At 49.6% G+C, this 139,600-nt stretch overlaps 4 protein-coding genes across 29 annotated transcripts; 1 reads left to right on the top strand and 3 right to left on the bottom strand.

Annotated features, from left to right (window-relative positions):
- Positions 1 to 5,871: 5,871 nt before the first annotated feature.
- On the top strand, positions 5,872 to 53,065 carry Thtpa (thiamine triphosphatase). Of its 23 annotated transcripts, none has more exons than XM_075949552.1 (4): positions 48,882 to 49,066; positions 49,364 to 49,419; positions 49,530 to 50,081; positions 51,486 to 53,065. In XM_075949552.1, the coding sequence occupies exons 3-4, from the start codon at positions 49,535 to 49,537 to the stop codon at positions 51,611 to 51,613; spliced, it is 675 nt and encodes a 224-aa protein (XP_075805667.1). In that variant the 5' UTR covers positions 48,882 to 49,066; positions 49,364 to 49,419; positions 49,530 to 49,534; the 3' UTR covers positions 51,614 to 53,065. The 23 variants fall into 23 exon arrangements, 21 of the variants coding, with proteins under 21 accessions (XP_075805662.1, XP_075805661.1, XP_075805669.1 ...); XM_075949542.1 differs by having other exon boundaries at positions 48,886 to 48,946; positions 49,530 to 50,005; XM_075949543.1 differs by having other exon boundaries at positions 48,906 to 48,923; positions 49,530 to 50,005.
- Zfhx2 (zinc finger homeobox 2) lies at positions 13,339 to 46,155 on the bottom strand. Of its 2 annotated transcripts, XM_075949530.1 has the most exons (10): positions 45,770 to 46,155; positions 24,553 to 26,636; positions 23,903 to 24,420; positions 23,212 to 23,452; positions 21,955 to 22,026; positions 21,513 to 21,571; positions 19,230 to 19,430; positions 18,621 to 18,747; positions 14,993 to 18,481; positions 13,339 to 14,604 (listed from the first exon to the last, which is right to left on the bottom strand). In XM_075949530.1, the coding sequence occupies exons 2-10, from the start codon at positions 26,585 to 26,587 to the stop codon at positions 13,643 to 13,645; spliced, it is 7,704 nt and encodes a 2,567-aa protein (XP_075805645.1). In that variant the 5' UTR covers positions 26,588 to 26,636; positions 45,770 to 46,155; the 3' UTR covers positions 13,339 to 13,642. The 2 variants fall into 2 exon arrangements, with proteins under 2 accessions (XP_075805645.1, XP_075805646.1); XM_075949531.1 differs by lacking the exon at positions 21,955 to 22,026.
- A 1-nt stretch (position 53,066) lies between the features above and the next one.
- Positions 53,067 to 61,141, bottom strand: Ap1g2 (adaptor related protein complex 1 subunit gamma 2). 3 transcript variants are annotated; one of them, XM_075949532.1, is made up of 22 exons: positions 61,046 to 61,141; positions 60,472 to 60,673; positions 59,867 to 59,991; positions 59,588 to 59,729; positions 59,377 to 59,473; positions 59,144 to 59,220; positions 58,923 to 59,018; positions 58,236 to 58,316; positions 57,391 to 57,489; positions 57,185 to 57,240; positions 56,916 to 57,029; positions 56,665 to 56,805; positions 56,538 to 56,592; positions 56,335 to 56,457; positions 55,694 to 55,783; positions 55,478 to 55,605; positions 55,143 to 55,247; positions 54,718 to 54,844; positions 54,497 to 54,632; positions 53,739 to 53,902; positions 53,330 to 53,428; positions 53,067 to 53,249 (listed from the first exon to the last, which is right to left on the bottom strand). In XM_075949532.1, exons 2-22 carry the CDS (start codon positions 60,670 to 60,672, stop codon positions 53,148 to 53,150), a joined length of 2,358 nt encoding a protein of 785 aa, XP_075805647.1. In that variant the 5' UTR covers position 60,673; positions 61,046 to 61,141; the 3' UTR covers positions 53,067 to 53,147. The 3 variants fall into 3 exon arrangements, with proteins under 3 accessions (XP_075805647.1, XP_075805648.1, XP_075805649.1); XM_075949533.1 differs by lacking the exon at positions 61,046 to 61,141 and adding an exon at positions 60,799 to 60,839; XM_075949534.1 differs by lacking the exon at positions 59,144 to 59,220 and having other exon boundaries at positions 61,046 to 61,094.
- Positions 61,142 to 61,324: 183 nt separating this feature from the next.
- Positions 61,325 to 70,766, bottom strand: Jph4 (junctophilin 4). Its single transcript, XM_075948976.1, has 6 exons — positions 70,132 to 70,766; positions 69,046 to 69,595; positions 67,556 to 68,327; positions 64,602 to 64,720; positions 63,775 to 64,307; positions 61,325 to 62,895 (listed from the first exon to the last, which is right to left on the bottom strand). Exons 2-6 carry the CDS (start codon positions 69,422 to 69,424, stop codon positions 62,812 to 62,814), a joined length of 1,887 nt encoding a protein of 628 aa, XP_075805091.1. The 5' UTR covers positions 69,425 to 69,595; positions 70,132 to 70,766; the 3' UTR covers positions 61,325 to 62,811.
- Positions 70,767 to 139,600: the final 68,834 nt, after the last annotated feature.

Raw genomic sequence — 139,600 nt, forward strand, 5'->3', positions numbered from 1 at the left:
AAAGAAAGCCAGATGCACCCTGGGTGTGCAGGTGTGGGGCTCCTCAAAAAAAGAGTTGCAGAAAGTGGGGAGTCTCGAGAGAGAGGCTTGGTTTTCTTTCTGTTGTTCTTGCTAGCATGCTCGGGGCTAGCACAGAGATGCAGAGGGAGACAGTGAAAACTGTGTGTAGAACAAACAACTATATCCTGTGAAAATGTCTGGGTTTTTTCTCTCTCACTTTCTCTGATTGAAAAAGGAACTTTACTTTGTCCCCTTTATCCACGAGTGGGCCAAAGGAAAAAAAAACGATGGCAGTAGGGAAGTGGGTTGCCGTGAGAGTGATGTTCAGAAGTTCATGGAGGCCTGGCTTAGAGTCTCTTCACGCCAGTGGGTCACATGTTCCAGATAATGTGAGACAAGGCTTCCCTGTGTAGTCCTGGCTGTCCTAGAACTCACTCTGTGTAGACCAGGCTGGCCTTGAACTCACAGAGATCAGCCCACATCTGCCTCCCAAGTGTTGAGACAAAAAGTGTGTGCCACCACCACCCAGTTTATCTTGGCCCTGGAGGAACGGCTCTGTGGGTTAGAGCACTTACTGCTTTTGCAGAGGACCCAGGATTGAGTCTCTGGCACATATGTGTAGCTCACCACTGTCTGTAACATCCAGTCCCAGAGGATCCAGTGCCATCTTCTGGCCTCCTTGGGCCCCAGGCACACACACAGTACACATGCATGCATACATACATACAGGCAAAATCATATACATACCACACACACACACAGAGGGAGGGAGGGAAGGAGGGAGGGAGAGAGAGAGAGAGAGAGAGAGAGAGAGAGAGAGAGAGAGAGAGAAAGAGAGAGAGAGGGAGAGAGAGAGAGAGAGAGAGAGAGAGAGAGAGAGAGAGAGAGAGAGAGAGATTATCCTGAGGTAGAGGTTAAGGGCCTCAGGGATGGGGCAAACCGAACACAGCAGGGAAACTCTCTAGGAATGTCCCTGGAGGTGCCTGAGTCTCCAGACGGCACGGGATTGATTGAGGCTGTGATAGAAGAAGAAGCCAGATTCATAGCATAGCAGTGCTGTGTAATATGAGAACAGTCCCGAAGAGAGGGCAAAGGCAGCTAGAACAAGGTTCTGGACCTCAGAAGAGTTGGGGGCACTGTGTGATGCATAGCTCCTGTGGTGGCTCACTTCCCTACAGGGTGCGCGGTAGTCTCCTGAGGCTCCCAGATGCTCAGGGCCCAATGGCAGGAGAAGGCCAGGGCAGGAGTGGGAAGACCAGACCAGTAAAGGGAGGGTGTGTCAAGCTCCATAGAAGCCATGTGTGACTGACAAATCTTCTTCTGGCCTTGTCCCAGGAGTGCTGAGATTACTGACATGCCATACCCACCCAGAGTCCCAGGTGACTGGCAGTTAGACTTGATGGTTGCTAAGGAGTCTGTCCAAAGTCTTGGTCTGTGTGTGCGTGATCATCTTATCTCAACTTGACACAAGCTGGAGTCATCAGAGAAGAAAGAGCCTCAACTGAGAAAATGCCTCCATAAAATTGGGCTTAGAAGCCAGGCTGTGGTGGCACATGCCTTTAATCCCAGTACTTGAAAGACAGAGGCAGGGGCTGGAGAGATGGCTCAGTGGTTAAGAGCACTGACTGCTCTTCCCAGAGGACCTGGGTTCAATTCCCAGCACCCACATGGCAGCTCACAACTGTCTGAAGATCAGTTCCAGGGGATCTGACACTTCACACCAATAAATTTAAATAAAGTTAAATAAACCATAAAAATATTTAAAAAAAAAAAAAAGAAAGAAAGACAGAGGCGGGCGGATCTCCATGAGTTCAAGGCCAGTCTGGTCTACAGAGCAATTTCCAGGACAGTCAGAACTGTTATACAATAAATAAATAAATAAATAAATAAATAAACAAATAAATAAATAAATAGCAAAGCAAAGCAAACAGCACCCTCTGTAGCCTCTGCATCAGCTCCTGCCTCCAGGTTCCTGCCCTGTTTGAGTTCCTGTCCTGACCTCCTTTGATGATGAACTGTGATGTGGAAGTATCAGTCAAATAAACCTTTCCTCCCCAAGTTTCTTTGGTCATGGTGTTTCATTACAGCAATAGTGAAACACCCTAAGACACTGACTCTACAGAGCGATAGGCTTCCCCCCTGGGAGCTGGCTTCATACTTCTGCTTCAAGTCTGGACATCGGAGCTCTATGCTGTTCTTTTGTGGACTTGTAGAATCCCCTTCACCCGTATGGGTGTGGTGGCCCACTTTTAATCCCAGCACTAGGGTGGCAGAGACTGAGGCTGGTGGATCTCTATGGGTTTGAGGTCAGCCTGGTCTATCTACATAATTACTTCCAGGACAGCCAGGGCTACATAGACAGTCCTTGTCTCACAAGCAAACAAACAAACAAATAACAACAACAACAAAGAATCCTCTTTCCTTGAGACAATGGGTCTGTCTGCCAGCTTCTAGACCAAAACTTCTCCTGATCGTCTGATACAGGGCTTTCCACTAAGCAGAGAACATTGTGTGAAGAAAGGAAAATGAAGGGCTGCAGGTCGAGCCCATAGTGGAACATTGGTCTAACTCACACAAGGTTATGGGTTCGATCTTTTAATCTTAGCGTTCAGGAGAATAGCTGCTCGTTTAAGGACAACCTGGGCTATGCACTGAGTTTGGGGCCAGCCTGGGCTCCATAGCAAGACCCTGTCTCAGGAAAACAAAACAGAAGGTCACTGAATTGGTTACCTGCTGTCAAACCTGACAGCGAAGTTCTACTCCAAGGATCCGCAGCGGAAGAGAACTGGTTTCTACACGTCATCGTTCTCTGGTCTCTAACATGCTCCGCAGTGTACACGTGCCCCTGCTAATAAATTAAACACGCACACGGCTCCATGGCCTAATGCGTTTGAGAACAGGTAGGCTAAGCACTGCTAACAGTTTAACAGTTGTTTTCTTTGTTTTAAATGTAATGTTGAGTTTTTTAAAGATTTATTTATTTTTATGTGTGAGTGTTTTGCGTGCATGTATGTATGTGTGCCAAGTGTGTGCCTAGTGCCTGTTGTGGCCAGAAGAGGATGGGTTCCACATGGGCCTTGGGGAGAATCTGCTAACTGGGACAGGCAGACAGGTCATAGCTGTGGACTCACAGTTCTGGAGTTGGTTTTCTTTCTTTCTTTTTATAGAGGGAACCTTTATTTATTTACTTTTACTACACTTACTCATTTGTGTGCATGCATGCGCACGTGTGTGGGCACGTATGCTATGGTGTGTGTGTGAAGGCCAGAGGACACCTCCCACCGTGCAGTCCTCAGATTTTGAACTCTGGCTGCCATGTTTGGCACCAAGTGTCTTTGTCCACTGAGCCATGCCACTGGAGAGTCCCCCATTCCAGTCTCTGAGCTGGCCTAGGAGGGGACGGAGGTAAGTTGATCACCTGTGTCTCACTTGGGTGCAAAGCCTGCGTTGCATTCTCCTCTCTCTATGAATTTAATACCCCACTTTCCATGCCAGTGCCATCCACCTGCAGCCCTGCCCGGTCTGTCCCCACCCCGCATTCTTTCTCCTCCATCCCTCCTTTGGGTTCCTTCTGTCTGTCTCCTCTGTGTTCTCTCTGCCTCCGGATCTCCACTTGTCTTCTCATTCCCTCTGTCCCTAGCCTGGCAGCCTGCCCTGTAGGAATGTTAATTAGTATTCACGATTTAATTAATTCAGTAGCTAATTAATGATTGGGGACTGGGGGTGGGGAGCTAGGGTGCTGGGAGGTTGTGAGCCGAAGGTGGCAGAGAGAAGTAGCCGGAGCTGCAGAAGGCATCGCAGATGGCAGTGTAGAGCCTGGCACAGTGCCCACTGCCATGGATGCAAGCACACTTGCACGCACGCACACGTACACATACAAAACCGGAAAGGGTGATCGAGGAATAAAATCAAAAGCAGGGAGAGAAGGGCACAGGGGCCCTGGAAACCAGGGCTGGGGGGGCTGGGGGTGGGGAAGACTCTAGATATATTTGAATCTACTCCGGAAGTAGAAGAGTAGGGAAAAAAGAAACAACCACAGGCGCAGAATGAAGAGAGCTCTCCCGGTACCCCACCCCACCCCCACCCCACCCCAGCCACCCCTCCTCCCTGGCATGGGATTCATGGGCACCAGCTGAGGACAGGGTCCCCTCCCTTTGCCTGCCACATAAATATTGGCAACGAGAACCCAGATTCTGAAGGACAGGACATCCCAAAGAAAATAGTTTTCATTTTAAGTTGCCTTTTAATGTATATATATATATATGTGTGTGTGTGTGTCTGCATATATATATATATGACATATATTATATATATTTAAATTGCACCTGTTTTGGCATGAGGGTGAAGGCGAGTGAAAGAAGGTGGCCGAGCCAGGAGGAGAGAGAACACAGATGGCTTGGTGGTGGTATGGTGTGGTGAGTTGTGGGGAGGAAGAAGGGGGTGGTACCGAGGTTGGGATGGGTGGAACGAGGACCCTGTCATCCTCCTTTCATTTTACTATGGTTGAAGAAGAAAGAGAAAGAAAGAGAAAGAGAGAAAGGGGGTGGGGAGAGAAGCGAGACAGATGGCAGAGTGGAGAGGCGGCAGCCAGTGCCGGCACTGCCCAGCTTGGGCGGACCCAGCTCTCCCCCCCACCCCGCCTGCCAGCTTTCCAAATGCCACCCTTCCCCCATCTTCCCCTCTCCCCATCCCCCCAGCTTGGCACTGATCTCAGGGAGAGAGAGGGAGGGAGACTGGGCAAAGAGCATCTGTTCCCTCCATTCTCCTAGCTCCATCGGCTGCCAACCTAGGGCCATCGCCTGCCTCCATCACCCCTTCGCCTGCCTGCCTACCACCCAATCCCAAATGGGTACTGGATCAGGTGCCGAGTCTGGCTGGCTCCTCGGGTACCAGTCACTGCATTGCTGTGTGTCTGCCACCGCTGCCTGGCACTCATGGGGCCGTGTGTGTGTGTATGTGTGTGTGCGCGCATGTACATGTACGCGTATGCGTGTGTTGTATGTGAGCCTCCTGGGCATGGGTGGGGGTTGGCATTGCAGTTGCCACTGTAGCATCCAACTAGAAGGACAGAAGGATGGAGTGGAAGAAGGAGGGGAGAGGTGTGGGACCTTGGAGGAGAGGCGAGGGTGCATGAGTTGCTTCATGCTGTCTGAATGCACTGGTACTGCAGCTGCCATCCTTGTACCCATGGAGATGGGAGGGGATGAGTGGAGGGGGGCAGCGACAGGAGTCCTTGTGCTCTGGGAGGAAGGTGCGGCACACAAGAGCTGTTGGCATCACAACTGTTGGGCTTGTGCCCAGGTCTGGGGTTATGGGGACCAGAGGGGCGAGGCGGTAGAGAGGGGATGTGCTGCCGCCGCTGTCCCTCCAGAATGAGCTCTGAGAAGTGTTGGACTGTGAAGGAGTTCTCTCTGTTCCGGCCTGGGGAGTGGGGTGAAGAGAGTAGATGAGAAAGAGCCAAGAACGAATGGGAGAGGTAGGAGGAGGCTGTGCCACTACTACCCAGGGAGAACTTGTTTGGGCTGGCAGTGTGGCCTTTTGAGAGGACACTGGGGAAGACAGCAGGGAAGCTGGGGTGTGAGGGAAGCTGGCACTGCCCATGGAGCCTGGCATGGCTCTGGTGTTGTCAGTGCCCCCTCTGATTTGGTTGAGGAGGTTGCTGTGCCAGGAGTTAGGTGGAGAGATAAAGGATGCTTTCTTTGGGAGAATAGACTCCTTTCTGCCAGGCCCTCCTTCCCATTTCCTCTTAGGCATCTGAATGGCAGATGGAGTACCCCGTGAGGACACAATGGAGGAAGCCTGCCATGGCTAAGACCCCCAAGGAAGAAGAGTGGTGAGCCCTGCTGGCCTCCAGCCATTCCCCCGCGGAAGCTGGCGGTATCCTCTAGCCTGGTCTGTATGAACCGTTATTGCAGGTGTTCACGGAGGGAAGGGTTTGCATGTGACACTGGGCTGTGTGATGGAAGGATAGCCTTTTGTGGCTCCCATTTGTACTGTCCCCTCTTACAAGTGTGGCGGATTTTTCTCCCTGGTGCCTCCCTCTCCCTTCCCCTCTCTCTGCCTCCCCCGCTTTTCATCATCACCATCTGGGTCCTACTGCTTGGCACCCAACCAAGTAGATGCTGCCACAATTGGCAGTATCGCATTGGCGTGTGACCAGTGACTCAGAGTCTGGCAGTGCGGCAAACCCAAAGCCGCCAAACTTGTTCAAGATACCGCTTGGCGGCCGTGTGCATGGCGGTGCCAGGCTGGGTGGAGCTCCATGTTGGGAAACGGCATATGAGGTACCCTTCACAGACGGACTGAAGCCCCATTCGCTATTCTTACCTCTGCTGCTCTCTGAACGTGACTCTCATGTCTTTCTAACCCCAAGAAGGAGATGTAAATGGCACTATACTGTTTTTGAGCGGCTAGGCAAAGGAATCTGGAGTACAGAGGGATGGGGACATTGTCTACAGCCACATCTGAAGCCAGTGGCTGTGGACTTCTCTGGGCAGCTAGGGCAGGAAATAAAAAGGCAGGGTAAAAAGGCCCGGACAGTGACTTGGCAGCTAAGCGGTTACTCAGACAGTCCCAAAAAGAGTGGAAGGACACCTCAGGCTTGGACTGGGTTTTACCTGTGTATTTCCTCCTGATCTCTGCTTGAGATGAACTAACTAGTCCCCTGTCCTTTGGAAGAATGAGAAGCACTCTAGAACTGGAGAGGTGAGACATAGGTAGACAGGATACCCGGGACTTCTACAAAGACTGAGATTTTATGGTTAGGGATTTCCCAGTGGCACCCCAAATAGGACCAGACTAACTTCTGTTTTTGAAATCTATGCTTGGAAGGAGGCCAGGGCCCAGCAATGACAGAGAGAGAGAAGGTGTTGCTTTGAAGGACAATCTCCTCCAGCACCTGTGGTGACATGCTCCAGCCCCTGAAATTTTTAACTTTAAGCTGCCCTATGCAAGAGTCTTCAGTAGCACTGGATTTCCCCAATTCCTGGGTAGGCAGAGGCTATAGGCCATCATCTGGACGATCTGGAGAAAACTGTGGCTGTGGGTAAAGTCAGAGAGACTAGCTGACTCTAAGAGACAAGGCCTACTCATAGGAAGTCGATCCTGGGCGGAGCTGCGCTGGGCTGGGGGAGTTCTGATCTCGACATCTCTGGAAGTGGACGGCAGTTTCAGAAGAAGCAGGGTTTCCACAGGAGAAGAGAAAGCAAGAGGTCTTCGGTCAGCACGGTGAGTGGACGGTGCTTAAGAACTGTTTTCTGCTGTTAAGACAGAAGCCGCCGTAAGCACACGATACCATCAGATTCTAGCAGACTGGAAGGTTGAAGGTTGTCCAGGTAATGAGGATGATATATCTGAGGAGGAGAAAATCGAATTGGGCAAAGCTTAGTGGTAGAGCGCTGGCCTAGCATGTGTGAGGCCTTAGGCTCCATCTCCAGCACTAAAGGGGAGAAACCTGAAGTCATGGTAGTCACTGTGTGCGAGCCTCCAGCATAGCAGAGTTGTTCTGGGACTGGGCGCGCTAGGACAGCATCTCTTAGCCAGCAGCAAAGATCATTTCAGCAGGAGTTTCTGATTCACTTGGCATGGTGATGGGGTTCAGAAATGTACATTTAACTATGATTTATGGTACTAGGAATTGAACGCAGGGCTTATGAGTGATGGGCGAACACTCTGTCATTGAGTTAGGTCCCCCTTTTTGCTTTTTATTTTGAGATGGGGTCTTGCTAAGCTCAAGGCTGGCCTTGAACTAACTCTGTAGTCCAGGCTATCTTGAATATGTGAACCTCCTGACTCAGCCACTCTAGAAGGTGGGATTACAGGCTTGTACCCCTAGACTAATCTTAGGATATATTTTAAACACTCAGGTAACCATGTTGTAGATGGATAAACTTTAGGAGAGACGGTTCCATGACTTGGCATTCATCTTGGAGGGTAGTCAGTCTCATTTGAATTTTTCTTGTCTTTGAACCTCTGTTTTTCCTTGACCACCTTTCATGGCAAACCGGCGATATATATGTTGTGGAATATGTGCATATTTGTGCTGAGTGAGGGTAGCTGGTAAACAGCAGAGAGTTGTGATGTGTAGTTAGGACGTGTAACTTGCTAGCACGGTGATTGCAATCGACAGAAGTTATTACAGAAGACCCCCGCCCCCACCTTGATAACATTTTCAAGGCCCCACTTCCTTCTCCTCCCAGTTCTAAGTACTGGCTGCCATATGTTTCTCAAATCTTCCCATCGAGAACCATGAGATCAGAGCTCTGACTGATATTCTCTGTGTCCCCATGAGATCTCTATGGATTTTGTGGGGGGAGAGAGATCCTGCTCCTCCCGTCTTTTGGAGACCTGGGTTGTGATGTAGGGTCAGCATTGTACAAGGCTGGACCCACGGCAGCATTGGCAAATCCCCACATCTTGCAGACAAGTGCCGCTGTTGCCCGAGTCGTTTGCTGGGATATGCCCAGTGTGGGCCTTCTTCAGGTTCAGTGAGGATGTTGTGCAGGCTTTGGTATTGTTAGAAAAGAACCACAAATGTACAGATGTGAGCAAAGTGAGCTCCTACTGACTGCCCGTTTTTGAAGGTTTTTGTAGGGAAGACTCTGGATGGCTGGGTAAGGCCATATTGCTCCCCCCACTCTCCTCGACAGGCCCAGCCTCTTTCTGTTCTACCTAGGAACACTCAGCCTGCTTCTCCACTAACTTCTGGTCAGACCCCTCTGTCACTGGGGAGTTTCTGGAAACCCATTTCACCCTGTCAGGCAATGTTATCTATCTAATAATCTCTGTTTGTGTTTTGCTTAGAGAATTAGCTGGCTCCTTCTCTATCAAGGGGAGTCACAGGGTGGGCATACAATTGGGTCACCTAGTTTTGTCACTCGATGCTATGTGTTTGCAAAGTGTGGTGTCTTCCCCCGGGCCTAGAAGCACAGGCCTGTGACCTCGGCTGCTCAGGAGGCTGAGGCCGGAAGATCTGGAGCTTGAGAGCTGTTTGAGCTATAGAGCAAGTGCTCTCAATTCAAGTTCATCTCAAAAGAATGAATTTATTAAAAATTAAAAAAAAAGAAAAAGGGGTCAGTTGTGCGTGCCTGTAATTCAGGCATGGAGGCCAAAAGACCCAGAGTTCAAGGTCATCCTGGGCTACACAGAGAGTTAAACATAGTCTACATGAGACCCTATATTTTAAAAAAAAGTGGGGAAGCCGGGCGGTGGTGGTGCACGCCTTTAATCCCAGCACTCGGGAGGCAGAGGCAGGCGGATCTCTGTGAGTTCGAGACCAGTCTGGTCTACAAGAGCTAGTTCCAGGACAGTCTCCAAAACCACAGAGAAACCCTGCCTCAAAAAAAAAAAAAAAAAAAAAACCAAAAAAAAAAGTGGGGGTGGTGTGGAAGTGGAGGGGTGTGGTTTAGTGGAAGAGCTCCTGCTTCATATTCCTGGGGCCCTGGATTTGATCCCTACTTCCACAAAAGGTGTAGGGTCTCCGAAGAGGCGTGTTCTCTCGCGTTGCTCTTCTCTTCTTCAAACTTAACAGTCTTGGTTTAGCCTTCCTCAATGTCCCCTCTCGGAGTTTCATTTTGTCTTTTTGTATTGTATCCATGCTCTGTTCCTGCGGCTACTGCCCTTATGCCCTTATGCCGTGGTGACTACTGCCAGAGTACTGTGGTCTCCCTTCCTAATTCAGTCTCCTAGAAACAGTGGCCGTAGAGCTCCAGGTTTCTGACCAGTTTTTGAGATGCATTCCCCCCTCCCCGCCACTTCTCAATTCCAGGCCTTCCTGTAACAGAGCCCCAACCCAGTCCACCCGATTTCAGGTTGATTTCAGACAGTTTTCCGAAGTTTCCTTGACTTCTCGTCTACCTCTCCCAGCTGTAAACGACAATCATTTCTGGCCTCTCCCTCATGAGTTAAAAGTTTCAATGCTAATGGACACTGGGTACATTTTCCTGAGACTTCCTGTTTTGTGAGCTTTTTCTGTTTCTATTAACATGAGGACAATTAGCACACGTGAAGTGTTTAGAGGCAAGAGTCCTTCTGCTAGCCTGCAACCTCAGTTCCTAGAAAGTACTGCTTCTTAATGACATGAAGGTTATCTTGGGCATGTTGTTGTTCAATTGTAAGCCTCCCCCCCCCGTGTGTGTGTGTGTGTGTGTGTGTGTGTGTGCGTGCAAGTGCGCGCATCTCTCTGCAGACCTCGACTGAGGTCCTTCTGAGAATGGACTTGTTTTGTTGGTGGGGTGCTATACACAGAACTCTGTTTCCATTTCATATGTAAATTGTTATTATTCTGGCTTTTTGAGACAGGGTCTCACTGCATAGCCCTAATTGGCCTGGAATCCTCTTTGTACACCAGGCTGGCCTTGGGCTCACAGAGATCCATCTGCCTCTGTCTCCTGAGTGCTGGGACAAAAGGTGTCCTCTACCACACCCAGTCTCTTATGTGAATATTTTTATAGGGATGAAAAAACCAGAGAGCAGGGTGATGAGAACTTGGAGACCCTGTCTGACACTAAGGAACAGAAAGAAACTAGCAGCCCGTGCTATCATGCCTAGAGTAACTGGCTTTTGCTTCGGCAAGTTCACCCCAGGGCTAGAGGTTTGGGGTAAGAACCAGTTTTTTGATGATCTGGCTGCATAACTATACTATCTGGCTACTAAGGCTTCAGATTTCCCATGTTCATCCAGCAAACCTTGCTTTTTTTTTTTTTTTTCCTGGTTGAGGACTGAGTACCTTGAGCAAAGACAGGCAAGATCATTTGCACCTCCTGCCTCCCAGCAATGACCCTGGAGTAAGAAGGGACCTGGGTTTGGTGTTTCTTTAGAATTGTGTATGTTAGACATCTGGAACCATGGTGGTTCTGGCTTATGAGGCCCTAGTTTAAGCTTGCTTAGCAGACAGGCAGATGCATTTGCCGGTATTGCCTTGCTTGACTTTCATCTGTTATTCCACAAGATCCTGCTGACTCGATGTTCACCTCCAGAATTCTTCAGACACCAGGCCCCCTAGTGTGTTCTGGTGTGGTGGAGGGGTCGTGTCGCAGTTGGTGTGGCCAGAGGAGAGGGCTGAGAAAGACTGCAGACTGGCGCTCCCTGGGGACCCTGATGACTGGCCTGTCACAGCTCCAAGGGTCCTGGGAAAGTACAGTTAGTTACTCAGGAAAGTTTTGTCTACTGCTGTGACTACCTGGTGTGTCCCAGGCCACCGTGTTTAGGTGTAAGAAGGCACAAGGAGAAGGAGTTTCTGGCCACAGTAACCCTTGGTAAAACCAAGGTTCCTCCAACCTAACCAGGCTAGAATGCACGACACGACACCTCTAATTATCCCAAGGCAGGGGTTTACCGAGATTTTCTTTTAAAGTTCCTTCTTTTTCTTTTCTTTCTTTTTCTTTTTTTATCTTTTATACACAAGTCACATTCCCAGAAAGCAGAGTTAAAAAAAAAAAACAAACAAAACAAAAATCCAAAAAATCCTTTTTCCTCATACACATGCTGCTAAGAAAATACTTTTATACATAGAATTTGAACAAGTGAGAGAGAAGAACTGGGGCTGGGCATGTGGGCTGTGAGAGAGATGCTGGCGGCAGGGACCAGACCACCACGGGCTAATTTTTCTAGGAACTGGCCTTTTTGGTATTAACAGAACTGGTTTCATCCTACCCTCAACTGACTGGAGCTAAAAGTGTCTTAGGTGTCAAAGTGAATGACACAGAAGTTGAAGAATCAGAATATGTGAGAACTAAGGATTTCAGCTGACCCTGCCCGCTTCTCCCTTTCTGCACATAAACCGTTGCTTTAGTGTTGCTGTGTGGCTGGGGGACCCTGCAGAAGCTTAGTTCTAGGGCAGGCGGACACATATCAAATGGGCAACTAATGTATGAAGCCTGGGGGAGGAGGCTCCTCAGAGTTAAGGGGAGAGACGAAACAGCTGGAGGGTGTAGGAAATTTTGCAGGCTTTTCTTTGCTAAAACAAAATATCTATTAAATCTATCCTGTGCCATTTGGGCTAGATTTGGGAATTGCCAAAATTACCCCCTGCTGGTCACACATGAGGTAAGACTGGGTGTGGGAAGTGTCCCCGAGGACACTGCCCTCCTACTGTATCCCCTGGAGAGCATGTTGTGCTTCGGGGACCCCACTTAGTACACATCTCACAGGGCCTTCTGCCTGGCAGACAGGCAGACTCTGGGCAACACCTCCAGTGGATGCTGACTAATGGGGGGCTGGGCTGAGCTGGAGGAGCAAGGGAGAGGGCGGAGGACTAAGAGGAGAAAAAGCAGATGGGGAGCAGGGGAGCCTGCAATGGCAAAGGAGGTTCTGGACCATCAGAAACATGCCAGGGGCCCTGGGGAGGAAGACGGGAAGGAGAAAAGGGATGCACATCCTGACTTCAGAAACCAGGACTGCCCGCCCCTCACCCCCACCGTGCTCTTCTTCCCACTGAGAATGAGAGATAGGTGTCCTGACACATGTTCACCTCAGGGGACAGGGCTCATCTCTGTGTTCCTAGTCCTGCTGAGGCCGGGCACAGCCAGGGGAAGGCTACACTGCCTCTGGTCCGGCAGATCCAGTAAGGACTTAGAGGCATTAGTGCTCAGAAAACTCTTAAATGGGGGGGGGGGGGGGGGGAGGAAGACACAAACAGTAAAACAAAACATAAACAAATGAAACAACAACAAAAAACCAAAAAAAAAAAAACAACAACAAAAAACCAAACCACTTGTTTGATGGGAGTTTTCTTTTCTCTCTCTGTATAATCAGTTTTTGTTTTTCTTTACTTCATTCCTCTGGTCTCTCCATCTCTCTCGTGCATGTGCACACTCTCTCTTGCGCTTATTTGGTGTGTTTCAGTTTTGTTTTTGTTTTAAAAAGAACTTTGGATTTGCCATGGGTGGGCAGTGTGATCCCCGGAGGCTGGACTGCCCTCGGCAGGGCTAGGGCACCGGGCAGGCCCACAGCTGCTGAGAGGATCTTTGTGTTTAAAGCCTTTGAGAAAAAGCTACTGCAGTTTCCAGGGTATGGGGTGAGGGTGGTAGAGGGGTCCCTAGCAGCGGCTTCAGCAGGAGTCCAGGCCGCAAGGGTTCCTTCAGGTGAGGAGAGGATCAGGAGGGAGGGAAATGGGGAGAGTGAACAGGGGTGCTTCTCCCCCTGACAGCCTCCAGTTTGGTTAGTTTTATGGGCTCCCTGCCCATCCCAGGCTCCAACCTTAGGAACCAAGTGGGTTTTTGGAGTTTGTGAGCAGTCTGTGCTCTGGACAAGGGGCAAGAAAAGGGGGGCGGCAAAGTTGATTTTTTTTTTCACCGCCCTTTTGTCTTGGGTTTTCATTTTCTTCTTCTTTCTTTCTTTGGCGTTTTTCTCAGTCAGTATAACAGTATGGAAAACGGGATGTGTTTACAGGGGAAGAGGCCTGGGAACTCAATGGGGAGGAGGGGAAGGAAGTAGACATGTGTGACAAGGTGGGGTGCATCTGCAAGGGGGGTCAGACTGTCTGCGGGATGGGGAGGAGGCAGGACTCTGCTGGAGGTGGGGTGTGTGAAGCCCACTGAAGGTGGGAATTGACAGACTCCCATGAGGTGGGCAGAGCTGACGGTTGGGGTGAGGGAACCCTAAGGCCCTCTCTTGCCCCATCTTGGTTTATCTGTTTATAAAGCTAGAAGTGTAGAGGTAGTAGTAGTTTTTGGGTTGGGGTCCGTGTGAGGTAATCTTGCTTCCTCTTTGCAAAAGCCACAGCAGCCGGGACAGCAGTGGCGCTGTTGGTAACGGTGATGGGAGGGCCTCCTGGGGGCGGGGCTGCCTTGCGCCTGTGGGCTGAGGAGCGCAGATGCGAGGCCAGGGCTTCACGCCCACTCAGCAGCACCTCACAGGCCAAACAGTGGTAGGTGCAGATAGGCACCCGCAATGGGGGCGGCATGGAACCCCCAGAACCCCGCCCAAAGAAGCAGAAGGATCTCTGGTGGGCAGTAGCTGGGGCCTCGCCGTCAAATGCCATCTTGCATTGACGGCACAAGTAGCGGTGAGTAACATCCACGGTGGAGATGCCAGCGCTGCCTGTCAGCAGCTCGTCAGCCTCACCGCTGTCCCCTTCCCCAGGAGCCGGCAGCTCAGGAGGCTTTGGGGGTGCTGTGGCTGTAGGTTCAGGGGCTTGGGGTGGTGGCTGGAGGAGGGCATTGGGGAGCAGCCCAATGAGGGTCTGAGGTATCACGGGGTTCATGGGAAATAGCCCCTTCTTCATGCCGTAAAGCTGTTGGAAGTAGGCCCCTTGTAACTGAGGGCCAAAGACAGCTGGTGGTGCTGCCCCGCCTGCAGGGGGCAATGGGAACGGCAGGAACTGTCCCCCCAACAGGGCTGGGACAGTGGCCTTCAACGCTTTCAGGTTCTTGAGGGCATCAGTGGAGGAGTTGGAAAGGGTTGCAACTGGCTTTCGCTCACCAGAGACTTTGTCTCCTGAGGGATCAGTAGCTGGGCCAGGGGTAGGGTCAGTAGAGCTGCTGTTGGTTTGGTTGGACACAGGTCTCTGAGGTAAGGGGTGGCCTGGACCAGCAGTCTGGACCACTGTGGTAGCAGGCAGAACTGAAGAGGCGAGGCCAAGGAGGCCTGAGGAGGCTGCAGGGCCTAGGAAAATGAAAGGGGGTGATGAAGGGTTACTCCTTTCCGACCGCACTCCCCCCCCCCCCCCCCCCCCCCCCCCCCCCGTCCCCCTACCCAGCGGCCATCGCTCTCCACTCTCCTTTTTCCCAGAGCCTGCAGCAAGAATCACTGTGTGGGGGAGAGCCAAGCAGGAAAGGAGGGGCTTATATTTTTTTTTTTTTTTTTTTTTTTTTTTTTTTGGTATTTCGAGACAGGGTTTCTCTGTAGCTTTGGAGCCTGTCCTGGAACTCGCTCTGTAGACCAGGCTGGTCTCGAACTCACAGAGATCCGCCTGCCTCTGCCTCCCGAGGAGGGGCTTATATTAAAGCACCCTCTCTCTCAAGTCCAGTTCCTCCCAGCCTCCCCAGCTCACCTGAATTGAAAGAAGCCATGCTTCCGAGTGGTGGCTGGGCCAGAGTTGGGCCAGGCAAGAGGACAGGAGCCAGGCGAGGCAGGGTCGGGGAAGGCCCCAGAGGCACAGAGGCAGGAGTGGTGGCGGGCTGCGCGGGGGCGGGCGGCCCTTTGGGAGCCAGTGGGGCCTCGGGTGCTGGGGCTAAGTCGTAGCACTTGCTTTCACTCTTCAGCTGGGCTCGGACGGCCTCCTTAAGCTTGGCCAGGTGCTGACGAGAAAAGAGGTGGCCTCGACAAGAGACATAGAAGTCATACTTGACATCACAGTAGGGGCAGTCGGTGCGCTGGGCTGCCAAGGCGCCCTCGCTGCCGCTCCCGCTGCCTGCAAGTGCTGTCCCCTGCAGTTTGGCTTTCTTTTCCTTGGCCCGAGCATTTTGGAACCAGACCTGAATGACTCTCTTGGGCAGTCCGATTTCCTCCCCCAGCACCTCGCACTCTTGCATCGTAGGGGTACGGTAGGCTTCGTAGCAGGCTTTCATGATCTTCAGCTGCAGGCTGCTCATCTGGGTCCTATATCGCCGCTGCCCCATTGCATCTGGAACTCCAGACCCACTTCCTGGTGCCCCATTGGTCCCTCCAGCCCCCGGGGACTCTGGTTCAGCCAGGCTGGAAGTAGATGAATCACTCAGGTCTCCTGCAGAGGGACTGCAAGCCTCACTTTCTGGAGAAGCTTTAGACGGTTCCTCTGGGCCCTCATCCTCACTGAGTGCGGGAACTGGGAGGGGTACAGGGGGCTCTGGTGTTGGTACAGTGGCCTCTTTCCCAGGTGTCCCAGGTGGCAGGAATGATAGAGGCCCGGCTGCAGGGGTGACTGTGGGGTAAGGGAAAGCAGGGGCTTCTCTCTTTGGGGCTTCCTTCCCAGGATCATCTTCTGTCTTGCTCAGCAGGAGGTTGAATTTGGGGAAGGGTGCTGGGGTGGGTGTAACAGTGGGTTTGACCGCTGGCCCAGCTACTCCCCCTGGGGTGCTTCGAAACTGGCCTTTCCTCTCTCGGGCCCTGGTATTCTGGAACCAGACCTGCACTACTCGTTTCTTGAGCCCCACCTCCTCAGAGATGCAGTCCAGCATCTTCCGCGTGGGGTTGGAGTCCTGCATGTACCAGCGGTACAGGATCTCCAGCTGCTCGGGCAGGATGGTGGTGCGCAGGCGCTTGTCTTTGGGGGGTTCACCCTCTCCTCCACCCCCTGCTTCACTGCCTGTGGGAGACAGACTGCCATCGTCATGCTTCCGCTTGAGGGGTGTCCCTGTCACTGAGGAGGTGCCTGATACTACGGGGTTCCGCTCCCCGAACACCAGCAGGGGCAGATCGAGGAGCTGCGGTGGCGCGCTAGGCTGCGCCGCACACGGTGGGAAATGCAGTCTGTGGTGAGCAGTCAGGAGGTCCTGGCTGGGGAAGGAAACGGCACACTGGTCACAGGTGTGGGTGGCAGGGGATGGGGGTGCCTTCCCTTCAGGCTCTTCTTTGCCTTCAGGTCTTGCTGGCTCAACTTGGCTTGGGTCCTCCACATCTGCATGTTCTGGTGATGGGCCACCTTGCCTAGCGGCAGGTTCGGAGTTCTGCTCTTCTGCCTCTTCTTCTTCTACCTCTTCTTCCTCTTCCCCTCTCTCTGCCTCCTCCTCTTCCTCAGGAGGTTGGTCATCATAGCACTTCTTGAGGTGCCGAACTAACTCGAAAACACAGGCAAAGGTGGTATGGCAGCGCCTACAGCCGGAGGCCCCCCCAGAAGACCCCCCAGCGGTCACAGACCCGCCCTCACAGGCATTTTTGCGGGCTTTCTGGCGGGCGTTCTGGAACCACACGACCACCACACGGCTAGCCAGACCCAAGAGATTTGCAAGTCGCTCCACCTCTCCATCCTTGGGGTAGGCGCTGGTCTCGAAGAAGGACTGCAGGGCTTGGGTCTGGAATTCAGTGAACTTGGTTCTGGAGAAGCGGCGGCCTGCAGGCACTGTGTGAGGAAGACTGCCTCGAGAGCCGTCGTCTTCCTCCAGGGGCCAGTGTCCTCCTGCCAGGCTTCGCTCCTCAGAAGCGTGGATCCCCGCTACCTCAGGCTCTGGAATCATGAAAGGTGGGCCTATCTGGGGAGGTGACTCCAGGGACCCATCTGGAGGTTTGGGGGGCTCTACTGGGGGTGGATACAGGCTGTCATAGCTCTTCCGAAACTGAGCAGCGTATCGGCTCAGAGCCTCAAAGGGCAGAAAGCGGCGGTGAACATGTTCCTCGTGACTCTTGAGGATAAGCATGTTGGAGAAGAGTTTCCCACAGGCCCCGCAGGCCAGCTTGTCTCCGCCCCCCAGAGACTCTGGGGGAGGAGGTGTTGGGGGAGGGGGCACTGCTTGCTTCCCTTCATTGTACTGAATGACTAACTCAAAGCCGAAATTTTCTAGCAGGGCTTTGGCTGCTGTGCGGGCAGCATCGTTGGGCGATGTGTGGGGTGGTGAAGAGGGCCCTGCTTCATTCCCCTCTTCAGCTATGAGGGGCCGCTCCCATTCCTGCTCAGGCAGCTCAGCCTTGGGGGGTGCGGGAAGAGGAGGTGGGGTGGCAGCCGGTAGGGACAGCATGGGTGTAGGACTGGCTAGTGCCAGCTTGGGCCCCACTTTGAGGTCATGGAGGTAGAAGGGCAGCAGTAGCTGCTGCTGTTGGAGCTTGAGCAGTGATTCTGGAACCAGAGGGAAGGGGGGCAGGACTGGGGGGGTGAAGAGGGGGGCTGGGAACCGGTGCAGGTCCAAGGGAGGGGGTGGTGGAGAGAGAAAGGGCAGTCCAGACATGAAGCCACTGGGGTCGGGGCCTTTCTTCTCAGTGCCCACCTCACCCTCAGTCTCGCCTTCCTTGAGTTCTTCTTGGCTGCGCTCCGGTCCTTCAGCCTTGGCATCAGCCTTGGGCCCCCTGGAGCGAGTCTGGTGCAGAACTGATCGCATATGGATCTCCAGGGTGGAGCTCTGGTTGTAGGACACTCTGCAGACCGTGCACTTGAAGGGCTTGTCTGATGTAGCGCTGGTGGGTGGGGGGATGCCAGCTTCTCCTCGGGCAGGGCATGATGGGTCAATGGCAGCCTTCTTCATCTTGTGAAGGTGGGAGACGGAATTATAATGAACCAAGAGGATGTTCTTCTGGGTGAAGGACTCCTTACACACAGTACACTTAAAGGGGCGAGCAGGGTCAAGAAATTTGTCCAGGGCAAAGTTGGTGGTCTTCCGATAGGTCAGCGGGTGGCGAGAGTCAGCTGGGGATGGCTCTGCAGAGCGGGGTTCCCCCATGGCTCCTTCTTCCTCTTCAGCCATGGCTGGTGGAGCAGCCACTTCTTCAACCTGGGCATCGAGCTGAGGGGCCGGAGATGAGACTGGAGAAGAGGGCTGCTCAGGGCTTCCTGAGGGCTTCTCTGGGCCCTCAACTGGTGCCGGGAGAGGTTCAGGAGGATCTGGGCTGGCCTCTGGGGTCAGGTTAGAGCTCTCTACAGGAGACAGGGGAGGAAGAACGGTGTTCAAGCTGAGTTCCAGCCGTTGGCTATCCAAAGCCCCTGACTTGATGCCAGTTGTCTTCAGAACCCCTTGATCCCTTTTTCTGCCATTTTGGGAGGTATGCTTCCTTACCTGCTACCTGATCTCTGCTGGGAGTGGGCTCTGGACCAGGAGTGGGGCGTTCTAGGCCATCTTCCACAGGGGTTGGTGTGAGTCCAGGCAGCATTTTGGTTGCAAAGGTCATCTCTACGGTTGTGGCCTGTAACGTAGGAAATCCTGGTGGTTTTCCATCATTATCCACTACTCCCTACTGCTATTCCTGATCCATTTATTCTGCACCCGTATCTGTGCCAAGCTCTCTTCCCCTGGATCCAATGTCCTGTCTAGACAAATCTTCTCCCAAAATTGATGCGTTTCTTTGGCTGAGAGACTGGGTAGCTAGCTGCCCTAACCCTCATCCCCAGACCAAAAGTATCTTACCTCAAGACTACCTAGTTTTAACAACTCTTTTCAGGGTTTAGTGGAAGTGAGGGTAATACATAGTTGTCTTCTCTAGGAGTAAAGTCAACTAGGTGCTTAGAGCCACCCCCACCAACTTTATTTTCCCACGTCAACTCTCTAGAACGCGCTTTTCTTCACATCCTACCCCCAGCACACTGGCCTGGATATTGCTGCCTCTTCCCCTCTTCCTACACTGCCCTGGCGGGACCTTAAGACCATTTTCCCTTGGCCTGCACTCACCACAAGCAGCAGCTTCTCAACACACTCGGGCACCACGTTGTGAAGGTGGCTGAGATGGAAGTGTAGGGCAGGCCGGCCCATTAGCTGTTCCTGGCACAGTGGGCACCTATACTTGGGCTGCACAGCATGCTGAGAGAGTGTATGAACCCTCACCTGGTCAGACTCTGGGCTCAGGAAGCTGCAATATGGACAGCAGTATACCTGGGGAATACATATGGGTGGTGGAGAAGTCAGGGAAGAGGGGGGACCCACTATTTCACAGTCACTAGGATTCAATGCAACACTCTCCCCATCTCCGTCCTCAGGAGACAAGTCCTGGAAGCTGGCAATTGCACTGGGCTAGGGCAAAGGCCTAGCCCAGACTGCTATTTTGACTCTCTTCTCTGTCAGCTCCCCTCCTTCCACCCCGGGTTCTGCCTTCCTTCTGGTGTGTCTTTCCCCATGGATATCCTCGCCAGTCTTCCAACTGACAGATGGCCCGATTCTAGCCTCTGCCCTGAGTCTGGCTCTCACCTCTACCCCACTGCCTGTCTTTGCTGTGAAATACCTCCTTTCCTCTGGACACTTTCAGACCCGGTCCTCCCTTACCCCAGCCTATTGTGCTTCTTCCAGGCTCTGAACATCTACAGAGGGGTCCTATCTCTTTGCCCTGCAGCTGACTCCTCTCTCTCAGGCTCAGCTGCACCCCATTCTCTTTCCCTTTCATCACTTCTTTTTGTTTGCTTGTTTTGGGTTTTCTTTTGTTTGTTTGTTTTGAGACAGGGTTTCTCTGTGTAGCCCTGGCTGTCTTGGAACTCGCTCTGTAGACCAGGCTGGCCTCCAATGCAGTTTCACCTGTCTCTCTGTTGGAATTAAAGGTGTGCACCACCACTGCCCAGCTCATGACCTCTTCTTCTTCCTTTATTATTTTTGTTTGTTTGTTTTCTTTTTTTGTTTTTCGAGATAGGGTTTCTTTGTATAGGCCTTGCTGTCCTGGAACTGACTCTGTAGATCAGGCTGGCCTCGAAGTCACAGAGATACACCTGCCTCTGTCTCTCAAGTGCTGGGATTAAAGGTGTGTGCCACCACCTGGCTTTATTTATTTATGTACATTGGTGTTTCACCTGCATGCATGTTTGTATGAGGGTGTCAGATCCTCTGGAACGGGGGTTACAGATAGTTGTGCCATGTGGGTGCTGGGAATTGAGCCTGGGTTCTTCGGAAGAGCAATCAATGCTCTTAACTGCTTGAGCCAGCTCTCCAGCCCCAGGCCGGCCCAGGGGAATTCTGGTCTGTCGTTCAGCGCATTGTGGCCCAGACCTTCGGAGAGATGGAGGCACTAGAGGCCTGCTGTCATCTGAGCGGGCATTTTGCCTGCTGCCCCAGACCAAGCTTCTCTCTCTGGCCCACCTGCTCCTGCTGCTCTGCACTTTCCTAGGCCTGCACCGAGGTGCTCATATTAATGAACCAAGCCTCAGGACGGGTCCTGTAACACACAGGCTGCAGGGAGGAGTTGGGAGGAAGAGAAACTGAGGACTGAGGTATCCCTACATTCTGCAGTGGAGTCTGGGGAGCTGTGAGGCCCAGGATGGCATCTCAAGACCACAGACTTGGAATCTCCTCAGAACTGACACAGAGATCACAAGGCCATATTGCTCCTGAGTCCTTTCATGTCCAGTCCTGAAGCTCAGAGGCTTGTGGGACTGCCTGTCGATGAACGGCTTGTTGAGTGCCTCTACTCTTAGGAAGGGGTGCCAGAAGGGTTCTTTCCAGCTTACGGCTCCCTGCAGGAAGGAACATCCTCCCGTAGTCCTATGGGACTGCTCTTGTGTTCTGCATTGCTCTTCCCACCCCGCCAGGCTTTCCTCCCCCTCCTGCATCCTTCCAGTCGCTCCTGCTTTTCACCAAGTTCCCGCCACTCCTTCCTGTCACACCCTCTGTGTTCATGCTCACAGGCAGGTTTCCGCCTTACTTGCTGAACATACAGAACTGGCCCTCGGTACAAATTCCCATGTGAGATTCTGAGATAAAATAGCCACAGGCGCAATAGAAGCCTTTAGAACAGTGGTTCTCAACCTTCCCAATGCCGCGCTAGTTACTACAGGTCCTCATGCTATGGTGCCCCGACAATAAAACGATTTTTGTTTTACACCATAGCTGTGATTTTGCTACCGTAATGAATAATAATGGCTTCAGATGACCCAAGGGGTGGCAACCCACAGGTTGAGAACCACTGCTTTAGAGTACAAGATCTCAGTAAAGCCAGGCCCCCACCTTCATCATCCCAGTTACCCCAGTTCTGACCGTGATCTGGTTGGCACTGTCTGTGGAAGGGCCAGTTCTGTCCTCTGTCACTCCAGAAGCTGAGGGTAAGAGGAGAGGAGGTTAAAGTACCCCTTTAATTCTCCCCCTTCCTGCATAGCCCCTACTACCATAGAGCTTTCAGGGTAGGAAGCAGGCTTCAGAGAATGGAGAACGGGCAAGAAACTCAGCAGTTGGGTGGGGCCTGGCAGGGAGGGCTTCTGGGTTAGCCAGGGCTGGGTCTTCATAGGGGGCACGGAGATGCCTGGGCCACCACAGCCTGTTTGCCCTTTCTTTTCTCTGATCAATTTTGCTCCTTCTGGGAAGGAGGTCTTTTGGGGTGTCTGGGAAGGTGGTCTTTTGGGGTGCCTGGGCTTCTGAAGGACTCCATGATCATCCCAGGATACACAGTAAACTGGATGGGGGAGACGGGTCAGGGGCTCACCCAATTGTTCTGTCTTGTTCTGGGCATCTTTCTCAGAGGTGGGTGGCTTAGATGAGGGGGTGTCAGTCTTCCCTGTGTGGGGTGGAGACAGAGTCAGCACAGCGCCATGAACACTGGGGAAGGAGGGAGGACTCAGGGCAGAGGAAGCAGGACCAGCAGCCAGTTGGTGAAGGAATGGATGAGTGAATCAGGAGGCAGGGAAGGATGAAAAGCCGCCAGGAGAGACACAGTGGAACAGCAGGGCAAGCCTAACACCCCATCCCTAGCAACAAGCCCCACAACAGGACTGGACTAAATTTGGCCTCCTGGCCTGCCTGACCCTGGAAAGGGGAAACCCCAAAAGTGTCGTGGGAGGGGCCCTGCAAATGCTGAATGAAGCAGCGGCGGCTGTAGTGACCAGGAGCGATGGGCAAGGACATTACCACTCAAGTAAGAACTGACAGATGTGTAGGAATTTATTTTCGGTGGCAGCCTAATTAAAGTGTTAAAAGTTCCTTAACTCCATTCAGCCTTGCGCCAGGATCGTTAGCTATTGATCTGGGCCCCTCCAGCACTTAACTCCAGCCAGCGTATTGGCAATTCAATTAGCACCAGTCAATGCTGCCTGTTCCTGGTTCCTGCTGCCCTGCCCTTGCCCTCACCCACTGCTGGCCTCTCCAAAGCCCAGATGCCCATGCCCACCTCTGACAGCCCCTTCCAGGCTCTTCTCCTGCACCCTCTGGATCAATGGCGCCTGGCTGGCTGTTCCCGGCCTCTGCTGGAACAACCTCTGCTGCCTAAGGGGGTCTCTAAGCCCAGCCTTGGGGCTGAAGACCTCCTAGGAGACAGGAAGAGGCTGGGAAACTTGTTGGGGCCTCTTCCCATCCCTGTTGCCTTTGGACCATGCCCACAGTGCCCATCTCCTTCCAACAAGACTGGCCCAGCATGAAACATATTTTAGATTTTTCTCTTTGCCTACCATCCCGCACAACCACTAGCTGCTAGAATCACCGCCTCATTTCCTCCTGTCTTCCTGGTCTTCACTCAGCAAATCTCTGCCATTCTCTCCATCCTCCAGGAGTCTCTTGCTCCCCTTCTTGCTGGGAAACCCCTGTTCCTGGCATTCCCCATCCTGCCTTCCCATCCCTTCCCCACACCTTCCTCCAAGCTGTTGGTAGCTCACAGTCCCCTTGCTGCTCCCTCTGTCACGTGGTTGCTATGGCCCTGCCTCTGCCGCCTCTGCCCAGCGTCTGTCCTTTTCTGTTCCCTCTTCCTCACCAGGAGTTCGGAGCCGCCCATGGCTGAAGCTCAGGATATTCTGAAGAGCTGAGAGGCCTTCTTCAGTGCTTGGGCCATTTTGTAGCAGCTGCAGACGCCTCTGGGCCTGGGCATCGCGGTGGGCGGGTGTGCGCAGGTGTTGTAGCACGGCTAGGCGGGAAGGTGTGTCCCAGGCACACAGCAGACAGCGGTAAAGCCCCAGCTCTGGCCCTGCCTCTGCTCCCTCCATATCCAGGAGAAACTAGAACCACGGAAGAGGCCGGCTCAGATGTAGAAGGAACACCTCCAGATCTCTGGGGACACTCCTTTCTAGGACCATCTTCCTGGCTAACCTCCCTTTCCCCTTCTCGGCCACCTATGCATCACTGCTTTCCTTCTCTTTCTCCCACCAATCCTGGGTTTCCGAGTATGCGACTGCGCTCTGCTTCTGCCTCTTGGAATTATGGGTAACATGATGGGCTGGGCTGAGATGAGCCTACATGCCAGAAAAGCTGAATAAAGTCTATTTTCCTCCTGATGGTCCACTGTCCTTTGGTCTTTCCCCAAGGTCTGCCCAACACTTTGCTACCCTGGTACATACACAGCCCCACCCTTCATGTCCATCACCCAGGGTTCCTCCACCACTTCTCTATTCTGCACCTCCTTCCACCCTGGTCCCCTCCCTCTCCTGGCCCCTCTGCCTGAACTTCACCTTATAGATCTGGCTGTTTTCTTCATGGGCTGACCCCCGGGCGTGCAGCTGCATCTTCTCCTTGCTGTTGGACTCAAAGTCACAGATGTTGCAGCGCAGGTGGAGCGAGGAGACAGAGCCATAAGAAGCCCCATCCCCCAGGGGCAGTGGGGAAGGGGTGCCCATGGCTCCACCCCCCTCTCTAAGGTGGGCTGCTAGCTGGTACTTCTGCGTGTGTTTGTCAGTCTTGAGGTGGAGCTGGAAGTTGGCCTTGAGCTGGGTGCCATAGCAGCAAAGTTTGCAGCGGTGGGTGTCACCGGCTACCTCCTTCCACTCGGCCTCTGGGAGGCTCCGGCCTATGCTGCAGTGGTAAAGCAGCAGCTCCAGGCTGTCTGTGCTGAATGCCTGGCATACCAGGCAGCGGAACACCTTCAGGGGTGGGCTGTCATCTGGGGATGGTGAGGCGGGCAGGCCGTCGGAGGAGGAGCCCAGGAGCTGACTTGGTGGCAGATGGGTCTCAGGGGAGAGGCTGCCAGGGGCTAGGGGACAGAGACAGGTTAGTGACTAAGGAAGAGTGAATGGGGGACTAGAGAGAGCCATGTTTACCTAAGCGGGGGCTCACTGTGGGGAGGCCCGAGCAGGGAGCAGCTGGAGCAGAGCGGGGAACTTACCAGTGGTGAGGAACTTTCGGGAAGGTGCTCCAAGGTGGTGGAGACCGTTAAGGAGCAGCTGGGCTTCCAGGGGCTTTTCTGGCCTCAGCCCAGGCCCAGGCAGAGGCGTCTGAGGCTGTCCTAGGGCCTGGGGCCCAAAGTACTGGAAGAGTTCTGGAGGGTTGGTGGGGGTAGTTCCCGGCGGCGGAGGAGGTCCTGGCCCCACCAGCCCTGGTGGCAGGCCGAGCGGCAGCCCCTGGTGCAACATGAGCACATTCTGCATGTGTTTCTCGGAAGTCATGTGGATGCGCAGGTTTCGGGAGATGTTGGTTTCATAGCTGCACACCTTGCACTGCCAGGATGATTTGGCCTTGGGCTCTTTATCCCCTACAGAAGGGGGCGGGAGGGACGCCTCTGGGGGACTGCCCTGCCCACCAGGCCCCCCCTGGAAGCCCTGCAGGTTGGCCAGGTGCTTGTCGGACTGCATGTGGATGCTGAGGTTGCCTTTGGTGGTGGTGGAGTAGTTGCAGACGTCGCAGCGGTAGGGCTTGTAGCCACAGTTGTAGCTCTCTCCGCGGGCGAGGCGGGGGTGGGCGCCCCCGGCGCTGCAGTAGCTGCAGTGACTGTTGCTCTCCGGATGCTTCTCCCGCATGTGCACGTCTAGGGTCTGCTGGTACTTGTAGTGCCAGTTGCACTTGGGACACTTGAGAGTCTTGCAGGAATTGCGTGAGTGTAGCAGGGACATGTGGCTGGACAGGCTGAGGCCCTGGAAGGCTGCAGGGGCCGGAGCGTAGTCATCAATCAGACGACAGGACTGAGGTGGGTCACTGGCGTCTTCAGGAGAGCCTACTGGAGCTGGGAGCGTGGCTGCCTCCTTGGAGGTGGGTGAGCTTTGGTTGAGTGGGAGACAGAGCCCTCCATCCTCTTCCTGCCCCTCGGGGAACCAGTCTGGCCCTGCCTCGCCTCTTGATACTGGCGATTCTTTGGCTTGGGTTGGGCTGGGGTCCCAGGTGGTTAGGGCTGTGGAAGGGGATGGTGGACTGAGGGCCATAACTTCTTCAGTGGGGAGAACGAGGGCCTGAATGTCTGCCTCTGGGGGGCCATCCTCAGTCTGGGCTCCGTTTGTCACCGCGGTCACTGTGCTGTTGTCAGGGACTTTGGGAGAAGGGCAAGCAAGTTTTGGTTCCAGAAAGCTTAGGAAGGCCATGCCGCCTTCATCACCTTCCTGAAGTATCGCCGGGCTGCCCAGCAGGCCCTGGTGGTGGGCAGGGGTCAGCTTCACTCCATGAGAATGTGTGTGGCCTATGAAGGCCCGGAGCCGGCTGAAACCCAGGCGGCACAGAAGGCAGATCCAGAACAGTGCCCTGTGGTCTCCCCATTGGCTCTCCAGGGGGCCATCTTTGGGATCTTCGGATGGGTTTGGAACCAGCTGGTAGCTCCAGAAGGATCCATCCCTTCCCTCACAGGCAGCCAGAGATGGCACTGAGGTATCATGGGACAGAATTTGGTCAGAAGAGCTAAAGCCTTGGGTTGGGTCAAAGCCATGTTGGATGTGAAGGGTGGTAAGGTGTGAGGAGGGAAAATGGGCAAGGAGGGGCAGGCTGGACTCTTCCTGGATGTTTGCCTCATCCCAGGGGAAGTCCTTTGGTAACAAGAGTTCACTGCCACTTGAACAAGAGTTCACTGACAGCTTGGCCAGTAGGTAGGCCTTACCCCCAGCTGCAAAGAATAAGTGGTTGCTTAGGTCCAAAGGAAGGATCGTTTCCTCCTCCTCCTCCTCCTTTTCCACCCCGAGGTCCTTTGGTGGGATGTGACCACAGCCAGGCTCTCCTTGGGGATCTCCAATTTCCTTTGGTGGAACAAGGCCACAGCCTGACTCCAGACGCTCTGCCCCTGGCTCTGAGGACCTTACACTTTCAGAGGTGGCGGGGGCATCAGGGGGATCTTTGGTGACAGGATCAGAGGTGCTAGAGGAGGTGTCCGGAGGTGGGGACGGAGCATCATGCCCAGGGGAAGGAACAGCACTGGAGGAAGAGGCCGAATTAAGGGTAGCCATGGTAGACGGAGGACCGCTGAGGGTTCATTTCAGCGTGACAGCCAGGCCCCTGCAGAAGGCACAGAGAGAGCAATGTCATGAGATGCCAGGGTCTCCAAGGCCGAACGTCTGGACTCTCTAGTCCTGTCACGCTCCCGGAGCACCAGACTCATGCCCTCATGCCAACTTGAAGTCTAACAGGCTTAGAAATTAACGTGCCTAAAATTAGAACTCACTATTGATTTCTGAACTGGCTCTTCCTCTCTGTCTTGCAATCTCAAGGCTGGTACCACTCATCCTTCTGCTTAGGTATGTCCACCCCATCTGCAAATTTCCACAGCGAGCTCCGGAATGTGTTGGACCCTGCCCCCACCATCTTCCTCCACAGCGCCATCTTGGCCCATGCCAATGTTACCTTTCTACGCTGATCAAACAGAGGAACTACTCATTTCCACCCCTGCCTTCTCAAGCTAGTGTCTCCCTCTAACAGCCAGAGTGATTGCTTCATCTTTAACTACGAGACCCGCCAAATGTCTGTGAGGAACCCTTCATGGGCCGCCGGTCAACTCAGGGGCAGTCTTAGTTCCATTTGTCTCCTCACCAATTTCCCACTTTTCAAAATGTTTGTTTATTTGTTTTTTGAGACAGGGTTTCTCTGTGTAGCTTTGGAGCCTGTCCTGGAACACACTCTGTAGACCAGGCTGGTCTCGAACTCACAGCGATCCACCTGCCTCTGCCTCTGGAGTGCTGGGGTGAAAGGCGTGCGCCATCACCGCCCAGCTCAGAATGTTTTAAAATAAACTTTAGGTTATAATTTTCTTTTCCCTTTTCCTTTCCTTTCCTGTTTTTCTTTTTAGACAGACTCTCATGTAACCCAGGCTGATCTTGGACTTGTGATTCTTTGCTACCTCTACTGGGATTACAGGTGTGCGTCACTATGCCTGGGAATTGAACCCAGGGCTTTGTGACTTCTAGGAAAACACTCTATTGATTGAGCTATGTCCTTAGCCCTCCCACATACATGTCTCAGAAAATTACTTGTGTGTGTGTGTGCCCGCATGTGTGTGTGCCCGCACCATGGCACACACGTGGAGATGAAAAAACAGCTCTTCTCTACTGTGTGAGTCCTGGGGGTGGAACTCGGGCTGTCACGTTTGCAGCAAGCACCTTTACCCAGTGAGCCAGCTTGTCAGCCCTTTTACTTGTCTTTAAAACACGTAAATCATACTCCATTCTACTTAAAATCCATCAGTGGTTTCTCATTGCACTCAAGAAAATGCAGCCCCTTTCTGGGCTCTGTAAAGTCCTACCTGCCAGAAAGTCCACTTCTACAGTCTCCCCTGAGCTGCCTTGTTTTAGAGCACTGATCAGCCAGCCAGCCTTCCCACCTCTCTCTCCTTACCACACCCTCTCCCTCTCTTTCTTGGTCCTTCTTTGTCCAAGAGCCTTTGGCAGAGCGGCCCTCAGAGTTTTCACAGCCTAGTGAAAAATGTTTCTGGGCTTCCTTCCTTTCCTTCCGGAGGGTGAGTTCCATGAGGGATTCTATCTGCTTTCTACTTCTCTATGATTCACAGACACAGTCCGGTCCTCATATAACCCAGGCTAGCCTTACATTCCAGTAGCTGAGAATAACCCTGATTCCTCCTACCTCGACTGCCCAAGGTGCTGGGGCTACAGGCATGTGTCATCATGCTAATAAATATCTTTCAAATGAATGAACACTGAAAAACCCTTCAGGTCTGGCTCCTTGTCAGAAGTCTTCTTGCTTTCCCTAGCACACATCTTTCTCCAGTGCATTCCAGATCTAGACAGGCTGGGACACGCTGAGGCAGAGGAATTCCCTGGCTCGTTGGGAGATAGTAGCTCCTTTGTGGCTCTCTCCGCTCCAAATTGGAGGTAAACATGTTAGTAGCAAGTCCTCGTAATCATGGTCCCAGCAGCTATGAAAGATTTTACAGCATGGGCTTGGTACCAGCTAAAGACACGCACCAGTATCTCACTTCATCTCACAGTATTTGTGAGACGAGGAAGCCGAGAAATCCTCAAGGTTTAAAGGCGCCACTGATAGTAACCAGGTTCCAAAATGGTGGGAACAGCTTAGCCGCTAGAATGATGGTCTAGCATGCAGGAAGTCCTGGGCTCAATTCCCGGCTCAGGATAATGGGGATAGGTTCATGCTTATAATCCCACTACTCTGGCAGTAGAGGCAGGAGGATCCGAAGTCCTGGCTATATTGTGAGTTCAAGACCAGCGTAGGATACATGAGACACTGTCCATTCCCCAACCTCCATAAAAGAAAGAACAAATTTGGTGTGTGTGTGTATGTAGACATAAAACAGGTAGAATTAGTAGTCTCCAAGGAGCTAGGAATTAGGAATTGTGGATAAGGTCATGGAGGCTCCTTCCTACCTTCCTCCAAATTATCAGTTCCCTAAGGGTCCACTAACGCCTCTCCCATCTCTGTAGGAGGCAATGTCTCCTATTCAGGCCGCACCGCTTCAGAGAAAGGGTGAGGAGGGGCCTCTTTCCCTTGGGTCATCTTTAACCCCCATCTCCAGGCTCCCAGATTTGATATGGGGCCTTGGTCCAGGTGCCACGCTGCCTTCAAGCCTATTTTCCACTTCCCTTATCCGACTGGGAGTCCAGCTAGGTTTGAGTCAGAACCTTCAAGGAATTCTCTCGGTTGGGATTAGTATGCTAATGAGATGCAAATAAGTACCTGGTAAAAGGGGTGAGGAGAGAAATCAAAAGGGAAGTGAAGAAACAGGGCGGGGCTGGGGGTGGGGTGTAGATTTCTAGTTAAGTAGGAGCCGAGGCCTCTCTGGAGAAAGGCATTCTTCCTAAGGAACCTTGGTGGGACAGAAGAAGGTAAGTCTGTTGGTTTGCGAGGGCTCAGTCACTTCCACAGGTTGGACCCTACCACATTTCACTACCGACCTGACAGGAGAGCTGAGGGTAACTTGGTGGGTACTTTGCGCTCTTGCTTTGGTATCAGGACGGCCCTGCTTACAAGTATTCGCTCCCTCGGCTCCCGACTCACAACGCTGGAGTAAGTCCCAGGATCCCTCTCTCTCAGGCGCTCACCTCTAGAAAAGGACCACTGCCTGCTAAGTACAAATCAAAGGGGCTCTCAGCCAGCTTCTGGGTAAGACCCGCCTGGGCAGGTCAGCTGGAGGCTGTTTAAAATTGCAAATCTCTCCCCTACCTTCCAACCTACCCCTCCTCTACAGAAGAAGAATTTCAATTGCAAATTTATTTCTGCCTCATGCACCCCCTATTTCTCCCGCCCCCTTTTCCTCAGTGTTTCTCCCCCCCTACACACTATTTATCAGACTGTTGTGGTCAGGGTGCCCCCCAAGTTCTAATCCTTCCATTTTCCTCTCTTTTATCTCCCATCTCATCTCTCTGGAGCTCCAGGTCCCTGTTTTCCTTTTTCTCTCTCTTTTTTTCTTTTTCTTTTGCCCTTCTTGCCTTGAACTGGATTTGGTATGGAAGCCTCTAAAAGCCTACGTAACCTGCTACCCTCAGGCCAAGATTCGTGTTCACTTTGTCCCTCCGCCATTGGCCATTTCTTCCCGGGGTTCCCAGCATTTCTTAGGAGCAGCTCTCCTGTGGGGCGAGTCTCACAGGAGGGTGAAGGAAGAAGGCAACTGTCCCAGACCCGACACGACGGCTCAGAAGGAATGGGAGAGAAGGAGGCTGTGTTCTGAAGGTGGGGGACCGGGGAGGAAAGGGCCGCGCCTCTGCAGAGCAGAGCAGAGGGGCTGCCAGGGAGGCAGCGGCGGCAGTGTGATTAGAGCAGAGATTGATGTGAAGGGGCGCCACAGACGGCAGAGAGAGTCAATAAAACGAGAGGATCACATTAGAGGCGACAGAGAGAGCTTTAAATTACAAGGCTGCTGCCACCACGGGGGTGGGGTGGGGGGTGGAAGGAGAAAGCCCTGGAGCCAAGGGAGGGTGGAGAGTTCTGAGGGCGTAGTCGCCCAGAAAGATGGATCATCAGCTCTAAAATGGCTCTCCCTCCGTCTTGTGAGTTCCCTTGTGGCCCTACTTCTTTAATGCTCCAAGCTCCTCACCAGGTTGAGGTGGAGAGCAAGGGATGAACCCCAAAGGAATTGTTACCTCCCGGTCCACCTGGTTTTTCTGTCTGCCCCTTCCTTGGGAAGGAAAGCAAGATAATGCTTTCAAAGCAAGGCAGGAGCTGGGCGGTGGTGGCGCACACCTTTAATCCCAGCAGAAGCAGGCAGATCTCTGTAGTTCGCGGTCAGCCTGGTCTACAGAGTGAGTTCCAGGACAGCCAGGGCTACACAGAGACCCTGTCTCGAAAAAACAACCAAACAAACAAAAAACAAAACAAAAAAAAGCACGGCGGGAATTAATGTCCCCCAAACGCAAGGCAGTCACAATTACTGACTTAAAGAGGAAGGCAGGAGAGAGAGAGAGAGAGAGAGAGAGAGAGAGAGAGAGAGAGAGAGAGAGAGAGAGAGAGAGAGAGATGGGGTTGGGAGGGCGGGGGTAGCACGACTCACATTAGGGCCCAGAGAGCGGAAGTGAGGCCAGGAGGCAGAAACAGAAAGGCTTAAATTTGAAGTTGTGGAGAACAAGAGCAAGATCTTTAAGGCAAAGCCCTGCAACTGGAGACACCTCGAGAATTACTAGTGGGGGGGATGGTCCAGTACTTAAATGCAGTCAGAGAGAGGAGAGACTCAGTCCTCACTGACAGGCCAGGGAGCCCAGGCTGGCCCACAGAATTGGGTGCGACTAGGAGGAAAAGAAACACCACTGCTCCCTAGTGGTCACAGAGGGAACATCACCAAGTCCCGGACACCCTCGGAAAAAGCATAAGCAAAGCCTGCCCCTCTCCATTTCCTCAGGCTCATTAAAGGACAAAAGGTTTTGTGGAAAAGTCTGTCAGAGAAGCAGCATTACACTTGCATACCATGATTTTCACATCAGTTTCCCAAACATTTTTGTCATCGGTCAGCCTTCCCTTAGAGTCAATTCACTACTTTTTTTGTGTATGGTGCTGGAGGCCATACACACACACACACACACACACACACACACACACACACACACACACACACACACAGAGCAACAGCTCAAGCAGTGAGATACTCCCAGCCCCGAGAGATATTTAGATATTTACCGTTTAAGGTGGAAGAGCATAGAGGCTAGGATCCACACGATCCTGCTGGTTCCACCCCTCACTAGCTGTCAGCCTTGGTGAGATGCTTATCCAGACTATTTCCTCTTGTGGAAAAAGGGGAGTAACGACATGAGGGCCAGAAAAGGCAACGTGAAGTGCGCATGGCCTGGGTGTCAGTGAGGTCTGTTCTTTACCTTCTGTGGTGGCTGTCTCTTCCCCTGGGGTAGAGCACAGGTCTGAGGTAAGGCTGACATCCCTCCTGCTGTGTCTCTAGATGAGGATGGCTGGGTGGGCAGGATTCAAACCCAGGCTCCCAGCCTTACATTTCCCTTCCTTCCTTCCTTCCTTCCTTCCTTCCTTCCTTCCTTCCTCCCTCCCTCCCTCCCTCCCTCCCTCCCTCCCTCTCTCTTTTTGAGACAGGATTTTGCTCTAGAGCCCAGGCTGGCAGTGGACTACTGTGCCCAGCTCCAGTGGGAGCTCCTGTGCAGCTCTTACCTGGCACTGGGTCTGGAGAGGCTCCTCATTTCAGAGCAGGAAGTGGAAGCTTGCCTAAGCTCACCCTCAGGCTAGGTGAAGCAGCTAATGCTGAGGTCTGAACTTTTGTTTGTCTTTATTGATTTTTATTGAGCTCTACATTTTTCTCTGCTCCCCCTCCCTGCCTCTCTCCTCCCCTTCAACCCTCCCCCAAAGTCCCCATGCTCCCAATTTACTCAGGAGATCTTGTCTTTTTCTACTTCCCTTGTAGATTAGATCTATGTATGTCTCTCTTAGGGTCCTCCCTGTTGTTCAGGTTCTCTGGGGTTGTGATTTGTGGGCTGGTTTTCTTTGCTTTATGTTTAAAAACCTCTTATGAGTGAGTACATGTGATAATTGTCTTTCTGGGTCTGGGTTACCTCACTCAATATGATGTTTTCTAGCTCCATCCATTTGCCTGCAAATTTCAAGATGTCTTTATTTTTTTCACTGCATCTACTTTTTTTTTTTTTTGGTTTTTCGAGACAGGGTTTCTCTGTGGCTTTGGAGTGCATCTACTTTTTAATGGATTCCTTTATTTTATTATTATTATTTTTTGATTTTTCGAGACAAGGGTTTCTCTGTGTAACAACACCACAGTCCTGGAACTCACTTTGTAGACCGGGCTGGCCTCAAACTCAGATCCGCCTGCCTCTGCCTCCCAAGTGCTGGGATTAAAGGTGTGTGTGACCACTGCTGGCCCTGCATTCCTTTATTTTGTGTTTATAGTCACTGAATCTAGGGCCTCAAGAAGCAAGCGCACTCCCACTGAGCTACATATGTGGACCTTTTATTTTAAAGGTTTATTTTTATTTTAATTCTGTACACGTGTGTGCCCACGTGTGCGAGTGTAGGTGCTGGTGGAGACCGAAGACATGGGGTCCCTGGAGTTACAGGCAATTGTGAGTCACAGACATAGGCGATGGGGACCAGGCCCTCTCCAAATGCAGTAAGTGCTTAGTGCTCTCAACTGCTGAGCCACCCCCCCTTTTTTTTCCTGAAACATGGTCTCATCATGTAGCCCTGGAACTCTCTCTAAAGACCAGGCTTCCCCACATACTAGAATTAAATGTGTGTACCATCATGCCCAGCCAACCCCTCCTTTGATTTTATTATTTTTTTAAAAGAAAATTTCAATTTTTAAATATATTCTTTATGTTCTGTCTCAGCTTCTTTATTATTATTTATTTTATGTATATTGGTGTTTTACCTGCATGTATATCTGTGTGAGGGTGTCAGGGCCCCTGGAACTGGAGTTACAGACAGTTGTGAGCTGCCATGTGGGTGCTGAGAATTGAACCCGGGTCCTCTAGAAAAGCAGTCAGTGCTCTTAACCATCTTTCCAGTGCCTGAAATTTCAATCTTTTTTATTTACTCTGTGTGTGTGTGTGTCTGTGTCTCAGTGTATGTGTGTGTGTATCTGTGTGTGTATGTATCTGTGTCTCTGTGTGTCTGTCTCTGTTTCTGTGTGTGGTGTGTGTCTGTTCTGTGTCTCTGTGTGTGTCTGTCTCTGTGTCTCTGTGTGTCTGCCTGTCTCTGTGTATCTGTGTGTGCGTGTGTGTAGATGCAGGCACCCAATGTAGGTCCAGAGATCTGGCAACAGGTGCCTTTATGCACCGATCTGTACTATTTGCTGGCCCTCTTTATTTTCTGAGATAGGATCTGACTCAGTTGCTCTGGGTGGCCTTGAATTCACTCTGTGGCCCAGGCAAGCCCAAAACTTGTGCTCCTCCCAAGCCTGAATCACAGGCCTGAATCAGGCAAGGCCCAGCTTCCTTCCGCCACATTTAAAATGATAATTCCTCTCTCCTGATCATACTTTGAATTTAGAAGGGAAATGAAAGTGCACTATCCCAGCTTCCATTTTGATTCTACCCACCTTCCCACTGATCGCCCATCCTCATGAATATTTAAAAAGTGCTTACTTTGTGTAAGAGAGAGGGAAGTGAGTGCAGAGGAAAGTGGAATAAGCAGACAAGGCTACCGAGGCCAAGGTGTGGAGGTGAGCTGCGGGTTGATTTGCATATGCAAATACTGCATGTCTTCCAGACTGGATGGTGGGCCATCCCTAGTGTGAGGAAGGCTACTTGGAGGCTCTTTTATACCTTGCAAGAAGCTTAAAGGCAGGTTTGAGGGAAGCCAGTGAGATCTGAGGAGAAAAGGGGAAGACTTAGAGGAAGATGGAGGCGGGTGGGAAGGGGGACAGGGTGGAAGGGAAGCTGCGGGCTGAAGCCACCACACACACTATCAGGGACAAGGTTTTCTGAGGTGTGTTCACCTCTAGTAGGGGTGAATATCCAGGAGAAGAGCATGCCAACCGGGTATTAGATGTCCTAGGACAGGGCATGGGGCCGCTCTGGTGCACAGGTCTGCATGACCATTTTTTAAAGACTATGTATTTATGTCTATGTGTAAGTCTGTGTGTGAGGTTGCTGGGTGAGCGAAAGTGTCATTTCTCCCAGGGGCTGGAGATGGAGGCCGTTGAGAGCTGTACCAATGCAGGGACTAGAAACTGAACTCTGGAAGAACAGCAGTACCAATAGCTTCTGAGCCTTCTCTCGACTCCCTCTGTGTGTGCACTGGAGCGACTCAGAAGGCCACATGTTTCGCATGCCTCAAGCCTGGAAGGCAACATGAACCCTGCTCAGAAAGAACCCTCTCGCAGGAGCACTTAAAAGTGAGGAGGCAGAGGCTGGTGCCCTTAAATATAGACTCACCACCATGCTTGATCCAGGCATGAGGTATCTCTGAAAGATTCTTTGAGTTTGGAAGACTGTAAGGTCTCTTCAGGTTTCTCTGGTTCTTCAATTTGATGTGAGTTTGTATGTGGCTAACATAGTTTGTGAGGATGCGATTTGTTACAGTAATGGAATACTCAGATTAACACTCCCCCAATCTCAGAAATGAACCATAAATTAACGTATGTGTCTGGGGAAAATAATACAAGATTTTATCAAGAACAGTCACCAGTCTGTCAGACGCAGAGGAAGGAAGATGAGAATTCTACACTGAGAAAAGCTACTAAGCCATGTGGCAAAACATAGACAAGAATTATGGGTTAATTTAAGTTGTAAGAACTAGTTACTAATAAGCTTGAGCTAAGAGACCAGTTTATAATTAATATAAGCCTCTATGTGTTTCTATGGGACTGAACAGCTGCAAGACCGGGCAGGACAGAAACTTCTGTCTACATTTATGTGATGTGATAATGTCATTTAAATACTACTACAACAGCCTTGCCTGTAATCCCAGCTACTCAGAAGACTGAGGCAGGAAGATCATAAGTTTGAGCCTGTCTGGGCAAAAACTGTGGAGCCCTATCTCAAGATAAAAAGTGCCAAGCATGGTGGTGTGTACATGTAATCCCAGCACTCAGGAGTCAGAAATAAAAGGAACAGGAGTTCCAGGCCAACCTTGGCTACACAGTTACATAGAAGCCTGGCTCAAAACACCAAAAATAAATGCATAAATAAAAAATATGTACAAAAGGCAGCTCTAGGAAGATGCAGCTCAGTGGTAAAACACTCGCCTGACATGCATGAGGACCTGGTTCAATCCCAACCACTACTAAATAAATGAATAAATAAGTAGATCATATTACAACTACTACTACAGTGTGGGTATCTCTATTCTGAACATCCAGAGTAGGGGTGGGTATATGCTATAGGGGGTGCTTGCCTTATATGCATGGGGTCTTGGGTAATAGTCAGTACTGAATGACACAAACTCACTCTCCTGGGCTTGGTGGCCCATGCTTATAGACCCAACATTCAGGAGGCGGAGACAGCAGGATTGCTATGAGTTGAGGTCAGCCTGAGCGGGACAGTGAGCTTGGGTCTAGCCTACTGTTAAGGCTTTGTCTCAAACAAATAAGAAACCAAAAGAGGAAGTCCAAAATGCTTAAGTGAGTTTTTAAGCAGCGCTGTGATTCTAGTACCGCCTATACCCACACTGTGTGTATGAATCGCAGGCATAACACACGCGTACTGATGCTGTGGAGAACTTTCCTCTTCCTTCTGGGGCCAGGGTGCCGGCAAAGGGGTTCGGAACACTTGCTGTCCTTGCAGAGGGTCCCAGCATACCACACAGCAACATCAGTCCTCTGTAACTAGCTCCAGGGGCTCCAGAACAAACATCCACACCCACGTGCACACAGGCATACAGATCACTATGAGTTCAACGATAGCCTGGTTTAGACCAGCCAGGGCTATGAGACCCTATCTCGAAAAACAAAAAATGAAACAAACTTCCAAAACTTTAAAAACAAAACAAAATCAAAACGAAACCAATTTCCCTCTGGCTGATGTTAGGCACTGGCAGGCTTGCAGGGCTCTAAGACAGACTCCACCTCCCATTACCTTAGGAAAGGGCGGAGGCAGCAGACCTTTGTTAAAGACCACACACCTTCTTGTTCAGAGGAATGGAATCTGAGCTCTTCCTCTGGCCCTGGGTGGAGATGAGGCATTCTTTTTTTTTTTTTTTTTTTTTTTGGTTTTTCGAGACAGGGTTTCTCTGTGGCTTTGGAGCCTGTCCTGGAACTAGCTCTGTAGACCAGGCTGGTCTCGTGGAGATGAGGCATTCTGATTTGCCTTAAATATTAGAACTTTGCACGTTCTTGCCCTCTCCCTTAAATCCAACTTAAGCCTGTCAATCACTTGACCAGGATACCAACCGTTAGGAAAGCGGATCACCTGAAGGCGAGCTAAGGAAACGGGAGAACTAATTATCCCTTCTATGCGCTACCTTACTTGTAAGTCCCAGAAGCCCCTCCTTTAATGCAGCTGCTTACAGATGTTTACTGCTGAGCCTGAATGCATTCCTGAGTTCTGGCTCAAAAGTTTAACTTTTCCTTTCTATTTCTCTGGACACCTGCCAACATCCTAAGAGGGCTTGCTCGATAACTCCTGGCTTTCCCACTGTTTTCTCTGAAGTCCTCCAACATCCACAGTGCCTTGCAGACCTACAGCTGGTCTATATACTTAAAAGGCACGCTGCTCTTCTTCTTTCCCACCCCCTTTCTCTTAGCCCAGATTTCCAGCTCGCCTGTTCTCTCATTTTTCTCTCACATTTGAATGAAATGGCCTCAAGCTTTCTCTTAAGACCATTTTGATTTATTTTCCTTTTTGGGTTTTTTGTTTGTTTTTCGAGACAGGGTTTCTCTGTGTAACAGCCCTGGCTGTTCTGGAACTCACTTTGTAGACCAGGCTGGCCTCGAACTCACAGAGATCCACCTGCCTCTGCCTCCAGTGTGCTGGGATCAAAGGCAAGCTCCAACACTGCCCAGCTTATTTATTTATTTTTCCCCCAAAGGCAGAATCTCAAAGCTTTAGTTGACCTGGAACTCCATAGGTAGCTCAGGCTGGCCTTGAATTCGTGGAGATCCAGCCTGCCTCTGCCTCCTGAGGGCTGGGATTAAAAGGCGTGTGCCAACACACCCAGCTTTGCTTTTAAATTCTTCTGTCAGTAATATCAAGAACCCATAAGTGACACTGTACGTTTAAAAGATTATACACACACACACACACACACACACACACACACACACACACACACCATGATTTTCACGTTTAGACAGTGGTGTGCTGTCTCTCTCTGATTGAGGATGCTCCACCTGTAGCTATAGTAATCACAATGCTGACATCTTTAACAATAGGGTCTGGTATACGCTAGGCAGGCACACAGCCACTGAGCTACACTCCTAGTCACAACAGCCAACATCTTTAAACATCTGCTGGGTGACAGGGACCATGTGGCACCCCGGCAGGCATCACAACCCTGACTGTCCACTTCTGTCTGACAGCAGCAGACACCTCTTCGTCCCAGTCCACAAACACGGACACAGACTGAGAGGTCAGTGGTTTTTAAAGTCTCTTTTAGAAAGCAGAGTCATGGGCCAGCAAGATGGCTCAGTGGGTAATGGCACTTGATGCCAAACCTCATGACCCAAGTTCAATCCTCGGGACCCAGATGGTGGAGAGAGAGAGCAGATGATTTCCGTGTGTTTGTGTGTGTACCCGCTTTGCGTGCTTATATACTCACACAGAAATTTTTTTATATGTATACCTATATACAAATAAATGCATATTTTCTTTTTAAAGGAAGTAGCCAGCATGGTTGCGCACACCTTTAACCTTGGCATCCTAACACTAGGGAGGCAGAGGCAGGTGTATCACTGTGAGTTTGAAGCTAGTCAGAGTTACACAGTGAGGCTATTTCGATGATGATGATATAAAGTGGGATGTACTTGGAGCTTGGGTGGCCTGGCCACAGGGCCTCTGCTCTTGGCTAGCATGCGGTCTGAAGAGGCCTTTTTTGTTTGTTTTCCTCTGTGTAACAGCCCTGGCTGTCCTGGAACTCACTCTGCAGACCAGGCTGGCCTTGAACTCAGAGATCTGCCTGCCTCTGCCTCCGGAGCGCTGGGATCAAAGGCGGCGCCACCACTGGCACTGGCCTGTTTGAACTGTTCCACTGCCCTGGTGTGTGTGCTGTTGCTCCTCTTTGGGCCTGAAGGTGCAGGGTGGTCACTCTGTCTGTATAGGAAGCTGGGGCTAGGGGAGGGCTCTCTGAATGAGGTCTATTTATGTCTCTTTAAATTCAAAGTTGGAGAGATGGCTCATCAGATGGTACATGCTAGACAGCCTGAGTTCTATCCTAAGAAGCTACATAAAGATGGAAGGGGAGAACTGACTGCAGAGTTGACTTCTGACCTCCATATACACACAAGAAAAGATAATTTTCAACAAGTGAAAAGTCTACATGTGTATCCTTATTAGCACATGAACTCCATCAAGCAGAATGATGTTACTTAAAATCAAAACAACCCAGACTTGGGGACAGACCTGGTATTGGATTCTGGTTCTAGTCTGTGGTATGGAAAGGACCCCAGCCGTGTGGCCTAAAGCCTCAGATCAGGTCTTTTCACATGCTCTAAAGAATGGCAAGTGGTGTGCCATGGAGTTCTGTCCCCTTTAAAGCTACCACTTTGGGTGTGATCAATCGGTAAAATAGCCACCTCTCTCTGGGCACATGCCTTACTTCCTGATGGGGGAATGTTGGAAATGATTGCTCTTTGGCTGTGTGTGTGGCGGGTGGGGTAGGCGGCCTAGGTGTAGGCCTACTGGGGCGCCTCTTTGGGGGCTAGCGAATGTGCTAACCTCAGGCAGGCATGCCCTGAAGTGCGGGGCTCACAGTGCTGTTGGCCCTTGCTTTCCGTTCTGCATCGTGTGGTACGCTGTGTGTGTGTGTGTGTGCCTGCAAGTGCTTGGTGGCCGGCTGGCGGCTGGCGCAGTGTTTGGGGTGGTGGTAATTACTTGGATGGCCCAGCCCTAATGAGTGTGATCTCGTTACACTCTCGCCGCTTCTAATGGAGCTAACCTCATTTCACAGCCATTAGAGATGGAGATGAGGCCCCGCCCACTGGCCCCACCAGCTGCAGCTTTCGCAGCTCTGGCCGTGCTCTTCCCTCCTGCTCGCCACCACATTCCACCTCTCTTTCGCCGGCTTCCTTCGGGCCCCATTGTTCTCTCCTCTGTCCATCTCTCTCCTCTATCCTTGCTTCTTATGTTTCTCTTGCTGTCTCCTTTTGCCTTCAGCTCTGGGTTGCGTTTCTTCCATTCATGGCCTTCCGTACGGTGCCTGTACTCTGTCCTTCCCATTGCCTTCTCTCTGTCCTCTTTGGCACCCTTCCCCTGCCCTTCACCTCTGATGTCCTTCTCCTCCCCCACACCGCCCTGTCTGGCCAAATCTCCCAGGGAAACCAGCAAAGACAAACAAAAATCAGTGACCAGTATATTGGTTAATTTCCCACTTCAGTTCCTCCCATAAGGGTCATCACCAGCATGGCTCGAACTCAGGACTGACCTGGAGCTGAGTTAAGGCCCTCTCCCTCCTCTTGGGCTGTCTGGCTTGCATGGGTAGGGAAGGGTTCAGACTATCCACTCTCTCTGAGGTTCTGTTTCTGTCCACACAACCCTCCCTCCTTTTTCATTTAAATTGCGGGACCCCTCTCATCTAAAAGTCACATCGTCTTCCATCTCTATCCCACTCTTAGGGCCCAGGCTGCCCAGCATTTTTTAAAGCGTCTCAGGCTGGCCTCAAACTCCCTGCTGTAGCTGGTGACCTTGAACTCAGCCTTGCTTCCACTCACAAGTGCTGAGACACAGGCCCATGTCCTGGCGGCCACTGTGACTGACTGTCCAATACCCTTGCTTTTTCTTATCTACTCTTTTTTTTTTTTCCCACTCTCCAGCACACTTCAGTTCCTAAGGCACCAGGATGTATCTCTGGGTTTGTAGAAACCGCAGAGTCTGAAGAAGCCAGAGGTGGAAACACGGGATGAGGTAGCTATAAAGCAGGGAAGAGGCTTGGGGGAGAAGAGGGGAGACTGGGTGAGAGGACTGGAGGGAAGGGGCAGAGGGCCTTTGGCTTGAATAGCCAACAAGGAATGACACTTCTGAGTATGGGAAGGAACTGACTCCATGTTTCTCCTCTGAGGAGACAGTCCAGTCCTCTGCCGTCCTTCATTAAGAAGCCAGATGACTGGCAACCAACGCTTGACCTCTCCCTCGAGCCCAGACAGGGAGAGGGAGAGCGGCATTCGCCGAGACTGGAGGCTGCACCGGGGAAATGTCCACACTTACACTACAAATGTACGGCCCACAGCCATGCAGCCCCACCAGCTTGGCGCTTGCATGCTACAGACCCTCTATGCGCAATAAGGTCTCCTCACAGTGCATGTCCCCATGCATACACCATTTCGGTAGACGGCTCTGTTGCGAATTCTAAGGCCTGATCTTTAGTTCTGAACCAATCCTGTATTCCTGCTCAAACACTGGAGGAAACTCCAGTATGCTGAGGGGTGCTGAGCTGCCTTCACAGGACACGGAAGGAAAGAAGCTGCGCCCAATGCTGCTTGCTTGTAACCCTGGGATTTGGGAGGGGGAGGCAGTAAAGGGCAGGAATGCGAGGTCAGCCACTGCTATGTAGTGAGTTTGAGGGCTACATGAACCCTCCCCCCCACCAAAAAAGATAAAGAATCCAGGACTCAGGAGGCTGCGGTAGGAGTATCCCTGTCAGTGAAGGCCAGCCTGGTTTTTGTAGCAAGAGCCAGCCTAGTTACAACTAGATAGCAGAGCCTTGTCTCAAGAAAAAGCTAAAAAAAGAAAGAAGACTTCCCCATCCCACCAGTAAAGCGTAACACAGGAGGAGATCCACCATCTGGACATGATCTCTTTCACCCCTGCCTCCCAGCCCGGGGTGGGCAGAAAAGGGATTGGTAGACAGTGAGTTCACTGAGGCTTTCCCAGAGAGCACAGGGGCCCTGGGAAAGCGGGTGGTGGGATGCCCGGAGCTTAGTGTGAGAGTCTGAGAAGAAAGATGGAAAAATCAATGAAATGAGTTTCTAACAGTGAGGTAAAGGACCGCCATGTCGACAGCTTGTCACCTGCTGCAAAATATGAGCTGCCCAAGTCTGGGGCGGCTGCTGACAGCACACATAGCTGCCACTGTCCTCCCCCTTCACCGCCACCCCCCACCTCCACCCCTTCTGCTGCCAGGGCTTGCTTATTATAAGCCAGACTCTTTCTTCCTTGTCTCTTCTGCCAGCTTCCTTATCTCATTCAGGGTCTTCTGCCTCTTTCGTGCAGGAACAGGACAGGTCCTAAGGCCCTGGTTTGCGGCCCCTTTCTCCTGGAAGGCTTCTTTCTGCAGCTTCACTCTGACACTCAAAGTGAGCTCTGTATCTCATGATTTTTCCCAACGATCAGCAGTCAGATGTTAAGGTATTTTCCTCCAGGGCAGCAGTTCATGCCTAGCTCTTACCTTCTGACCCACTTGGCAGTGTTCACATCCCTGTAACCCCGGTAAGACAGGTGTCTAAGGTGGGTCTGTATTGATTTATGCACTTTTGTGGTCATCGTGTGTGCGTGTATCTGAGTATGGCTGATTCAGTTTTAGCCTCATGACAGGGAATGGGGTGAAGATGCTACTTCATATTTGCCTGCTCTTTGAAAAACACCCCGGGCCTTTTCTGGAATCTGCCTCTTTGTCCTCTGTATCCTCCCTAGGCTCCCTGGACGGCTCATTCCCGTTATCTTTATAGACTTCCCAGGTCCGCCTTGAGAGTTAGTTTGGCTGCCTTCAGCCCTGAACACCGCCCCTCTTCGGGCTGCTGGCCTTTCCCCGTTTCTGATTTCCCGACTTGGCTATGTATGTTGACTTAGACCTAGGAGGCAGGACGGGAGTCAGGACAACTCTCAGACTCTGAACATTTGTTCAACAGGTGCTTATGAATATCTGTGTGGCAGATACTGCGAAATGTGACAAAGCAATAAGAAACTGGAGGTAGGTATGGTGGCTCAGACCCAAAATGTTAGAACCTAGGAGACTGTAGCAAGAGAATCTCGAGTTCCAGGTCAGCCTGGGCTACAGAGTGAGACCTTGTGTCAACCCTCCAACTCACTCTCCTCCACATTCTATGCAGGCCTCAGTTTACACTCCGCTCTGCTCCTCTGGATTCCCAGCTTTGGCTTTCCCTCCTAAACCCCACACCAGTCCCCTGTGATGCTTCCAGCAGTTCTCCTGGTTCACAAAGCCTTCTTTCCTCTTCTGTGGCTGTACTTTTAGTTCTCTTCCTTTTTTGCCTGCCTCTCTATCCTACCATTTCAACCTCAATGCCCACTGCCTCTTGAGGTCACTTCCTCTTGCTTCTTTCTGTCAGGATCTAGCAAGCCTCAGACACTCACAAAGTAGTTTGTGACAACTGTCCTGAGCTAAGAATAGCGAGCTTGAGAGAAGCAAAGTCACTGCTACAGACAGGAGTCTTATAGATGTGATTCTATCCAGACCCCAGTGCCACATGTGATGCAGAGGGGCAAGTTGTCCCTATATGGGTCTCAATACGGCAACACCAGCTGCCTCTGACATCATGGAGGAGGGACCCTGTCAGGTTGCCAAGGCAACCCAGCAATTTATGACATCAGAGGCTTGAAGTCTTTGGTTCTCAGGGGGGTGGGAAGATTCAAGTTCCTGTCATTTGAAGTAAATGGGAATTCTACTCTTTCATCTCTTTGCTGTGTTCTCCTGGCTTGGCAATAAAATACAGAGTGACTGATGGGGCTGACGGAATGGATGCTGGCGAGATTCTCTGTCTCTCTTCATCTCTGTAATTTTTTTCCTCACAAGCATCTCTCTTTCAGGGCCCAGTGGTAGGCTGCGGAGCCATTTTTTCCAAATTGCTCACCCCCTGCAGGGCTCCCTCTTTGCCTTGGTCTTGCGCACTGAAGGCATTTGTCTCCTTTGATGCCCCACTCTTTCCTCTTCTCCCTTTCCAGGGCTCTGCGCGGCTCTGATCTGCTCCAGCATGCCTGCCTTCGCCACCCCTTTACCTTCTTTGTACCATACTCTGTTCCACCTCGTCTTACTCCTCAATTCCTCCCTTCCCCCACTCTACCACTAGACTCGTTTCATATTGCTTTTGTTGACCCCTCCTCGGGAACACTCTATCATCTTTCTCTTTCCTCCTGTACAGCTATCCACTCATTTATTTATCTAATCATCTCAGTTTTTCATTAATCGCTTCCCAGTTCCTCCCTTTTCCTCCTCATCCCGTATAGATTTCCCCATTTCCTCTGGCCATGCATTTCTTTAACCCATGTGTTCTCCCGCTTCCATCAGCTGCCCATGTCTACCTCATCTTTTTATCCTTTTAAGCTGCTGGAGTCTGGAAAAATAATGATGGGTTTAAACCCATGATAAACTCTCTAAGTCCCCTATCCACGTTTACCACCCTTTAGACTGAATGAACACGGCCCTTGCATAAGGTAGGTTTTCTGAGAATAATCAAACCTGTCTCATAAAGAATGTTGCTAAGTCCAAAGAGAATAATAGCAGGTTCCCATGAGGAAAATGAACTAAAAAGTGAGGAAAAGGCCACTGATATCTAGAAGGAACTGAAGGACGGGGGCAGTCAGGTGGGGTGGAGCTAGAGAACATCCCCTTACAAAATTAAAGTTGACAGTTAGCTGACATAATGGAACTGATTGATGAAGGAGTTACACGCCCCTGGAAGCCCATTAAATTGATTTCTTGGCCTTTTTATGTTCCTTCACAAAACATAACCCCCATCTCTCAATCAGCCCTTTGCTCGTGGCATCTGCTGCTGCTAGGGTTAAAACGCTGGGTGACAGGATAAGGGATAAAAAACAACAAACAAACAACCAAACAAAACCCAACTTTGGCAGACTAAGGAGAACAGGGAACAAAGATGGAGACTATGCAAGGGAGTTAGTTCATCAGATAAAAGGATATGACAACAGGGTGAGGCAAACTGGGGGATAAAAATATATATACAATGGTAGAGTGGGGGAAGGGAGGAAAATGAAGTCAGCAAGGAGGAGGCTTGTGCTGGAAAGGCAGAGGACACACTGGAGACCCAAAGGCACATGGCAAACGAGGTGATCAACAATGCCAGAAGTTCCAAGGCTTTCCTGCTGAAGGCGAGCAGGAAGCTGTCATGCCCACGCTGAAAGGGCACTGGAGTCATCAGGGGTAGACACATTCCCTCCATCCCCTACTTTTCAGGACCCCGACCGTAGACTACCACAATCATGGCTGATAAGCAAACTCCAAAGTAGCTGGAAAGGCCACCGTTGTGCAGACAGACCCTGAAGGAGAGCCGTGGATGGCCGACCAGTCAGTCTAGGCGTGACACATAGGGACAGGGGTATGTGGTAAGGATCACTCGGATGAGAAGTGTCACAGTCAAGACAGTGGACACACGGAACTGAATCTAGATGGGGTGGGGAGCCAAGTGAAAAATGGCACAACCACAGATCAGTGGGGACGCAGGCACAGTGAGAAGCGTGGTCCAGAGCTCAAAAAATGATGAGGGGTATAGGAGAGCGGATGGCGAGTCGGGGTAGCAGGAGAAACAGGGCAGGCACGCTTCACTGTGAATGGGGCTCCCCTCACCTACTTCAGGCAAAAATGAACATTAAAGGTATCCACTCCCCCTTCCTCCCAGCACCCCGGCGCGCTAGCCCATCCATCAGCCTTCCCGCCCGGGTTTCTCTCCCCCATCCCGCAGCCAGCTGAGCTCCTCAGCGCCGCAGGCCCCTCCCGGCTATAGCTCAGAGCCCTTGCACTCACCCAACCTCCCATACCCTCCAGGAACCCCGCTCCTGGTACAGCTCGGCGCGGTACGTCTAGGCTCTCGCTACCCTCTGTCTGTCCCGCTGGCCCATATCTTTCTCTTCTCTATTTCCCCACCCCTATCTCTCTTCCCCAATCCGGCTCGCATGCCCTTTCTCCCCACACTCCTGTCCTCTTCGTCCCGGCTGTCTGTCCGTCCGCGTCCCCTCCCCCAGCCCCTTCCCGTCCCTCTCCGTCCCCTCCAGTAGCAGTCTCCCAGCGCCTCCTCTCTTCTCGATCTCTAGATTCGGAAGAGCATGGAAGGGAAGGAGAGTGAGAGGCAGAGGAAGAAAAAAAAAAAGGAAAAGGAAAAAAAAACCCAACCCAGCAGCATCGGAAATCGATGCACTTACACCTCAGCTGGAAGCAGGGACGGGAGTCGAACCGCGGCCGCCAAGCAGCGCGAGGCGGGGAGGGGAGGGGGCGGCTCTTGGAAGGGACTTCTCCGATGTGTTGATTCCTTTTTGCCCCTCCTCCTCCCTCCCTTCAGCGCTCGCTCCGGGGCGTCGGGGACGGAGATGGAAAAATAAATAAATTCACGGCGGTGAGGGAAGTGAAAGAAAATAATCAATGCTATTTGGCTGCGGCTGAAGTGTTTTCCCGGCTTCGTGAGTGGGTTTCCATTGATTCACCCTGGGCACTGGCTTGCTCCCTGTCTCCTCCTCCTCCTCGCCCTCCTCCTTCTAGCCCTCACTCCTCCGCCTCATTCACTGGCTGGAGCCGAGGCGTCCCACACAATGGAATAATCAATACCCAGGCGCCCAGGGCAGCCCCACTGAGCAGGTGCAGCGACCCGCCCGCCGCAGTGCATGCCGGGAGCTGTAGTCTACAGGCCTCCGCCCTCTATAGACGGCTAGCGCCAAGTCGGCCCCAGTCCCAGGAGGCAAAGACCTGAGCAGGGGCCAGGATCTTAGGGGCGGGGCCGGACAACCTTGCCACCCTACTTCCGCCTTGACTCAGGTGCTGGGTCTACCCTATTCCTGCAGAGAGGGCACGTTCCTTTAAACACTCGTCCCCTCCTCTTTTATCCTGCTTACACAAGCCATAAGTGTGTTGTTTTAAATCACTGTTAGAGCAAGCTGTTTTCTGTAAGCTGCCCAGAACCGTCGGAGATCCATCATTGTTTCACCTCTTTCTAGCCCTTTCTAGCTGTGTCGTTTCCCTTTTGACTACTAGAACCTTCTCTTTCATAACAATTACTTTGACATCTCCCAGGGTGGCTGTCTTCTCAACTCAGTTGCACTCCCCCGATTGGGTAGGGAGAGGGGAGGCTCTGGTTCCTTCTCTTCAGCTTGTCAGCTCATCAGTTTCTAAGATTCTAAAACACAGTATACAGGAGTTCATTTTATAGTAGAGGAAACCAAGTCTTACCAGTTCCAGAATGCATGGCCAAAAAACAATAGTACCACTATGCAAACGTCCGTCTTCTGACTCCAGAGCCTAAACTAGCTGATAGGACAACAATTGCAGAAACTCCTGAAATTGAGGGTGGGAAAGAAACCATTATCTTGAGTTTCTACCATGCAACAGTTGAGTTTGTTAATGAATCTTCAATCCTCTTTTAATTGTGAGGCAGAACACTGAAAAAGCAGACTTGGGGAGGTGGAGTGTCTTGTCCAAGGGCAATGGTCTACCAAGTGAAGCAGAGTCAGCCTTGAGTTTTGCAGGAGTCCAGTAAACAACAGACGAGCTTCAAGTTAATGAGAAGAGTTGGGGTCTGGGGGTGTTTCCTTCCCACTCAGTTCTTTACTTTTCAGTTTTGTTGACCCAGAAAGCACTGATATCTTTTGTATTCTATAAGATCTAACCCAGTAGACCAGAAGTAGCAGTTTGTGTAACGCCATCCCATGTTCAAAATGCCATGCTTGTAAACCAGGGACCTTCCCGTAATTCCTCCCCGGTGTCGCACTTGACCCTTATCACAGAAGCAAGTCGAGAAGGTAGTAGTGTCTTCGCTCAGAGGCAGAGACAAAGTTAAGGTCTACAAATACACCACAGGATCCGGGTAAGGTTAAGGACCCGTCTCAGGTTCCGAGAGCAAACAGACAGTAATTCCCATGTCTGTGTTTATTTTTGTTTTCGTGTTTGTCTTTTCCAGACAAGGTCTTGCCCTTAGCCCAGCATGGCCTGGAAATCAGTCTGTAGCTCAGACTCACCTCAAGCTGTGATCCTTTCGCCTCAGCCGTCCCAGATGCTGGCATTACAGATGTGTGCCTGTACAGATGTGTGTGCTCAAGACTGCTGCAAACGGACAGCTTAGCCTGGCACTCACTCATGGCTGTTTTTCAGGCTGCCACTCAACTGTACTTCAAGCCATTGTCTGCTTTGGTACTGACTGGGTGTTGTAGCTAGCGTTTGGTCCTTTTATTCAGGCAGTTAGTTATACCCAGGTCTCCAACAATCAAAATCCCATTACATTCTCTTCTTCTTCTCCTTCTTCTCCTCCTTTTCTAGAATTAATTAAAAAAAAAATTTCAGTGTGGGCTGGAGAGATGGCTCAGCAGTTAAGAGCACTGACTGCTCTTCCAGAGGACCCGGGTTCAATTCCCAGCACCCACGTGGCAGCTCACAACTGTCTGAAGATCCAGTTCCAGGTGATCTGACACCTTCACACCAATGCACATAAAATAAAGTTAAATAAACCATAAGAAATATTTTTTAAAAAATTTCAGCGTTTTGTCTGTAGTGCCGGAGGAGTCCAGAAGAGGGCGTCAGATCCCTCTCTAACTGTGTTACAGGGGCTGTGATCCGCCATATAAGTGCTGGGACGGTAATTCCAGCCCTCTATTAAGAACAGCAAGTGTACTTAAGTGCTGAGCCATCGCTCCAGCTTCTCCATCACATATCTAATTCATATTCAAAATATCACTTCCTCCGCTGATAGAAAGTTTCCCACTCGCCTTTATCCTAATCATTCGTACCATTTTATATTAGATCCCTTCTAAAATTCCAGGATAGAGGTAGGGCATGGTGGCTCACACAATGACCCAGTGCTCGCTCTAAGGGGGATCAGGAGTTCCAGGCTAGTTTGGGCCACATGAGAGCCTTGTGTCAAATAAAATAATAAAATAAAATCAAATCATAAAAACATTCCAGGTGGCTAAACTGAATTACTCCACTCACGCACTAGACCTTTACCACTGACCAGCCCTTCGTGGGCAGCCATAAACTGCAATACCTGAGTGGCTGTGTCTCATGGGGCCCACGCACAGTCTACTTTGGGAGGGGTTGGGGTCTGGAGCCTAAGCTCTTTGCATTCTCCTCTTCGCGTTAGCCAACCCCCAATCTCCTCCTGTTAAGCTTCAGGTAGAGCCCCGCTGGTTAACGCTAATTGCATGTTTCTTATCACCATAGCGACGGGTGGGCATGAAAGGTGAGGTGGCCCCTTGGAACTACATCTCCCATCATGCATCAGGCCCAGGATGCCAGGCTCACGCTGAGGCTCGAGATCTTGGCCCATGCCCCGGCTCCAGGAAGGATCCAGGATGAGCAGCGGGCGAGAGGATGGTCTCGCTCTTCTTGCCTACCGGGTTGGGTCGCACGTAACCTAACAGACCTCTCGGGCTTAGCTTGTCATCGGTACCGCTACACCGGTCTAATATGGCCGCTGGTGCTAGGTCCGGACCCGCGCGTAAAGAGCCAGGGCCAAGGTCCGGAGCCGGAGACTGCTCCCGGCATTCCTCGCGGGTGTAGCGTGGGTTCCCTTCCCCCATTTCCGGGTCCCAGGAGAGGGAGACCCTGGGGTCTTGAAGAGTGTTCTGAGGTTCAGGTGGTCGGTGCTGTGCGAAGAATGACAGGACACTCCGAGCACTGAACCACTGGCCTGAGTGGCAAGGTGTAGAGAGATGTGGAAAGGTCATCAGCATCAGGGCCTGCTTTCTAGCGAGCCTTTGGGTTGAAGACATTATCAGCACTAGGATTTAACTGGAGACTTGTTATCATTGCAGCACGCTGAAATCTCGAAGTAGAACTCTGTGTCCCTGAGGCAGAGCTCTGAGACAGTGTATGTGCGTGCCTCTTAAATTCATCCAGGACTAAAGGGTGGAGGGCGGTCTCTGCTGACTAATCGTACCGTTGAGCACGCAGTGAATTCTTTGCCAACCTGTGTTGCAGGTAACATGGCCCAGGGCTTGATTGAAGTGGAGCGAAAGTTTACTCCAGGGCCTGACACGGAAGAAAGGCTGCAGGAGTTGGGGGGCACCCTGGAGCACCGGGTCACCTTCCAAGACACCTACTATGATACTTCTGAGCTAAGCCTTATGCGGTCTGATCACTGGCTGCGACAACGAGAAGGTAGTGGATGGGAGCTCAAATGCCCTGGAGTAGCAGGTATCTCAGGATCCCACAACGAGTATGTCGAGCTCACATCGGAATCGGCCATTGTGGCCCAGCTGTTTGAACTGCTTGGGGCTGAGGAGCTTGGGACTGCCGGTGTGGCTGCTGTCTTGGGTTCCCTGAAGCTGCAGGAAGTAGCTAGTTTCGTGACTACGCGAAGTTCCTGGATGCTGGCCTTGTCTGGAGCCAGTGAAGAGGAGCCGAAGCTCAGAGTGGACTTGGACTCAACAGACTTCGGCTATGCTGTGGGTGAGGTAGAGGTCATGGTACGGGAGAAGGGAGAAGTACCAGCTGCCCTAGAGAAGATCTCCAGCTTCAGCACCCTGCTTGGTGAGGGAGACGGGCTCTCTGAGGCCACCCCTGCTTCTCATTTAACCTCACTGGAGACCACTCCCACCCCCACCCCCGCCCCTGCCGCCGAGCCATAGAGTATCATTTTTATAAGGGAAATTTTTTGTGGCGACTTTCTCAAAGGTCCAGTTTGTTTTCACATCTGTAAAATGGCTTTCTATTCTATAGTAGCTAATTTGGATTTAATTCTTGTCTCCAGTCTTTATCCTTGTTATCACCTCATTTAATTCCTCTAGTTCTGTGGATCAGGCCTTCCCATAAACTTCCGTTTTCTCTTTGAACTTCCTACGTCCTCATTATCCCCATGGCTTTTTCTTCAGTCCTCAGTGTAGCCCAGGTAAGGCCTTAAACTTGTGATCCAGCCGGGCGGTGGTGGCGCACGCCTTTAATCCCAGCACTCAGGAGGCAGAAGCAGGCGGATCTCTGTGAGTTCGAGACCAGCCTGGTCTACAGAGCTAGTTCCAGGACAGGCTCCAAAGCCACAGAGAAACCCTGTCTCGAAAAACCAAAAAAAAAAAAAAAACAAACAAACAAAAAAAACAACTTGTGATCCACCCCAGTGCTGGGATTGCACGTGGAGGTAGCCACACCCTCTGGACTGTGCTTTTGGCTTGGAATAAAGACAAGAACATTATATTTGTGTGGGGCTGGGTGGGGGGTACTTGGCAGATTTTTCTGTTTCCATGCTTAGCTCTGACACAGACAGCTGGGCCCCGCATTTCGGGGTTTGTGCACCCCACAGGTCCGGACAACTCTAGGAGGCTGAACCTCTTAGAAACCACACATGGTATTAGTTTCCCGCTGTGGGTCAGCAGGCCGATGCCCATTCTCAACACTGGCAGCCGGTGGTTAGACAGGAGATGCTGTGAACGCCACTGCGCAGTTCCTGTTCTCCATTTTCCCTAGCATTTGGTTCTCTTCTGTACTTCCCTGTATGCGCTTCATCACCAAGCAAGCGAGCTTGGGCTTGCCTAAATGGGACTCTTGATTGGGAGAGAAGTGGTATGTGAAATGGCTTGGCTCCCCTGTCTTGGTGGCACAGGGTGCCTCCCCATCATTTCTCAAGGCTCAGACTTGGCTTTGAAGCCACATAACTGCGTAAATCTTCGGGCTCACCCCTTTGCAGTCCACCTGTGGAGTGGGTGACATAGAGAGGCTGCGGTGACATAGAGAGGCTGCGGTGACATAGAGAGGCTGCGGTGACATAAGAGGCTGCGGTGACATAGAGAGGCTGCGGTGACATAGAGAGGCTGCTTGGGTGGCATCTGGGTTCTTAGTACTGTGTTGCAAATTTTGGAGTCCTGGCTGGGTGGGCAGGGAGCAAAGCGAAAGCGTGTTTAGTGGTTGCATCTGTCTCTTCCCTCGCTGTCCCCTTCCCTGCAGGAGTGCCAGCACAGGAGACGGCACCTGTCAAGCTCATGGTATACCTCCAGCGCTTCAGGCCTCTGGACTATCAGCGCCTGCTCGAGGCAAACAGTTGCAGTGAAGCCACGGGGGACTCGACATCCTGACCGTTTCTGGGAGCAGGGTTCACTCTCTATAAGGGAAGGGAACTCTCCGAAGCCCTTCCCTTCCAACAGGGCCACTTTTGTCTCCGGTTCCACCTGGTCTTTCACCCATCCTCAGCTCCCTTCTTTTGAGCCCTCCCTCACTGCCTCCCTCATCTGTCAGATGCAATCTGTGGGCCGCCCCTCTCCCCTGGCCGCTAAGCAGCCTCCATTGATTTCCGCTCGTGTTTATAGGATTTCCACTTAGCTGTGATCAGTAGTTAAGCACAGGAAAATCCCTTGCCACCCCCCCTCCCGTGGTCGATGCCATTGATTCTGCCAGCAGCTCTGAAGCCGCCTTACAGCTGAGTTAGAGATGCGGGAAGCAGCAGGGATTCCCCTGCCTTGGGGGGTAGGGAATAGCAACAAGGCCAGGAACCGGCTGGGAACTTCTGTTAGAGATCTGGAACTCTGCTGGGTCTGCCACTGTGCCCAGAGGGTAGAGTGCCCTAGGTGGCAGTTTAGAGACAAATTTGCTGTCCAACCCAGAGACGGAGAGAAAGAAAATCATTGTTAAGACAGGTTCCTGGGGTCTCAGGAAGTCATACATCCTGTGGAGAAGGCTCTACCCTCGCTCCTACACATTTTCTTTCTCACTAGGTCAAAACATGCCTTTCTGCCCTGCTCAGCTTTCATAGGCTGTCAGTCTCTTAGACTGTGGAGACAAACACAGGGCCAGAGTGCCACCTGCTGTTAGCCCTCAGGGCTTTTGTTCCCAGCCGAGGGTGCAGACGGATTTCAGGTGAGCTGAGGCAGTTAGGAGGCAACGTTTTAACAATCTAGAACTCCACTTGGCTTAAGCCGCGCACACCTCTATCTAACAGTGGATGCACTTGGCACCCTAGGATCGTGACTAAGTCCCCACATCCTTCTTACGGCGCAGGCGCACCTAGGGCCCCCACTGCACTCTACTGAGTGGCATGTGTGTCCCACTTCGAACAATGGAATAAGTCTCTCCTCCCCCAGCAGCCCTCAAAAACTCCCCTTTGCGGACAGTTTTCATTCAAACATTTCAGAACATATCCGCGTACAGAAAGCAGGGAGCTGATTGGGCCTAGCTGGGTTTTGAGCGCAAGCAGAGTAAGGAAGACTGTGCCCTTTGGGTGAACTTTGAAGGAGAATCCCCTATTTATCATCCTGTGCCTATGAAGAACGAGGATATGATTAAAAAACCAGATGCATCATGGGAAGGGTCATGCACAGTGAGGAAAAGCTTACAGAATCCAAGCCTGTCAATCAAAATAGAGAACCACTCAAATTATGCCACTTAGCAATGAACTCCTTCCCCTAAGACCCCATTAAAGAAGCACCAGGCAATAACCCTGGGCCCTCGAGTTCTGTGGCCGTTGCTCTTTGCAATGTATTTATGATTTGTACCACCACCGCTTTTGAATAAAGCTTCCTTGCTATTTGCAATTTATGAGTGCCTTTATTTCCATTCCTTGAATAAGATACCAAGAGCCTGGCAACACCCAGGTCAGACACAGACCACAGCAAGTTACTGCCACGTCTCCACGGGCAAGTTATCCACCTCAAAGATCTCCTGTACCGGCTGGCCAAAGTGGTTGTAGGTGAGGCGTAGCTTTAGTCGCAGCGTTGCCTACAAACAAAACAGAGACCAGGGAGGGTTAGGGCCCTGATTGTCCCCATGTCTCCTGTTCACAGGGTCTGACAACTCACCTTGTTAGGATTGAGGATTCTGAAGAGCTGGGTGATAGGAAGGCCACCCTGAGCTGGAATTGTGTCCCCACTGGGGGCCTGTAGCTGCAGCTGGAAACTCTGAAAATGGGAGGTTTGGGCAGAGCATAGTAAGACCTCTGGCTGGGCTCGGGCAGTCCTCCACGCTCCGTGGCTCCCAAACGGTCCACATCACCCTTTTCCGCTTCACTCGGTCTCCCACCCACCTCTACACTCTCTGGTCTTTCCTCCAAGAGTGCCTGTACCACCTCTGAAACCTAATTTTTTCTTCTTTCTTTTTGACAAAGTAGCCCAACTTGGCCTCAAACAGTGATTCCCCTGCCTCAACTTCCCAAGCTCTAGAATTACAGGCATGAGCTACCACACATGGCTGAACCCTATTTTTCCAAACCTTGGGCACAGCTGCCTGGCAAACAAAGTGGGTAACGTCCTCCCTCGAGGAGTTGGTGGTGGTGGCAGTGACTAAGAGCAAGGCTGGGGTTTCCAGAGGCCGCACGAAGGTCAGGTCCAGTCGGACGCCTTCACGCTCGAACACTCGGAGACTAGGGATGGGAACTGGAGAAGGGAGAGAGGCAGCACAGTGCTCAGGCTTAACATAGCACAGCTATCAGCTCACCCGATCAAAATGGAGCAAGCAAATCTCGGCTCTGCACTGCCCCCTTTCAAATGAGAAGCCAGACAAGCTGAGGTGAGAGCTGACCGTCTAGTGCGGGGACGGGGCCACAACACGACAACAAAATGCAAGATAATCATCGCCATGATACTAGAGACAAGAAGTCAAAAGTAACTGGGGAGAACTAAGTTAAGCAGGGGAGAGAGGATGAGGCGGTTGACATTTAGCTGAAGCCTGAAGAGAGAGCATGAGCTAGTCATTTGAGGTGCTGGGGAAAGAACATGAAATGTCAAGTGTTTGAGGTGGAAGAATTTGAGGGTTGAAGGGGCCAGTGGAGTGGGTAGTGGGATATGATACAGCCTGGAGCGGAAATAGGCCTGCAGCCTGGGGTAAGAACTACGACAAAGAAGGTCGTTCTAGAGAACCAAGACAGAACTGGCATGGGATGAAAACCTTTGCCTACTAAGATGGTGTCTCTGTCCTTGGCTCAGACAGAAAGTGACACATTTCCAGCTACTCCCTTTGCTGAGGCTTACCAGGGGCTGGAGGTGCACAGGGAAGGTCCAGGAGGTGGACCAAGGTTTCCCCGGGGGAAGGATCGAGAGGAGGAAGGTGCTGAGCATGCTCAGGAGTGTCATCCAGGAGATCGAGCAGATCCAAGAGCTTAGCGGCCTGGGAAAAAGGGCGGGGGGGGGGTCATGGCAGGGCGTGGACACCCCCAGAAGTCCTCTTTACTCAGGTCTACCAGCCTCCTCACCTGGGGCTCTGTGGGGACAGGGGCTGACGCTTCCAAGAGCTGGGCCCCGGCTTTGTTTTCCTTTCCTTCTTCATCAGCGTGAGGGTCACTGCGCTCCACGAGAGGCATCTTTTCCAGGATGGCAGCCCTGAGGGGATGGGATGCAAGGGTCCCTCTGTGTGAGCCCTACGGTTGCACAGAAGCATTTAGGAACAGAAGAGGGCCCTGGGCATGCGGGGTTGCATGTAGGGTTGCATGCAGGGTCGCATGCAGGGTCACATTCAGGGTCACATGTAGGGTTGCAAGTGCCGTTCTGGTTTCCTAAGACAGCAGATGAGGACTGGGAACCAGATCAATGCCAGCTATAAATGGGAGATGCTCACCACAGAGAGCAAGGTTATCTAGAAGGGAGCACTTGGGGAACATGGAGTTTGAAGCTCACGTACCTCATGTGGTCATATTTCTGGAAGAGCGTATTATACTCCACAGCCCGCTGCTGAAGCTCTATGTCCACACAGCTCCCATAGATGGAGACCACCTGGCGGATACGACTGGGCCACAACGTGGCCTGTGAGAAGCAATGGCAGTCGGCTTGCTCTTCCCCTCCAGGACGAAAGGGAAAGCGGAAGCCTCACAGAGTAAGGAGACATCTAATATACGTGGCTCAAGAGCAGATTCCTAAGGACTAGGGGGCCGGAGAGAGGGGCGTGTTCCTGGAGAGTTCAAAGACTAGGAGCCACAATGAAGGGACATCTTTCAAGGCCTGGGACTTCCTTCTTACTTGTTACCTCCCGGGAGCCGGGTGCTGAGCTTCATGAGGGCTGTGAGAGCATAGGCTCGGGTGGCGGGCAGGGACAGATGGGACTGCAGCACTTTCTCCAGCAGCGCCAGCACCTCTTCCTCTTCCACCTTCAGGAGTGGGCAACAGTTCATGCCCACAGGCCATGTCTGTCTTGAAGAGTCCTCTCCGGTGTACCTCCCACTCCTCAGCTCTCACCTGCAAAGGCTCGGTTTCCTCACAGTTACCCTCCAGTAGGAGGTCCCCATACTCGCCGATGCACCAGGCTGCCACCTGAGCCAGTGGTTGCTGTGTGGGGAAAGAGACACGGCTGAGCTAGCTGGGGGCCTCCTCTCTTCTAGACCCTACAGAGTTCTTTTACAGCAGATCATGGGGTTGGCAGGGAAGGGTTAAGCTTGTTAGCGGGCTGTCTTGGCATTTTGGTTTCTACTGCCCTCTGGTGGGCAAGCACCGAAACTATAGGGCCTGGTCACATGATGGAGCCCTGAGAAGCTTTCTGCCCACTCTATTAAAGTTGACAGAGGGGAGTTATAGATATCAGCTGGCACCTGTTAATCCACTCAGCACTGAAAGTAATAACAGAAATGAATGTATGCACCAAGCTTTAATACATCTCATTTGCTCCTGAAGACTGCCTGGGAGGCCGGCATTCTAGAACGTTAAGGAAGAAAAGTTGCATCTGCAGTTGCAGTCGGTAGGCACCAGGGCCAGGAGAGAAGCCTAAGCAAGAGGTGGGCTTTGTCCTCGACCAGCTTCTGGCTGCTATGCTAGGAGGAAAACCACTCAAATCCTAGTGCTGGAAAGGTTGGTGAGCCGGAGCTGGGGAAGGAGAGTGAGACCTGGGAGATGTCTTCTGCTAAGGCACTGTAGAGGCGGCGCACAGAGTAGGCGTGAAGCTCCTGGGCCTCCCCAATCAGCTGGGTCAGGTTGGCCACCGCGTCATCTCTCACATAGGTGCCTGCCTGGATACGGAGAGATGTGCCCAAGTCAGAGCAGTGAGCTCTGCCCGCTCCTCCCCAACTCCCCGACTACCCCGTCTCACCGTGGTCAGCACGTGCAGGATGGTGTCTATGTGCCACCGCTTGCTTGGAGCAAACCTAGGGGGACATGACTCATCAGCATCCCTCCCCAGGCCGCACCCTCTGACTCCTAGGCACTTGCCATCTCACCTCTCCGCAGCCAATAGGATGCCGGAAGCACAATCAGCCCGAAGATCAGGGGGGCAGGATTCCAGGAAGGCCTGCAGCTCCCGCATCATGGCTCGCACGTTGGAGCTGTTCACCAGGGCCAGGCTCAGCTCCAGGGCCCGCCTGGCAGGAGAGAGGCGTCCAGGCAGATGGCCCAGGTTACCCCGCTCCAGCTCCACTGACCTCAGGCACCTTGTGTGTCCTCTGCTCTGTCCCCTTCTCCCTCTGCTTACCTGCTGAGGGAGGCATCTGTTTCCTGGAGACATTCTACCACGGTGGACCGATGACGCTGTACAGCACTGTGATCGGACTGCACCAGCCGAAGCAACGACGTTAGTGCCACATACCTGGTCAGAGTAAGAGAGACCATGCCATATGAGGTCATCTGCCTGGACACCCTATGCTGCTCAGGTATAGGTAAGAGTTAGGTGGGCCAAGATGGAGGCATGCAGAAGGCCAGATGTGCAGTGCGACAGTCTAGCCAGACACCGGGGGTTGTTACCTAATATTCTTGTCATTGTTGAGCAAGAAACGGCCAAGAATGTTAACAGCTAGAACCTATGGGAAGAAGAAGATGGAGGCAGTCAGAGAAGAATCCACTTGTTCAGTGGGATCTCCTCCATGATGGGCGCTGGGGAGAAGCCAGTGACCAGGACCAGCTGGGCAGGTGGAGCCACAGCTGGAGAACACATGGGGATATAACGGTACCCGGAGGCCCGCTGCAGAGTGGATGTCCATGATGGTCAGCACTGTCTCCAATAGGACGGCATTGCCTGCGTTTCGGCTGGTGTCTGTGTTGGTGGCCACCTGTGTGGATGGCGGGAGAGGCATATCAGCACAGGGCTCAAGTTGCCCTGTGATTTCTAGAATCCTTCAGTGATATGGGAGGGTCTTCTGTTTTGTGTTGATTTCATTGGTTAATAACGAAACTGCCTTGGCCATTTGATAGGCCAGCCCTTAGGTGGGTGGAGTAGACAGAACAGAATGCTGGAAGAGGGAAGTGAGGCAATCACCATGCCTCTCCTCTCTGGGTCAGACGCCATGGAGCCAGCCGCCGGGTCAGACATGCTGTATCTTACCCAGTAAGCCACCACCTCGTGGTGCTACACAGATTAATAGAAATGGGTTAATCAAGATGTGAGAATTAGCTAAGAAGAGGCTAGAACTAAGGGGCCAGGCAGTGTTTAAATGAATACGATTTGTGCGTTGTTATTTCGGGTGTAAAGCTAGCCGTGTGGGAGCCAAGTGGTACGAAAAACAGGCCTGCTCGCCTCCTTACTACACTTCAGCCCCTAACAAAGTTCCCCAGACTCTATTGTGTTAGGACCAACCTACACACCGGGACAACAGCACAATGACACACTATGTCCTTCCTTCAGGGAATTCATTGGTGGAAGAATACCATAACGACACACTATGTCCTTCCTTCAGGGAATTCATTGGTTTCAGGGGAACAGAAAGGCAATTATGACCTCTGCATGATAAAAGGTCATGTGAGGAAGTTCTGGGTTGAGGGACCCTAAGAAACCACATGCCTAAGGGGTGCCTCTCACCTGGGCCAGCAGGTCATTCATGGTCTCACTGCTCTCTTCATGGTTCCGTCCCAGGATCCGAAGGAGACGAAGTATCTGGACCTGAGATTGGATGAGAGGGGTTTGGAGGATAATGCCATGGGTCTGTGGGCAGCGAGGGCTCTGACTCCCCCTACTTCCCACCCTTCCCTTTCACCTCCACAGATCCCTTGGCCCCTGGCAGGTTAGAGTTGTGTAGAGGTAGGGGAGTTTGGAACAGGCCTTTTTTGTTTTTCAAGACATGGTTTCTCTGTGCAGCCTTGGCTATTCTGAAATTTGTTTTGTAGACCAGGCTGGCCTTGAACTTGCATAGATGCCTCTGCCTCTGCCTCCCAAGTGCTGGAACTAAAGGGATGTGCCACCACACCTGGCTTTGGAACCAAACTGGTTACCAAACTTGATTTTCTGACTCTTCAGGGCTGGAGAAATGGCTCAGTGGTCAAGAGCATTGCCTGCTCTTCCAAAGGTCATGAGTTCAATTCCCGGCAACCACATGGTGGCTCATGACTCTTCGGTAATCACCTTCCATTCCCTACCCCCAGTTCTAGGGTGACTAGAACAATCCTGAGCTTGTCACTTGGACTATGCCAAAAACCGGACGTGACTACTGGCCATGGTGTTCCTGTGAAGTCTTTCCTGTTCTGGGGATACAAGTGAGCCTCAGCCTACCTGCAAGAAGGGATCGCTGACACCAGAGATGCTGTGCTCTGTGGAGTATCCTGTTGTCACCAGAGTCCGGAGGATCTGTACCAGCTGGGGTACTATCTGGAAAGAGACGTGCACAGGCAGCCTTGTCCGGGCATGCCTCTTCTCTTCTCAACCATCAGTCCCAATTCTTCACCCACCACCCGCGCTTGCCTGCCCCACGGCCTGCCCCTTCACTATCCCACCTTGCGAAAGTGCCTGAGGGCTGCAGGGCTTCTCTCACAGAGCTCCATGATCAGCGTGATGGTGCCCAGCAGGATGCCTGGGGTCAGGGCGGGGCAGTGAATGGTGGGCCAGGCCATGGGACAGTTTGTGTGTGTGCACCACCCTTGTCCAGGGAGTGGGTTTTCCTGATTTGCTTCTCACGTCATTTCAGAGCCAGACCAGAAGTGGATGGTGGAGGGCCTTGTGCTCTTACCATGATGGCGCTCACGGAGCAGTTTGGCACAAGGTGGGAGGAAGATGTTGGAGAGTTCGGGATCCTTCCGAATCATGTGCACGGCGGCCAAAACAGCCTGCGGAAATCAAGGGCCTCAGATAGGGTCACGAAATTAGACTCCACACTTCTCCCACAGGCCAGGTTGGGAACACCTTCTGAAGAGGCAAACACCTAGCGGTCTGCATCCCACCTTCTTCCGCACATAGGGGCTGGGCTGCAGGAGCAGCTTCTCCACCTCAGTGGCGAGGTCCCGGCACATCTCAGCAGAGCCCATGGCGCTCAGAGTGCACAGGGCCAGACCTTGAACTGCTTGAATCCCTTGGCTCAAGTCACTGTAGGGTTTGGAAGGATGGCCAGTCAAGAGGAAGAAAACTAGTTCTTTCCAGTACTGGTAGCAGGCAGCCCTCTGGGATTTTGCAGTTCCCACTCTCCCAACGCCCTGATTTCAAATGCCCCAGAACCCTCTCACTTCTTGATGCTGTTGGTAATGAGCAGATGGGCATCGTGCCTCTCATCCAATAGGAGCATCGCCCCCAGGTAGCCCACCCTCTTGTCTGTGAATCTGGGGGAGGCGATCAGTTTCAGGCACTCCATCTACAGGGGAGGAGGCAGAGCGGGAAGGGTAGTGCGAAACCACAGCACTAATTTCGCAGCCATATCCTTCTTAAGGCCAGATTAACTTGTGAGAAATCATATTTCATCACGCTCTCTTTAACCAGAAACTTAAGTGGAGATCCAGATGATGGCAGGCAGGTTTCAGGGACCTGTGTAGGAGTGAGGCTGGGAGAGGATGGGAAGGTGCTAAGAACGGGGTTGGCTAAGGAGTCACTACTAGGGTAATGGATAAAAGGCTCAGAAACTAAAGGATTTAGATGGGCGGAATGAGGCATGCCTGAAATCCCAACACTGAAAGGGAGGTGGGGATTTTCGCCAGTTCTAAGGCCAGCCTGGGCTACATAGAGAACCTTTCTCAAAATAGTACAAAAAAACTGAAGAAACACAAATGGGGTGCAGATACGCAAAGGGGCCCACTGGTCATCTTCCTCAAATCCTCGAGCTATCTCAGGCCAGTACCTGTCCAAAGTGGGCGGGGTAGCCCAACATGTGGACGTAGAGCAGTTTGGCCAGCTGGCGATGCCTCTGCAGGGGGTCCCCATCGCGGAAGGAGGCCCGAATTTGAGCACACTCCTTCTGGATCACTTCCCGTTCCTGGGCCTGAGTCTTGGCCCCGCGTATCTCTTCAATTAGGTCCTGAAGTTTCAACGAAGGCACCATCCTGAGGGCAGAGCCCGGGAGTAGAAAGGCTTTAACATGTTCCAGCCAGGTAGCCAGAATCGCCCTGTGCCAAGTTCTTTAAGAGCTTGCGTCCCACCACCACCGTAAAACTGTGCCCACATTTACCTCCCACCTGGATCTGAGAGCCACCATCCCGCCTCGCAAGGACATTCCCACTACGCAGGCGTCCTTGCCCCACCCCGTGTCTGTTTTTACTGCGCTTGCGCTAAAGCCTAGTACATTTCTCGCTTTCCTTCTCGGACTGATCGCTCATTTCTAGTTTTTCCTTCTGGATCCTTGCACTATTTCCTTTGCGAGATTTCTTGCTCCCCTTCCATCTCAGGTGGCATCAGTTTCCCGGTCGCAACCTCACCTGGCTTCGGTGTCAACTCTGCTTCTCTCCCCCCCACCCAGCACTTCCTGGTACGAGACAGAGCTGGGGATGGTGCTTGGGTCCTTCCTTCTTCCCCGCCTCTACCACGGGACCCCGCCCCTCTAGGGCCGCCCAACCGTGCTTTCTTGAGATTTCTGACCTCTGGCCTCAGTCTTTTGCACTTTGGGAAAGGAGCCTAGAATGAGGCTCCTTTTTCACCCACCCTACCAGGTGACACTCAAGAGAGCTTGAATTTGAAATCATTGCACCCCACAGAGATGACAGTCCCCCCTTTTTGGAACTTTTTTATTAATATACTTTTTTTTTGTTAAATTTCTTTGTATTTTTTTTTTCCTGCAAGACTTGGTGTTGGCGGCACGGTTGTATAACGTCAATCCCAAATTCCATGAAAGAGAAACCAGAAGTAAAGGTTGAGAAGGGAGGAAGGAGGAAGGCAGGCCAAGGAGTAAACAGAGGTTGGCTAGAAAAATAAGAAGAGAGTGTGTGGTGGGCATTCCTGGGCAAGGCCATTCCTTGAGGAAGGGGTTGGCAGGCAGCTTGCCTCTGCCTCATGCAGGGAAGGAAAGTTCCCCTGGGCTCTACCGTTCCCTCGTGTAGAGCTTTCTGTCCCCAGAGGGATCAGCCATTTCTCAAACAGGGCTCTTCACCCACTTCTCACCTGGGGTTGCCGTCCACCTCTGCCCTGCCTGGGGAGTGTGGGAGACATCAGCTTCCTTTGACTGTCTTTTGTTTTCCCACCTCACAGGACTCTGAGGTGATGGGGTGGGAACGGCTAGACTTGTTGCAGCTTCTGCTGCCCTTTTGTTCTTATCTTGTCTCCAGCCTCCAGAAGTGCTCCCCACGACTGCCAGTACTGAGGAGCGGAGTCCTCGCTTGCTCTAGTGCCTCTAACCCTCTGCAGAAGTGCCTTCTTCAGGCCCCTTGGGAGTTTAATCAAAGGCCACAAGTGAGTCCAGACCAACCAAATAAATCTTAGGGGGCAGAAAAGGGTAGAGAGGTGAGTGGCAGAGTCTGAGAGGAGTGGGCTGGCTGCACCAAATAGTTTTTTTGTTGTTGCTTTTCACATTGCTCTTGGCATGATATGCCATCCTTGGGGGTTGGAAGAGGGACTGGCTGAGGAGGAACGGAGAGGGAGCGTAGAGGGAGTTTCCTGTAGCTCACTCCCTTTTCTCCCTGGGGCAAGGATCAAGTTAGGCAAGAACTTAGCTGGGTTCTGGAGGTCTGAGTGGAGGCTTCTCTCTTGCAGTTTTCCATTTGGGCCAGTAGGCCCCAAGTGACTCAGCCAGTGCCTTGTCTGGCGTTCAGTAACTTCTTATTTTTTTTCTCCTCTCCACTCAGATTCCAGGAGACTCCTCAGGATACCAAACCCCCACCCTTGGTGAAGTTTTGACTTAAAGAAAAGGTTGGGGAGGATATGGGGGCAATGGTCTGACTTAGATTTGTGTATCTCAGAGAAGAGAGCCAACTCTGTAGCTCTGAGGGAGAACAGCCCTTCATATGTAAACAATCTAGAGAGAGAAGGGGTTGGGTGGGAGAGAAAACGAGGAAGATCAGAGACAGGTCCAGAATAAGTGAGACCATCTCAAAGAAGAGAGGGAACGGAGAAGCAAGAGACAAAAAGAAAGGGGCACAGAAAAAAAGGAAAGAGAGAGAGAGAGAACACAAAGTAGGAGGGGAAAGAGAAAAAGGCAGGTCAAAGTGGGTGGAGAGGCAGGCAGCCAAAGCCAGGAGGCCAGGATGTTGCCTCAGGTGAGCAGCTGGGAGAACAGGAACGCCAGGCTGAGGTCCAGCAAGGCCACGGCTCCCACCACCAGGGGGTTGGCAGCTCCCTAAAGAGACAGAGGGTGGAGTGGGTTCAGTCCTTGAAGCCAAGTGCTAGGTCCCACCTCCCTGTCCCGGCTTTAGTAACAAAACCGAAGGGTCCCAGAATCCTCCCTGCACAGGTAGGAGTGGAAGAGTCCACCCTCATTTCAGATCATGAAGCACCTCCCTTCTTCCTACACAGGGCCCTGGCCTCACACTCTGAAGACAGACAGCACTGCCTCCTCCCACCCACCACCACTCTCCCCCATCCTCAGCACATCATGTGGGCAAAGCAGAAGGTGCCTGGCCTTAGTAGCAGACATTGGCAGCAGCAGCCAGTACTGCAGTAAGGCAGAGGGAGGATGTGGTTGCTAGGAGATGGGAGAAGGCCTGGAATCCAATCAGAGCAGAGGGTTCTGGAGAAACTCTCCGCCTCTCCCGATTTTATGCCTCTCCCCCCATTCCCTTCTTCCCAGGAGAGGGAGGGTGAGTGAGGGTTGGGAGGAACAATTTTTTCCTATTTCTGGGCACCAAAGAGAGAAAGTATGGAGGTGGGGGTGGGGGTGGAGCAGGAAACCGGGGCGGGGAAATCATATGGAAGGAGAGCAGGAAAAAGTGGTCTGATTCTTCCACTAATTCTTAGTTTTAGCTAAGGGTAGGTTAGTTAAGTGCCTGGGGTCTGTTTACTAACCGCCCCCTGAGAAGGCTGGACTTGAAGGTCTCCAAGGTTCCTCTGAGCTGGAAAGTTACCCCCTCTTTTTTTTTTTTGAAGTGGGATATGGTCCAAGACTGGCCAGGTAGAGAGGAAGCTATGGGAAATTGAAGTCCCTCAGGGGGATTATACAGAAGTCTGGAAGGGGTGAGAGCTTTGCAACTAAGAGGGCATAAAAGGGGGGGGGGCTCACCGGCTGGGCAGGCCTCTCGGTGGCAGCAGGCTCCTCAAGCTCTTCCATCAGGCACCCAGCATCAGGACCCCTTGAAGACAGGCCCCTCAAAACTGGTGTGGTGGCAGGCTCAGACTCTGAGCCTCCTGGGGCCCTCAGTTGGGGCAAGGACTCTTCATCTTCCCCCTCCTCCTCTCGAAGGCTTCCTGAACTGTCACTGCAGCCTCCGAGAAGTGGGGAACCATCTCTGGGTCCTGGACCCTGCATCCCGGCCTCATCCTCAGCCTCATAGCCGGCTAGTTCTTCTGCCTGCTCCCCAGGACCTCCCCACTCCTCGGGCCAAGCTTTAGGACTGGAGAAGGGACCCCAGTTCCCTCTAGGAGGCAGTGGGCTCCGGCAGGCAGGGGCTCTCCAAGGTTGGTGGGAGTGGGCGGGGCTGCTGGGCAGTTCCGGAGAGCCCTCTGAGGGGGTCAGTCCATTCTCGTATACCCCAGGGCTGTCCTCATCCAAAGGCTCTGTGTCAGAACCGCCTGAATCATGTCTGGGTCTGCGGCCTGGGCAGGAACAGCTAGGAATCAGTGGGGTTTAACTGGCCAGGAGCCAGAGACACTTGCAGCTTGATTCCTTGATTAGCACCTTCCAGGGTTCTGGTTACCTCCAGGCTCAGAGTTTCTCATTACCAGACCCCAAACCTTCCATTACCTTGCCTCATACATGCTCAGGTCCACCTCCAAGACACCCTCCATCCCTTTGTCTTTTCCACCCCCAGATCTCCATGTCCCCCACCCGCAAGTGCCTCTCCAGCTCCCCAAGGAACTCTCCCCTCCCGCAGGATACCCGCACCTCACCTGGGGCCTCTAACATGGGTTGTAGGTCCTGCGCTATCAGTTTGGCCATTCGCGCTGCCTCCACAGCCTTCTCCGCGACGCTGCTGGCTGCCACTGCTTTTAGGAGGGCGTCTGCTGCCCTGTTGGGTCCCAGGGACAGGGACTTGTCTGACTTCCCGCCATATCACTTTGTCCACGCTCTGTTGCTCCAGCCCCTTCCCCTCTCCCGACCACATCACATCTGCCTGATTTGAGCTTTCTCTGGAGTCCTCATGTCTCTACACAAAGCAGGCTGCGGGCCGGGACTGGTTTCTAGGCTTAGTCCTGGGCTGTATACCTGTCATCACACCCTCTCCTCGCACGCCCTTCCACCCTTAGGTCCTGTAGTAACACTTCACTCTTCCAGCTGCAGGGCCAGCTCCCCTCCTCGCAGCTCTGTTATCCACTGCTGGACTGCTCCTACTTAATGAGCCTGTGCTTTCTTGGCAACTGCTCCGCAACCCTGTTGCCTTCAGATCCTACCAACCCCTCCTGCCCCCTAGGGTCACTTTTCTGTGGGTGTAAGGCACTGTCCGGTACCCTTATTTTGCTCTGATCGTGATGATGCCCCCCACCTAGTTCAACCGCCCTTTTGTCTCTTTCCATTTCCAACTGTAAACCTCTTTATTTAACCCTACTTCATCCGGTCTTGATTTCCCTGCCGGGAAAGTTTTCATCTTGCTTTCGTTTGGCCTAATCTATTGTCACAGCCTTCTCCTTTGTTCCTGGTGCTGCCTCTGCCCACCCCAGTGCATCTCTGAGATCTAGAACTCTCTCTCACAGCCGGATCGCCTTTCCCTGCCAGTGTACCCGCTGTCTCACTTTCGCAGTTCTGCCCATGTAAATCCAGTCCGCTTTCTGTACCCCACTTGCTGTCCTAGCCTGCTCCTCCTCGTGTTCAGTTCGCTTTATTGTCAGCCCTCGCTCCATCACTGCTTCTCAGTTCTCTGTTTTCAGATGCTTCCTCAAGTCTCCCCTCCATTCCACCCTCTGCTGTTGGGTGGTTTAGAGTCCTCCAGTTGCTGTAATCTGGACTGAAGCGAGGCACAAAGGAGCAGAAATGACCAGATAAACTTGCTATGGGTCTGACTCTTTTTTGTCATGGGCCTTCTTAAAAACCATCCAAGGAAGGCAGTTTGTGTCTGGTGGTTGGTGGCGTTCACTATACGTCTAGGTGAACTTCCTACTGTGTACGCTGGGCATATAGTCAGCTTCCCTCCTTCAAAGCTGCTGGGCTTAGGACTTCAGAGCCTACTGGGAGGGACATGATAACCCTGTTGTATTCGGGGTTTTGAGAATGTTTATGACTAACCCTGTCCTGGAACTGAGCTGTTCTGAGTGGCTCTGAGGTTCACCCTTGGGTTGGACTGAGTTACGTTGATGGCCACAAATCTGTGGCTTTTGACATGGAGGGTGTGGATTATCAAGTCTCGGCAATAGACTTCATCTATGCTCAGGCATCAGGCCAGACTCAAGATACCTGGCAGATGTACCTGCTGCTGAGGCTCTACTGTTACCATGGCAGCCAGCAGCCAATCAGGGTTGCCAGGCCTGTTGCTGGGGAGACCAGCCAGCTTCTTCCCACTGCCTGATCTTCTAGTTAGTGAGATCAGTTTTTCCCCCCTGCACATGCCTCCACCCTGCCGAGCCCAAAATGCTTCCTGATGCTCCGATCTCCCTCTGTCCTGGCTTACGGCGCTAGGTTCTAGTACCCATACGCTCAGACACATCTACAGATGCATATTCTCTGTCCTAGTCATCTCCTCAGGATGTTCACACACGTTCATACTTAATCATATTCACACATGTGCACATCAACAACAGCCTGCCCATTACATAATTCAAAAATTAATTGATACATATTTGGGCATATCCTGATCACTGGCCCTCAAATGGGTGTGAGCCATACAAAGCAAGGGTCTCTGAGTTCCATTCCAAATGAATTTTGGTTATTCTTAGGTCTGTGTTATCTAATTCAGTGGTCAGAATCCATAGAACTATTAAGCACTCAAAATGTCACTGGTCTCAAACAGAACTGATGTGCTGTAAGCGAAAAATACATGCAACGTTTTAAAGAATCCAGAAGGAATGTAAATTATAATTGGTTAAAAAATAAAATTTTTTGGAATATGGCTTAAATACAAATATATTATTAAAATTTATTTAACTTGTAACTTGTCTCTTTTTAATCTTTTTTCTTTTTCCCTTTTTTTTTGAGACAGGGTCTCTTTTTGTAGGCCTGGTTGTTCTGTAACTATCTCTGAAGACCAGCCTCAAACTCAGAGATCCGCCTGCCTCTGTTTCCTGAACACTGGGATTAAAGGCGTGTGCCAACACAAGTGGCTTATGTTATATTCTTCTTGGTCATTACTGCTTTAGATAACAAAGCTCTGCTGCATGGAAATGTACTCTGATGTACTGAAAGAAAAGTCTTCTTTAGAGGCAAGACTCCTCCCTTCAAACCGAAGCAGAAGGAGGCAGAGAAAGGCAAGCTGGTAGACAATGGAGTTCAGCTGTAAAAACTAGACCTCCGCCAGGGCCAAGGCTGAAATAAAGTCAGCCTGGAAGCTAGTGAGGAAGGGACCAAGCTGTTCTGTCCAGAATGGATGCTCCCAGCCTGAGGCCTGAAGCAAGAGGAAGACCAGGGAGGTTTCCGGACCTGCGCAAACAGTGTCCACTGTCCCAGCTACAACAAAGGCACACGTCTCCACAAAATACCCTGGGGTGCAGTCTTACTACCTCCCTCCAACACTCAGCCACCCAAAGTTACACCCACATCCACCTATAGCCTCAGGTCTAAACATGCCAACTCCATAGGCCTGCTCATGCTTCCCCAGCAGGCTGTAGGCCTTGGCTTTTAGCTCTCTTTTAAGCATAGCACCCAGAGGGTCCTCTCCTCTTAAAACCCCTCTCTGATCTATGCACCAGATGCCCACCTGGCAGCAGCGATTTCCTGGCGCTGGCGGGCAGCACTCACAGCTCGACGGGCACCTTCGACAGCCCTGTCCACCTTCTCCTTGACTTTGCCCCGTCTAAGGGCTAGAGGCAGGAGGCTGCGGACACGTCCCCCGTGCACCAGCCGGTTGCGCTTGTACTTGCCCTCCTCACGGGAGCCATCGGGCCGGGTGGTGCGTCCATATCCGTGCCTTCGGTTGCCCAGCCACTCGCCTTCATAGCGCAGCCCGTTGGATCTCTGGCTCACTCCATAGCCACTGCGCCGGTCTGCACGCCACTCACCAGCGTACACCTCAGTGGCTGAGCCCTCGATGAGGGCGGGTGGCGCTGGGATAGGGGGCCCGCTGGCCTCAGAGCCCGGGGGTCCTGTACTGCCAACTTCGCTGCTCACCTCGCTGCGTAGAGACCCCCTCTTGCTGCCCAGGGAGCTGCGGCGCCCACCAGCCCGGAGCCCGCTGAGCAGCAGTGACCGGCGGAAGAATCCACCTGCTGCTGGAATGCGCTTACGGGAGGACGCCCCATCGGCGTCCCCTGGCCCCGCCAGCACGAAGCCACCTCGAGAGCCAGAGGCTGGGCTGCCTCCTTCATCTCCTGGTAGGGGTAGGGGCGGAGGTGGCGTCGGGGGGTCGCTGTGGCCCGAGTCCAGGGAGGTGCGGCGGGGTGAGCGCAGAAGCGCCGCCTGGTGGTAGGGTACACTCTGGCGCACCCCGTAGCCGTGGCGCTTCCCGGCCTGCCACTGGCCTTGGTAGGTGCCTGTGGATGTATAGGAGTTAAAGAGTCAGAACACTTCACTGGGCTCCCAGCCCCAGCAATCCGTGGTCCCAAAGCCCCTGGAAGCCCAAGCGACAAGTGAAAGGGAAGTAGTTAGCGTGGAGGTCTGGGAAGGGACAGGCCAGGCTTCGTTTGGTAAGTGTGGAAGAGCAGATGATGATATGTAGGTAGCATAAAATGCGTGGATTTTTGGCAGTGTCAGTGGACTGGGGAAAGGCAGAGGAACCAGCAGGCTGGAGTGTATGAAGGACAGGTGGCCCAGAGGCTGTGATGCACAGGCTGACAGGTGGTGGTGTGTAAAAAAATGGCACGTGACAGACAAACAGGACGGCAGAGCACAAACTGACTGGAAGAATACGTTAGATGGAGAGGGGTCAGACAGGTAGAGAGGGTAAGTGGAAGGGGCAGGAAGATAGGGGTGAGGGAGAAGCATGCAGGAGACTGTCAAATGAGGAAGTATGACTTTGGTGGTGATGGGAGAGGCAGGAAGATGGGGGCTGGGGGGGATGGTGTGGTGTGAGGGACACACGGGAACACTGGAAACAGAAGGCTGGCGCACCGCACGCATATGGCTAGGGATGGAGGATGGAGGAAGGGAATAGCAGGGCGTGGAGGGCGGAAGGCTGGGGAAGGCACACGCGCCGCAGGCCGGCGGGAGGCGCACGCGGACGGGCAGACAGTAGTGGGCCGGGCCCCGCACCTCCGTCGGAGTAGGTCTCGGTGCCGTAGCCGTCCTGGAAGCCGTCCTTCCAGAGCCCGGCGTAGCGCAGGCCGGACACGCTCTCCCACACGCCGCTGCGCCCCTTCAGCCCGCCCAGCCACTCGCCGCGGTAGGTCCAGCGGCTCTTGCGCTCCACGCCCAGCCCTTCGCGCTTGCCCTGCTGCCAGTGGCCCTGGTAGCTGTGTCCGCCGGGCCCCGTGAAGACACCCAACGACTCGAAGCCGTGCGCCCAGCAGCCGCTGTACTCTCCCTGGGCGCCGGGCCCGGTGCACACGCCGTAGCCATGTGCCCGCCCCGCCTCCCAGCCCCCCACGTAGCAGCCCCCGTCGTCAAAGTCGAACTTGCCCCCGGGGGACATGCATGTAGTTGGCGCGGCCTCAGCCCCCCGGCGACTCAGCGCATCCTGGGGCTGGAGAGCCGGCTGGGGGCCTGGGGGCCGGGCGAGGCCTGGGGGCGGGGGCAGTTAGACCGGGGCTGGGCGGAGGGGCCCCAGCGCGGGCAGGCAGGGCCGGACCCTCATCCTGAATGGCTGCGGAGAAAGAGGGGTGCAAGTAGAGAGCGAGGCAAGTGGAGAGCGAGGTCCCCTTCTTTGCCTGCCGCTCCCCTGCCGGTGGCTCTAGGGCATCAGCACCGCCCTCCAGCCCTCCTCCCATCCCCCCTGGGCAGCATCTTTCAGCAGCTCCTAAGTCGTGAAGGCAAGGGGGCTTTCCCATCCCTCCCAACTTGTAGAGGGTGCCTCCCGGGACTTGGGGTCCCAGCCCCGATCCCGAGCCCTACTTCTCCAACCTAGAACCCCAGAGTGTGGAGTGTGGATGGCAGTTGGAGGTGGGGGACTTGGGAGGGGCCTGGGGCAGGGTCTTCCGACACCTGCTTTCCTTGGCTATATGGACCCCTCTGCCTTGATTCTTTGGCTTCGCTAGCAAACCCGGGTGCGGGGGAGGCGGAGGTAAAAATGTAGCTGGAAACCCAGACCCAGGTGGGCCGATGGTAGAATGGGGATGTGGGGGGGGGGCGGTGAGGGTAGGGGTGGGCAGACTGGCGAAAGGGAGGGGACAGGTTACTCACCATGTGGGTTGGGGCTCAGGCTGCCTCCCGGGCGCAGTTTCCATGGCAGGGTCCCTCCACTCACACCTCACCCGGACAAGCCAAACCCCCTTCCCTTCCGGAAAGACTGCCACCACCAGAGAAGGAAGGTGGGGGAGCTTTGGGAGAGTCCCCTCTCTCTTCGGCTGAAGGTGCAGGCTAGTGTTGGGGGTGAGATAGTGGCAGGGTGGGGGTGAGAATGAATGTAGGGGGAAAAAATCTGCCTTGAACGGAGACAGCAAAGAGGAGCTGGGAGCTAGATGGGAAAGAGGAGGGGGCTAGCAAGAGGGGGTGTTTTTATTTTTTTCTTCTTATGGTTGGGAGAGGGAAAAAAAATCAAAATTCCAATTCCATCCCAGCACAAATCAATGTTTGCTCCAAAGCATCAAGGGGGAGGCTGGGCCAGGCAGATTTAAAGGGGCAGAGAGGAGCGGAGCGGAGAGGGTGGGGAGAAGAGTCAGTGGCAATGATGGGGGGGGGAGTGGAGGGAGGATGCCCAGGCAGAAAAAAATGGGGGCTCACTACTCCTGAGGTGAGGAAGAAGGCAGGTGGAGTGGAGAATGGGAGGCTCCGAGACCCCCACGGTGGAAAGAAACCCTGGCATGCAGGCAAGGAGTGGAGTGAGGCGGAGGGGAGGGGAGAGGAGCTTGGGGGAGGAGTCGGCGCTTCAGATGGGGAGGCAGGGGGAGGCCAGAGCCAGGTGGGGGAGGAGAGATGCTGGGGAGACCGGGAGAGCGAGAGGGATGTAAAGAATGAGGTGCAGGGGTGATAAGGCGGGGAGGGGAGATGGGGGAATACACCCGGCATGGATGATCTAGTCCAGTGCTGATGAGAGAGGGCTAGGGAGAGAAGAAGGGGAGGACGAATGGAGGGGAACAGAAACAGATAGGGAGCCGACGAGAGCGAGCGGAATCAGGGTTGGGATGGGAGGGAGAAAGCTCTGCAGAGAAAGGGCAGCATGGGAATAGAAATCCATCCAGGCAGGAAGAACCCAGACTGAGACAGGAGGCCCGGAAGTGGTGTTTGTGGGGACCCTGGAGAGAGGGATGAACCGGCCAGCTGCTTGGCCCCAAGCCAGGAAGCATTTGAGCTTGGATATGGATACCTCAGTCCATTCATCTCAAATTCCTCTTCAAGGTTGTGCCCACCCTCTCACAGTTTCTGAGGCAGCTTGAAACGGGGCCCTGCCAGGAAGCCTGGCCACGCGAATACGCACTATTCTCTGTCTTCACCAACTGTTTTTGTCTGGTTGTCCCTCTGAAGGAAGTGTCGATATTTTAGCGTGTGTGTGTGGGGGGGGGGGGGGTCAAGTTTGAGGAGGCTATCAACATCTTGGGGCTCTGGAGTCTTCTATTTTGCAGCATAGAAGTGAGGATACATAGGTGCTTGAGCAGGCTCTTGCTGTGGCCCTTCAGCCTATCACCCCCTTTCCCTGTCCACTCATCAGAGTGACAGTATAACTAGACCAAACTGGTACTGACAGTCTGCAGGCGCATGCTCCTTTCCCTCCCTCTTCAGCTTCCCCAGGCTGTCTCCAGTTCTATGCCTGCCCTTAGGCATTTTAGGGAAGGAGGCCCTGTCCAGTCTTACAGTGTGAGCAACCAATTGTATGCAATTGTTTTTCTTTTCCCATAGGGTCTGGTCCCTGTTGTCCACTCTCAGCCCCACACCTTTATATAAAGAGGACTAAAGCCCAGGAGAAGTCACTCACCAGGGACCACCCAGCAAAGGTGGCAGAGCTAGAATCGGAACACCAGACTTTAGCTGCTTCTTTTTCTTGGTGCTGGGAATTGAATCCCAGGTCTTCGAGAAAGCATGGGCTCTATCCCTGGATTCTAGCTAGCTTGGGATTATTTGAGCCTTTCAGTTTCTCCCAGGAATCTGTGCTTGAGGATATCCCCTAAGGTCAAGGGTTACACTGGGTAAAATAAAGAGTGCAAAGATTGGAATAAGTAGGGATTTCTCTTTTTGCATTGTGATTTTTTGTTTGTTTGTTTTTTTCTGAGACAGGATATTTATTTATTTATTATTATTATTTGAAACAGTCCTGGCTGTCTTGGAACTCACTCTGAAAACCAGTCTGGATTCAAACTTACAGAAAACTACCTGCCTCTGGCTCCTGAGTGCTGGGATTAAAGGCGTGTGCCACCACCGCCCAACATGCCTTGTGTTTTTCTTATGTATTTTATGTGGTGTGTGTGTGTGTGTGTGTGTGTGTGTGAGAGAGAGAGAGAGAGAGAGAGAGAGAGAGAGAGAGAGAGAGAGAGAGATCAGAGAACAAGTTCTTCGGAAGTCACTGTCTTCTGTTTGTTGAGACAGCTCTTGTTTCTTCTCTGCAGTGTACTCCAGGCTCGCTGGCCAGAGCCTTCAATGGATTTTCCCGCCTCTACCTCCCTCTGAGGAACCTTAGGCTTGTAGATGAGGGTCATTGCGTCTGATTTTACTTTGGTTCCATGGCTTGAACTCAGGTTGTAGAATCAATCAATCAATCAGTCATGTGGCAAGCTGCTGAGCCATTTCCCTGACTGTGTTTCTCTAAAAGTTTAAGCCTCCAGGGAAGGGAAAACTCTTGATTATTTTTTATTTTTGAGACAGAGTCTCATTATGCAGCCCAGGTCCATAGCATTCCTTATTCTCCTGCTCCAGCACACAGTGACACCACACCCAGTAGGGACCACATCTTTAAAGAGAACAAAACAGGGCAGTAGTAGGTAGTGGGGGTGCTAGCTTAGTAGTAGAGCTTGTGCCTCACATGAACAAGGCCCAGAGTTTATTCCCAGCACCCAAACCAAACAATAACAACAATGAGAAAACCCAGGGCAGCTATAGGTCCTCTTGGCACATGATAGTCAGTGGGGAGTTCATTCATTCATTCATTTCTCATTAAGTATCTACACATTTACCATGCACTAGGAGGCTCATGCCCAGGAGCTAGTGAGCCAGTGGTCTGTGCTGTAGACTCCTTCTGTTAGTGGAGGAAACAGCTGACAAGAACAGCATAGTGAGGGCCATGGCAAGTTCATAGGGTGGGAGGACTTTGAGATGGAACTTAATTTAGGTTTTCTCCCCAGGAAAGAGGAATTTAAGGCAGATCCGACACAAGGGGGTTCTGAGGCGGACACAGCGGCACTGCCTACGCTAGATTTTCAGTCCTTTCTCCACAGCGTCTCTTCCAAAGCTTCCCCCTCTCCCTGAGAAAAGGGGAGCTGTACTTTGTTATTTATTTTTGTTTTTTAAGCTTTGATTATTTTATGTGTATGGGTGTCCTGTGCGAATGTATGTCTGTGCACCAAGTGCCCATGGAGGCCAGAAGAGGGCATTGGTTTGTATCCCCTGTTAGTGGAGTTACAGACAGCTGTGAGCTGCTATGTGGGGGCTGAAAGTCAAACCTGGATCCTCTGGAAGAGCAGCCAATGCTCTTAACTGCTGAGCTATCTCTCTGCCCCTATCTATCTATCTGTCTATCTGTGTATGTATGTATGTATGTATGTATGTATGTATGTATCTATCCATCTGTCATCTATCTATCTATCTATCTATCTATCTATCTATCCATCTATTATCTATCTATCTATCTATCTATCTATCTATCTATCTACCTATCTATCTACCTATCTATCATTTGTTGCAGTGTTAGTGGCCAAATGTACAATTTTACCCATGAGGTTTTCTTGCTCTCCCTCCCCTCCTCCCTCCTTCTCTTCCCTCCTCTCCTTCCTCCCCACTTGGTGAAATAGGGTCTCACTCTGAAGCTCAGACTGTCCTCAAATATGGGATGCATCCTCTGCATAGCCTCTCAGCTGCTGGGATCAAAGACACATTCCTTCAGATCTTGTTTTGTTTTAGATTTATTTTTTGACTGGGTCTCACTCAGGCTGTCCTTGAGCTGCTGACTCCTCTAGATTCCACCTGTTCCCTTTCCTGCTGGAGAAAGGGCGTCAGGGGTAAGTAGTTGGGAACAAGGCCTTGTTGACAGGGTAGCTGTAAACCAATTCTGAGGTACAAATTAAGGTACAGTATTTGGTGAAGTCCTGGGAAAATCTGGGAAGGGATACCCTGAAATGTATGGGATACACAGTCCTGCCCCCCCTGTTTCCCTGAGGGAGCTAGCCTTCTGGCCTGTCACTGCAGTCAGCTCTTTCAGAACAGGGACACTTTATTATTATTATTATTTTTTTGTGTGTGTGTGTGTTTCTCCAGAGAGTGAACTGGCTTGCTTTGTCACAGTTTACAAATGTGAAAGTGTCACGGAGAAGGAACCGGTGTGAACTGGAGCCAGGTTCTAGGCTTGGCACTCCATCCGCATTAGCTCATCCAAGCCTCACACCAACGGTAACTGAGCAGTTTGGCTGGAAGCCGGAGCTGGGCTTCAGAAACAAAGCCGAGCACTTTACCTGGTGTTTCTGAGCTACAGCTGGCCTCTAAAGTGGGGATGTTGTGGTTTAGCGAGGGCTGAAATGGCGGTGTATGAACAGTATGTGTGATACTGTGTGGAGATAGACCCATTTAGTATAGTGCCCTCCCAGGGCATGCTGAATCGTTTCATTTTTATAGGGACTGAATCTGGGACTAGGTGTTATTGAACGTGCTAATACGCAGCAGCCCTTGGAGTCTAGTACATGTCAGGTTCCCGAGTTAGTATGTGTGTTCCTCATTGCTAAGACAACATATGTAATGGAAGAAGGGTTTTTTCCTGCGTCACGGTCTGAGGGTGCAAGTCCACCACTGTGGGGAAGGCATGCCAGCAGAGCGCGAGGAGGCTGGTAATCCCTCTCTAGGATTAGCTGGGATGCAGAGAAAATGACCAACTGAGGCTGCTCAGCTCCCTTCCTCCCTCCAACGTACAAGCCTGTTTGTGTGTTGTTGTGTTATATTTATAAGCTTGTATCATATTTGTTCACTCGTCTTTACATTATAAACATATTTTTCTGTCATTAAAATATCCTTGAGTCTTAAATGACTGTCAGTCTTTGACTGGGTATGCTCAAGCTTGCTGGCCTATCGTAGAAGAGCATTTTTATGCTATTTGCAGTTTCTTTCTTCTTTTGTGGTTTTTCGAGAAAGGGTCTCACTATGTAACTCTGGCTGTCCTTGAACTCACAAAGATCCCCTTGCCTCTGCCTCCCAAGTGCTGCAATCAAAGGTGTGCATATCATATCTGGTTCCATATGAGTTTTTAATAGTAGAAACATGCAAATATGAGCTGGGTGTGGTGGCACACATCTTCAGTCCCAGCATTCGTGAGGCAGAGGCGCATCTCTGAGTTCAAGATATGTTTGGTCTACTAGTAAATTCCAGGACAGCCAGGACTGCATAGAGAGACTGTCTCAAAAACAGATGACAACAACCCGCTCCCCCAAAAAAACCAACAAAAAACTCAAAGTTAATGTTTGTATAGAAATCTTTCCACTTGTGACAATTTCTTTAAACATTTTACCATGGAAATTAAAAAAATTAAATTTACTTGTTATCGTGTATATGTGAACGTGTGCGTCATTCCTGGCACTTCTGAAGGTTAGAAGACAACTCTGTGGAGTTGATTTTCTTTCCACTGTAGGTTCGGGGCGCAAACTCCACCTCCAGCCTTTAGGCGTGCTTGCGTGCGTGCGTGACTAACGCTTCTACCTGCTGAGCCTTCTCACCGGCACTCTCATGACAAACTTCAAACACACACCCGGGAACATGAAGGAAGGAACTTCTAGGAATTCCCCCCACCAATGGCATCAACAAATTACTTTGGCAAGCAATTACTCTTGCTTAATTTTGTTTTCTCTTCTCTGATTTCAGATTTCAGACATATGTTACCCTAGTCCATTGATTGTTTAGATGTTTTTGAGGCAGGTTTTCTACCTTTGTACCTCAATTGGCCTTGACTGGCTTCAGCTTCCTGAACCGTGAGGGACGTGTACAAATCACCAGATCCCGCCAGGTCCTGCTTTGATATAGAATTTGCTCCTCCCCCCGCCCCGCCCACTGGAGATGGAACCCCCAAACCATGCATAAGCCAGGCAAGCACTCTATCACTGAGATACAACTCCAGCTTTAAGACGTTTTTTGTTTGTTTGTTTATTTATTTATTGAGACAGGGTTTCTCTGTGTAACAGCCCTGGCTGTCCTAGAACTAGCTCTTGTAGACCAGGCTGTTCTTGAACTCACAGAGATCCGCCTGCCTCTGCCTCCCAAGTTCTGGGATTAAAGGCGTGCGCCACCACCGTCCGGTGAAGACAGATTCTTAACTGTACAATTACTGCATTCTGGGCTTTATTTTGCTAGGAACACTTCTAGAAAGGTTGTGTGAATTTGTGCTCACAGCAATTGTGTATAAGAGTGCTGGTCTGATTTTTCTTCACCTTGGCCTATACTGACTGTGTATTGTAACACGTATGTGCACATGTACATGTTTGGAATGTCTTTAAGTGCGTGCCGCATCCCCCCCCCCCCCCAATCTTTTACTGCCAGGCTTCTACTGAGAAGGAATCTGATGACCACAGTGAGGCAGACTCTCCGGAAAGAGGCCACAGGAGACATGTCATTCTTAGGGATCCCAGCTATTTTCCCTGCAGTTCTAGAACCAGATAGGTATGGTTCTTAGCTCAGAGAAGAGTTTGAATCCTAAAAGTCCTTTGCCTCACCTAAAAGGCAGCCACCAGGGGTCAGGATGGGGCTAGAGATTCTGCAGCTGAGACAGGGTAGGAATGGCAGGCAGTCAGACCCTGCAGTTCCTCTGTCTGGCCACTGCTGGCTGATGGCATAGCTAAACCTCCACTCCCCAGATCACAGTTCCAGAATGTTCTGCAAAGATGTCCTTCTCTGATTGTACCAGTTTTTCTCAGCTGGCTGAAAAGAGATTCTGAGAAGCCCACATTCATGCTCTGGGTGTGTCCCTCGGAGTGACTTTCTTTCTAACCCGAGTGGCTAAAATCTGTATCAAATATCTTTAATAAACCCTGACTCTGCTTATCAGAAAAAAAATATAAAAAGAAGAAAAGGGTGATGGGCTAGCAGAAACCACACTGCCAAGAGAACTGCATCTTGCTTTCTCTTTATACGCGTCTCTGTGGGACTGAGCCCACTGTAGAACAGAAATTTTAACTTGACATCCTTGAGCTGGGAGACCTAAGGATGGCTCCTACCAACCCTTTCAATTTTTGTGAATGGTGCATACATTTAACTGCTCTCTGGGGAGAGAACAAGAGCTTTTAGGAGTTTTGTGCCTCAGGCAGTCCAGTATTTTCTGATACCCATCCCCCTCCCCCCCCAAGTCTCTTGGCTTCTTTTAGCAATTGTGAAGCAACTAGGGGTCTGGAATATGGTGTTCTTGGTGACCAGGCTAAGGGGTTGGACTCTTCTCGCCATCCAGGAGAGCTAAGAAAGAGCTTGGATTTTCCCTGGGATGGCTGCCACGAGGGAGGGCCATTCAATGGGGTCAGGATGGAATGGATACTCACCCAGGTACCCATGTATCCAAGGCAAATTAAATAGCTGGGGTGGGTAGCAGAGCTTCAGTGAAGGAAGGCTGATCCCGGGCTATAATCTCAGAGCCTGTACCTTTGAGCCCTGAGTGGTAGGCAAAGTGCCAGAGGCAGCAGCCAACGAGGCTCCTCACTGCCAGGATACTGTTTTAAAGCTTGCTTTACTGTGACTCCATTTAAGTCTTTCACCCAGGGCAATCATGGGTGGGAGGTGGCGTTAGTTGCCACAGTACAAGTTTGCTTTGTGGAAGAAAGAGGTTCTGGGGATCTAGAGAGCCTGGAGGTCAAGTGCAGGGTTCAGTATATCAGAAATGAAGGGAAAATCCCGAACACTGCCGATTCCTACAGGAGTGCTTCCTTTCATTCTGGAAGAACGGTTTGTATTTGCATACAAAGGTGAAAGGGAGATACAGTGTATCGTGATCATCCTCCAAAGCTGTTGGTGGCTGCATAAAGTGAAGGAAGCGGCCAGAAGAGGACTGGCGTTAACACTACAATTACACAAGGCTGGGGAGGGGGGGCTTGCTCTGCCGCCTGAGTTCCGGGAAGCCATCTAAAGGCTGAAGGAGTGAACTGACGTCACTAGGTTGTCCTCTGACCTCCACACAGGTGCTGCTGCATCATGTACACATAACAGGAAAAACATTCAAATAAAAAAATCTAAAAACTACAATCATCCAGGTACAAACTTCAGGAAATGAGAGTCAGACTTCGGATCCCAGCTTTCAATGCTTCCGTGGGACTCCACGCTCACCCATCTTCTTTCCCCGTGGTGGTGGGGATCTCACCTTTTGCAGCAGCACCTGCTGCTCCTCACAGGGTTTCCTTGTTAGATAGAAAATAAACAGGTGTTAAGACTGAGTGCCATCTTGTTGACTTGCCAATGAAAATAGAAAGACCTGGGGGAAAAGTGACATCTTCGAAGAAAAATGGGAGCAACTGTTTGGAGTGATATGCCAAGGATAAACGCAGTACCGGCATGGTGACGCATGCCTGTAATCCCAGCATTTAGGAGGTGGAGGCGGGAGGAACAGGAGGTCAAGACTGGCTTCCACTACTCAAGAGTTTGAGGCTAGGGAGCTACAGGAGACCCTGTCTCAAACAAACCCACACAAACCCAGGGGACTCTATTTCTAGGTAAGGAAGCTTCTTCTTCTGCTCCAGGGGTCAGTAGGTGTACCCCCTTTCCTCGTTTTGCCCTTACGTGATGCCTCCTTCCAGACAGAGCAAACGTAGACTCAGGTCCCACTGTTCACACACCGAGTCCTCCTGTGCACGGCTGCCCTTGGCCTGGATTTTCCTCTGAAGAAGAGTAAGGATGTTCACATAACGAGGTCAGCTCAGTCCTCCCACTTGAAAAATGAAATCTCGGCATAAGCACATGAACCGTCCATCCGACTTCCCAGCATCCCCCATAGGTGATTCAGGATGAGAGCAGGGAATGAGAAGGCTGAGGTCCATTTTACTCTTCTGTGAGGACCGAGGAGCCAGGATCCCCAACTGTCCCATTTCATGGGACATAGGAGAAGGCTTCACACTTGGCAACTCTTACTTCATGCGGTAGGCAGCTCCGCAGGTGGAGGGGTCTCTAATAGGCCATAAATGCCACTGCCAGGAGAAAATATACCTCATGTCTTCATGCCAGTACTGTGGGTGCCAAAGACTCCTTATCCCTGACAAGTTTCTATGAGAGGCTGCTGCTGCAGGGCCAGGGAGTGAGGGCTGAGTCATGTCCACAGAGAAGTTTCCTTGTCACAAAAGCCTGTGGTTAAGCCACAGCACATGCACACAGCCTTATTGTGGACTTGTCTGGGGAGATTCCCCCAAACCTTGCCTTTGGTTTGGCAGCCAGCATATCTCTGGGCTCTAATCATACACTTAGCTTTTTCTTCACTATTACAGACTTGTGTTGCTCATATCCGCCCAACCTTAGCCCTTCGCTGCAGCAGCTAGACAGGCAAGATGCTCTCTCACCCAGTCAGGAATGTCTTCCTCTCCTCAGCTCTGGATGCTGGGAGCTTCCCTGGGCCTGAGCAGCAGCTAGGCAGGAACTGCAGCGGTACTTTGTGAGTGTGGCTTCAAGATCACGGACTGCTGGCTTTTCTGTGATCTTGTGGCTCTGCTGCATCTCTAGATGCAGGCTCTAGAGCAGTGGTTCTCAACCTTCCTAATGCTGCACCCCCTTCATACAGTTCCTTATGTGGTGGTGATCCCCAACCATAAAATTATTTTCATAACTACTTCATAACTATAATTTTGCTACTGCTATGAATCTTAATGATAATATCTATGTTTTTAGATGGTCTTAGGTGACCCCTGTGAAAGGGTCATTCAACCCCCATAGGGGTTGAGACCCACAGTTTGAGAACCGCTGCTCTAGACCACATAGCGGCGGAGATGCGGATGCAGGGTCCATCATATCATTGGCCAGACTTCGGTTTTACTCTCCCCCTACTAACATGGGTGTTTTGCCAGCTTTCTTCCTGCTTGGCCAATATCCTGCATTTCTGGGCAGGAGCTATTCTGACAACGTTCAGAGGGATCTTGGGTATTTATCCCAAGATATGTGGTGTGTGTCTGATACCTCCATCCTGTCCATGGGGATGGGCTTCTCTTATTCAACTGCCATGGGATTTCCTTCTGAGAAACCACAGGAAGAAGAGAATAGATTGCACTAACGTTTTGTGTTAATTTCTGTACATCCCTAGACAAAAATCTCAGGGCAAGGCCGAGGAGACAGTGTGGCCCTGTTTTCTAGTGGACAGCGAGCATGGTAAGAGTGAAGGCTGTGACCCTTGTTCCACAGACGGCAGTGCTGGTGCTGAGTGAGGCTCCCACTGTGGAAGGGGACTGTTTCATCTTTAATAAATTCAGCATTAGATTAAGCACATTTGGAGGCCAACTGACTCATTTCTATTTCTGGCCTTCAGACATCGATGACAGTGGCGACCTCAGACTGTGGACAGGAAGGATGGCTTGAGAGTTGGCAATGGTGGAATTATTTCCTCCTCAGGAGGCTCCTGAACGACTTCATTAATTATCATTATTGGTACTTCTACAATTAAAAAATGTTCCTTTGTTTTTGTTATGTGTGTATGGCTGTTTTGCCTGCATGCATGTCTGCACACCACGTGCCTGTGGAGCCCAGAAGAAGGTATTGGATCCATTGGCACTGGAGTTACAGACAGTTGTGAGCCCTGGGAGGGTACTGGGAACCAAACCTTGGTCCTCTGGAAAAGTAGCCAGTGCTCTTAATTGCTGAGCTAGCTTCCAAGCCTTATATTTATTTATTTATTTACTTATTTATTTTTATTGCTTTATAAATAATACCATTCAAAATTTCCACTTCCTCCCCTCTTCCCATTTCTCTCCTGCTCCCCACTCATCCCCTCCCCTCTCCCCCTCCAGTCCTAAGAGAGGGCAGGGTACCCTGCCCTGTGGCTTCCCAGCATTTTTGAGATAGAGTTTCATTCCAGGAAGCCCAAGTTGTTCTCATATTCGATCTGTAGCTGAGGATGACTTTGAACTTCAGGGCTTCCTGCCTCCACCTCCAAGTGCTAAGATTATAGATGTTCCCATGACACCTGGTGCTAGGAAGTGAATTCATGGCTTTGTATGTTCTAGCCAAGCCATCCTCCAGGGGAGCCACATCTCCACTTCACCCCCCACCTCTGGCCAACTTTAGAAGAACTTTGGATGGGGTTCACATTGTTCACATTGAGAGAGATGACACATGAGTGACAGGAGCCCTCTGGTCTCTTCCCGTGGTTCTGGGCTTTTGGTCACTGGGAGCTCATCCTCCAACGGTCTCATTTTGTTACGTCTTTGGCAGTTCCTGGATCACTCTCCAGGAACTTGCACTCTCCCCTCTAGATGTGTGCCGTCCAGCTGCTGCTGGGGAGTTGCCTGGATTACAGCCAACGTTGCCTGTGGTCATGAGCTTCCATCCTGTCTTTCCCCCACTGAAATGTGGAACCCAAGCAAATGCTACCATGATGCACACAAACCTAAAGGCTGTCACATGACACTGCAGGCTGTGATCCCCTTCCCGGGCCCCTCTTGGACTTCCTGGAATGAAACTCTATCTCAAAAATGTACTGCCAGAGTGTAGGTATTAGAAGCTGACTTTTCTGAATTTGTTTTGAAATTCAAAGCTCAGGCTATTTCAACCAAATTACCACACAAAAAAAGAGAGACAGAGGCATGGAGAGGAGAGCTTGGGGTCATCCTGAAACTGGACTCCAACACAAGGCATGGGCCAGAGGCGGGGACTTGTTGATGGATGGTGCCGGAGGTTTCTGTCCCGCCTGGTACCACAGTGGTTCAGTCCCAAAGAAACATACAGAGGTCTGCATTAATCATAAACTGGTGGGCCCGTTAGTTCAGGCTTCTTATTAATGCTTACATCCCACATTAACCCATAATTCTCGTCTGTGTCAGCCACATTGCTTGGTACCTTTTATCAGTGAGGCATTCTCATCTTGCTTCCTCTGTGTCTGGGTGATGACCACAGACTGAGTCTTTCCTCTTCCCCAAATTCTCCTTTCTCATTGCCTGGTCACTCCACCTATACTTCCTGCCTGGCTATTGGCCAATCAGCATTTTATTAAAACAATACAAGTAACAGAGTACAAGACCATTGTACTGACATTGTACCCTACTCCCCCCCCCAACAACTCTGAATTGAATCTCTTCTGTTTAGAATGACTGGGGAACTGGGCGGAACAGAAATCTCTGTTGACAGATGGGAGCAAAGAGGCCCAGATATATCCAGGTAGGGACAAGCCTCCAACACTGAAAGACTCAGGTTCTGGAAGCCAGTCTGGGCCAGATTCAACCTCTCTGGGACAGCACTCATGCTAAAGAAATACTGATATCATGTTGTAGTAGGGAAGCAGTTACCACAGCAGGGGACCTGAGTCACCCAAAGCAGGCAGAAACAAGAACAACCTTGTAGGTAGGCAAGCAACCCATCTTCATGATATAGCTGTCTTTATAAGCACAACTTTGGTGCTTGGCCTGGGTTTAACAGTGGCTTCCTCACGAGTCTCTAGGGCACCTTGTAAGCCATAGGGCATTCTTCCCAGTACATGTGAGCAGGCTTAGGTCAACCAGGCTCAGTCAAATTGTAGCATGTCTTTGAAGCTGTATAACCTTTCCAAGACTCAGTTTTCTTATCCTTGAAAATGGGTACAATCTCACTTCACAGGTAACTGAGAGAATCAGATTATGTTATACATATATCTATGTATATATGAATAAAAGCATAACTTCTACTGAGTGGAGAAACTCAAAAGCCAGATAATCCTAAAATTTAGTACCGTGGGCATCTGACACACAGAGATTGGGACTCTGATTTTGTGCCATGTTTGGCCAATATCAGGCTCCTGGCCATGTTTGTGATGCTTCTTGTATGTTGGGCAGCCCAGGCCACATGTAGGCTCCCTGGAGAAGCCAAGGTAGCAGGAGCGAGAGGCAGCTGGTTATACTTCATCCACAGTCAGGAAGCGGAGGGAGAGGGATGCTGTGTGCAGCTCACTTTCTCTTTCTGATGCGGTCCAGGAAGTACATGAAATGGTGGTGCTTTGTCTGACCGGAACTAACCGATAAAGACAAGTCCTTTAGGCATGCCCAGAAGCTAACCTTGTCTGAACGTCCCCTCGGGGCTATGTGTCTTCTAGGTGATTCTAGATCTTGTCCTGTTGACAACTAAGCCCAACCATTCCAGGACAGTCCCAGAGCCCTCTGCAAGGTCTGCCATCAGGCAAGGGCAGTGGCAGGGGCCTGTAGGCAAGCCGCTGCTCATCTCACGCGGCTGTAAGCAGAGTGACGGTCTTCTCTTCTGGACCCTCCAGGGCAGAGGGCTCCTGTGTTCCAGACCCCCTGAGCTGTTGAATCTTTTCATCCATGTTAAGCTAAAAGAATCAGGCAACTCCAGTCCACTCAGTCAGCTTGAAAAATATTTTATATATTTGTGTTTGAAAGACTTATTTTCATTTTGTTGGCATGTGTGTCTGTGTACTACATGCATGTAAGACCAGACGAGGGCGATGGAACCCCTGAAACTGGAGTTGTAGGGATTTGTGAACCCTATGTGGATGTTAGGAATCAAACCCAGGTCCTCTGCAAGAGCAGCCAGTGCGCTTAACTGTTAAGTTGCCTCTTCAGCTCCCTAATTTGTTTTATTTTTATTTATTTATTTATTTTAAAAAAGATTTATTTATTTATTATGTATATAGTGTTTTGTCTGCATGTTTGCTTGCATGCCAGAAGAGGACACCAGACCTCATTACAGATGGTTGTGAGTCACCATGTGGTTGCTGGGAATTGTACTCAGGACCTCTAGAAGAGCAACCAGTGTGCTCTTAACCTCTGAGCCATCTCTCCAGCCCCTTGCTTTTATTTTTTGGTTTTTTAAGACAAGGTTTCTCTGTGTAACAGTCCTGGCTGTCCTGGGACTCACTTTGTAGACCAGGCCTGTCTTGAACTCAAGATCTACCCGCCTCTGCCTCCCAAGTTCTGGGATTAAAGGCGTGCACCACTACTGTGCAGAGATTTGTTTTATTTTAGATAATGTGTATGTATACCACATGTTCAGGTGCCTGAGGAAGCCAGAGGCAATGGATGCCCTGGAACTGGAGCTATGGGTGGTTATGGGTCTCCTGACCTGATGTTGGTGCTGGAAATCGAACTCAGGTTCACAGGAAGAGGAATGTGCTCTCCTAACTGCTGAGTCAGCGCTCTAGCCCCCATAGTAGAGCATCTTTTGACTCACATATCAGCCAACCAATCAAATAAACTGTTAGCACTTCTATTATTTTTTTATTCTTTAAGAATAATGAACAAGCAAACAATGATCATATTCATTCTATTTTCTCCCCCCACATCCCCTCAAAGTCATCAACATATTATAGTGATGTTTTAACAAAGAGAGTGCAGAGCTAAGCCACTAGAGGCCAGGGAGTAATGGCATACACGTTTAATCCCAGGACTCAGGTGACAGAGGCAGAGGGATCTCTGTTAGTTCAAGGCCACCCAGGGTTACACAAGATTAAATCCATCTAAAAGAAAAACAGAGCTCCCACAAAGGTGATCCCAGCACTTGGGATCCCACACCTTTAATCCTAGCACTAGGGAGGTGGAGACAGGAATGATATGGCTGGGCAGAGAGAGGACTACAAGGCGGGAGGAGACAGGAGCTCAGTGCAGTCTGAGATTTGGTGGAGGTAGTTTGAGTCTGGAGATGCAATCTGAGACAGGATCGCCCCTTCAGTCTGAGCATTGGTAGAACTCTTATGTGACTGGTCTCTCTGCTTCTCTGATCTTCCCTTATATCTGACTCTGGGTTTTTATTATTAAGACCAACTAGAATTTGTGCTATAGAGCTAGCCATGGGGACCAAGCCAGTACACAGCACCCCTTCATAGCCTCTGCATCAGGTTCCTTCCCTGTTTGGGATCCTGTCCTGGCTTCCTCCAGTGATGGACAACAACTTGGAAGTGTAAGCCAAATAAACCCTTTCCTTCCCAAGTGCTCTGGTCATGGTGTTTCATCACAGCACTAGTGACCCCACTGAGACAATCTCTTGTACATGAAGTTTTGTCTCAGCTTCTGATTATCCAACCTGTGGTGGTTTGAAAGAAAATGACCCCCAAAGGGAGTGGCACTGCTAGGAGGTGTGGCCTTGTTGAAGGACATGTATCACAGTGGAGGCGGGCTCTGAGGTCCCCTTTGCTCAAGCTTCACTCAGTGTGATAGTTGACTTCCTGTTGCCTGAAGGATGCAGCACTCTCAGCTCCAGCACCATGTCTGCCCGCACACACGCCATGATAACAATGGACTGAACCTCTGAAACTGTAAGGAGCCATCCCAATGAAATGTTTTCTTTATAAGACTTGCCATGGTTATGGTGTTTCTTCACAGCAATAAAAACCCAACTAAGACATAACCTAAGACACTACTGTAACAGAGACTTGAATAAAACAGTGGAGGGTCTCATATGACATCTTCACAATTCTAAAGAATCCAGATGTCATATTATAGCCCACCATCCTTAATATGTGTCTTTCTCTAGAGGTCAAAGAGGAAGCACCATCACATTCCAGCCAGTCAAGGGAGATGAAGAAAGGAAAGGGTATGCTTTTCCCATTTACGAACACTTCCAGGAAGTTGCACACCCTGCTTCTCTGTGTTTTATACAGAACTTGGCTATATTGCCATTCCTAGTTGCAAGGGAGGCTGGGAAATAGAGGTTTTGTTTCGGTTGATCAAGTGGACAACTAAAACTATAACTGAAGAAGATGGAACACATATTCAGAGACAATTTAGTCTTGATTGCATCCTCCTCCTTAGCTCTCTACACATCTTTAGAACTCAGTACAAACGGTCCATTCCGCTCACACCCTTCGTAGACCTCAGGGCTACATTACCAGCTCCCGAGAGAGTGAGCTCCAGCCCGGTGATGGCCTTGGCTACCCCAGGGCAATGAAGTTGTTCTGTTTTGCTTTTAGCAGCTTCATATGTATTTTCTCTAGAGCCATGAGTTCCTTTAGAGCAGAGGGTGAGCCCCAAGGAATTTGTGATGTAAAACTTTAACTTTGCCAGCCCCATTTATCTGAGAGCGTTGGGTCAGAGTCTGACCAACCTGGCTCAAGGCAGGTTTCTCTTTAAACCAGCCAAGCAGCAGTTTACAAATGTTTAGGAGTGCGCTCTGTCATCCAGACACTGTTACAAATGCTAGAAACATGACGGCAACAAGGACCAGGCTCTTACTGGCTGTAAAGCATGGACTAAAATCTGGGGATGTAGCTCAGTGCTATATTAAGTTACTCTGCTCTTTAAAATAAAAAAAAAACTATGCATATAAGTGCTTTTGCCTGCACGTATGTCTGTGTATCCCATGGGTGCTGTGTGCATGGAGGCCAGGAGGGGGCACTGGACCCGTTCAAACTGCAGTTTCGGTGAGTTGTGAACTACCATGCAGATGCTTGGAACCGAACCTAGGTCTTCCTTCAGAACAACAAGTGCTCTTAACAATTGAGCTATCAGTGGTGGGGTAACCATTTTGTATGCTGTGTAAGCTTTATTCCCATTGGTTAATAAAATAGCCGATTTGGCCTATAGCAAGACAGGCTAGAGCCAGGTAAGAAATCCAAGTAGAAATACAGGGAGAAAAAGAGCAGAGTCAGGGAGATGCCAATCAGCTGCCAGCCCAGCGCAGTCAGGGAAGATGCCAGTCAGCTGCCAGCCCAGAGGAGTCAGGGAAGATGCCAGTCAGCTGCCAGCAGAGCAAGATGTATTAGAGCATAGGTAAAGCCACAAGACTTGTGGCAAAGCACAGATGACTAGGAATGGGTTAATTTAAGTTGTGAGAGCTAGTTAGTAATAAGCCTGAGCAATAGGTCAAACAGTTTGTAATTAGGAAAGCGTCTGAGTGATTATTTTAAAAGTGGTTGCGGGACCAGATGGGACAAAAAGCCTCCATTTCCAGCTACCTCTCCAGCCTGCTCCTCTGGTCTCCAGTGCAGTATTTCAGGACTGTGGTGAAGACTGAATGAATTTGCACATGCAAAGTACTAAGAACAGTGACTGGCTCAAAATAAGACCTAAATAAGTGTGAGTTATTATTACTAATGGAGGGAGCTTTCATTTTTGTGGGGGAAGAGAATTGCTGAGTCAGTGAGAGAGAAAAAGTTCCATGAAGAAAACGAAAGAGCAAGGCAGGAAAGGGGCTCCCGAGGCTCCGCCACACCCCGAGGCTCAGGAAAGCCTCTGTGAGGTGGAGATGTCTGGTTTCCACAGAGTCTTTGTGGGAAAAGCCATCGGGAAGCAGCTTCTGTTCCCTGCAGGTATCTTTACACATGGTATACACACAGAGAGACACACATGCACACACACAAATAAAATAAGCCTTTGTTGGGAGCATAGCTTGTAGGTCCTTGGGCCCACAGATCTCCATAGAAACCAGAAATGTAAAGGGCACAGGATTGTCTTTCCAAACGGAAAGATGAAAAAACCTGTTCTTCCACCCAGAGAGCTGAGAAGTGGAAATGATTAACTGTCTGGTGATATGTGTTATCTGTTGGGCCAGGCCATGTCAAGTTTCTACAACAGGACTGAGGGTAGCTAGTAATCTAAATGACCCTGATAGCTAGAGGCTCCCCAAGCTCCCACAACCAGGACCAGAGGTGGCCAGCAGTCCAGATGACCTCTGCGCTATCTGTGTGACCGAGACCAGGCCAGACCCTTAGTCTCTTCAGTTGGTACAGGTAGCCTATCTCTAGAACCCGCCTTCTTGGAGGAAATGACTTATACCCTCAGTTGAGTTTCAGTGTAATTATCAGCTCTGATCAGTTGTGAGTCTCTGCAGTTACTGCTGCCCACTGCAACATAGAAGCTTCACTATCAAAATTATTTTTTTCTAAATATTTATTTATTTATTATGTATACAATGTTCTGTCTGTGTGTATGCCTGCAGGCCAGAAGAGGGCACCAGACCTCATTACAGATGGTTGTGAGCCACCATGTGGTTGCCGGGAATTGAACTCAGGACCTTTGGAAGAGCAGGCAATGCTCTTAACCACTGAGCCATCTCTCCAGCCCCTCAAAATTATTTAGAAGGCAGTTTGATGGGCACATCATATCATTTATCAAAGCAACAGCTGTGGCTTCCCTGCTAGAGCCTAGGACCTCTTCACCATGGGCTTTTGTTGAGGTTTCCAGTATCAGATCTGAACTTTCTCCTGTGAGGTGGGCCTCAATTTAAAGCAGAAAGCCACTGGTTGTCACCCCCACAGCAGACTTACACTGTCACACACCAGAGGCACCTCCTGCCTGGTAGGTCAGTGTTGTTGCAGTTAAAGTCCATAGCCAAGTAAAACTGTCCAGCTCTCTGAGGGCCAGCCTTTGGGGAAAGAGTTTCCAATTTACTTCTACCTTGATTCCCATGTCCTGCGTCTTGTCGAGAGATTGTGGCACCCTCAGTAACAGGATCTTACCCACCCAGGTCTGATGGGCTAACAACCACAGTGGCAAATGAATATTGTTGGATACCATGTCAAAACTCGACCATTGGTAGTTTTTAAAAGGTTAACTGCAACGTGGACTCTGAAACAATATTAATGAATATGTTTGGATTCCGTTATCTTAAAATGCTATTGGTCTGTCATACATTTTGGGTAAACTCATATTTCATACACATATGATTCTATAGTATTACACATTGGCCATCTGGAAAATTTTGCTTCGCTGAGGTATATTGGTCTACATGTTGATACGTTTCCTTGTTCAATGTTTCAAGAATAACATGTTTCTTCACATTGATCTCATTAGCAAACTCCGTGTCGGGAAACTGTCAAATTTTTCACAACTTATTTTTTTGCTGGAAAGTTCAGATATTAGCCCTGACAGGTACTGTTGCAACTATGTTACTCAAAGTGACATTCTCTGCATTTCTGAGGAAATTCCCAAATCTGAATAATCACAGGGTGTCATTCTTTTCAATGAAAACAGTCGTAGATGAACAAACATGCAATTGCAAGGGATTATCTGAGCTGACCTTCGCTCTCCAGCAAGCAGCAGACTGGATCAGGTGCCATTCCTGACTCTGCACAAAGGATGCTAAAAGCTGTGCTCTCGAGAATCAGAGGTAAAGAAAGAACCTAAAAGGCATCCTCTTGGCTGCAGGCTTGTGACGGAATAACCGTGGGGACAGTTTGCTGTATCTACCTTGTATTCTAAGTACTGACAGCTTTACCTACTATGGCTTTTGTGTCACCAGTGGGAATATCAAAACCACTGTTTAAGAATCCAAACCAAGGGCTGGAGAGATGGCTCAGAGGTCTCCTAAACGCTTGTCCATATGACTTCACTACCATTTGCATTTCTTACCACGTCATCTAAATCAGACCCGTGTAATGACAAGGTGACATCATAATGTGAAAGGGGCAAATCTCACAGGGCCCTGCCCCCTAGTGAAGAGCTACAAGCAATCGGTGAGTGGTGAGGGGGAGAATTAGTCTTCTCAGGGATGAGCACCCGGGTAGGTTATCCATTCCCAAGAGGTCATCCCTAAACACAGGTATATGAGCAGCACTAAATGTACTCTCTCGCTGTCTCTGTCTCTCTCTTTCTATATATATATATATATATATATATATATATATATATATATATATATGGAGAGGGAGGGTGGAAAAGACATAAATACAGTACTCATGTCTGAAAATCCCAAAACATTTAAATAAAAAGTCCTCAGAAGAGAGACACTGTTTTTACGAGTAGTTCGTATTAGTTATGATACGAAGCAAAAGCACATGGTCCCTATGCGTGAGGAAGAGCAGAGGGCAAGGCGGGCTTCGTGCCTGCAGCTGCGTCCCCGATTTGACAAGTGACTGTGTCATTGCAAAGTGGCATCCCGTTGCTCCAGACTTCATTCACTGACTGCTTTCAGTGCAGCCAGGGAGGACGGAGCTCAAGCCTCGTTGTCCCTGTGTCGTCGTGGGCTTCTCCAGCTGAGGCAGGGCGATAACTTACCCAGGGAGATGTCCCAGTAGCTTCTTCACTTTTCACCTGAAAAGCTGGCAATTCTTAGCTTTCAAAGGGCGCATCATAGCTACATTTAAGATAGCTGATTCGGAAAATCTCAACGACTGCCTCAAAATGACGCCATGGCCTGCCCAGACCTATTCAATACGCATAATAGCACACACGGCTGATACCTACATAACTGAGGCAAGCAGAATTCATCTTTTTTGCTTTTTATTTATTTAAATTTTGCAATTTCTTTGTAGGGTAACCCTCCATTCTTCTAGCCAGAGAGCTCTCTGGAATGTCAGTTTCATTTTTTCCTCAGTATGCTCAGACATAGGTGACGTAGCTGTGTACTGAGAAGCAAAAGCTCAACATCTTTCTTAAGCCACGTCAGGCCCTGAAATATAAGGATTAATAACGATGATAAAGTGGTTTGACAGGTTAGAATAAAGAATTCAACTTTGAAATAGTCTTAGATAAAATTATAAAGTTTATAAGGGCTTATTCTTCAGAGAATAAGAGATTGTGTCATGCTTGGGAGGTCTGTATCACATTCCCTAAGGCTCAGGACCATCCCAGAACAGGAGGTGGAAAGAACTTCTAAGAGCCAGAGGGGGTGGATATCCATGGAGAAACAATATTTGCTGACATGATACTGCATTTGTGCAATCAACCATAGATACTGAGACTGCATGCACAAGACCTTTGCTCAAGATCTAGCCAGCCTGAATCCCAGCATGTGTGTGTGAGTGTGTGTGTGTGTGGGTGCTCAGGAAGTCCCACCCTTAGCTGAGAAGTTATTGGCAACTGATGGCTTCTGGGGAGGGAGAGTCATTTTTCTTCAGGGACGTGGCTCCTAAGAGACTGCCCACACTCCAGGAGATGCTCATATATCCAGGAATGCATAGGTAACCCTAAGTGGACTCAGTGAGTTTAAAAAACAAAAAGCAAAAGAGAACATAAAGTTGGGAGGGAAAAGTGGTGGGGGCAGCAGGGAAGGGATTGGAAGGGAGGAAATGGGGATAGATTTGCTCAGAATACATTGCATGCATCTATGGAATTCTCAAACAATGAAAAAAAAAGAGAATTAAAAAAAAGTTGCATAAGAGAAAGTGTGTTTGTTGTTGTTGTTGTTTTGCAGGGCTAGGATTGAACTCAGATCCTTGCACACATCAAGCAAACGCTGAGATACACACCCTCCTTTAAGTTTCACTGAGACACTGAGTCTGCCTAGTTTTCCCAGGCTGGCTTTGAACTCACAATGTTGAATTTAGTTTCATCCTAATTCTGCCCTCTAAATAGCTAGGAATACAGGCATATGCTATGCCTTATTTAAAGTTTGTCTTTGCTTCCAGGGACATGCCAGGAAATCTCTAGAATTTCAAAGCAACAACTTATTAGGTAATAGTACAAGGAGACTCTTCCAGTTTGGTATTAATCATTTAAACACTACTACTAATTAAAAAGTTATTTTAAATTTTTTTGTGTTTGAGTGCTTTGTCTTGCATGTATGTGTGTGCACACATGTGCCTGGTGCCTGCGTAAGCCAAAAGAAGATGCTGGGTCCCTGGTCCTGGAGTTACAGATGGTTGTGAGCCACCATGTAGGTGCTGGGAATCAAATCCAAGTCCTCTGCAACAGCAGCCAGTGCTCTTAATTGCTGAACCATTTCTTAAGCCCCATGGCTAATGTTTTAGAAGACAGTGTCTGATATGGCTCAGAGTCTTGGTCGGTGTCCTGTTACTGTGAGGAGACACCACGGCCATGACAACCCTTATAAAATAAATCGTTTAACTGGCCACTTCTAGTTTCTGCCCTCCCCAGCTTGGGCGAAGTCCTTCCCCTACTCTCCTGAGTTATAGGACTATAAATTGCACTGTTATTGGAGTTTCTTCAGATATAATCAGTGGTGCCCGAAATCCAGCTCTACGACTCAGCCAGTGAGGCCAAGGAAGGAATGACGTGGCCCAGGCCAAGGCCACACGCTGCACTGGCCAGAGGACTCCTGGAACAGTGTGTCTTCGCTTTTTTTTTTTTAAATTCTTGTGCACCATCTCCTTCTCTCAGGATCTGTCTGCAGCTCACTCTGTTTCTGTGGGGTGATCACACAAGCCCTTAGAAATGCCAGGGCCACCTCAGCAGATGGGTCGAGAGGGGGAGAAAGACGAGTCCAACAAAATTCGCAAGTTCTTTTTGTTGATTTTCAGTGTTTCTAAGTATTTTGTGCTTCTCATTTTCTCCCTGAATTTTTTCTTCTTCCCTCCCTCCTCCTCTTCCTTCCTTCTTTCTTCCCTCCCTCCCTCCCTCCCTGCTCCTCCTTCTTCTTTTTCTTCATGACTGAAGATTGAACCCAGGGTCTCACATATGCTAGACAAGTGCTCCTCCACTAAGCTATGCCCCCAAACTCTTCATTATTTTATTTTGTGATATGGTCTTGATAAGTTACTCAGCCTAGCCTTAAACTTGCAATCCTCTTGCCTCAGCCTTCTGAGTAGCTAAGGTTATAGTTTGTACTCCCAGTCCTGGCGCTCTCTCTTCTAATCTCTCTTTTCTTTTTCTTTGTATCTCCTTTTACTTTGGAACTGGCATCGGAGGTCATCCACCTCTGAGATGAGTCTGGCTTGAAGGTGTGTCGGTTTTGGTCTCTTCACTCTCAAATCTGAATTAATTAACATGGAAAGGCCGCGCCAGGCTTAGAAACCACTGGAAGGTCTGTGGTTCTGCTGTCGGCCCTGCTCCTCCAGCCTGCTTTGGAGTGAAGCCTGGGAGGGAGGACCAGAGAGTAAGCCCTCTTGCTGCTCTCTCCGGACGAAAGGCACAGGGCATAGAAAGAGAAACAAGCGCAGACAGGACCGGCCTCATCTCGCAGCTGCATTTCTGTGCAGCGGCCTGTTTCCCTGTAACAAGCCTAGTCCAGCAGGCCAGAATCAGAAGTGCTATAACTCAGACATTCCAGCAGGGGGTGCTCTAACATACAAAGTGGGAATTCTCTCTTTTTTTTTCTTGGTCTGAAGACGTGATACTCAGTACCCTTACTCTCACTGCACGGGGTTAATTTGTGTTTGTGGCTTGGGGAGACGAATCCTCCACAGGGGTATTAGAATGTTTAGATCCCCGTGTTAGGAAAGATAGAACAACCAACATCTGAAACTCCCTCAGCCCCTGGAAATATAGTTATATAAATGTATCTCATAGGAAGGAAAGAGGGAAAGTGCAGAGGAGGGAGGAAGACTGGGGAAAAAAACAGGGTAGGTCTAGTACCTACAAAGAGCATTTTTGGAAATAAAATAGAAAAGAAACATAAATTGGAAGCCAAGACTGAGCCTGCCAAAGCAGAGCGTGTGGCTGCTTCCATGAGAACGCTAGGTACAGACCCAAATTTAATATAAAATTTCTCTCCACGGCCCGAGCAGCACCCATCTACTTATAATTTATAGATACCAACTCCGAACTCAAGGGAATTGGGTTATGCAAGGGTTGCTAAGGAACAAGGGCAGACAGTAGGTAAGGCAGAGGTTGCTTAGTAACCAGGAGTCCCCCGGTGAGGAAGTGGCCAGAGCAGGTTTGGAACTGACAAGAATCACGCACACTGCAGTCTCTGGCAAGCTCGTGTCTGTGATTCTCTTGGCCTGGCACTGCCCAAGTTGACCTCTCTTCTGGTTCCCAGTCCCCAAAGGCCCTGGCTTAATCCTGTTTCCCACCACTCTCTCGCTATCTCAGCAGGAGGCTAAGCCAACGTCAGGGTAGGAAGTCAAGCACATTCTGCGAGACACAGGAGCTTCAGAAGGGCTGATGCGCAGCTGGGACAGTTGGGTTTGGGCTAAAGATCTTGTAGGTAAACTGCTCATATTTTTCCAACTCGTGGAGACTGAGACTCCAAGGCCAAATCCCCACCCTGCCTCCATACCTGCACGTAACTGCAGGGGCATACTCTTCCCTCCTGAGAGACCTTCTGGGCCACGGGTCTCTACACTGCTTTACCTGGCTTGGCTCTCATGATGGTCGCTTTTAGAGAGCTTCGCCATCTGCGTCTTCAGTAACAGGTCCTTCCTCTGCGCTCCAGGCACACAGGTAACCTGACTGTTTCTGAGTCCCCTGGAGACTCATCCTCCCCTCTCATCACCTCTCTCACAGATAAAGTGTCTGTGTCGGTGTCGTGTCCCCCCCCCCCCCCCCCCCCGCCCACGCCGCCGTTTTCTAAGTCCCGTTTATCTGCAACTTTCTTAGCCTGGCTTTCCCTTCAGTGTGAGCCTGAAGCCAGGAGTGCCGCCTGTCTGTGGTTCAACCCTCGCCAGGACTCAGGCTTAGAGGGTGAGTTGGGGACCTCCTGTTCCCCATCCACACTCTGCTTCCTGGTTGGGCTCCTTTCAAGGACTTCTTTGAAGGCTGAATATTAACTGCAAAGATTGTTGTTCAAAACAAAGTCCTGGGTTTTTCATTTTCTTCACAGTATCAGACATCTATCTATTCCCTCTGGTGGAACAGCCTTCAAATCCAAGCCAAGAGTGGTTGGTGACTCCTGTAACAGTCACGCTGCTTTCTTAGCAGCTACAGCTTGTGCAACAGGTTAGCATTACAAGGCTCACTGCTGGCTAAGGCCATTGGTGCCTTATCTCCCCCAGCAGCCCCCATAGCCTTCGGACACTGGGAAAACGGGCAAGCAGGAGGAAACCTCCCATTCTGTTCCAGTTTCTTTATATCCTGAAACAAAAACGTGGTGGCATCTTCAGTGATAGGCATGTTGTAAATTAAAGACAGGGTCTTGCTATGAGGCAAGCTTAGACCAGCGGGCATGGAAATTACTAAGTAGACCAGCCTGGCCTCAAACTCACAGAAATCTGCCTCCCAAGTCCTGGGTTTAAAGGTGTGTGCCACCACTCTCGGGCAACATTAGGGTCCCATCATCTAGTTCCTGGTGGTAACCAAGAGTATTGGCAATAGCCTGTGGTGTTTTAGGGGGACTTTTGGATCTTTCTGACCAACAACCCATACAGAGGTATCCCCGGTAACTGAGACGTAAGCCCAATTAAAAAAAGAAAAAAAAACCCATCAAAATAAAAAGAAAGAAAGAAAGAAAGAAACCCCCACGACCAGGGAGGTTATAGACTTCTGGGAGACCTCGATAATGTTTCATCTAAATTGATGCGCAGCAACAAACCGCGGTCTAAAGATTCACGTTTGTGCACATGATAAGACTCTCAGCAGAGAGGCTTCCTTTGCCGTGGACGGTGGTGAAGGCAGAGAGCCATGCCGGCTGCAGTTGCTTAGAATATGGTATGGCTGAATGCTTAGCCCCGACTGGGACATTTATAGCGCACCCTTTGAGCTCAGGGAATGTTGTGGAAGAGAGAGTACAAGGAATTGAAGAGCCAGGGAGACAGAGAGAAGAGGCACAAAATGGTGTCTTTCAGGCACGGCACAGCCGCGGCAGACACGACCACATGGCAGCTGTGGTTGCCTGTCCTGTACCTGTACAAGATGGGGCAGCCAGCAGCCCATCATGGGTCACCTAGGGGTTGCAAAGGCCCCGGCCCTCCCTGATAAGTTATCAGTGACTGATGGCTTCTAAGGGTGGGAAGGTCACTGCCTTTGTAGTGTGGGAACAATAAGGCCAGCAGGCTCCAATGGACAAATCCAAGCCTGTGGCCACACAGAGAGAGGGTCCTGGTTAAAATCAGTGGGTTTTAAACAAACAAACAAACAAACAAACAAACAAACAAACAAACAAAAGACATGAATGTGGGAAGGAGAGCATGGTGGGAATCAAAAGGGTGAGAGGGATATAGGGGAGGGAGGGAGAGAAAGTAACGAGAACGAACTACATGCTCTCATGTAATAGTCAAAGAAAATATTAGTCCACAAAGAAGCATGAAAAAAGATTGCACACTACTAAAACACACTTTATATGTATGTAAAAAGAAACCCTGATGGGTGTGGTGGTGCACACCTTTAATTCTAGCTCTCTGGAGGCAGAGCAGGTAGATGTCAGTGAGTTCGAGGCTAGCCTGGTGTGCAAGTGCTATCCAGGTCAGCTGGGATAGTGAGACCATGTATCCAAAACAAACAAACAGACAGACAGACAGACAAACAGACAGACAAACACCCTTTCACATCTCTGTGAAAGTTCTTGTGCTGTTTTAATCACTGAGACAAGGGCACGCTGGTCTTAATTTGAGAAGATCTGTTTGCCTCAGCGTGGATGAGCTACCAAGCCTGGCTACAAATTTACTTTTGGGAAGGAATGTGTGGAGTTTAGTTTTTGAACTAGTTTTGACCTGCTTGAGTGTTAAAGTTTTTGATAAGCTTTTAAAATTTTGTTCTTCATCCTCTTAATCCTATCTCCCATTTACCACAGAAACAAGCCCCTGGCCATGCATTTCTTGAGTTCAGCATGTATTTGCTTTTTTTTTTGTTTTTGTTTTGGGAGACAAGGTTTCACTATAGCTTTGGAGCCTGTCCTGGAACTAGCTCTTGTAGACCAGGCTGGCCCTGAACACACAAAGATCCGCCTGCCTCTGCCTCCCGAGTGCTGGGATTAAAGACAGACAGACCACCACCGCCTGGCATGTTTGCATTATTAAATGACAGAATTGCCTTGTCTGTATGGGGAACTTGCGCAGATACATGCACTTTCTGAATGAGGTTTTCCTCCCTGGGTATCTCTTCAGGGCTCTGGATGTTAGTTTTCATTGCTGTGTAATATTTCACTACAGAAATATAACAAAAATTACTTATTTCTTCTACCTCTAATGAGCACATGGACTTGTCTCCCCTCCAGGAGTGCGACGACACGTGCTGCTGTGAGCACACACGGGCGTGTTGCACGAGCTCTGCTCCTTCCTGCCAGGTGTGAAATCGCTCCACACACTGCCAAACCATCTTCCAAACAGACTGGATTTTCTTACCCTCTGACTAGAGCGGAATGAAGTTTTCTGTTGTTTTTTACTTTTCAACTGGAAACAGGTAATTATGATTGCTAACTAGTAAGGTGTGGTGGCACATGCCTCTGGTCCTAGCACTCAGAGGGCAGAGGCAGGAGGATCAAACTGGGAGTGGGCAATCTCAGTGTGGCATTAAGAAACCCACAAGGCGAGGCAATCACGTGCCCTGCTCCCAAACCCAGCCAGCATAGAGAAGCCGAGATGGCCCGGTGTAACTGTGTCTCATCTCCTTGGTGGGACCTCGATTTCACAGTCTGAGTGATTGCTTAATCATCAAAAAGGGGCAGGGAGTTCAGGAAATATGGGCCCTTGTTGAGCCGACTACCTTCGACAGAAAGGAAAAAAAAATCAGTAACATTTGTCAGACCTGTAAGTCTGAGGTGCGAGGCAGTTTGCATTGTTTCTTGTTAGAAATGATTACACAGCACACACCCCCCCCCCCCCCCCCGCTTCCCACCCCCGCTGTGCTCCCCCACACAGCCTGCATCCTGCCAAGACAGGAGCAAGCAAACACTGGTCTATGCGTTTCTGTTGCTGTTCATCACCGCAGCTTGATTTGTGATGCCCCATGGGGAGGGGCAGAGGGGGTTTGGCATTTAGTGATGCGTCTTAAAATCTACTGCCCAGTGTCTAGGAGGCAGAGGCAAGCAGATTTCTGTGAGTTCCAGGGTAGCTAGAACTACACAGTGAGAACTTGTCTCGAAAACAAATAAGTTTGCAGAGATGGCTCAGCCTTTGAAGTAGAATGAGGTAGAGAAGACCAATCAGACACTGATTCGTTGACTGGGTTTGTGATTTCTCTAAAGCTCTGTTTGCACTGCCTGTTTGCCAAGCAGGGCTTCACTTGCTACCCGGAAGATCTGGGACAGAATGAGTTGGAGAAACAGCTGAAACCATGGGTCATTGCCCTTAATAACCTGCCGACTGCCACGTGACTGACATGTAGGCTTCTGCAAATTCTCCCATGCTTGCTCACCTCACCTCGTAGTTTTGGAGTATAAAACGAGGATGCAAATGGACCCCGCCGCGACCCAAGTCTCTCAGGAGCTGTCCTGCCTTTGGCCCATGTGGGACATAGCCTTTCTTCTACTCTCATTGCCTTTGACTGTTATTCCAGAGATTCCCACAACACTCTTCTAGAGAACCCGTGTTTGAGTCCCGCCACCCACATGGCAGCTCACACTGTCTGTAGCTCCAGTTCTGTGGGATCTGATGCCCTTTTTTGGTTTCCACAGGCACCCAGCACACGAGTGGTGGACAAACAAATATGGAGGCCAAGTACTCACACACATGCGAATAAATAATACTGCTTAGGGTTTGACAGTGTCTAAGAGCACAGTGACCGCTGATGGCAAAGATGGAGTAACTTTGGTCTGTCTAATGCCAGGCCTTGTTCCTGAAGCAGGAGCTCTACCCTGGTGGCTTTAACAAGCTAGGCTGGCCCATCCACCGTCAGTAAACCAATTAGAACCAACAGTGAATGGCAGAAAAGTGGCTTTATTTAGTGTGGCCACACCAGGGAGAGATCCAGTGAGCCACCCCCGCCAGTCCATCTTCAGGGTCCTACAGGAGGGTAAGGTCCGAGCAGGAGAGCCAGAGGGCGATACTGGCGCTGTCCCACCCGTCCCCCTTGTCTCAGCTCAGTTTCTTCTATGGAGACCAGCCTCTCATTGAAAGACTGACCAACAAATCCTTCTTGGAGACAGGCTCCTCCTCTAGTTGGCCAGTCCCCTCCCCTCAGCATGGGTTGTTGGGAGAGTCCCATTTTGTGGAGCCTGTTGTTTCACCAGTCTGACTAGTGAGAGAGCGAGCAGGTGTCTCCAGGACAGCCTTGGTGCTGCCCAGCAGCTGGATGTAGTTGCACGTTTTCTTTTTATATTTGGTACAGTTCTCCGATGTTCTGCCATCGAGCTGTAGCCTCAGGTTTTCCTCACTCAGAGCCCACTCCCACCCCCGACTCTAACAGTTCCAGTCTTTTCCTTTATAAGAACAGAGACAGAGGGATGGCTTTATTAGAAACAAGACAGGGAGCCCACGTTTCCCTCATATGGGCATCAGCACCAGTCTGCTCCTGTTGAACTGGGGTATCGCAGGGTTAGTTCCACCACAGTCAGGAGCTGATCGATGGGTCAGAAGGATATTGTCTGTGTGTCGTAAGGGTGTTCGGAACTGGATTTGTTTAATTCTGGAAGAGATGAACCGTATATGCTTATTGAGAAGAGTGGATGGAGCAGAGGGAAGAATTAGAGACAGAACAGGCTCCATCGGGGAAGGGTTGCCCTTGACACCCAAGATTTTAATTTTATTTGCCCCTTAAAGGATATTTTCAATTATTCAGTCATTACAAGCTACTAAGTTAGGGGGGTTGTCAGGGAGTGGCTGGAGAGTAAGCATGTTTTTCCAGTGGGGTTGAAGATGCCCTGGGGTCATTCCTCCAAAAAGATGGATTGGCTGGAGCCAGCAGACAAGTTTGTTTTTCCTTCTGAGGGCTAGGGCTCCTTTATTACATGTAGAGGAAGGAATTTATAGTTTTCCCCCAGGTTAAATATGTGGACAGTGTGTAACCAGGGGATGAACCAAGTTTCACTTGTGGTCCGTTTGTGAATGTTTCCTGCGTTGTCCTAAGTCTCCTAGGCCAATTCTCATTGGCTGGCAGGAGACTGGAAAGATGGTCTTGTTCCTTTCCCCAATGCTGGTTGGATGCCACTTCTGCTGCTAGTGGAGGCTCGTAGCCAGCAAAAGTGGGTGATTTTTTCTTCTTTTTACTTTGTCTTTTAAAAAAGAAAACAAACTATCTTTTTTTTTTCATTTTACATACCAATCCCAGTTCCCACTCCTTCCCCTCCTCCTATCTCCTCCACCTTCCTCCCCCACCCCCATCCACTCCTCAGAGAGGGTAAGGCACATTGCTTTGAGGAAGGACCAAGGCCCTCACTACTATATCTAGGTTAAGCAAGGTATCCACCCAAAGAGAATGGATTCCAAAAAGCCAGTACAAGCAGCAGGGATAAATCCTGGTCCTACTGCCAGTGGCCCCATAGTCTGCCCCAGCCATACAACTGTCACCCACATTCAGAGGATCTAGTTTGGTCCTATGCTGGTTTTTTTCCTGTCTGGATGGAGTTGGTGACCTCCCATTAGCTTATAAATTGTTTCAGTGAATGTCCCCATCATGGTCTTGACCTTTTTGCTAATAGTCTCACTCCTCCCACTCTTCAACTGGACTTTGGGAGCTTAGACCTGTACTCTGCTAAGGGTCTCTGCCTCTATTTCCATCAGTTGCTGGATGAAGGTTCTATGGTGACATTTAAGATAATCATCAATCTAACTACAGGGTAAGGCCAGTTCAGGCACTCTCTCCACTATCGCTTAGGGTCTTAGCTGGGGTCTTCCTTGTGGATTCCTGTCAATTTCTCTAATGCCAGGGTTTTTGCTAGCCTCATAATGGTTCCCTCAATCAAAATATCTCTTTCCTTGCTCTCCATCTCTGTCCTTTCCCCATCTTGACTATCCCGTTCCCTCAAGATCTCCCCTTCCCCTTCTCCCCTCCTCTTCCCTTTCTCTGCTCCCTTCTTCCCCAACCCCATGCTCCCAATTGTGTCAGGAGATCTTGTCTATTTCCCCTTCCCAGAGGAATCTATATATGTTTGATGGAGGAAGGTCATTGGCTAATAAAGGAACTGCCTTGGCCCATTTTATTGGTTAGAACATAGGTAGGTGGAGTAAACAGAACAGAATTCTGGGAGGAAGAGGAAGTGAGCTCAGACTCCACAGCTCTCCTCTCGGGAGCAGAGGCCTCAGAAGAGAGGCCATGCTCCGCTCTCCCAGGCAGACGCACACGATCAAGCAAGCCGCCAGGTCAGACATGCTGAATCTTTCCTGGTAAGACCGGAGCTACACAGATTATTAGAGATGGGTTGATTGGGATATCAGAATTATCCAGTAAGGGCTAGAGCAGAATGGGCCAAGCAGTGATTAAATGAATACAGTTTGTGTGTTGTTATTTCGGGCATAAGCTAGCCAGGCAGCCGGGGTGCTGGGGACGCAGCCCCGCCGCTCCATATTACACAGATTATTAGAGATGGGTTGATCGGGATATCAGAATTAGCCTGTAAGGGCTAGAGCTAAAGGGCCAAGCAGTGTTTAAAAGAATACAGTGTCCGTGTAATTATTTTGGGGCATAAGCTAGCCGAGCAGGCGGCCGGGGTGCTGGGAACGCAGCCCCGCCGCTCGAATTACTACATATGTTTCTCTTAGGGTTCACCTTGTTATGTAGCTTTTCTAGCGTCATAGACTATAGACTTGTTGTTCTTTGTTTTACAGCTAGTATTCACCTATGAGTGAGTAAATACCATTTTTGTCTTTCTGGGTCTGGGTTACCTCACACAGGAGAGTTTTTTCTAGTTCCATCCATTTGCATGCAAATTTCAAGATGTCATTTTTTTTAAACCACTGAATAATATTCTATTATGTAAATTTACCACATTTTCTTTATCCATTCTTCGGTTGTGGGACATCTAGGGTGTTTCCAGGTTCTGGCTATTACAAATAATGCTGCTATGAACATAGTTGAACAAATGTTCTTGTAGTATGATTGAGCATCCTTTGGGTATATGCCCAAGAGTGGTATTGCTGGGTCCTGAGGTAGGTTGATTCCCAATTTTCTGAGAAACAGCCATATTGATTTCCAGAGTGGTTGTACAAGTTTGCATCTGGAGGGTGATATTTAAGAGGGAAAATAGCTTAATTGGCTAGGTCATAGGCAGTGGGGTGTTGAAATAGTTGTAATTTAGAAGGGACCAATGAGAAGAGTCAAAGGGCATTTTTTTAACGGTAAAAGGTAGAGGAAGGCTCTGTTAAGGTGAGCATGCAATATAAAAGAGTTATTTCACCCCAGAGGGAGCAAACAGGCTCTGAGGAATAATTTTGTGTAAGAGACAGCTGGCCCAGAGGAACTATGACCAAGAGCAGGGGCGTCTCAGTGCAGCCTGACAAACTGTCACTTACTTGATTGCTCAGGGAGTCTTCTGAGGAGAAGTTTTATATATTTTATTGGTTTTCAGGCATGTGAGGCAAGCTGCTGGTCTCCTCTGGGCATCACACGGTGGCACAGACAATGGTCGACTATTTTAAGAGGGCAAAGGCAGTCCAGGAGAATGTTGGCTGTGCACCTGCAATGCTCTAACTCTCTACAATATCTGGTGTCCATCACCCAAGTTCTAAGAACACAGGAGGCTTTTATTCTGGGAACTTTCGAGTTCCCCTGCTGGCCGAACACAGTTTGTGTGTCTGCGTGACAAAGATTATCTCATGTCCTCTACTGCTAGGAAAAACTTGTCCTAGAATCTCAGACCGACAAGTCCGGATAGGCAGAAAGCCAGTCTTCATCAGAGAGAACTGGTTGGTAATTCATTAAGGAAGGAATCCATGGACCAAGCCAAATCTGAGCCAGCATGATTGGATCTGGTTTTTATCTTCTGTCCTTTGTATATAAAATAACATTTACATGTCACAGGTAGTAGGAGTATTATACTTAAAATAATCAAGAACACAAGATGGCCTAAAGAAATCAAGGTAGCAGATGAGGGGAGAGGTATTTTAACTTGGGTAAGAAGAGCTCACCCAAAGCTTTGAATATCTCTAACTAGAGGAAATAGTTCTTTAATTGTCAGATATCTAAGTATGCTTTGGGAATTTTTAAAGCATTTAATTTAGTTGTAACTTAATATCAATAACAACACAATGATTCAATTGTTAGGATCCAAAATTCAAGGATTGTTATTAAAGTCAATCAAAAGCCACAGTTAAGAAGTCAAGACAATCCAGGTGTGGTTCCAGCACTCGGGAGACAGAGGAAGGTAGATCTCTGTGAGTTCAGGGCCAGCCTGGTCTACAAAGGGAGTTCCAGGACAGCTAGGGCTACACAGAGAAATCCTGTCTCGAATTCCCCCCAACCCCCCACCCCCGCAAAAAAAAGAAAAAGAAGCCAAAATAAAGGGGTGGTGGTAAAGACAGAGGGGGGTTGAGGCAGGAGAGCCAGAAAACACATGTATGAACTGGGCATAGAATGAACAGTAGAGAGTACACATAGACTAGGTGCAGGAAACACAGAAGAGCCTTAATGCCTTAGCAACACAGGAACCAACCGAGATCGCCTTACTCTCTCCGAAGAGATTTATGCGAGTGAAGATTTAAACACAGAACTCTGATGACAGTCCACGTTTCTTCCTTGATGGAATGGATTGCTTTGGTCCCATGCCATGGTGCATGTAGCAAAATGTGCTGGTGGAGGAGGGGCAGCTTGTAATCCAGGTCAAACCCACAAAACCTGATTTATGGGTATTCGGCTTCCTGGTAGCGTTGAAATACACTGCCTTTTGATCAAGTCTCTGTCGCTGCAGTGGGTTCAGCAGTTTTTCTCTCAAACCCCGCTTTGTTCACTAGAACAGTAAGTGATGCCCCGCTCCTGGTTGCCCTAGGGGATCCGTTTCAAGCTTTCACAGCTTTTGCCTGTACTGGTCCGGCATCTCCATGCTCATGGTGTCTCCAGCCCTTGGTCATATCACCGTAGCTGGTCTGTCTCCAACTAGCTCTTCATGTGGTACCTGTAAAAATTAAAGGGGCAGAGAAAAAGGAGACAATAAAAACTTGGATTGGTCTCGATGGCAAGAGCAGACTTCTGTTGTTGGGAGAGGGATGCCTCCTGACGGAGGTACAGAGGTGCGGGGCTTGAGCCTGCAGGAGAACACGCAGTCTAGGGACCCAGAGGAGATTGTGTACCTGAGGATGAAAGGAGAGGGCACAGCTTTGCCAGACCCAGAAACTGTTGTTTCCTACTGCTTTTCAAAACGGAGGTGTGGAAGATAAGACAGACTGTTGGTTTTTACAAACTCTGGGTTTAGGGGCACGTGAAGGGGTTAGATATGTTCCAGACTTCCGCCAGCAGCAGATTTCCTGGAACCAGGAGCCTATTTTAGAACCCTGGCTTGGGGAGGGTTTTCCTTATAAAGGGTAGGGACCATCGTATTGGGTCTGGCTATTTCCTGTTGGTGGTGGGGGTGTTAATTTTGGTTCCCCGGGTGGGAACATCTGTGAAAATAAAAAGCACCGTTTTTTCCCCTTGTCTTGTGTGGTGGATTGGATAGGGGTGGTGATATGATCCAGGAGGAAAGTCTGGAAAAAGTGTGAAAGACTGGGTAAAACCCCAAGTACGAGGGTAATGAGGGTAGCAAGGCGCAAGTAATGGGAGGGGCTAGGACGGGAGAGAAGAGAGCCCACCCAAAGGAGGAGGCTTGTTGCCGAATTCTCGGTGTCAGGCCCCCAAGTCTTTATGTCCTGTCTCAACCAACTTTGATCTGCTGATGTAGAAGCAGCATCGTTCACGGGAGGACGATGCAGATCCCATCGTGCTCAGGAGTGTGGAGGTCTAGCCCTCTTTGATTTTGAACTACCGCAGTGGCCAAAGAATCGAGTTCATCCTGAACGGTGCTGAGCTGAGCAGACATTTCTTTAAAGCTTTCTGAGAGAGGTGAGGAGAGAAGTCAACTGATGCAAAGAATCTCCCACAGTCCACCTGTCCTGGTCTGAGGCCTGAAAGGACGCCCAGAGAGACAAGATGGGCATCTTACTTAGCTCTTATTGTGGCAGGCGTAGAGAGAGAGACAGGGCTTTTGGGGGGAATGAGGGAGACAGTAGGGGACACAAAGCCAAAGGTATAGGCATCTGCTCAGTTAGTATGTAAGCACACACAGACATTCGATCCGAAAACCCAAGAGTCCTGCTTATCTTGTAAGAGAGGCAAGGAATTGGACCAAAGTAAGTTCTTTGGTGGCGGTTTCTCTTCCTAGGGCAGTTTTCTCCAGTGTGGTGGAACCACATGACGGGGCCTATAACTTAGTGTTTGAATGAGTGTCCGTACTTCAGCTGGCCACTCAGCAGAACTGCATTGTCTTCATTTTTTTTTAATTTTATTTTTTTATTTTTTTTGTTCTTTTCCTTTATCTTTTTTTAAATTTATTTATTTATTAAGGATTTCTGCCTCCTCCCCGCAACTGCCTCCCATTTCCCTCCCCCTCCCCCGATCAAGTCCCTCTCCCTCATGTGCTCGAAGAGCAATCAGGGTTCCCTGACCTGTGGGAAGCCAAGGACCGCCCACCTCTATCCAGGTCTCCTAAGGTGAGCATCCAAACTGCCTAGGCTCCCCCAAAGCCAGTACGTGCAGTAGGATCAAAAACCCACTGCGATTGTTCTTGACTTCTCAGTATTCCTCATTATCCGCTATGTTCAGCTAGTCCGGATTAATCCCAGGCTTTTTCAGACCCAGGCCAGCTGGCCTTGGTAAGTTCCCGATAGAGCATCCCTATTGTCTCAGTGTGTGGGTGCACCCCTCGCGGTCCTGAGTTCCTTGATCATGCTCCGTCTCCTTCCGCTCCTGATTTGGACCTTGAGATTTCTGTCTGGTGCTCCTCTGTCTCTGTCTCCTTTCATCGCCTGATGAAGGTTAATATTCATGAGGATGCCTATGTGTTTGTCTTTGGATTCACCTTCTTATTTAGCTTCTCTAGGAACACGAATTATAAGCTCAATGTCCTTTATTTATGGCTAGAAACCAAATATGAGTGAGTACATCCCATGTTCCTCTTTTTGGGTCTGGCTTACCTCACTCAGGATAGTGTTTTCTATTTCCATCCATTTGTATGCAAAATTCAAGAAGTCCTTGTTTTTTACTGCTGAGTAATACTCTAATATGTATATATTCCATACTTTCTTCATCCATTCTTCCATTGAAGGGCATCTAGGTTGTTTCCAGGTTCTGGCTATTACAAACAATGCTGCCATGAACATAGTTGAGCATATACTTTTGTTGTATGATAGGGCCTCTCTTGGGTATATTCCCAAGAGTGGTATTGCTGGATCCAGGGGTAGGTTGATTCCGAATTTCCTGAGAAACCGAAACACTGCTTTCCAGAGTGGTTGCACAAGTTTGCATTCCCACCAGCAATGGATGAGTGTACCCCTTTCTCCACAACCTCTCCAGCAAAGGCTATCCTTGGTGTTTTTTATTTTAGCCATTCTGACAGGTGTAAGATGGTATCTTAAAGTTGTCTTGATTTGCATTTCCCTGATCGCTAGGGAAGCTGAGCATGACCTTAAGTGTCTTTTGGCCATTTGAAGTTCTTCTGTTGAGAATTCTCTGTTCAGCTCAGTGCCCCATTTTATAATTGGATTGATTAGCCTTTTACTGTCTAGTTTCTTGATTTCTTTATATATTTTGGAGATCAGACCTTTGTCAGTTGCAGGGTTGGTGAAAATCTTCTCCCAGTAAGTGGGTTGCCTTTTTGTCTTAGTGATAGTGTCCTTTGCTTTACAGAAGCTTCTCAGCCTCAGGAGGTCCCATTTATTCAATGATGCCTTTAGTGTCTGTGCTGCTGGGGTTATACGTAGGAAGTGGTCTCCTGTGCCCATGTGCTGTAGAGTACGTCCCACTTTCTCTTCTATCAGGTTCAGTGTGTTCGGACTGATATTGAGGTCTTTAATCCATTTGGACTTGAGTTTTGTGCATGGTGATAGATATGGATCTATTTTCATTCTTCTACAGATTGACATCCAGTTTTGTCAGCACAATTTGTTGAAGATGCTGTCTTTTTTCCATTGTATACTTTTAGCTCCTTTATCAAAAATCAGGTGCTCATAGGTTTGTGGGTTAAAGTCAGGGTCTTCTATTCGATTCCATTGGTCGACTTCTCTGTTTTTATGCCAATACCAAGCTGTTTTCAATACTGTAGCTCTGTTATAGAGTTTGAAGTCAGGGATGGTAATGCCTCCAGACAATCCTTTATTGTATAAGATTGTTTTGGCTATCTTGGGTTTTTTGTTTTTCCATATAAAGTTGATTATTGTCTTCTCCAGATCTGTGAAGAATTTTGATGGGATTTTGATGGGGATTGCATTGAATCTATAGATTGCTTTGGGTAGAATTGCCATTTTTACTATGTTGATCCTCCCAATCCAAGAGCAAGGGAGGTCCTTCCATTTTCTGGTGTCTTCTTCAATTTCTTTCTTCAAGACTTATAGTTCTTGTCAAATAGATCTTTCACTTCCTTGGTCAGAGTTACCCCAAGATATTTTATGCTATTTGTGGCTATCGTGAAAGGTGATGCTTCTCTGATTTCCCTCTCTGCTTCCTTATCCTTAGTGTATAGGAAGGCAACTTATTTTTTGGAGTTGATCTTGTATCCTGCCACATTACTAAAGGTGTTTATCAGCTGTAGGAGTTCTTTGGTAGAACTTTTGGGGTCACTTATGTATACTATCATATCATCTGCAAATAACGAAAGCTTAACTTCTTCCTTTCCAATACGAATCCCCTTGATCTCCTTATGTTGTCTTATTGCTATTGCTAGAACTTCAAGCACTATGTTGAAGAGGTATGGAGAGAGTGGACATCCTTGTCGTGTTCCTGATTTTAGTGGGATGGCTTTGAGTTTTTCTCCGTTTAATTTAATGTTAGCTGTTGGCTTGCTGTAAATAGCTTTTATTATATTTAGGTAGGACCCTTGTATCCCTATTCTCTCCAAGACCTTTATCATAAAGGGGTGTTGAATTTTGTTGAATGCTTTTTCAGCATCTAATGAAATGATCATATGGTTTTTTCTTTCAGTTTATTTATATGGTGGATTACATTGATAGATTTGCGTATGTTGAACTAGCCCTGCATCTCTGGGATGAAGCCTACTTGATCATAATGGATAATTTTTCTTATGTGTTCTTGGATTCGGTTTGCTAGTATTTTATTGAGAATTTTTGCGTCTATATTCATTAGTGAGATAGGTCTGTAATTCTCTTTCTTGGTTGGGTCTTTGTGTGGTTTTGGTATCAGGGTAACTGTAGCTTCATAAAAGGAATTTGACAATGACTCTTCTGTTTCGATATTGTGAAATACATTAAGGAGTATAGGTATTAGTTCTTCTTGGAAGTTCTGGTAGAATTCTGCATTGAAACCATCCTGTCCTGGGCTTTTTTTCGAAGGGATATTTTTGATAACCGTTTCTAATTCTTCGCGAGTAATCGGTCTATTTAGATCATTCACCTGGTCTTGGTTTAGCTTTGGTATATGGTACTTATTTAAAAAAATGTCCATTTCTTTTGTATTTTCCAGTTTTGTGGCATACAGGCTTTTGTAGTAAGATCTAATGATTCTCTGAATTTCCTCTGTGTCTGTGGTTATGTCCCCCTTTTCATTTCTGATCTTATTTATTTGTGTGTTCTCTCTCTGTCGTTTAATTAGTTTGGATAGGGGTTTGTCGATCTTGTTGATTTTCTTCAAGAACCAGCTTTTTGTTTCATTGATTCTTTGGACTGTTTTCTGTGTTTCTATTTTGTTGATTTCAGCCCTCAGTTTTATTATTTCCAGTCTTCTACTTCTCCTGGGAGCGTCTGCTTCTTTTTTTTCTAGAGCTTTCAGGTGTGTTGTTAAGTCCCCAATGTATGCATTCTCCGTTTTCTTTAAGTGGGCACTCAGTGCTATGAACTTTCCTCTTAGCACTGCTTTCATTGTGTCCCATAGGTTTGAGTATGTTGTCTCTTTATTTTCATTAAATTCAAGGAAGACTTTAATTTCTTTCTTGATTCCTTCCTTGACCCAGGTGTGGTTCAGTAGTTGACTGTTCAGTTTCCATGAGTTTGTCGGTTTTCTGAGGGTAGCGTGGTTGTTGCCTTCTAACTTTAATCCGTGGTGATCTGATAAGACACAGGTGGACACTGATATTTTTTGTATCTGTGGAGGTTTCCTTTGTTTCCGAGTATGTGGTAAATTTTTGAGAAGGTTCCATGAGCTGCAGAGAAGAAGGTATATTCTTTCCTATTTGGGTGGAATGTTCTATAGATGTCTGTTAAGTCCATTTGCTTCATTACCTCCAATAATTCTCTTAATTCTCTATTAGGTTTCTGTCTGATTGACCTGTCCCTTGGAGAGAGAGGTGTGTTGAAGTCTCCTACTACTAGTGTGTGTGGTTTGATGTCTGCCTTGAGTTCTAGTAATATTTCTTTTACATAAGTAGGTGCTTTTATATTGGGGGCGTAGATATTCAGGATTGAGACGTCATCCTGATGAATTGTTCCTGTTATGAGTATAAAGTGACCATCTCGGTCTCTTCTGATTGATTTTAGTTTGAAGTCAGTTTTGTTAGAAATTAGTATGGCCACACCTGCTTTTTTCTTAGGACCATTTGCTTGAAACACCTTTTCCCAACCCCTTATTCTGAGTAGGTGCCTGTCTTTGTGGTTGAGATGTGTTTCTTGCAAACAGCAGAATGTTGGATCCTGTTTTTGTATCCAATCTTTTAGCATGTGCCTTTTTATAGGTGAATTGAGCCCATTAATATTAAGTGATATTAATGACCAATGGTTGTTTACTCCGGTTATTCTTATTGCTTTTGGTAGTAGAGATTGTGTTTCTCCCTTCTTTGAGATGTGCTGGTGAAGGGTCACTAGATGCCTGGGTTATTGTAGGCAGTGTTGGCAGTGTTGGATTCCTTGGGTTGCGATTTTCCTTCTATTACTTTCTGTAGGGCTGGATTTGTGGCTACATATTGTTTAAATTTATTCTTATCCTGGAATGTCTTGTTTTCTCCATTGATAATGAACGATAGCTTGGCTGGGTATAGTAGTTTGGGTTTGCATCCATGGTCTCTTAGCTTCTGCAGTACATCTATCCAGGACCTTCTGGATTTCATAGTTTCCATAGAGAAGTCAGGTGTAAGTCTGATCGGTTTACCTTTATAAGTTACTTGCCCTTTTTCCTTTGCAGCTCTTAATATTCTTTCTTTAACCTGTATATTTTGTGTTTTGATTATTATATGGCGAGGAGATGTTTTTCTTTGATCCAGTCTGTTTGGTGTTCTGTATGCTTCTTGAATATTTAAATGAATATCTTTCTTTAAGTTGGGAAAGTTTTCTTCCATAATTTTGTTGAAAATATTTTCTGGGCCTTTGAGCTGTGACTCTTCTCCTTCTTCTATTCCTATTATTCTTAAGTTTGGTTTTTTTATTGTGTCCCATATTTCCTGAATGTTTTGTGTTGAGAATTTGTTGGCTTTGCTGTTTTCTTTGATCTGTTCGTTTATTTTCTCTATGGTGTCCTCAGCATCTGAGATTCTTCTATCTCTTGTATTCTATTGATTATGCTTGTTTCTGTAGACTCTGCTCATTGACCTAGATTTTCCATATCCGGCTGGTCCTCAGTTTGTATTTTCTTCCTTGCCTTCATTTAAGTTTTCACTTCTTGAACTGTTTCCATTACCTGTTTGATCGTTTTTTTTCTTGGTTTCCCAGGGTATCATGTACGTATTTACTCATTTCTTCAAACTTTTTGTTATACTTCTCATCCATTTCTATAAGGGCATTTTTTACATGTTTTTAAGGGACTCTATTGCGTTCATAAAGTCAATTTTTTCCACTTCTTCTGTGTTAGGTTGTTCAAATACTTCTGTTGTAAGATCACTGGGTTCTTGTGTTTTCATGTTGTTTTTCAGATTATTGGGTGAGTTCTTGCCTTGGTGCCTGCCCATCTCCTCCTATTGAACCTATCTATGGGTCTTTTAAAAACTGGATCAGGTTTCCCTGCTGGCCCAGGGCTCCGCTTACAAAATGCCCTCGCTCTGTTTCCTGGTTCCTGCCGCAGGTAAGAACCCTCTCACCCCTCCGAAGGGTCTTCAGGACAGGATCAGGCTCCCCGTTTGCCAGTGACCTGGCCAACCAAAAGCCTACCTCTTTGATTTAATTGTAGTAGGGCGATCTGCTCTCCTTATTGCCTGCCTGTCCCTGCCGCTTGCATCTGCTGCTGCGCTGGTCTCCCAAAGCCTCTTCCTGAATACGGTGTCGCTCCGCCGCGTCTAGCCGCCGCGCCACTCCGCCGCGCCGCCCCGCCGCATCTGGCCGCCGCGCCGCCCCGCCGCGTCTGACCGCCGCGCCGCTCCCCCGCGCCGCCCCCCCGCGTCTGGCCGCCGCGCCGCCCCACCACGTCTGGCTGCCGCGCCGCCCCTCCGCGTCTGGCCGCCGCGCCGCTCCGCCGCGTCTGGCCGCCGCGCCGCTCCGCCGCGTCTGGCCGCCGCGCCGCTCCGCCGCGTCTGGCCGCCGCGCCGCTCCGCCGCGCCGCTCCTCCGCGTCTGGCCGCCGCCGTGCCGCTCCGCCGCGTCTGGCCGCCGCCGTGCCGCTCCGCCGCGCCGCTCCGCCGCGTCTGGCCGCCACCGCGCCGCTCCGCCGCGCCTGGCCGCCGCGCCGCTCCGCCGCGCCTGGCCGCCGTGCCGCTCCGCCGCGCCGCTCCGCCCTCTGTGCGTCTGGCCGCCGCGCCGCTCCGCCCTCTGTGCGTCTGGCCGCCGCGCCGCTCCGCCCTCTGTGCGTCTGGCCGCTGTGCCGCTCGCCCTCTGTGCGTCTGGCCGCAGCGCCGCGCCGCTCCGCCCTCTGTGCGTCTGGCCGCCGCGCCGCTCCGCCTCTGTGCGTCTGGCCGCCGCGCCGCTCCGCCTCTGTGCGTCTGGCCGCCGCGCCGCTCCGGCCTCTGTGCGTCTGGCCGCCGCGCCGCTCCGGCCTCTGTGCGTCTGGCCGCCTCTGTGTGTCTGGCCGCCGCGCCGCTCAGGCCTCTGTGCGTCTGGCCGCCGCGCCGCTCCTGCCTCTGTGCGTCTGGCCGCCGCGCCGCTCCGCCTCTGTGCGGCTGGCCGCCGCGTCGCTCCGGCCTCTTTGCGTCTGGCCGCCGCTGCTCCGCCTCTGTGCGTCTGGCCGCTGCGCTGCTCCTGCCTCTGTGCGACTGGCCGCCGCGCCGCTCCAGCCTCTGTGCGTCTGGCCGCTGCGCCGCTTGTGCCGCTCAGCCTCTGTGCATCTGGCCGCCGCGCCACCATTGTCTTCATTTGACACTGCTCTGGGACTCCACATTGGAAGGTACTGACCACTCAACACTGGGATCAGCTTTGCAAAGAGGAGGAGAATTGCAGGTCAGGATAAAGGGCAGGGCTAACTAAACAATTATGCAAGTCCCATACTAGTTGGTGGTGGGCTTAGACACTACTTGAGACTACTGTGAAGCAATGTCTAAAAAAAAAACAGAAAAAGAATTTGAGTTTTAATAAATGTTTTTTGAATTTAAACTCCTTTTAGTACCAAAATAAACTTTAATCATAAATAAAACCCCATGAAGAAACTGAGAGACTCATATCCAAAGTAAGGTTTTTGTTTTCTTTTCTTTCTTTCTTTCTTTCTTTCTTTCTTTCTTTCTTTCTTTCTTTCTTTTTTCTTTTGAGTCACCATGTGGGTTCTGGGAGTTGAAACAAAACTCTTTTCATGTTAGATGTGAGCCCCTCAAGGGCTGAGCTATCTCTCTCTCCAGGCCCCAAGATTAACTAGCCTCCCTCATCCCCTGAGATAAGGTTTCTCTTTGTAGCCTTAGCTGTTCTTGAACTCACTCTACCGCTGGCCTCAGACTCACAGAGATCCACCTGCATCTGCCTTCTGAGTGCTGTGATTAAAGATGTGTGCCACCACTATCCAGAGAGTCATTCTTATGTTTATATGTCTATCTATCTAATGTATATGAGTGCTCTGTTGACTTTGTGCCAGAAGAGGGCATCAGATCCCACTACAGATGGCTGTGAGCCACCATGTAGTTGCTGGGAATTGAACTCAGGACCTCTGGAAGAGCAGCCAGTGCTCTTAACCATTGAGCCATCTCTCCAGCCCAACAGAGACATTCTTTAAGCCAGTGGTTTTCAACTTTTTGTTATGAATTACAATGCAAACATCTGACGTGCAGGTAACACTAGGTTACTTTTGTAACCTAGTTACATCTCAAAGGGTTAGATCTCAAAGGGTCATAGCCCATATGTTGAGAAACTGCCCCAAGTTCTTTGCCAGACTAAGGTCATTGTCTTATTGCATCATAAGATAGAAATATCCCAGTTTCTGGCATTTAGCCGCTGTGGTCCTAACTTTAGTTGCTGGTGACCACACTAGGTATTTGGGATTCCGGTGTAGTTGTGAGCCTTCCTCAGGGTCAGCCTTTAAGAATAAAAACCGTGTTTTAGGTTGATATAGTTCAGTTAACAAAAACAGTCAATCAGAAGCAGAACTAAAGGGGTTAAAAAGCAAGGCTAGTACATTTGAATATTTAGCAGAATTATAGACATTGATGGATTAAGTCTTTGATTCAAGATTACCTATGTCTCCTTCTGATTATTAACCCTGTATTAAAATTTTAAGCTAACTTTTCATTACAAATGTTACATACAGATTTTTGATCATACCCAATAACCAAGACACATAGAACACAGTAAACCCACACATTTAAGACCAGTCAGAAATAAACATGTAGTGGCCACATAGATTCATACATTTAAAACAAACAGACAAAGCTTTCCTTATTTCCTCCAGCTACAAACCTGCTGGATCCAATTCTCCCCAGCACAGGAGAAAGCTGCCCACTATCCCAAGTACATACTGCCATCAAACATCTCGCCAGGTGGCAGTGGAGGCACTAAAGGAGCTGGGTAGCTCAGAAAAAGGGAGGTTTTGGTTTTTTTAATGATAGAGATCATCAGTGGCGAAAGGAGTATAGACCCAGAAAGGATATTTCCTTCCACTCTCCTGTGTTGACCGGCTTGATAAACAGAACCGGAGCAAGTATGGGAAGGGGGCAGGAAAGAGTTCCGAGAAGGGTTGGCATCCCAGGACTGGGTAGAGTGTGGGGGGAGGGGCAAGCTGAGATGGTGGCAGCAATGCTTCCTCCTCAGATGGGGGCAGAATTATTGCTCTGGGCTTTAGAGCCAAGAAAGATTCACCCTTAGGTAGAAGATAAGGTACAAGTTTGTCCCATGATGTAAAAGTATGCGACCGGACAGAGACCGACACAGAAAAGCTAAACGGAAAAAAACCAAAGCTGATAGTAATGGACAGACCAATCGGATGTCACAAAAACACTTAAGGGGAGACACAGAACCGGAGGCAGATCTTCCCCCAGCAGGAACCAGGAAAGAATCAGGACATCTCTGGTCCTCTGACCCTAGGAGCAATACTGTGTCCAGTTTTTCCTTTCTCGGGTCCCAGATAGGCATCAACCAGAAACCAGAAGCCAAAAGCTTGGCTTCGCTGTGGAGGTCCAGAGGACTGTTCTAGGTGCTGCTAAATTGGCCTTGGGCTTTAGTGAGAGGGTGTTCGGATTCCGGGCCATTGCAACAAAATGTTGTAGGTCTGAAGCTCTGAAACGACCCAAGCAGACACAAGAGGTCACACAGAGCAAGAGTTATCACTGGGCAGCACAGCAGAAACTGCCCAGTCAGGGACAGAAGTATAGACTCTGGAAGTGGTTGTGTCTCCAAATGTTCATCTCAGCAAGTATTTAAGCACAAACCCCACAAACATCCAAGCAACAGCTACATCTTCCTGCCAATCAGGATTTAAAGATCAGGAACTTTCTTAGGAACATTGTTCTTTGGTAAACTTATCTTGTTCTCATTGGTTGGTTCATTCCAGTATGGCCGGTGCCCTGCCCACCATTCATGTCTCAACATGCCACCGGATGCCAGTGATGGCTATTGCCCAGATAGGTCTGGGGAGGTTTTGGGAACTTAAACCCTAAAGAGATGGCTCAGAGGTTAAGAGCACTGACTACTCTTCTGAAAGTCCTGAGTTCAATTCCCAGCAACCACATGATGGCTCACAACCTTCTGTAATGAGATCTTGTGCCCCAGAACACTGTCTACATAATAAATAAACAAACAAACAAATAAATCTTTAAAATAGAGTGTAGAAACAAGATGGTAGTACTTAGGGCAAGTACCTTTTGCTTATTCCGAACATTTATTCTAAAAGATCCAAATCAAAGTCCGCTAGAATCTCTTGATGGGGTCATAAGGGCCACAACTGGACTTCTCTTTTCTTTTTTTTTTAAAAAAACTTTTCTTTTAAAAAAATTTATTAGATTTTTTTAAAAAAAATACCAATCCAAGTTCCCACTCCCTCCCCTCCTCCCATTCCCTCCACACATCCTCCCACTCCACCCTCATCTAATTCTCAGAGAGGGTAAGGCACATTGCTTTGTGGAAGATCCAAGGCCCTCCCTACTATATCTAGGCTGAACAAGGTATACATCCAAAGAGAATAGGATCTCAAAAAGCCAGTACATGCAGTAGAGATAAACCCTGGTCTCACTGCCCCAGCCATGCAACTGTCAGCCACATTCAGAGGGACTGGTTTGGTCCTATGCTTGTTCCTTCCCTCTTTTAAGGCTGATCTCTAGAGTGATGAGCACATGATCTGCTTTTATGTCCTTTAGTGACTGTTGGGACAGCTAAAATTAGTGCTGTCCTTCCCATATGGCTTCTACATAGGGAGAGAAGAGACATTTAGTCAACATTTGAGTTTTAGGGAAAAACAGCAGTGGATCCTGTTCCCCTAGCTCTAGGTAGGGGCTGCAGTGACCCGAGGTCTGAAGTTTAATATGTTAGCATTTTTTTTAAATCAAGAAGTAAATGATTAGTGAAATAGAGTTATCTAAATAATATCTTTTGTTTGTTTGTTTTTCAGACAGGGTTTTCCTGTAGAACAGTCCTGACTGTCCTGGAACTCAGCCTCAAACTCACAGAGATCCACCTGCCTCCTGAGTGCTGGACTTGAAGGCATGTGCCACCATCACCACTGAGTGTTTAACCGGCTAGAATAGTTTTTATTGTCAAGGCCAGTTGAAGATCCGGTCTTCAGAAATCACGTGTGTTTGAGAGGAACTTCCGGCTCCTCTTGCCTCTCTTTCATCAATTGTCCCATCTACGTAGGGAGAAGTCTAAGGCTTTGCTTGGCTGTGTCTTCCTTTGGAAGCACTGAAGAAATCAATCATTCCTCTGTGTTGACCCTTGACCCTTCTGTTTGTAGACGGGACACTGGTTGGAGTACATCGGCGTCTCCACGGCTATCCTGAAGAAGAACACTGATGACTTTGTAGTTATATGTTCCCCCGCTTTGAGTCAGGCTCTCACTGTGAATGCTGGCTGACCTGGAATTTACTCTGCTGACTAGGCTAGATGAAATTCACAGAGATCCACCTGCCTCTACCTTTGTCTCCCGGTGTTGGGATTAAAGGTGTTCATCACCACACTCAGCTTCAGTTACAGAACATTATGGGAGAAATCTCACAGTTGCCTGGGACCTCATTGACCTTGGAAGGCGAGAGGATTAATCTCTCGGACCACGTTAGTGTAGCTAGCAAGTATGGTTATTAAATTCCTGGAAGATCAGTTATATCTGTCTGATACTTTTAACTATTATACAATATTTAAAAAGCAGACACTTCTGAATAAACTTTGATTGCATATGTATTTTAGCCAGTTCTTAGAATTGTTGAACTTTGACCTTAGGAACTTTAATATCATAAACATTATATCCAAGTCTTTCTAAAAAACATTCTTGTCCTAGTCAGGGTTTCTATTGCTGTGATGAACACCATGAGAAAAACAACTTGGGGAGGAAAGGTTATTTTGCTTATACATCAGCTTTTCTGTTTATCATCAGAAGGAGTCAGGACAGAAATTCTTAAAGGGAAGGAGCATGGAGCTAGGAGCTGGTGCAGAAGCCACAGAGGGATGCAGCGTGCTCCCATGGCTTGCTCAGTCTGCTTTCTTGTAGAATCCAGAACCACCAGCCCAGGGATGGCACCACCCTCAATGGCCTGGATCCTCCCACCTCAATCACTAATTAAGAAAATGCCTTACAGGCTTGCGTATAGCCTGATCTTCCGGAGGCTTTTTCTTAGCCTGGGTTTTCTCCTCTCAGATGACTCTAGCTTGTGTCAAGCTGACATAAAACTAGTCAGCACAGTACCTTAATTAACTAATTTAGACCTTTGCCATTTCCATAAGTGGTTAGCTTTGCTTTTCATTCCGGAAACTTCTAGCCATCTTAATCTTTTTATACACACACACACACACACACACACACACACACACACACACACACACGTATATATACGTACACATATATGTTTGTAAACATGTACATATATACATTCCTCTTTACTGAATAATTTTTATATTTATAACATTTAAACATTTTACCTACTGGCTTTCTTACTAAATACCCTGAAACATAATAGCGTTAATAAATACATTTACCATCTTCTCCCTATGGGACACTAAATGATGATTATCACCTCCTCATAAGGTCTCAATGACATACTAAAATTGGGTTTCATCAAAGGTCACCCTGGGGAACCAATGAATTTATTGGACTCGATTACAAAGCATGAGTGATAACATTATTGACAACAGTGTGGGTGACCCCAAAATAGTTACACTGGAGCGTCTTCACCCAACATATATGAAGGCTTAGCCTCATGGATAAAAGCCCTCTTTTTCTTAGTCTTTCCAGCCTGTAGACTCTAGTTTTCCTCCGAGACCTTGAGGCCCTATGTAACTAGGGCTTCACTGCACATAGTCAGCCTGAATGGCCGTATCCATCTCCTCTTTCTGTGGAGGGGTAATAACATTTATCAGGTCCCTCTGTGAACATTCTAGGTGGGCACAGCTGAAGGCGTGAGGATGAGTGTTCTTTAACTTAGAAGATATTATGTAATATTATATTACAGTATGATATAAATTACACACATAGGATAATATAGTAAATGAATTTTACCTGTGAGGAAACTTTGAAAGGAACATGTTTGGTGGGTCTGAGGTGGGCGGACCACATCCCTTCTCCAGAGCCAGCTTTTCAGTGAGCTTAAATTGTGTATGACAGTTTATTGACATTATCTAAAAGGCATTTGTTTTTCTATAAAATGAATTCAGTGGTTTATACTGGACAGAGAACTGACAGCTGAATACAGGGACAGCTGGCAGGGCCCAAAGCCTCTTTTTATCTTCATAGAGTTGTTAGGGAAGGGAATGCTATCTGTTGGGTCTGCTGGAGGCTGGCAGTGACACACAGTCTTTCTCTTCTAGACTGCTATGAAAGACAGTGTTCTAGAATGAATACGCTTTCCCACCGAGAAACCACTCTGTGCACTTAGAGACGAATGCAGGAAATAGCTCTTCAATAAGAGTGTAACTGGAAGAAGAGGTGCAAGGGGTAGTGAAGAAAGCATCTCAGGTCTATGACAGCAAATTGGTGACATGTGATGGCATGAGAGACAGTAGAGCATCGGGATGACCAGTGAGTGGTGGGGTGGGGTTGGAGTCTGCTGGGATGTTTGTGGCCAAGGAGGAGCAGTCAGGTTAAGAGGAAGGATGAGCCGGGCGGTGGTCGCGCACGCCTTTAATCCCAGCACTCGGGAGGCAGAGGCAGGCGGATCTTTGTGAGTTTGAGGCCAGCCTGGTCTACAAGAGCTAGTTCCAGGACAGGCTCCAAAGCTACAGAGAAACCCTGTCTGAGAAAAAAAAAAGGAAGGATGAGATTGATGCAGGGCAAGTCCCTGACAGAGTTTGATAGGGAGGGGCTCTCCTGCTAGGAGTTGAGAGAGGGATTAAGTTTAGAGGTTCCTGTTAACAGGGCTTGATCTGTGAGAGGACGAACCTCAGGAAGAATGGGAGCAGAGGTGACAGAAAGCTTGGAGGTAGGGGCTGGAGAGATGGCTCAGCCGTTAAGAGCATTGCCTGCTCTTCCAAAGGTCCTGAGTTCAATTCCCAGCAACCACATGGTGGCTCATAACCATCTGTAATGAGGTCTGGTGCCCTCTTCTGGCCTGCAGGCATACACACAGACAGAATATTGTATACATAATAAATAAATATTTTTTTTATTTTTTATTGATAAAAAGAGAATAAAAAAACAAGTTTCCACCTCCTCCCAGCCTCCCATTTCCCTCCCCCTCCTCCCACTCTTCTCCCCCTCCTCCCACCCTTCTCCCCCTCCCCCCACTCCTCTCCCCCTCCCTCTCCAGTCCAAAGAGCAGTCAGGGTTCCCTGCCCTGTGGTAAGTCCTAGGTCCTCCCCCCTCTGTCCATATCTAGGAAGGTGAACATCCAAACTGGCTAGGCTCCCACCAAGCCAGCACATTAAGTAGGATCAAAACCCCATCCCATTGTCCTTGGCGTCTCATCAGCCCTCATTGTTTGCCATGTTCAGAGAGTCCAGTTTTATCCCATGCTTTTTCGGTAACAGTCCAGCTGGCCTTGGTGAGCTCCCAGTAGATCAGCTCCACTGTCTCAGTGGGTGGGTGCACCCCTCGTGGTCCCGACTTCTTTGCTCATGTTCTCCCTCCTTCTGCTCCTCATTGGGACCTTGGGAGCTCAGTCCAGTACTCCAGTGTGGGTCTCTGTCTCTATCTCCATCCATCACCAGATGAAGGTTCTATGATGATATGCAAGATATTCGTCAGTATTGCTCTAGGATAGGGTCATTTCAGGTTCCCTATCCTCAGCTGCCCAAGGAACTAACTGGGGACCTCAGCTTGGGCACCTGGGAGCCCCTCTAGGGTCAAGTCTCTTGCCCACCCTAAAGTGGCTCCCTTAACTAAGAATTGTGGTTCTGTGCTCCCCTATCCAACCTTCCTTTATCCCAATCCTCCTGTTTCCCCAAGCCCCCCCCTTCCCTTCTACCTTTTCTCTCCCCATCTCCCCTTACCCCCCTCCCACCCCACCCCCAAGGTCCCAATTTTCTCCCCGGCAATTTTGTCTACTTCCCTTAGCCAAGAGGACAACTATATGTTTTTCCTTGGGTTCACCTTCTTACTTAGCTTCTTTAGGTTCACCTATTGTAGACTCCGTGACCCCTATTTATGGCTCGAAACCAATTATGAGTGAGTACATCCCATGTTCATCTTTTTGGGTCTGGGATACCTCACTCAGGATAGTGTTTTCTATTTCCATCCATTTGCATGCAAAATTCGAGAAGTCATTGTTTTTTTTACCGCAGCGTAGTACTCTAGTGTGTATATATTCCATACTTTCTTCATCCATTCTTCCATTGAAGGGCTCAGCAGTTAAGAGCATTGCCTGCTCTTCCAAAGGTCCTGAGTTCAATTCCCAGCAACCACATGGTGGCTCACAACCATCTGTAATGAGGTCTGGTGCCCTCTTCTGGCCTGCAGGCATACACACAGACAGAATATTGTATACATAATAAATAAATATTAAAAAAAAAGAAAGCTTGGAGGTAGAGAACCTTGACTGTTTGCAGTTGCATTAGAAGGTGTGGTTCAGGTCCTGCAAGCTAGCAGAGTCCCAGGTACCAGATTTAGGCGAGCATTTTCAATTGTCAAGGGCATACTGGGACCAGATCAAGATCCAATTTGAGGCCAAATTGTTTGAAAACTTTTAGGAGATAAGCAGAAGGCGGGCTGTTGAGAGTGGTGTGGGTCTGAACTGGCCAGGGCTAGTTTCCTTCTTGGAGTGTTCCCCCAAAGTCAGACATATCACTGCAACAGACTATTAGGAAGGAAGAAAGACCTCAGCTATTGGGAAACGAATTGGGTCTTTACCTACTTTCGTGTTCTCAATAGGGAAAATGGTTGGTATGGGGTGTAGCTCTGGAAACAGCAGAGATGGCCCTCTCAAGGGCTGGAGGTTGGGTTAAAGGATAAGAAAGAGCGAGTTTACCACTCATGGCAAGAAAGGATTAAGACAAAATCCCTGGTCCTGTCCACGGGAATGAGGCAGCTGGAAACCGTGATCCCAGTTGGGGTGAGGTCTCCCAGTCAGGTACTGCAGGCCTCTGCTCAGCCTCCGTGAGTCCAGAGGGCAGAGCGGCTCTCAGAAGGATAAAGGAAAGACGGAAACCAGGAGATGTAGAAAGGGAACTTGGCAAACAAGGGCGCCTTCCCAGAGGCAGTTCCAGTGTTTTGGCACCAGAGTAAAAGAATTAAAGAAGCAGAGGAAAAAGAGAGAATGAAAACTCAGATGGGCCTAGGCAGCGAGAGCCATCTCAAGGCGCAGAGGCAGTGTGTGAGGGAGCAAAACATACACTGGAGATGGGAGGAGATTCTGCAATCGAGGGGGTGAGAGCGAGGCAGGAGGAGCATGTGGCTTTGCTGGACCCAGCTGTTGTGGATAAACCGACGGGTGGGTGAGAAGCCAGAATGCCTGTCCTTGCACCTCTGGCTCAGCGTGTGTGTGGTGGGGCTTAGCTCCTCTCCAGAACTCCACCAGCAGCAGATTTCCTGGAACCCTGGGCCTGTTTTAGGACCTTGGGTTTTGGGGGGATTTTCCTTTAGCATTTTTCTCTCTGTGTATAGGAAGTCATTTCCTGGAGGTTCCAACAGAGTCAGCTGGAGGCCAGCCTGTGGAGCGGCTGTGTTCTGGGCTGCACCGGTCACCTCTGGCTGCACAGCAGGCTCTAACCCTGCATTTCTGTCTGCCTGTGTCTTATGCCACCTTTAGTGTCTCCCCGCCCCCAGCTCATCTGTCACCCACCACACAGAGAATTTCTGCTTTACACTTCTGAGTGTCAATATTCAGCCTCTGGCTTCACAGCCTGTGTGGTCCTCTGTGTGGTGTGGCCAGCTCTTGGTTTCACTCCTCCAGCTAGTTGTTCTGGTGATATCACTGGTGTGTGTGTGTGTGTGTGTGTGTGTGTGTGTGTGTGTGTGTGTGTGGCAGCAGGGCAGGCTTTGCCAGTGTCTCCTGAGGACCTTGGTCCTAAGCCCCTAGCCATATGCTGCAGATGGGTGCGTGATCAGGGGCCCTCCTGCCTGCTTTGTGGGAGTTCTCAACTGGCTTTAAGTTTATTGTTCAGTTATTATCTCTTTCAGGAATAGAGATGATTGTGTATTATCCTGACTCTTTTCTTTCATTCAGTTGAACCAGTAGGGCTTCCAATTCACTATCTTATATGGACCCTCATTTCACTCTTACCAGTTAGTACTTATTCCCTTCCTCTGCTTCCCCTCTCATCTCCCCTCCCCTTCTCCTTTTCTTTCTTGAGTGACAGGGATGAAGCACAAGGCTCATATGTGCCAGGCAAGTGTTCTGCCACTGAGCTTCAACTCTTATAGGCTCAGGTATCAGAAATGTACTCTGTCTAGCTGGGCTAGCCTTGGCTGCCTGAGAAGTGTGTGTGTGTGTGTGTGTGTGTGGAGAGAGAGAGAGAGAGAGAGAGAGAGAGAGAGAGAGAGAGAGAGAGAGAGAGAGAGAGAGGAGGTAGGAAACTATCTTATGCTCACCAATGTCACAACTAAGAAGTGAAATGGACTTTCCTCAAGGGCAGCAGGATCCAGCAGAGCCAGGCCTGTTCACCATGCCTGGAGCAGCAGTGTGGGCCACTGGTGCCTGTCCCAGTCAAGCACTGGCTTCTCTGTGAGGATGCAGAGCCGTGGGATAACCCGGAGCAGAGTCCTGGCTAAGCGCGTGGCTGTGCTCACAGGCTCCACGGACAGGTGAGTGTTCTGATCTCCTAGTGTCTCAACCTCTCACCCAGAGGGACCTTGGCCTCTGTGGCAAGACTCAGAGCTGTAGAGAAGGTTACCCACATCTTGGTGGGTTTCCAGGAGGGAGCCGGATGGGGGGAGGCTGACTTGTACTCTGCCTGTCCACGGGGTTGGCTTTGCCATCACCTGACGACTGGCCAAGGATGGAGCCCACGTGGTCATCAGCAGCCAGAAACAGCATAACATGGACCGGGCAGTGGCCATGCTGCAGGGGGAGGGCTGCGTGCGATTGGCACTGTGTGCCAGGTGGGGAAGACAGAGGACCAGCAATGGCGAGTGGCCAAGGTGAGAGGACAAGGAGAAGGGAGCTCAGAACCTTGGTTTCACTGCTCAGCTGTGGGAGAGGCAGGGTGGGAATGGGGGTCCAGGCCTTCTGCAAAGTGACAGAACTCCACAGCTGGAGAAATGTATAAAGGAATGGGGCATGCCCCAGGAGATGTTCCTGGAGAACAAGTTAGACCTCAGGGACCTCTGGTCCTGTCGGGATGGTTTCTTTTACAAGAGTTTGGCTTTCACAGGGTCTTTGTGACCATCTCTGGTTAACGTAGCATCACCGGCTGTGCCTCGAGGACCTGCCCTCCTTGGCTGCCCTGAAAGATGAGTCCTCCTCAGGCCATCTCCACCCTCCCCACACTTCTCTCTGCAGGGCCTGGAGCACTGTGGAAGTGTGGATTTGCTGGCACGCAATGCTGCAGTCAACACTCTGGTTGGGAGCACTCTGGTGGGGAGCACTTTGGTGGGGAACACTCTGGTGGGGAGCACTCTGGTAGGGAACACTCTGGTGGGGAGCACACTGGGGACCAGTGAACAGGTTTAGCACAAGGTGAGAGGTCAACTGAGCTTCTTCTAGAAGTTATTATAAAGACAGGCCCTGGATGGTAGGGATAATCTGTGCTATGTTGTGCTTTATTTCACGATCTAGCCCCTACACTCTCCCTGCTCTTTCTTATCATGGCTTAGGTAGCTGTTTGCTCAGTGACTGTTACTCTGGTTGGTTGTCATCACGACAAGCTATCTGATAAAACACAGGGAGGGAGATTTGGTTCTCAGTGCAGAGTTTCAGACCATTTTCTTATGGGCTGTGATGAGGCAGAATATTATCTCAGGAGGGCTTTGGAGAGGAAGCATTTCTCACAGTATGGTGGCCAGGAAGCAGAGAAGGGAGTAGGTGCCTGCAGTGGTGAGCTTCCTTCCTTCCCTTCTGTCTTAGTTAAAGCTTTATGGCTGTGAAAAGACACCATGGCCATGGCAGTTCTTATGAAAGAAAGCATTTGATTGGTGCTTGCTTAACGTTTCAGAGGTTCAGTCCATTTTCATCATGGCAGGGAGCGTGGCAGTGTGCAGGCGGGCGTGGTGCTGGAGAAGTAGCTGAAGCTGAGAATTCTACATCCAAGAGTCCCATGTAGGCCACGAGAGGGGGAGAGAGAGAGAATCTCCCTGGAACACCTTCACAGACATATCCAGGAGTGTGCTTTAGAAATCTAAGTATCTGCCAATCAATCTAAGTGACAGCCAAGACTAACCATCACATGTATTGAGCATTTACTATGTTAGACACTGTTCCAGGACCTGAGCACATGGCCACGAACGTATCAGGAAGAGTCTTGTTGGGTTGTACATTGTTCATTGTGTTCTTCTTTGGGTACTTGATCAGGACTGGGTCTATGGACTCAGACATTCAGCCCACCGTGAACTCACTCCTTACCCTTAAGGCTCTGGGAGAGACTCTGTCACATGACTCTAATTCATTTTAGGGTCTGTTAGTCTCCCATTTCCTGTTCTATTCATCCTCATGGTTTGTTCGCAGTTCTCTTTGGTAGACCAGATGGACATGGACTGAATCTTGTCCTACCTGTCAGTAGTCCCTGCTGTGTTCTAAGCACAGAGTCAAGGTTCTAACAGCCAACCTTGGTGTGTTCTGTCTTCCCTTGCTTCTGTTTTGATGATACCATCTTCATTGCCCTCCTTCCTCTCTGCCCTTGATTGAGTGACCTCCACTGTGTCCTCAGAGATGACTTGAAATTTGAACTGTGGGCAGCCACCACTGAGCAGCTTCTCAGACACTTTAGCTTCACTCCTAATGTCCCTGAAAGACCATTTGTGACCTGCACGTGGCATTTCATCGCAGTCTCCCCTTCTCTCTGAGTCACTCCTTCTGGCGTCGCAGTTCACAAGACCACGACTTTTTTCTCAGACTGTTAGGAAGCATCCCTCTTGACATGGCTAACACATGCTGACCACGGAGCTGACTTTCTCTGATGCGCCCCTATTATTCAAGGACCTGAGAGTCAATACGCCTTTCTGCTCACTGGACAGGCATTTTTGATGGCGTAATTATCTATGGATCATATCTGCCAGCATCTTGGAAGCATTGTCACAAAACGAGTTTGGAATTTATGTTAATATAATCATAATGAAAATATCTCTTCCACTCTAAGAGACTGGAACTTCTGCTGGACCTCACATCAGAGTTACTAATACACCTTGAGGTCATTTAAGACTTAACACTGCTAGCATGCTGTGTGCTCAGACTGTTTGCTTAGCCTGCCTTGAGGAGAACAACATGACAACTGACGTCACTTGCCTAGGATTTCCTACGTAGCTGACTTTTACAACCCAAGTTAGTGCACAACTATGTTAAAGTAGATACTCTTCCATGCCCCTGGCCCAGAGGGCAATGCTTGTGTGTTTGTATGTGCGCTATAACAATCATTTTCTGAGAATAAAACAGGTCTAAAGCAACCTCATGCAACACCTATCTGCCATTAATGCTGGGAGCATGCAATACCTATCCGCCATGAATGCTGGGAGCATGCAATACTTATCCACCATGAATGCTGGGAGCGTGTAACATTAATGCTGGGAATGACACCTGGCTATTGCTTCAGAGCCTTTGTTGTCTCGTTATCTGTCTCAGCTGCAGCCAGTGACTTAATCCCTTGCGAAACTTTGTTGAAGATTTCTGAGAAGTGTCCCTCATCCCTGCCACGTGATGCTTTCTGTGCGGTTCAGTAAAAGAGAGAACAAAGCCCTCGGTTAGGGACAGATTCACAAGACATACATCAGGCAGTCACAAGGACATAGATTCAGATGCATCCAGCAGAGAGATTATAGCTGAGCCAGAGACAGTATGCTCCAGAGTCACAGGAGACACAGGGAGAGAAGTGGAGAATTCAAATCTGGGCTAGCTCTTGGTTTAGCTCCTCTAGGAGGAAGTCTTTAGATCTACCTTCCCTCTGTGTGGCTATTATTTTTAAATCTGGGGTTTCTGCATGAAGGTAGTATTCCAGGAGCACAGGTATGGGAAGAGGCTGTGGTTTTTTCCTTCTTAATCTCCTTAACTGTGTGAGCTGATCATCCTTGTCTAGACTCTGGTTTTACAGCTAAATAATCCCCCTGTACTTACTCACACCTATAACGGGGCTTTCCCATTTCATTCTGAAGGGAAAAACCTACACCAGGCCGTTTCCTACATCTTGTTTTCTGTGTCCAGTGAGTGCATCTGTGCATCTGTGCCTGGACCTGAGTCTTACTGTGCTCCTCACCGACGCATTACATACCGGCAGAAGGTCTCTAGGAGAAGAAAAAGTTCCCAACCGTCATTTCTTTCTTTTAAAAAATTTTAAATTATTTTATATGTATGGGTGTTCTGCCTGAATGAACACCTATGTGCCACATGTGTGTAGTGCCTATGGCCAGAAGAGGGCAGTCAATCCCTTAGAACTGCCGTTCTAAGTGTGAGCTGCCTTGTGGGGGCTGGGAATTCAATCCCAGACCTCAGGGAGAGCAACTAGGGCTCTTAACTACTGAGCCAGTTCTCTCTAACCTCCTGACCATCTCCCCGTCTGTGTGTGTGTGTGTGTGTGTGTGTGTGTGTGTGTGTGTGTATGCAGAGTGTGTGAAGCCAGAGGTCAAAAACCAATGTCTTCCTCTATCTCTGTCCACCATTTTCTTTTAAAGACAAGGTCTCTGGCTGAACCTGGAGCTCACCAATCCGATTTGGCTTGACTGGCCAGTGAGCTCCAGAGATCTCCCTGTGTCTGCTTTTTCAGCACCAGGACTACAGATTTGCATGGGTGCTGGGGATCAACCCCAGGCCCTCGAGCTTTCACCACAAGCACGTTACTTGTGATAAATCTTTAGCTTCATGTCTCCTCTTGCCTCTCTCTCTTCTTAGGAGCACTACTGTCATCTTGGTCTTCCATCTTAGCTTATATAACCACTTGTGGTAAGTGCCTGGCTAGTTCTTGGTTGGTGCAGAGGAAGGGGTAGCCATGTATTTTCAGAGCCACCCAGGGACAGCATCTAGGATAGACCCTTGTCTTACTCCTGATGTCCTGGGCTGAGATTGTATCCATACAGCTTTGTTCTTTAACAAGCTTGGGCAGACTGAGTTTGAGCTCTGGGCTTGCTCAGCCGTGATCCTCTGTGCATGAGAAATGCAACAGACACTTTCTTCTACCCCTTCCCCATCCAAAACACTCGTAATTTTCTTCCAGGAACTGGGTGCCCACAATGTCAGCAAGATAGACCTGCTAGGTCTCCCCAGGACACTGGCATTGGAGTTGGCACCCAGGAACATTCGGGTGAATTGTCTGGTTCCAGGAATTATTAAGACTACTTCAGCCAAGTGGTGAGGACTGGGTGTCCCCAACCTGACAGCATGACTGAGGTCCTCGCTGTCCTCTGAACTCAGCTGAGCTCAGTCCACTGATGCTGCCAAAGGCAACCATGGCTGCTTGGCCAGGTGGCCACTTTAGGGTCCCACCCATTTCCTTGTCTTAGTCCTGTTGATTCAGTTGCCTCTTCCAATTGCCGCGCCCCGTGCCCCCGTGCCTGTGCTCTGTGTGCTAGAACCCAGTTCGCGAGCTTCGGGAAAAGGGCTGGAGGTTGAGAATACAGATGCAGAGACAGACCGACACACAGACCTCCAAACGCTGGTTCAGAAAGTCCCCAGAATGCCCCTTTTATTGTGTTCAGGGGCAGATTATATAGAGATAGCCACGCCCCAGCCAAACCCACCAGAAACCACTCTCCTGCCATCAGGAACTCCTTGTTTTGTGCTCAGAGCAGCTGTAGGTACTCAGATCAGGGGGAAACAAGTTGTTTACAAGAAATTCAGGATCTGGGGTCTCACTGCTCCCAACAGTATAGAGCAATGAGGCTTTCTGAATCACTTAAAGGAGAACTACCAGCTACAGAGGCGAGTGGGGTTTGCAGTTCTGGTGGTCTGAGTATAGCTGTGGAGGTGCAGCTGAGGATGTCTCTTTTGATGGACTTTTCCCTTTGCTGAAGTCTGGGTTCACATGACTGAGTCCCTTAAGCCTATGGGACCCCATACCATCTGTAGCCCAAGAGCTCTGGGGTGTCAGAACCAGAGTGCAAAGATTCTGCCCTCCAGGATTGGGCAGCCTGAAGACTGGGCGGGACTTGTGTCCTTCCTGTGCTCGTCAGGTGCCAGCTACAACACCAGGGAGAACATTGTGGTGGTTGGCTGTTCTTCTCAGCTCTGAGGGCTTTGGAGGGCTAATCACTGAGGGTAGTGGCATCTAAGGAGAGTGTCTGAAGCTTTGTGAGGCTAGCAGTTTGGGGCTCCCCTATGCTAGGCTCGAGGAAGAAGAAAATCCATCAGCATTCTCATTTCAAGCTTCTCCACAGGACCACTAGAGATCTGATGGACCCCACCAACATTCGAGGCTCTTGATATGAGGTTGTGGGCTTAAGAATATAATGGACTTGGTAGTCTGGAAGAATCTTAAGCAAAAGGAGTGGAAGTCAAGGCCCTAAAGGATCCCAAAACTTTCCCTGTAATTTGTTTTACCTAAAGTAAAATCAGAATTATTCTTACCTCTAGGTGCTCTTGGCAAGGTTGGAGTCAATAGAAACATGGCAGGGACGGGCCTTTCCTGTCTGCTGTGGCAAACCCATTGCAGTGGGGACTGGAAGCAGGGCAGGGGTTTGCGGACCCTTCTCCCTCTCTGCCACGAGAGTGGAGGCAATATTGCCAGCCTGTGGAGCAGTGAGGGTGTCACCTAGAGGGAAAATCCTGTTTCTAGATGGAGTGGGGAGAAGGGGACTTTGCTTGTAATGGAGCAAAGATTGGAACTGGTGACCCTGTGATGTGTGTTTGGATTGGGGGAGACTGCTGTTGGGATAGGAGAGGCTGAGGAGCAAGTGCAGGTAAAAATGGCATGCGTGTGTGAGTACGCATGTGCACATGTGTGTGCGTGCTGTGTGTGTATGTGTGTACATTTGTGTGTGTGCATGTGTGTGCGCGTGTGTGTGCATTTGTGTGTGTGAGTACGCATGTGCACATGTGTGTGCGCGCTGTGTTTGTGCATGTGCGTGTGTGTACATTTGTGTGTGTGCATGTGTGTGTGCGTGTGTGTGTATTTGTGTGTGTGTGTATGCGCGTGTGTGTGCATGTGTGTGCGCGCGCGCGTGTGTGTGTGCGTGCATTTGTGTGTGTGTGTGCGCGTGTGTGTGCATGTGCGTGTGTGTACATTTGTGTGTGTGCATTTGTGTGTGTGTGTGTGTGTGCGCGTGTGTGTGCATTTGTGTGTGTGTGTGTGTGTGTGTGTGTGCGTGTGTGTGTAGGGAAGGTTTGCACTCCACACATGGTTCTAGTCTCCTTCATGTCCAGAACCAATGAGGTGAGGGAGTGGGCGGTGAGGAGCAGCAGAAGAGCCAATGGCTCCCACTTCACCTGCTGTGTCCTTACTGCCCACATCTCATAACCTCCCAGTGGCCCCATGGGCTGAACAAGGATGAGACCTGGAATGCTAGGTGTCCTCCTCCAGCCTTGCTCAGCTTAGGGGTTGAGAGTTGTGGATACCCTGCACGCCTGCTTTCTTGGAAGATCTACCTCAGTATCTACTTGGTTCCCAGCAGGACCAAGAATTTCTCCTTAGCTAATATTTGAGGAAAAAGAAAGAAAGAAAAAAACCAGAACTAAAAGACAACCAAGATTGGCCCTCTAGCTGGCTGGTAGTTGTGTGCATGGGGGTTGGGGGAGGAACTAAAGTACCATTAATAACAGAAGGCTGTGGGTGGGGTTAATGCACTTCCCACTCCTCGGCTGTGGGGGAAGAACAAGCCCTCTCCTGGGAGTAGTTTGTTGTATATTTGTATATTTCAGCAAGGGCTCCAGCTGTCTGTGCCCAGGGTCCACCATAGTCCAGAGTGGAGTGTCTCCATGCTGAATCGGGACAGGAGTGGTCTTGGGGGAGTGTCTGAGACTGGGTAGCTGGGTTGGAGAGTTGGATGAGGGATTTTTATGGCAGCTGGGTTCTGTGGGGTGAGGTGAAGACAAAAATAGAGAGGCATCCAAGACTGTAGTGTTCACTATTGATGGAGCCAGTAAATGAACTGGGCTGGACCACATTAAGACCTGTCCCTCTCTAGTTTGAATCTGTGCTTTAAAAATCCAACTGTGGGGGCAAATAGAAGGAACTATGGGCCTGCCTGGTGCCATTAGGACTGGGCAGGGGATGGACACTCACAAGCCTCTTGGTGCCACTTGCCCTGGGTGAGTAGAAGAAACCACAGGCTTGCCTGGTCTCTTGTGGCGCTGGGTAGTCAGGTGCCATTACAGAGAAAAACTATATGGTGGGAGAGAGGCAGGATGGTTTGTGTCCTGCGGAGAGAGGCAGATCTGGGGAGGTGAAGGTGGTGAGGAATGTGCTGATGTGGGCGGCCTGCTTGGCACACAGGGCCATGGTGATGTCCAGGTCCGGGCTGCTGCCCAGGACCATGTCTGGGTCTGTGATCCTACCACAGCTGGAATCTGTGTTGAGGTACACGGCCCATGTTGCCACCAAAGGCCACAAGGATGCCCAGGTTCTGACTGCCTCCTGTGGCAATGTTGGGGTATAGGGGTTGAGCCACTGCTGGGGCCGGGCTGATCTGAGTGTCCTGCAGTGCCCCCTGGGGCCATGGTGTCCTCATGCCCATGATTCCTGTTACCATTGAAGGCTGGGTGACTGCCTGGGGCCTATGCTGCCACCTGGGACCATGTTGGAGTCTTGTGATCACGCTGCCGCTGGGCTCATGCCAACCTGAGAGGTCTGTCACTCGGGGTCCAACTGCTGCTACTGGTCATGTCTGGTCCAAGTTCCTGCCCCAGCTGGGGTCTATCTTGATGTCCATTGCCCACGTTACCACAGAGGCCCTTCTCACTGAGAACCATGTGTTGAACCATGTGTTGAAATACGAGGGTTGTGCTGAGCTGGTCCCATCCCTTACTGGCCCAGGGAGAGCAGCAGCCCCTCACGGGAGAGCCAATCCCACCCTTCTCTGGTCCTGGGATAGCAGACCCCAACAAACCAGCACAGAAGAGCTGGTCTTATAGGAGGGATCACCCACCACACACACACACACACACACACACACACACACACACACACACACACACGGGAAAGCTGGCCCCACCCTCACCACAGGCATTACAGCTGGCTCTACCCCTCACCTGAGGCTGGAGGTCCCAATGGCCTGGACTGACCAAGTCAGCTACCACCCACTCACACATCCAGGGCTTTGAGTTGGCACTCCCAACATCTACTCCATCTATGACCTGCTAGAGAACGTGAAGAGACTGGTCCTGCAGAACCAGAGCGGCAGGATCTTCATGACTGGGGGCAACAATGGGGCATCTGAGAGGAGTTTCAGTGAGGGTCCAGTATTGATGGGTACCAGAAGCCAAAGGCCTTGAACCTGACCGACAACACATTATACAATGAACATTTGTAAGGAAAGCTATTTGGACAAAAGGGTCTACTGCATGATCCACTGTAGCTCCCAGTGCCAGTAAGAGGAATGAAGAGACAATGGAGAGGCAGGAAAGAGAGGAATGAAGTGGGTTTTTTGTTTGTTTTTAAATTATTATTATTATTTTTATTTCTTATTTTTATGACTTTTTCTTAAGTTTTTCTTGAGAGGAGTGGCACTCCAAGGGTAGATGACGAACATGGAGGGACTGGGAAATGAGTGGGATTGGGGTACAGGATGTGAAATTCCCAAAGAATCAATAAAAAAATTATGTTGGAAAAATCCACTTGTTGGAATCCCAGATCATTATATCAGTGGTATTTGGAGACTAAGTCTTTGGAGATGAATTAGTGGTAGAGGAGCCGTGGGAATGGGAGTCCATGCTGTAGTTGGTGGCTTTACTTAAGCTGAACTCTAGTTTTAGAATTTTTGTTCCTTTTAATCATTAAAGGCTAAAAGATGCCACCCTTTAATGCAAGAAATGTTCCTGTAAATCCTAGTGAGTAAAACCATGATTTGTCAGTCATTTTTATTTGTGTTCCAGAGAGGGTCAGGTGTCTGTATTTATATACAGCTTGGCAAGGTTAGGATTTAAATTCAAGTTCTCTCAGCCAGCCTCCACGAAAATGTGACAGTCTGTAGGAGGAGAGAGCAGTTTGCTTCTTTCCTGGATGCTTAGCCCCGAAATAATCATACAGAAAGCATTTTATTTAAATCACTGCTTGGCCCATTAGCTCTAACTTTTTATTGGCTAAGTCATATCTTTTTTTAAAAAATATTTATTATTATGTACACAGTGTCTGTCTGCATATATGCTTTCAGGCCAGAAGAGGGCACCAGATCTCATTATAGATGATTGTGAGCCACCATGTGGTTGCTGGGAATTGAACTCAGGACCTCTGGGAGAACAGCCAGTGTTCTTAGCCTCTGAGCCATCTCTCCAGCCCTAACTCTTACATCTTAATTTAACCCATTTCCATTAATCTGAGTGTTTCCATGTGTTAGTGGTTAACCAGGTAAAGTTCTCAGCATCTGTCTCTGACGTTCTCTCTGACTCCGCCTCCTTTCTCCCAGCATTCAGTTTAGCTTTCCCTGCCTTTCTCTATTCTTTTGCCCTATCAGGCCAAGCCAGTTTTTTTTTTTACTAATTAACCAATCATATTCACAGCATACAAAGGGGAATCCCACATCAACAGTCAGACCTCAGCCCAGCTCTCGCTGGTTCCTGTGTGTTCCGGTTTTTCTTAAAGCAAAGCCCAAGCAAGGATTTTAGATGATGTTATGGAGCAGATGTGAAGGAGTTAGGGGTGAGAGCAAGTCAGGGCAGAAGGACACTGCTGCGTATCTGTGACAGGCATAGGGGCGGAGTCCAGAGGGCCTGCTGAGATTCCTTAGTGCTTGTGTTTAGGAACAAAGAATTGGATCAAGGACACGTGGACAGTGACAGAAGACGACACAGTTTTTTAGGAAATAGGAAGATACTCTCTGGAATGGAGGTGGGCCAGAGAGTTGGCACAGGTCTGGGTGTAGAAAGCTCTGGGATATGGAGAGCGTCTGCCCCTTATAGACGGCTTGTTTGTATAGTGCCATGCCTTTCCAGTATTCAGCATTTAGAGATCTTGGGCTCCTTCTCCCTCCCCCCACGAGGACACAGTCCATGGTGGGAGCTCTTTGCAGTCTTGCTTTGCTATTAGATTCTTAAATATGTTGATTTTGATGCCTTTGGCCTTCCTTTTCACCTCATTCTCTACTTCCTCTTCACTGTCTCCCTCAGGTTCTGCAAATAAGAGTCTGAGTTACTTCTCATGAGTGATGTGTGCACTCTGACAATGGCAGGGGAATGTTGATTTATGGGTTGTCCTCTCTGTCCATCAAGAACTGTAGGGATGGAAGATTATCAACCACTGTTTCCAACCAGAGAAGAAGATGTTGTCTCACAGTACAGTGCTTCAAGGACCACAGGAAGCAAGCAACTCACCCTAGCCACAACTGAAATTGGAATGAGGGTCAGAGAAGGTGAGAAGGGCACTAAACACGGCTGCAGCACAGTCTCAGGGAAGCAGCAGTCCACGCTCTCAAATGTGTTTGGGGGACAACACACAACCCACTGCTCTTGCGGCATTCCAGGGAGAAGTGAACTTACTCTCCACAAAATGAAGCAATTGGTCCACTTCCCGCACAGATTGGCGTTCAGAAATGTCCGGAAGCTTTCAAGCTGCTAATCTCAAATCTCCACTAATGGTTTGAGCAGTCGTATGGCTGTCCCTCAGGGTTACCAGAAGGAACCAGAGAATGCGAAAGATGGAGAGGCAGGAAGAGAGGATCGCAGAGAAAACCCTTAATTAGCTAATTATACATAAAAGGAACGGGGTGTCTTTCAACAACTGAATGTTCTATTTGCTACAAATAGAATTGCTTAAATGCAAAGCTATAAAATTTTCAAACATAATTTAAACCCTCCCGTTTAACTTTCTCTAAGCTAATACCAGAACGCTTTCAGAATGTGAAGACCCCAGAAAGGGAAAATGGGCAGGGCTGCCTTCTGTCTGGTATCTGGTGATTCAGGTTCTAAAGACAATGGCAAAAAGGTGCTGGTAGCAACGGTGGGTGCCTTGGTGACCTGAAGAATGCCAAGAATGGATCTGAGATGTGGGAATCTGGAGCTTTAACAACTAGATCTTTCAGTAGCAAACCTGACTGAAGCACCTGCCATTTACAATTGTCCTGGGTCTGATTTTTATAAACAAGATGAATTGTTGCATCTACAAAGAAGGTCACTTGGGCCAACTACACCACTTACATGACATTTGGCTAACTTATGGGGAGTCTCTTTTAATGGGTAGGAGGTGAGATGAGATGTGGTGTCCTGTAAAAGACAATGTCGTCACCCTTGCTTGAACCTCTTAGTGCTGCTGTAATCAATCAGACTGACAAATGAACAGAGGCTGGAGAGATGGCTCAGCAGCTAAGACCATTTGTTGCTCTTATAGAGGACTTGAGTTTTGTTCCCAGAACCCATATGATGGCTAACAAACTGCTTTTAACTCCAGTTTCTGGGATTCATCAATCTCTTCTGGAATTCAAGGACTCTAGGCACACAAAGTGCATATTCATACATACATATGGGCAAAGTCTTAAAAACAATTATCTATCTATCTATCTATCTATCTATCTATCTATCTATCTATCTATCTATCATTGAGACAGGGTCTCACGTGTCTCAGGCTGGCCTTGACCTTGCTGTGTAGCCTTGTTTCTACTTCCTGAGTGACAGGATTACAGATCAGGCCACCATGCTCAGCGTATGTAGTATTGGGAACAGAACTTGGAATGTTGTGCAGTCTAGGCAGGCATTTTATCAACAGCTACATTCTCAGTCCATAATGGAGGATTTATAAAGAACGTACTTCATTCTTACAGTTTTGGAGGCTGTGAAGGTGGCAGTATTTGGTGTCGGATAAAGATTGTTCTCACTTCCAAGGTGGTATCTCACTGCTGTGTCCTCATGTGGTGGAAGAGAAATACAGACCATACTCCCTTGAGCCCTTTTATCAATTAATTAATTTATTAGTTCATTGATAGTTCCATACAGTGTGTTTTGGTCATACTCATCCCTCCTTCAGATCTTACCATCTATCATATCCAGCTAGGAACCCTTTGAACTGTAATTACTGGCCTGGGAAGACATGCCTGCAGGTGCAATAGTGGTACAAATGACATGGGAGTAGCCAACCACTTTCTGCTCAGACCTAACTCCCACTCCACATGATGAAGCTCATATCTGGTACCATTAGCAGGCCAAGGACTATGGCTCAGGGCAGGTCAGGAAACCTGGGGAAGACCTAGTACTGCTCTGCTGCTAAATGGATGGAGTGTTGACTGAGGTTTCTGTCCCTCCTGGTCCTGCAGCCATTCAGTCCCAAAGAAAACCCACAGAGGTCTACATTAATTATAAACTGGCTGGCCTATTAGCTCAGGCTTCTTCTTAACTCTTATAACTTATATTAACCCATAATTCTTGTCTGTGTTAGTCATGAGGTGTGATACCTTTTTTTTTAGCGAGGCATTCTCATCTTGCTTCCTCTGTGGCTGGGTCACAACTCCAGACTCACCCTTTACTCTTCCCAGAATTCTCCTGTTCTTGTCACCCTACCTCTACTTCCTGCCTGGTCGTTCCACCTATACTTCCTGCCTAGCTACTGGCCACTCAACATTTTATTAAGATACAAGTAACAAATCTTTACAGGGTACAAGACCATCGTTCCACAGCAGGGTTAAACTGATTCCTAATGACTTATGGAACCCTTGAAATGTCCTAATACCACTCACAAGGTATCTGTCCTTATGACACAATCCTCTCCTGAAGGCCCCAACTCTGAATACTATCACATTAATGATCAAATTTCAGCCTAGGAACTTAGTCCTCCTAGGTTCAGACCATAAAACTCTTAATAAATTGACCCCAAAGTACAAAATAAATCACTACAACCTAAACCAGAGAAAGCCGTCTTTATAATATTCCTACAACTTATTCTGATTTTCTTCCACAACCTCCTTACCTATCAGTTAACTTTACACTAAGCCTTTCTGGGAGACTTTGCCCTCCTCCTGCCTTGCTTTGCTTGCCGAGGCCAGGTATAGATGCAGGTGTGAGGGAGTGTGGCCTCTTGAGGGCTCATGACCCAACCTACATTCTCGTCACATTCTTTCTCCCAACTCGGGACCTTCTCTCCAGCAAGCCTTGTCTCTAGCCTTTCTTAGAAGAGTTTGAAACATGCCCATCACCTGCCCTGGGAACAGCTGCTCAAAAAAGGGGCCAGGGACTTGGCACAGAGGACTGGTGGGATATGCGGTCCAGAAATCAGGTTCTTTGACCCCCAGCGTTGGCTTCCTCCTGAGCAAGTCCACTGCCAGTTTTCCTGGCTTCTTGTGCCCCACCATTGGTCCTTCCTCAGAAGGTTTAAAAAACTCATTACTTCAGTATAGATTGTGTGTCTGTGTGAGCACTTGCTACACTAGTTCAAGTGAAAGTGGGGGCCTGAGGACGGTGCCTAAGGCCCTGGAGCTGGAGCTGCAGGTGGATGTGAGCCTTCTGAGGTGGCTGCAGGGAACTCCAGCTCTGTCCTCTGGGAGAGCAGGAAGCCCTCTTAACTGCAGAGCCATCTTTCCAGCCCAAAAGGCTTTTGCTTGTTTGTTTTTTGTCTTGTTTTCAGCAAGAAAGTTTCACTTTGAACCGGAACAGCCCTCGAGGACAGTACTCACTTTTGCTAATGCCTTGAGAAACCCAAGGGACTTCACTGTTGTACTGACGGGTGGTGTTCAGAGAGCCAGCCAATCCTTTTTTGTTTCCTGCCCAACAGTGCTCTCTGGAGTTTAAGAATATATTCTTTGTAAGGACTTTGGTATCTCACACAGATCTGCTGAAGTGATTCTTATTTGGTATGGAATCAATAATTTAAAAAAAATAGGCCAAGGCTTATTCCCTCAGGGAGTTTGATAAGAAGTGATTAAATGAATTAATGTCTTCACACTTTAGTTTGAAAATAATGAAAACGACAATCAGCCTCTGGCAGCCACAACTGTGTGTTGATAAGGGGTGAGATGAAGGGTCCTGTTGGACACTCAGAATTTTACTGTTGTCCAGTGGCTGGTATTCTAAGTGCTGGGTCCAGGCTTAAAGGTTCGTCAATCTCATCTTGTTCTCACTGGTCTAGGGCTCACTATAGTTCAACCCAGGCAGCAAAACCAGCAGAAGCCAGAGTTCTTACACCAAGCAACCTTGCGTTCCTCCTATGTTATTGCATTACTCTGAATCATAGTCTCTGAGTGAAGACAGGTGGAAACTTTTGACTCTTTCCTTTCTGACTCTGTGTGCATGCACGTATGTGTGTGACTTCACCATGATTTTTGAGTGATTCCTGGCCAAGAAATAAAAGCAAAATCACCCCATTTGACAATAGATTCAGAGAAAACTGGTAATAAGACCATGCAAACTCCAAGATACAGGAGGAACCAAGCTGGGTATAGAAGGAAACTATGAATGGGTGGCTTTTTTTCCTGTGGAAAAGTTCCCATGATGCAATCTTACCATGTTTTATCATCGTCTAGACAGTTGGGCATACTTTTGGGATATAATATTTTCTTTGTTTCCCTGATCTTCACTAGTAGGTTGGCCTGATGATCAACATGTAAAACCTTTAAAAAAAGAGTTTTAGGAACTATCAATGTCAGAGAAGGTCACTGTGTTCACTTGATGAGTAAAGACAAGCTCAAGATCCCTTGGGGATCATGTCTGAACACAGACCCCTCCTCCAAAATGTCCACTGCATGGAAATGATCTAATACCAACACTCTTACCTAGACAGACAAGAAGGTGTGGTAATGGAATTAACTATAATAGAGCTTGAGAAGTGAAGGACGTCTCCCTTCTACCTTTGAGTCCTGACATACAGTATCCCTTCCCCGAGGCACTCAGTGTTGATAAGGATAGCCCATTCCCGAAGATGTGGTACGTACTCAGCGTGGCTCATCTCTGTGAGGACTATTGGTACTGGAGGTCTTTTTTTATTTTTGACTATTTACCAATGTTTACTGTACCTGGGACTCTGTACCAAAGCTAGGAAGCTAGCTAGTCAGTAAAATAACTGGCACAATCGTGCAATAAGCGAAGAGAGGACAAGAGAGGGCTTAGCTGCGGCTGGAGAGTTTAAGCAGCTGTAACATTTTATTTGCAGAGAGGCATACTGGCAGCCTTTTGTTCAGCGCTCTTTTCTAGATCAGAATATCACTGTCATAGAAACTGCAGTCCTGTTGCTGCTTTTTATTTTGAAATGAAGTCTTGTTTTGCAGCCTAGGACATGGTGATCCTTCTGTCTTAACTGTTAGAATGCTGGGGTTATGGATGTGTGCTTACCACACACGGTTGAAGCTGTGGTTTTATAACATGAGTTTGCCTGTGCTGCTGTAACAAAATATCTGAGAATGGATACTTTATTCAGGACAGACCCTTATCTACTTTCCCCCAGATTCTGCCCCTGCCTTTCTTGTCAGTTTTTCCTTTAACCACCTCTTGCCCTTGGAAGCTTTGTCCCTGCTGTTTACAGGGCATGGGCATCATTGCTGTAGAGCCTTGCTCCCGCTCACCATTGGGAGTGAACATCCTTGTTTTAGAGCCTTGCTCCTGCTCACCATGGGGATGGATATCATTGCTGTAGAGCCTTGCTCCTTCTGACTATGGGGCATGGTCATCATTGCTGTAGAGCCTTGTTCCTGCTCACCATGGGGATGGATATCATTGCTGTAGAGCCTTGCTCCTTCTGACTAGGGGGCATGAGCATCATTGTTGTAGAGCCTTGTTCCTGCTCACCATGGGCTATGGGCATCATTGCTGTTAGCCTTGCTCCTGCTCACCATGGGGTATGGGCATCATTGTGTTAGGGCTTTGCTCATGCTCACAATGGGGCATGGACATCATTAGACTTTTCTGTTTTCCTTTGAGGTCCCACCTCTAGTGGGAACTTGTTATGCAGAAAGTCGCCAATAAAAGTTTGTTGAACAAACACGAGTGCTGATCGGATGAAAATTCCTCTTCCACAGGATGACTCAGATGTATCCAACTCTTCCTGCTTCTTGGGAACGTTTCCTTGGGCCTGAATTTTCTGTAATAGAAGAATTTTTTTTTTAAATATTAGTGTTCAGTTCTGACCCCTGCTCACTCCAGAGCTTCAGGCCCACCCCCTTGTCCTCAAGAGCTCTAGTTACAAGAGTTTGTCTTAATGTGGTGTAGGATATAGTTCAATTAGTCTGTCTCTAGAATATATTAAAATTGGGCCTGATAGAGTATGTTTTTGTTTGTGCTGGTGCAGGGGAGACAGGCAGATCTCTAGGGATTGCTTATCATCCAGTCTAGACTAATTAGCATGTTCCAGGACAATAAGAGAGAGAGAGAGAGAGAGAGAGAGAGAGAGAGAGAGAGAGAGAGAGAGAGAGAGAGAGAGAATGTTTTAGATCTGAAAGTCAGGATACTTTCTCAGGGGCTATTTCCTACATGACTTCCAGTTCCACTCAATCTGGGTCCCACCCAAGGGGTGGATAGGGCCATAGGATTAGAACCTTATAGCTCAGTAGATGGGTTCCCCCAGGGCTGAGAGGCAGAGAGCAGCAGCTGCCCTGAGTCCTTTTATTCAGGGCTAAGCATTGCTTTCAAGTTCTCTCCTTTAAAGCTCATGAGTACTATGTGAGGCAGGTTCTCACCTCTGCTCGTCTCAGAGATTCCCGGAAGAAGGAATGATTCAGCTGAGTGACTCCAGCGAATTTGCTCGGGTTGTGTACAAAGTCATCCAGAAGGGC

The sequence above is a fragment of the Microtus pennsylvanicus genome, chromosome 15 (assembly GCF_037038515.1).
Source record: "Microtus pennsylvanicus isolate mMicPen1 chromosome 15, mMicPen1.hap1, whole genome shotgun sequence".
Classification (NCBI taxonomy): domain Eukaryota; kingdom Metazoa; phylum Chordata; class Mammalia; order Rodentia; family Cricetidae; genus Microtus; species Microtus pennsylvanicus.

What these genes read in the sequence shown, in the direction of transcription:
- Zfhx2 (XM_075949530.1), bottom strand. Translation starts at nt 26,587, where the DNA reads ATGGCTACCCTTAATTCGGCCTCTTCCTCCAGTGCTGTTCCTTCCCCT. An exon ending in GAACAAGACAGAACAATTGG is followed by an intron (nt 21,572 to 21,954) that starts GTGAGCCCCTGA and finishes TCTTACCCTCAG; the next exon opens with CTTCTGGAGTGACAGAGGAC. An exon ending in CATGGCTTCTTTCAATTCAG is followed by an intron (nt 14,605 to 14,992) that starts GTGAGCTGGGGA and finishes TCATTTTCCTAG; the next exon opens with GCCCTGCAGCCTCCTCAGGC.
- Thtpa (XM_075949535.1), top strand. Translation starts at nt 48,875, where the DNA reads ATGCCCCGGCTCCAGGAAGGATCCAGGATGAGCAGCGGGCGAGAGGAT. An exon ending in GAGCAGCGGGCGAGAGGATG is followed by an intron (nt 48,924 to 49,529) that starts GTCTCGCTCTTC and finishes CCTGTGTTGCAG; the next exon opens with GTAACATGGCCCAGGGCTTG. An exon ending in TCGGCTATGCTGTGGGTGAG is followed by an intron (nt 50,006 to 51,485) that starts GTAGAGGTCATG and finishes CCTTCCCTGCAG; the next exon opens with GAGTGCCAGCACAGGAGACG.
- Ap1g2 (XM_075949532.1), bottom strand. Translation starts at nt 60,672, where the DNA reads ATGGTGCCTTCGTTGAAACTTCAGGACCTAATTGAAGAGATACGCGGG. An exon ending in AACAATGACAAGAATATTAG is followed by an intron (nt 57,030 to 57,184) that starts GTAACAACCCCC and finishes TACTCTGACCAG; the next exon opens with GTATGTGGCACTAACGTCGT. An exon ending in TAGCAGAAGACATCTCCCAG is followed by an intron (nt 55,784 to 56,334) that starts GTCTCACTCTCC and finishes TTCCCCACACAG; the next exon opens with CAACCACTGGCTCAGGTGGC.
- Jph4 (XM_075948976.1), bottom strand. Translation starts at nt 69,424, where the DNA reads ATGTCCCCCGGGGGCAAGTTCGACTTTGACGACGGGGGCTGCTACGTG. An exon ending in CGAGACCTACTCCGACGGAG is followed by an intron (nt 68,328 to 69,045) that starts GTGCGGGGCCCG and finishes ATACATCCACAG; the next exon opens with GCACCTACCAAGGCCAGTGG. An exon ending in CCGAGAGGCCTGCCCAGCCG is followed by an intron (nt 62,896 to 63,774) that starts GTGAGCCCCCCC and finishes CTGTCTCTTTAG; the next exon opens with GGAGCTGCCAACCCCCTGGT.